Genomic DNA, 143,610 nt, shown 5'->3' on the forward strand with positions numbered 1-143,610 from the left:
ATTTTACTAATATTTATTAAATTTAAAAATTTTAAATCATTGTATCCTTATATAATTATAGTACTTTTTTTACACCATTTTGTAATGTCTGGTGTTATTTTTGTCTTGGTTTAATTCAATGTTATTTCATTTTTTTCTTTAATTCTTGACAAGGGAGCAGTAATGATTGCTTTTCAGTGTTTTATTCTAACATAATCATTAATGAGTACACATTATCTTTAAGCAATAATATATGTTTCCAACCACAGTATGTAGATTTCCTGCCTGGCTCCTAGTTTCCTCAATACCTAATAACTGCAGGCATCCCAGGATACTTGTGTCTTCATTTCTGTACCTGAAACACATATAGTATGGTGAATAAATTAGTGCTTTAACTATTAGGAACCCAGTCTTTACACTTTTTGACCAGGTAATCATAGCACATCAACTACCTTTTCCACACCTGCAAAGATTTGTGGCCCCCTCAAAATATATCACCACCTGATAGAGCTGTGGCTCCTCATTTCTTTTAGAGAAGCAGTTAAAATTTCTCATACATCCCTAGATAGACATTTGCCTGTACTACTGAGTACATATGATTTGTCCACTTCTAAATATGTCTTTCAAAACAAGTAGAGCTGCTCTGATTCTTAGATTTTTTTCCTTTATGAGACTGACTGTTAATTGCCAACATTTGATGATGCTAATGAGATTAATACCTGGTTTTCATTCACCCTCATTCTGTAGTGAACATAGTTGCAAAACTCTACCATCATAGAGCATATTTGAAGTGTTACAAACAGTATCTTTTTAAATAAAATAATTTACATTTTTTAAATGCACTGGAGGAAAAATAAAATCACTATCATTCAAGAGATCCTAGGACAGGGGTAATGGTTGTTTTAGCTAGTATAGTTTGAAAGCCTTCACTGTTGGTGATATTTGAGGTTAAAATGTAATAATGGTGCCTAACTTTCAAAAAGGAATTGAGGAGGACAGCATTTAAGCTGAGGAATCAAGGAATTTAAAGCACTTATTGGTGGGAACAAAAATGTGGGTGTATAATCAAAGGATGGAAGTTGAAATTTTTTACTTGTTGGATATTACGGTTAGTGGTGCATTAATCCTGTGATGATAGAGTGGGCTGAAATTATATTTTTTTTGCCAAATTAAAGAAAAAAATGGAGGAAAGGGAGGGGGGATTGAGGGAGGGAGAGAATATGAGGATAATATGCTTAGCTTCTTAGAAATGTACACTAATAAGCATGAAATCTGTTTGCCTTACATTAATAAAAATTAATCTTTTAAAAATTAGGTTGACTTGGAAGATGAAGGAAACATGGTGAGTATCAGTAATAACAATGAACTGTATTCTCCAAAACTGTTGAGGAAATAGATTTTTTAAAAGATTTATTTATTTATTTGCAAGTCATATTTACACAGAGAGAAGAGAGGCAGAGAGAGAGAGAATAGAGAGGGAGGGAGGGAGTGAGAAAGAGAGAGAGAGAGAGAGAGAGAGAGAGAGATGTCTTCCATCTGATGGTTCACTCCCCAGCTGGCAGCAATGGCTGGAGCTGCCAGATCCAAAGCCAGGAGCCAGGAGCCTACTCTGGTTCTCCCATGCAAGTGCAGAGGCCTAAGGACTTGGGCCATCTTCTACTGCTTTCCTGGGCCATAGCAGAGAGCTGGACTGAAGTGGAGCAGCCGGGTCTCGTACCAGCACCCATATGGGATGCCAGTGCTTCAGGCCAGGGCATTAACCCACTGCACCACAGCGCCGGCCCGAGAAAATAGATTTAAGGACTTCTGACTCAAAACATATTCAAGTTGATATGTATCTTTATTCACATTGTTTAGCCATTCCACGATGCATACATATTTCAATACAGTATGTATAATGACTTCAAAATTTCTTGTATAATGATACTAAACATTACTCTTATTCAGAAAAAAACTTGAACTCCATATATAGAGTTTCATATTAGAAATTTTCAATAAGTTTCCAAAAACTGTTTTTATGCATTGATTTCAAATTTGCTTGCCCCAAAATAAACTGACTTCTAAATTCCATTTCTCTAAAATTGTTTAAAATGTCATTTTGCATAATAAATAACTTTATAATATTTGCATTTTAATTTTAACTAGTATTTTCTAATGTTTAAAATGTTTTCATAATAAAACCAGAAACTGTTGGTAGGTTTTAAGCATGGAGTTCTTTTTGTCTCTGGTGTTTGACAGAGATCACTGGATAGTAGAGGGATAAGAATAAATGAATTAGTCTCCATTTAGGAGACTAATCTTGTCAGATGCACCATCATTGACTTACTTAATCCTTTTCTGATAGTGTTTTGAATGTTGCCTCCAATTGTTTCCTACTTGCTGATTGATTGCTATTACAAGCAACACTGTGAGAATATCCTGTGCAGATGTCTTTGTGGCCTCTTCCTTTTATATCCTTAAAATAAACATTCTATTCTATTTTTTCCTTTTTAAAAATGTAATTAAGTTATACACGTTTCATGGATTTCATATATACAGATTTAGGAACATAATGATACTTTCCTTCCTAAACTCCCTTACATGCCTGTACCAACCATTCTTCCTTCTCCTTCTCCCATTCCCACTCTTAATTTTAACAAAGATCTGCGTTCATCAGAGTCAGCCACAAGGGAGGGTTCCTTCAGCTTACACTAAAGAGGACTCCAGTTTTAGAAATTTTGGTATTTTGCTACTCCTGGGTCACTAAAATTGAATTTTATTTCACAATAAAGATATGGAGAGGAATAGAATCTACTACCTACAATCCTGTAGGTTTATCAGAGTAGACTCACTCAACTTGATCCCTTAATTGTTCATGTCACCCTCATTTTCAAGATTAACTTAGTGTCTCAAAAGTTTCCCAAACAATTATAGCATCTGTTCAAAAGCTCAGTCCCTTCTGTTCTTTTGGACAAGTAATTGAAAATAAAACTTTTTAAAAAAGGTAAGTTTATTTTTATGCAAAATAAATTTGAAGTCCATTGACAGTTTATTTATTATATGTACTTTCCATAAACTTTTTGATATTCACTGTATCCAATTTTGGGACATTTTTAATATGAAAATTATGTCTACTGTTCAGTAATGTCATTCTACTATATAAATTAAATAGTCCTAGCTATATGAATAGAAATTAGTAATGTAAAATAATTGCCTAAATCAATGCTATTAAATTATCTTTTTGACAGGCAGAGTTATACAGTGAGAGAGACAGAAAGGTCTTTCTTCCGTCGGTTCACCCCTCAAATGGCCGCCAGGGCCGGTGCGCTGTGCCAATCCGAAGCCAGGAGCCAGGTGCTTCCTCCTGGCCTCCCGTGCAGGTGCAGGGTCCAAGCACTTGGGCCATCCTCCACTGCCTTCCTGGGCCACAGCAGAGAGCTGGACTGGAAGAGGAATAACTGAGACAGAATCTGGCGCCCTGACCAGGACTAGAACCTGGAGTGCTGGTGCAGCAGGCAGAGGATTAGCTTAGTGAGCTGCTGTGCTGGGAATGCCATTAAATTTTAAAGCATACACTATGAAATGAGTGAAGTATATCATGTAGTTTTTTTTTTTTATTCATGGATGACTAAGGTAAGTTTTTTCATCTATTTATCAATAATTGGCACATTAAACTAATGATCTTTTAGAATCTTCTTGTTATAAAATCATTAAAATTATAAGTTAATGTATAAATTTCAAATAATACCTAAGTTTTTTAAGTGACTAATATGTTTTTGAAATTAGAGTTGAAACAAAAATTAATTAATGAAGAATATAAATATATATAAACACATGGGAAACTTGTGTTTGTCTTAAGATAATTAAGCTTGTTGTTCTTAAAACAAAAATGTGAATTGAAAATAATTTTGCTATTGAAAATTTTTTCTACTTAATTTACATTAAGATAATTAACCTTTTACTCTGGTAACATATTTTTCCAATTTTTTTTTCCTGAAAAAGCTGAAAATCAGAGATTTTTTTGTTGGTCATTTATTTGTCTAAGAATTAATTCTGGTTCCCTTGATTGTTTATAATCATTTATATTAGAGTTCTAAAAAACAATTTAAAAATAAATTTTGTTTTTCATTCCAAGACTTACAAAAAACAATAACAATTTTAGCTGTTTTATTAAAAAATGCATAAAAATTGGACACTACTGGCCAGTTAAAATGTTTCATTTAAAGAATTGAATACATTAAGTACTTAATTAATGTACTTAAGTACATTAAAACTTACCAATTACTTGGAATGAAGAAGTAGAGAATAATCAACATAAGAGGAATAACACATGGGAAAAAAATGCAAAGAAACAGACACAAAAAACCTTATACTAAAAGGCTCATAGGAGCTCATGTAACCATCACCCAGGCTGTTGAAAGACAGATTCCTTCCAAAATAAAAAGACACTACTACAGATTTTTCTAACATTGTCACATGGAACATGAAAAGCAATCTAAATCTGAAGTGAGCTTCATAACACTTAATTCTCCACATAAGCACAGAAAAATATCCATGGTTTGGATTTGATTTGCCCTAAAATAAATAATGGCAAAGGCCCAAATATTTGGCTCAACTTTGGCTGCTTTCCCCAGCACAAAAGCAAAAAACTAGATTGGAAGCAGAGCATCTTGGATGTTGAAATTCATTTAATAAAACTCAGCATCTATTAAAAAAAAATCAGCCACAATGAACAAAAAATGTGACTTCCTCAATCTGGCCAAGAATAAAAGGAAATTACAGCAAACAACACAACTAACACAGGATCATTGAAAGCTTTTTCCCTGGGAGTAAGCCTAGCCCAGGAGGCCACTGTTTCCCTTCAACTTCCTACTGAAGGGTAGTCAGGAAAATAAAAGGGGCAAAAGAAAATCAAAGATGTAAGTTAATTTCTAAGAAAACAAATTGTTGACATATAAATAGAATGATTCTTATACACAGAGATAATTCATAAAATCTAAAAACAAATACAACTGTTATAAATTTAATGAGATTACTGGAAAGACGTATATATAATATCCACTAATTACTAAATACCAGCAGCAAACAGAAAGGAAATAATATTTAAGAAGAGGCAGATCAGAAAATAAATATCTACAAGAGAGATGAAAGTAAAAAGGATTACAGTATGCATTACTTGTGAACACTGTTCAAATCAGAATAAAAAAAATACCCACCACTCACAGAGATCATTCATTTACGTCAATTTTTTTGCCACAGTGTCTTGGCTTTCCATACCTGTGAAACTGTCATGGGCTTTTTAGGCAGATCCGAATGCCTTAGGGGCTGATTCTGAGGCCAGAGTGCTGTTTAGGGCATTTGCCATTCCATGAGTCTGCTGTGTGTCCTGCTTCCAATGTAGGATCATTCTCTCCTGTTTAATTCTATCAATTATTATTAGCAGACATTGGTCTTATTTATTACACTACTAATTTCTAGTCATATCACTAAGAACATTTATTTTATATAGCAGAATGACATACTTCTGAATAGGAAACATAATCTTCATTTTAAATTTGCCCAAAATTTGGATACAGTGAACATCAAAATGTTTATGGAAAGTGCATTTAATGAATAAATTGTGAATAGATTTCAAATTTATTTTGTATACTATTAAACTTATCTTTTTAAAAGTTTTATTTTCAATTACTTGTCCAAAAGAACTGAAAAAACTGAGCATTTGAACAGATGCCACAATTGTTTGGAAACTTTTGACAGTCTAAGTTAATTTTGAAAATGGGGTGGACATGAGCAATTAGGGGGTCAAGTGGAGTGAGTCTCCTCTGATGAATCTACAAGATTGTAGGTCCTAGACCCTATTTCTCTCCATATCTATATTAGTGAATTAAAATTCAATTTTAGTTCACCAAGAGTATCAAAACACCAAAATTTCTAAAACTAGAGTCCTCATTAGTGTAAGGTGAGAGAAGCCTCCCCTGTGGCTGCCTCTGCTGAATGTAGATCTTTGTTAAAATCAAGAGTGGGAATGGGAGAGGAAGGAGAAAGTATGGTTGGTGCACAAGTGGGCAGGAGTTTAGGAGGGGAAGTATCACTATGTTCCTAAATCTATATGTATGAAATACATGAAACTTGTAAAACTTAATTACATTTTTAAAAAGGAAAAATATTTATTTTAATGAAATTAAAGGAAGAGACCACAAAGACATCTGCACAGGATATTCCTCACAGTGTTGTTTGTAATAGTAATCAATCTGCAAGTAGGAAAAAATTAGAGGGCAACATTCAAAACACCATCAGAAAAGGATTAGGTAAGTCAATGATGGTGCATCCAACAAGATTAGTCTCCTAAATGGAGACTAATTCATTTATTCTTAGAAAAAACATTGAGGGGCTGGCTGTGGCTCAGCGGGTTAAATCCCTGGCTTGAAGTGCTGACATACCATATGGGTGCTGTTTCTAGTCCTTGCTGCTCCTCTTCTCATCCAGCTCTCTGCTATGGCCTGGGAAAGCGGTAGAGGATGGCCCAAGTCCTTGGGCCCCTGCACCCATGTAGGAGACCTGGAGGAGGCTCCTGGTTCCTGGCTTCAGATCAGCACAGCTCTGGCCATTGCAGCTAATTGGGGAGTGAACCAGCAGATGGAAGACCTCTCTCTTTCTCTCTCTGCCTCTGCCTCTCTCTGTGCCACTCTGACTTTCAAATAAATAAATAAATCTTTAACAACAAAAAAGAATAAAATATTGAAAAGCAATCATTACAGCTCCCTTGTCAAGAATTAACATAAAAAATGAAATAATATTGAATTAAAGCAAGACAAAAATAACACCAGACATTACAAATGGTGTTAAAAAGTATATAATATATAAAAATATACATATATACATATGTATTATATGTAAAAATACATAAAATTATATAATATATAATTTATATTTTATATTTATTCCTATTTATATTTATTTATTTATTTATAAAATACACAATGAAATAATTATTTAAAATTTTTTAAATTTAATAAACTACTAGTAAAATCAATTAGGGAGGGCCCAGTGCTGTGGCGCAGCAGGTTAACACCCTGGCCTGAAGCGCCAGCATCCCATATGGGCACTGGTTCTAGTCCCAGCTGCTTCACTTCCAATCCAGCTCTCTGCTATGGCCTGGGAAAGCAGTAGAAGATGGCCCAAATCCTTGGGCCCCTGCACCCACATGGGAGACCCAGAAGAAGCTCCTCTCTCCTGGCTTCGGATCAGCACAGCTCTAGCCATTGCAGCCATCTGGGGAATGAACCATCAGACAGAAGACCTCTCTCTCTCTCTCTCTCAGCCTCTCCTCTTTCTGTGTAACTATTTCAAATAAATAAATAAATCTTTTAAAAATCAATTAGGGAAACTAAAAGAATATGAAACCAAATCATTATTTGGTAAGAAATTATAGCATTTACCAAGATTCTAAGAGAAACATGTGAAGTTTATAGGAGAAAAATTCTGATTATGGATATCAAAATCTACCATAATTTGAAAAATCATATTCCCAAAACAAAATATAACCTAACATAGGAAAATTCCTATATAAACCAAATAAGTAGAATCAGATTTTAAAACTCCAACTGACTGAGAAAAATTTTAAACAATCAAAACTTCAGGTCCATACTTAGAGGCATTCTCCAAACTTCTAAGTAAGAACAAACAAACCTATGTTTCCCAGACCTACGCAAAGTGGAGATAAGCAGAGAATGTTTGAAAATTTGTCTTTGAAAACCAGCATTACATTGATGACGGTGTAAGTGGACCAGAGCGTGAAATGAGTTTATTGTATTCTTTTCATAAATAGAGATACAAATATCCTAAGCAAAGCATTATTATAATAAAGGAAATCAAATATGAACATAAAATAGATCAATAACAAGAGAGATGATAAAAGGTACAAGTTTAGTTAAGAATCCCAAAAAAGTAGTCTAAGTAGGTGAAAAATGCATAAAGAAAAGTGCATGATCATTTAGATTACATGTTGAAAAGCATTTAATAAAATTCAACATCTACTGAAAAAATAAGAGTAAAAATTAACAAAAGATGTAACTTCCTCAGTCTGGCCAAGATAAAAAGGATCCTACAGCAAACAACACAACTCACATAGGATCATTGAAAGCTTTTTCCCTGGGAATAAGCCTAGGCCAGGAGATCACTGTTTCCCTTCAACTTCCTACTGAAGGGTAGTTCAGAAAATAAAAGGGAAAAAAAAAAAAAAAAAAAAAAAAACAACCAGAGATTAAGTTAATTTATAAGGAATAAAATTGTTAACATATAAATAGGATGATTCTTACATACAGAGATAATTCATAAAATACATAAAACAAATAAAACAATTGTATAAATTTAATGAGATTATTGGAAAGACTAATATACAAAATCCACTAATTACTAAATTCTATCAGTAAACAGATAGGAATTAATATTAAAGAAGAGGCAGATTAGAAAATAAATATCTACAAGAGATGAAAGTAAAAATGATTACATTATATATGAATTGTAAACATTATTCAAATCAACATAAAAAATACCCACAAACGACCCCACAGTAATGAGTAAAACATGGAGAAAAGAAAGAGGCCCTGCAGCCCATACACAGCCATTAACTACTAAGTCCCCTTAAGCAGGTCACTGCACTCCTGTAGGATTCTCAGAGGAGGACGCAGGGGAGGCACAAGGGATCCAGCAGGGGCCAGGATCTGGGAGGGGAAAGGCTCCCTGCTGCCGAGGATGCAGCCCTGCAGGAGGACATTTCAGACCTGAACCCGGGCCCAGCCTCACTCTTCCCATCTGCAGGGGCCTGACATTAGGCGTCCCTGCTGTGAGGACGCTGATTCCTGGAGTCTTTTGTGTCATGAGTGCTGACCTCTATGCAAGCTGACCAGTCAGGCGCCGCGGCGTAAACGCTAGGGAATCACGCGAGATCTTGACGCCACAGTCGTTTTCCAGGTCCAGGAAGGAGAGAGGTCCAAGCGGGAGGCTGGGAGAGTCCTAAGGTAGCGCAGGACTGCTCTGCTCGTCCCTTCTTTCATCGCAGGATCCCGGGAAATAGTGAGTGTGTGGGGCTGGGCGACCAGAGTGAGGGAGGGCGGGGCTGGAGGAACGCACTGGGGACACGGGGCTCCCAGAGTCATCTCTGGAATCTGTTTCCCATCTCATGAGTGTAACAATGACTATCCGCCTCTGCTCTGGCCTCTAGCTGGGCCCTGGAGTGGTGGCCTGGACTGCAGGCACCCTGTCCTTCCCTGCCCACAGAGTCTTCACTGGGGTGTGGTGGTCACTAGGGAGAAGCCAGGCCATGTGTGGGTTCAGCAGGGCAGACGCTGTCATATGAGGTCCTCGGTTCCTCCTTCTTCCCACGTGGGAAGCAGGGTCTCCGTTCCTGGCCTTTCTGCATAGCTCTTTCTAGGAGAGATCCTGGTGGCTTTAGTATGTGCTGATTTTAAGTAGAAAGAGTGCAAGGAGGAGAAGCATTTAAAATTTTCAAAAAGCTTTTCTCTGAGACTGTCGGAACTAGAAAATTTCCACATTATTACACACTAATTAATCCATTGTTAGGGTTCTTATAAGTCCATGTTTTTGTATTGACATTTGGTAAATAATGAAATACATTCTCTGAGACTTTTAGTGGGAATTAAAACAGAAACAGATTTTATCGTTTAACATCTTCAATAATTTCCATTCAAGTATTGTTTATAGCTGTTGTCTATATTCCCGCTGAAGTAGTGGCTCTTGGTTTTTCATTTGTTTAACTTATTTGGTGAACTATTAAGCTTTTTTACAGTAAGGTAAGTTTAAAATCTAATCTCAAAAACTAAAAGACAATGAAAGAGTGTTGGAGGAAGGATGGATATATCATTATGTTCTTAGAATGGTTTCTGCCAACGATATTAAATGTGCTAAAACTAATTAAAATTAAAGGAAAATATTATCAATTTAACAAATATTTAAAACATAGTGCTAAAACACTGTAGATACTTTCAATTTTTATTGTAATTCCTGTTTATGACAGTTGAAAGAAATCTTATTTTTCTCACTTTAAAATATCCTAGTACATTGGAATTCATGATGAAATTATTCTGTTGAGAAATCTTATTTAATATACTGCTTTAAGTGTTAATACTATGGCCACTGAGAATATAAAGCTCTTATCAACTTGCATGAAAAAGAACCCATAAAAATCATCACTCAAAACATCTGGAGACCTAAAATATAGCATTCTCAATATGCAGGTATATTTTATACTGCCAAGTAAGTAGCTGACTAATTTTAAGTGGGTATATGCAATAACTTCTAAAAATTCTTTTGGGAATTAAATGTAGTTATTTATTATATATTTCAAATACATATCAAACATATTAGTAAAATATTGCAAATAAATTTCAGTCAAATCATAAATAAGAATACAAAGAAATTTTCCACCATAAAAACATAGCAAGTACTAATTTTCCAACCTTAAATTTCACAAAATATAATCTTTAACTCAAGAAGGAGTACTGAGTTTACAAAACAATGACCCATGTATTGGGATACCTAATTCTATACAGAATCCTCAGTGCCACAGAATACCTGCATGACCTTGATTCACTTCACTGGACCTTAGCATCTTCATGTGAAAAATGAGTTTGCATAGGATCAGTTGTACTCAACCGATACACTTAAAGGATCTCTTTAGATCTACAGAGGCACTTTAAGATAATAGTGAAACTTTAAATCAGAGCTTACATTCTTTAAACACAGATATTGTAGACTGTTTCTACAACTAATACAAAATAGCTCGCACAGTCAAATATGTGCCAAACCACTTTTCAACTTTTGGAGATAATTATTTTATTAACTTCTAATGCTAAGTTGATTTTGTTTCAGCTCTCTTTTCTTAACAAGTCCAGTAATTTATACTTCTAGCAAATATATACCTCATTAAAAATTGAATAGTCAGGTTTATATAAATGTTTGTCTTCATGCAAGTACAGCCTCTTTGTTTAGGTCAAACTGAGAGTAGAGACATCCTGAAAGAAGTTGCTATCCAAATGACTTAGTTGACAAAGTTGTCAAAACCTTAGAGTTAAGGAATGGTACTGTGACATATTCAAATACATTTTAGATAGGATTGATGCTTCCTTTAATCTGCAGTTGATTCTTCTCAGACAAACTGAATATTTTTTATTTGGCAGTAAAGAAACTGCTGTATACAGGATTACTAAATTAATATTAAAAATGAAATTAATTTTAACAGAGTTTGAACCAAAATATCAGAGTCATTTTAAAATCTAATTGTCTAATTTCCCATGGTACAAATGATTCATGAGAACTGAAAGTAAACATATGAGATTATTTCATAATCTGTAAGTGTTTCTGAAGCATAACTAACTTATAAAAAACAGAAATTATCCAAAGTTTTGAACATATGTACAGATTATATGGTAAATATTCATAGAACATGAATGTCAGAAGGAACCTGTATCAGTACTCTGCAAAAGAGTCTATAAATGTCACCTGAATGTAGACTGTAATGATTATATATAAGTGTGCATATTTTTAAAACGTTATTGAAAATGGAATTCGAACAAAATGGAGGAATCCGGAAAACATCATGCTGAGTGAAATAAGCCAGTCCCAAAAGGACAAATATCATATATTCTTCCTGATTGGTGACAACTAACTGAGCACCTAAAAGGAAACCCTTTGAAGTGAAATGGACACTATGAGAAACATGCCCTTGTCCTGACAGTCAAGGAACAACTTACTACTTTATTATTCCTTTTAGTATTTTTTTCGTTCTACTTAATACCATTGGTTGAACTCTTTAATTAACATACAATTATTCTTAGGTGCTTAAGTTTAACTGAACAGTGGGGATAACAGTGGGAATAAGAGAGGGAGGAGATGTACAGTTTGGCACATGCTCAATTGGACTTACCCCTAATGGTAGAGTTAGAAACATGCCAGGCTGTCTGCACCTTAATGTTTATTGCAGCTCAATTCACAATAGCTAAGACCTGGAATCAACTCAAATGCCCATCAACAGTAGACTGCATAAAGAAATTATGGGACATGTACTCTATAGAATACTATCCAGCAGTCAAAAACAATGAAACACGGTCATTTGCAACAGAATGGAGGAATCTGGAAAACATCATGCTGAGTGAATTAAGCCAGTCCCAAAGGGACAAATATCATATGTTCTCCCTGATCGGTGACAACTAACCAACCACAAAAAAGGAAACCTGTTGAAGTGAAAGGGACACTATGAGAAACAGTGACTTGATCAGCCTTTGTCCTTACTGTTGATGTGCAATGTAATACTTTATCCCTTTTAGTATTTTTTTTTGTTCTGGTTAATACTATTGGTTGAACTCTGTAATTAGCTCACATTTATACTTAGGTGTTGAAATTTAACTGAAAAGTGATCCCTGTTATATATAAGAGTGGGAATAAGAGAGGGAGGAGATGTACAATTTGGGACATACTCAATCGGACTTGCCCCAAATGGTAGATTTAGAAATGTGCCAGGGGATTTCAATACAATCCCATCAAGATTGCATGCACCAATGTCATCTGACTGGTCAAATTGATCAATTTCAGTTCACAATTGATCACACTGATAGGTCTAAGAGTCAAAGGGATCATACAAACAAGACTAGTGTCTGCAATACTAACTGATAGAATAAAAAAGGGAGAGAACGATCCAACATGGGAATCGAGATACACAGCAGACCCATAGAATGGCAGATGTCCTAAACAGCACTCTGGCCTCAGAATCAGCCCTTAAGGCACTCGGATCTGGCTAAAAAGCCCATGAGAGTATTTCAGGCATGGAAAGCCAAAACACTCTGGCAAAAAACAAACAAACAAACAAACAAACACCTAAATGAAAGATCTTTGCAAGTGAGATCCCAATAGAAAGAATGGGCCATCAAAGAAGGAGGTACCTTTCTCTGAAGGAAGGAGAGAACTTCCATTTTGACTATGGCCTTTCTAAATAAGATCGAAGTCAGCAAACTCAAGAGGCTTCCATAGCCTTGGAAACTCATGACTAGAGCCTAGGAAGATTACTGACGCCATAAACAAGAGTGTGAAATTGTTAAGTCAACAACAGGAGTCACTGTGTACTTACTCCTCCTGTGGGATCACTGTCCTTACTTAATGTGTTGTCCAATGTGAATTAATGCTATAACTAGTACTGAAACAGTATTTTACACTTTATGTTCTGTGTGGGTGCAAACTGATGAAATCTTTACTTAATATATACTAAATCGATCTTCTGTATATAAAGATAATTGAAAATGAATCTTGATGTGAATGGAATGGGAGAGGGAGTGGTAGATGGGAGGGGTATGGGTGGGAGGGAAGTTATGGGAGGGAAAAAGCCATTGTAATCCATAAACTGTACTTTGGAAAATTACATTTAATAAATTAAAGTTAAAAAAAAAATAAGAAGAAGAAAAAAAAGAAACACGCCAGGGGATTCCACTTCAATGCTATCAAGGTGTAATGTACCAATGCCATCTCACTAGTCAAAATGATCAGTTTCAGTCCATAACTGATCATAATGATAGGATTGTCATTCCCCCACTTGCGGAGGAACGACACCGGACCGGACGCTGTTTTCTTGCCCCGGGCCTTCCCGGATTTGCTGCCACTTCCCCGCCTCCACGGAGGAGCAGCACTCCCCACCGCTCCCCCGCTTTCGCGGAGGAGCGGCACCAACGAGCTCTCCGACCGACTCTCTCAGGGGGAGCCTGCTTGTTGTCTCTCTCCCCCTTTTATAGTCCTCTCCCACCAATCCGTGCTCTGCTGCCCACATGCTGAGCACGCCGCTCTCTTCCAATCAGAGGTTGGATCAGGAATCAGCTAATTGACAAAGCAGCTGTGTAAGATTTGTTTATTCCTTCTCAGCACCATATGATGGGAGATCAGACACACAGAGTTAGTTTCCGTCCACAGTCTCAGTACTTATTTGTCTCCTGGGCGCCCCGCCATGTTGTGGTAGACGGACCCTGCTCCCCACATAGGATTAAGAGTCAAAAGGATCACATAAACAAGACAAATGTCTGTTAATACTAACTGATAGAATTAAAAAGGAGAGAATGATCCAACATGGGAAGGGGGATACACAGCAGATCCATAGAATGGCAGATGTCCTAAACAGCACTCTGGCCTCAGAATCAGCCCTTAAGGCATTCGGATCTGGCTAAAAAGCCCATGAGAGCATTTCAGGCATGGAAAGCCAAGACACTCTGGCAAAAAAAAAAAAATGACCTAAATGAAAGATCTCTGTGAGTGAGATCACAAAGGAAAGTATGGGCCATCAAAGAAGGAGGTACCTTTCTCTGAAGGGAGGAGAGAACTTCCACTTTGACTATGGCCTTGCCTAAATAAGATCAGAGTTGGCGAACTCAAGAGGCTTCCATAGCCTTGGCAGCTCATGACAAGAACCTCGGGTAATTACTGACGTTATAAATGAGAGTGTCAGTTGTTAAATCAGCCACAGGAGTCACTGTGCACTTACTCCTCATGTAGGACCTCTGTCCTTAATGTGTTATGCTATGTGAATTAACAGAAAAACTACTACTCAAACAGTACTCTATAGTTTGTGTGTCTGTGTGGGTGCAAACAGTTGAAATCTTTACTTAGTATATGCTATATTGATCTTCTGTATATAAAGGTAATTGAAAATGAGTCTTGATGAAGGATGGGATGGTAGAGGGTGTGGGAGATGGGAAGGTTGTGGGTGGGTAGGAGGTTATGGGGGGAAAAAGCTGCTATAATCCACAAGTTGTACTTTGAAAATTTATATTTATTAAATAAAGTTAAAAAAAAGAGTGCCTAGGTTTTGTTTTTGTCCCTGGTTCTGGTCCAGCTTATTGCAGATGCACACTCCAGGAAGTAGCAAGTGATGTTAAATACTTGAGTCTGAACAACTCATATGAGAGATCAAGAAGGATTTCCTGGCTCCTGACTTTCATCTTTCACAGTCCAATTTGGTGCAGGCATTTGGGGAATGAACCAATGAATGGAAGGTTCTCATTATTATTCATTTTCTCTCTTTCTCTCTTTCTCTCTCTCTCTCTCTCTCTCTCTCTCACTCACTGTCTATGTCTCTGTCTGTCTCTCTTCCTCCCTTCCTCCCTCATTCACTCCTCTTCCCTTCCAAAACGCATTAGTTTGGGTTGTGGGCATTCGATTTAGTGATTAAGATTCAAGTTATAATACCCTCATCCCATATCAGAGTGCCTGGGTTTGAAACCCAACTTTGTTTTCGGATTCCATCATTCTGCTAATGCACAATCTGAGAGAGAGTTGCAATGGCTCATATAGTTGGATTCTGCCACCCACAGGGAGAATGGATTGTGTTTTTCATTATTGATTTGATATAGGCATTTGAGGAGTGAACCAGTAGATGGGAATGTCTCAGGTTTAAGGAGCCTAAGTTTCTTTTTAGAGAAGATCTGCTCCCCTAACGTGAGTACCTACACAGCACCATGACATTACAGGAAACAGAGTTTCATTGTGATGTTCAGTTACATGTCTGGGGATATTTGTTATTTCCATCTAGCCTATCCTGATAAACCAGAACTATAAGCATGCTTCAACTCGATCAATGTTAGAAAATCAAGTTGGTGGAATAAAGCTGGTGCTCATTAAGTGTTTGCATAATGATGAAAAATTATCATACTGGGAAGAACAAACCATTCTACAATTCAGAGAAACCTCACTTTCTCATATTTTTGGCTCCATGGCTTTGTTGCACTGTGTTTAGTGAAAGAACAGTCTGCCTCAAGTAAGCACAGATGCCTACACAGCCCCAGGGCCAGGGAATTTATTTCAGTGAAAAATCAGTGAGAATATGCTTGCTTCATTAGGTATTCATTCATGAGAAAGATGAGCAAAGAGAAATGTACTACCAGCCACTCCAGAGAAAGAGTCCAGTGGTTTTAATGCATATCTTCACAGTCCATGTCTGCAGCTTTTAACTACTTGACTTCACAACTGCATGTAGTTTCACTAAACAGGTTATTGTTCCTGATCTCTGTTGACTGGAAGTCCAGTCCTATTTGGTGATTGACCTATTGATCCCTGGCTCAGATTAACCATTCATGAAAGGGTGAAACATGTGTAATGTGGACAGGTGGACTAGTCTGGAAGAGGAGGCAAGGGCTCTGCAGGGAAATGATTTTAATGAGTAATAATAATACCATACATAGCACAGTGGTCTGCAATTCATGCAGTGACATAACTGTGGTATAGGCAGAAAAATTAGCAGTCATACTTTTATAGGAAAATTAAATTAAGCCAATTATCTAACTTTTGGGTGATTTCAGATAGTTACTAATCTCAAAATGAAGCTCTTGCTGTGCCCAAAGTTTACTCAAGCTTGGAAGCACAGTTAGTCTCTTTGTCTCTCAGAAATTTCCAGCAAACAAAGAAAATGGTCATTTGTCAGTTATGGCTTTAAAAAGGATTTATTAGTCTGCCTTGAAATTATTATGTACTGGGCCGGCGCCGCGGCTCACTAGGCTAATCCTCCGCCTAGCGGCGCCAGCACACCGGGTTCTAGTCCCGGTCGGGGTGCCGGATTCTGTTCTGGTTGCCCCTCTTCCAGGCCAGCTCTCTGCTGTGGCCAGGGAGTGCAGTGGAGGATGGCCCAGGTGCTTGGGCCCTGCACCCCATGGGAGACCAGGAAAAGCACCTGGCTCCTGGCTCCTGCCATCGGATCAGCGTGGTGCGCCGGCTGCAGCGCGCTGGCCGCGGCGGCCATTGGAGGGTGAACCAACGGCAAAGGAAGACCTTTCTCTCTGTCTCTCTCTCTCACTGTCCACTCTGCCTGTCAAAAAAAAAAAAAAAAGAAAGAAAAAAGAAAAAGAAATTATTATGTACTCACTTGTTGAAAGCAATTATCTTGATAGAACAGGATCCTGAATAACTAAAGAATTGTGCTGCTGATAAGTATGCACAATATGATCATTGTTTTCATAAAACAAGCAATTATCAGCAAATATACATGTTATGTGGGACAAGAGGAAAGCCTAGAAGGGCCTACAAAAGGTGCTAACATTGGTTAACATTGGTGTTTGCATTGAGGTGGTCAAGAATGATGTTGGTCAGCTGGTCACCCAAATTGAGCCAATAATGCTGGTGTTCCCAATGAACAGGCCAATCATATAGAAAGACATTCAACATCATATTAAGACATAAAGTTAGAAATTCAGAAAGCCTAACTCTATAAATTATGGTAAAATTAGGTCCAAGAAAGAAGTTAACAGCAATAAAAAGTCTTATTTAAAGAATGTTTTTAATATAAAAATTATGAAGAAATAAGGTTGTACTTCTTATAGTGTTTCTGAAAGCATTTTTTCAAATTAAAGAAAGCAAAATGTATATGTCAACAACTAAAAGAACATATTGGAAACATGATAAATGAAAGGAATGAATTTTAGAGAGACTCATTTTACATTAAATTAATGTCAATAATTTTATGGTAGAAGAAAGGAAAGAAATATAAGACAAAATTGATGAAGAGAAAGATGAGAACAAATTTAAATGCTGAAAAATATAGATGAGCTGTAAGAAACAAACACCAGTGTAAACTAACAGAGCAACACTAGTATTAAAATGTATAATTCTTGAGCTTATAATCTGATAAATGTGTAAAATATGTCATTACTGTACTTTGTTTTTAATAAGCAAGTTAATGAATATAATAATTAAATAGAGGATCATACCTTGAAAAAGTGTAAACAAACAAATGAAAAAAATGCAAAAAGAATACTGTAAGAGAACTCTAGTTCATCAAAAAATAGGGAAGAAAAGTAAATCATACAAAGCAAGATATACAAAGAAATAAGCTTATAATCCTGAGTATATTAAATTATGCATTAAGATTAAATGATTGGTGCCAGGTTCTAGTCCCGGTTGCCCCTCTTCCAGGCCAGCTCTCTGCTGTGGCCCAGGAAGGCAGTGGAGGATGGCCCAAGTGCTTGGGCCCTGCACCCACATGGGAGACCAGGAGGAAGCACCTGGCTCCTGGCTTCAGATCGGCATAGCTCAAGCTGTAGCGCCATTTTGGGGGTGAACTAATGGAAGGAAGACCTTTCCTCCTGTCTCTCTCTCACTAACTCTATCTGTCAAATAAAAAAATGATTAAATGATCTTCATGGGGTGGGCCTGACGGTGCAATGTTTTAAGATAGTGCTTAGGACACCAGCGTCCTATATTGTTGTGTTTGATTTGAGTCCTAGAGATGCCATTGCTCTGATAGTTTCCTGCAAATAGATGTTAAAGGTAACAGACATTAGCTGAAATTTTTAGGTTCCTCCCAATCTACTTAGGAGATTTGAATGTAGTTTTTGGCTCCTGGCTTCACACAGTGCCAGTTGTTACAGTCACTTCAGGAGGTGAAACAGCATATAGAATACATTGTCTGTTTCTGTCTACTTTCTTATCAGCATGCATTTAAGTAAGTAAAGACTTTAAAAAAAGACAAGTGATCCTCAAATATAAGGAAAATAAATATTGTTGTACAAATTCTACATAACATGCAACATAAGTCCCATTATGAAAAATTAAATGTACATTTTTAAGATAGACACATTTCATGTACTTCATATATGCAGATTGAGGAATATAGTGATAATTTCCACCCTACCCTTCCTCTGCCCATGATCAACACTTCTTCCTCCCTCTCATATTTCCACTCTTAATTTTTACAAAGATCTATTGTATAGTCTGTTTACTTTATACTCCTAAGGTTAACCCTACAATAAGTAAAGAGTTCAACAAATACTATGAAGAAAAAGAAAATTGTTTGTCTCCAGTAGAGCCAATGGCTGTAAACAATCTAATAAAGAACCTAAAATCGAATATATTGGAGTGAAATGGTTATTTTGAGATCTGATGATTCTTTAAATGCACACTTTAACTGCTATGACTCATTTATTGAAAATATGTTGGGTGCGGTGCTGTGGTGTAGAGGGTAAAGCCGCTGCCTGCAGTTCCTGGATCCCATATGGAAGCCAGTTTGAGTTACAGTGGCTCTACTTCCAATCTAGCTCTCTGCTATAGCATGGGAAATACGTAGAAGATGGCCCAAGTCTTTAGACACCTGCACTCATGTGAGAAACCTGGAGGAAGTGCCTGGCCCCCGGCTTCAGATCCACACAGTTGAGGCTATTGAAGCCAATTAGGGAGTGAACTAGGGAATGTAAGACCTCTCTCTCTCGCTCTCGCTCTCTCTCTCTCTCTGCATCTGCCTCTCTGTAACTGCCTTCAAATAAACAGATGATTTTTTTTAAAAGAAAATTTGTTAACAAAATGCGTGCCAAGTTCTGTTACATAAAAAAGTTACACAAAATAAACCTATACCTAGTTCTTCTATAATCAGACAAAAATTTTATAATCAGACAACATATAATAGTAATTAGGAAGCTGGCGCTGCAGCTCACTAGGCTAATCCTCTGCCTTCCGGCCCCGGCACACCGGGTTCTAGTCCCAGTCGGGGCACTGGATTCTGTCCCGGTTGCCCCTCTTCCAGGCCAGCTCTCCACTGTGGCCAGGGAGTGCAGTGGAGGATGGCCCAAGCACTTGGGCCCTGCACCCCATGGGAGACCAGGATAAGTACCTGGCTCCTGCCATGGGATCAGCGCGGTGCGCCGGCCGCAGCGCGCCGGCCGCGGTGGCCATTGGAGGGTGAACCAACAGCAAAAGGAAGACCTTTCTCTCTGTTTCTCTCTCACTGTCCACTCTGTCAAAAAATAAATAAATAAATAAATAAATATTAAAAAAAATAGCAATTAGGGACTGGTGCTGTGACATAACAAGTAAAGCCACCCCCTGCAGTGCTGGTATCCCGTATGGGCACTGGTTCAAGTCCTGGCTGTTCCACTTCCAACCCAGCTCTCTGGTGTGGCCTAGGAAAGCAATAGAAAATGGCTCAAGTCCTTGGGCCCCTTGCAGCTGTGTAGCCTGATTCCTGGCTTCAAATTAGCCCAGCTCCTGCTATTGCTGCCAATAGGGGAGTGAACCAGTGGATGGAAGACCTCTCTCTCTCTCTCTCTCTTTCTCTCTCTCTCTCTCTCTCTCTCTCTCCCCCTCTCCCTCTCCCTCTGCCTCTCTGTAACTCTTTCAAATAAATAAATCAATATTTAAAAAAACAAAATGGAACTTGATAAATTATGATAGTAATTAAATTGCACTGATTTAATTTAATCTCAAGCTACACTAGGAAGAAAGAAAACAGATTTTATTCCCATCAACAGTTATATTGAAAGGATTGTGTGTTAGGTCAAAGTTTCTTAGGTAGAGTTATTAGCTTTTCTATTTGTTTTACTAAACAAATGCATACCTCCAAGTGTTCAACTTCATTTTTTAACAGAAATAAAAACAAAATTGTTGAAAAATTAATTTTAGATACTTATCACAGACAAATGATTTAGTTTTTGAACAATCTCGCTTTTAACAAAAATAAAGACAAAATTTTTGGAAAATTAACCCTTTGACTACCTATCCCAAATAAACTGTTGAACTTTTAAGCAAACTCATATCTGCAAAAGGATAAAAAATACACCATTTTAAATATAAAGGCATAGCATTTTTTCTGCTGAGGAATAGTACAGTAATAATGTATTAAGAATAGAAGAATAGCATAATATATTTGTGTTTGGAAAATGACTCTAAATTATTATATCAACCTGTTATAGGCATACATGAGTATCAATATTTTATGAAATAAGAGCACATAATGAAATTATGAAATAAGGGTAAAGCTTTGGAAGATGTTCCAAGTACTTGGGCCCCTGCCACAAATCTAGGAGATGAAATGATGTTCCAGGCTTCTGCCATTGGTCTGGTTCATCCTTTGGTGTTGTGGCCATCTGGAGAGTGAATTAAAGGGTGAGAATGAAAGTGCAATCATTAGTTGTCTCTGTAACTCACTTTGCCTTTCAAATAAATAAATGCATTTTAAAATAAAACTCATCTAAAATAAATGATGACAATTTCTTTGATTAAATGATTTAATTATAATTTAAATTATTGTATCTTACACTCTTCTATATTTTTGAAATTTGTATAATGAGCATATACTCCTTTTATTTAAAAGTACACATTGATGAAATCCAAAGCAAATATACCCAGATTTTCAAATATGTTTTATTTTGAATGATAGGTATTTGAAGAATTATTTTTCTTTATCTTTTCTTCATTTTATGCATATTAATAGTTAAAATTATATCCATTAAAATGAATAGTTATAACATTAAAATAAAGTTTGCATCCTATATAATTTATACAAGAATACTCATAATTTTATTCAACTGAAAAATTACTATATCCCATTTATTGTTTTGAAAACTGACAGAGAGATCACAATCTCCTCCAAAATTTTTTACAGATAAAATAGACATATATATATATATGTATGTATGTATGTATATTATTTTCCCATGTGATTGAAAGCCAAAATTTTTCATGGAATAAGGTGACTGATTAATTCAGTCAAAATTGCAAATTCAGCCATAGAGGTATAAAAATGTTATATTTGAAATCCATGTCTGGAAAACAATTTCCTTTCTGTTTCACTTGTGCTTATCAATATAAAATAAAAATATTTGGGGAGAACACTGATTAAAAGGGAGGTGAAGATCACAGAGAAACAAATGCCTGTTTTCCTTTAGAATGTCTTGAAAATAGTCCAGTGTTGTGGCACAGTGAGTTTAACCACCAACCACAATGCTATCATCCCATATGAGCACTGGTTCAAGTCCTGGCTACACCACTTCCAACCCAGCTCCCTGCTAATGTGCCTGGGAAAGTAGTAGAAGATAGATTAAGTACTTGTTTCCCTGTCACTCATGTTGGAAACCCAAATGAAGCTCTTTGTTCCTAAATTCAATCTTCCCCAACCCTGGTCATTGCAGTCATTAGAGGAGTAAACTAGTAGATGAAAGATATTTCTGATTCCTTCAATCACTCTCTATAATTTGGTCATTCAAATAAATCAATACATATTTTTAAAAGTCTAGGAAATTTGCACAGGTCAAAGTTCACACAATCTCATCTTATGTGGAAAGCAGGAGTGAATATGCTGGAGGATTAAGAAATGACACGAGATTAAAAAAGATTTTCAAGGAGGGCTTCTACTCTCTATGAGATCAATTTATTGCTAAATTCCTCCTTTGTATATCCCCTTCAGATTCTAAATTATGCTACTCTACTTTCTGAGATACTTTTAGTACTCTAGGGGAATTTGGTCACTATGATTTTTGCTCCTGAAAATGTGAAATCCTGCAGAGAAAATTGCCATAAACAGATCTAGATCTTAAATAGAATAAAGTGTGTTTAATTTAGAAATCTATGAGAGTTAAACCTAAATAGACTTCTGGTCTGTGATTCAGTTTGTTGAAAAAAGAGAGCATAGTGTCTATTACAACAGACTTAGCTTCACGTTTTCCTGATGGTCTGTGGGAATCAGAGAAAGATAGTACTATATCTGCCACTCCTTTGAACATTCTGCCACTGTACACTCATCTCAGCCAGGTCGTCCCAATTAAAATCTCTTTCCTTTCATTTAGTCTGCCCAAATTGTAATCATAGTTTATATCTGTGACTTACAATGTCACACCTCATCTTTTGAAATTCAGACTTTAAATTTTAAACTCTTTAAGTAGAAATTGAGCAATTTTCTCTTTCTGTGGAATTTAGAAAATGAAGTGGAAAATTGTGATTATAGAAGAAGTTAAAAGGCTTAAGAAAAGGGAAGCACAGGTAAAGAGAAGCAAATGATAGAAAATAAGAAAAGAGCCAACCTTTCCTCATCATTGAATAGATGGCAGGTATCGAATAATTTCACGAAAATTTCTTATGTGTTATTGCAATTCTGTTTTGACATTTTAATATAAGCCTTTTTATCCAGAATTGGAAGATCTGGTCATTTGGGGAGACAAACTTTGTATTTCCTGAAGTTATAAATAATGGAGAAAAACCCACAGGTTTGTTGAGAAAAACATACAAAAGTAAGCATAGCACAACTCACAAAGAAGTTAACTGAAATGGAAAATGTCAATAGTAAATCAGGAATATTCCAGCTGAAACAACATACATTTTAGTACTTTACACATTGAACTCAGTATGTATTATCATTTTCTTATTATAGCTATGAAACTGCATGTTGGAAAAGGAATGCTAAAATAGGCCCAACCCCACAGTCTAATGGAAGTGGACAGAACACAACACAATCACTTTGGAAAATAATCTGACAATGTATTTCAAAGATATGATGCATATGTGTGCATGCACAAGGCATATAGCCAGGAATCAAGGTGAGAGATGATCAGAGTTGCTCAAATCTGAGAAGACTTGTTTGGATATCCCCAGCATCCCCAGCATCCCCAGAAATATGGGACTGGGTGATTATTTAGGTCTCATCTAGGCAATGGAAAGGAAAGAGTATCCTCTAACTCCAAATATCTGTGTTAAATTTACTGACATTCTCCACTATCTTATAAGTGTCTAGTCACTAGTAGGACTCAGGATAGCCTGCACATTTTGCTTTCAAAATTGCAGAAGTTCCCCCTCTAAGAGGTAGTCTTATCCAATCTAAACACCTATTTTCACCATTGATATGCATAATTAAAGCCTGGAAAAATTGTGCAAATGGTGCAGAATGTTGGTTTCAGTGTCTAAATTTTCTCATTCTTCATTCATTTTAATTATGTCCAAAGTATATATTATAAGTATATATTCCCAAGAAAGAGTTTCTGGACTATAGCTCAAAGATTGAGGAAGAGATATACATTGAACTGAATTAAAATAAAGTGTTTATATATGTGTCATCTATTTGTGTTGCCACATTAACTATTTTTCCTGTAATTGCCACTTACAGCTGTCTAACGTGAAATAAATATACAGCCACAAAAACATTGTAGACAGAAATTCATAATATGGAAATAAGAGCAATAGAAGGCAGCAAGAGGAAAGATTAGAATTAGAGTTTAGGGCCACTCAGGCCAGAGGTACACAGTGACCACAGTAGTGAATCTCAACAGGAAACCTTGAATGTTGTGGTTTTGTTGTCCATGAGACACACCAAGGAAAGGCTGACAGTTGGGAGCACACCATCTGATTAATTTGCCCATTTCCCTATTTAAAAACAGCACCCATGGGAAAGAATGCTGAAAACACTTCAACCAATTATAATTTGTATGACTCTGCTCCACATACAAAAATATATCAACAAAAATGATTTCTACACCAAGAGGAGCAGAGTAACCACCATATACCAGGCAGACATCCTAAAACCAGAAGCTGAGGAGAAATATGTAACTTGGGAAGTGAACCAGTGGATGGAAGGTCCTTGTAGGTATGCCCATGCCTGTTTGCCTTTACAACTCTTTTTTTACATCATTTAATATTCAGGAATTTCAGGATGCCTGGGTAGGGGAAATACGTGCTGATTTTGACTAGGGTAAGACAACAGAAGAAAAGAGAAGAGAAAATGCCTGAGTGCCTGGGCTGGGACATTTCGGAGAGTTCTACACCCACATGGAGGAATACACAAATCCTTTGCTCAGTTCATGCATATGCATGGGTGAGATGTGTAGTCACTGTGGGATCACCTTGGGAGTTGGTCACATTGGGTTAAGGCTGTGATCCTGCCAGCTGATGTGATTATGCCCTCCATCCTGCTGACAATAAAGGACACGTACCACATCCAACTAGTGTTTAACGCTGGACACTTACTTCACCCTCCACCACTAGACATACATCTCTGGTCCCACCCTGGACACACCTCTAGACATCTTTTGAATGACACTCCACTAATCCATAGAGGCATATTCCAATAATAAAAACCATCAGATGTGAAAACCAACATGTGCTGCCAGAATGCTTAAAAATAAACATAGAAACATAAGAAACATGGAAAAGGAAGGAAATATTACAACCTAAAAGGAACAAAACAATACTTTAATATTAGAAGTAAGATTGATGAAATATCTAAAAAGGACTTCAAAAGAATTATCACATGATTACTTAAAAACATGGAGTCAAAGAAATTCATACATGACATGGATGAGAAATTCTGGTAGATAGAGTTATTAAAGAAAAATCAAAACATTAGAAATAAAGAATTCAATATGTCAAATAAAAATGTATCAGGAAGCTTTAACAACGGACTCAGTGAGGCAGATTAAAGAATATCTGAACTAGAAGACAAAACCTAGAATATATCTGTCAGACAAAAAAAGAAGAAAAAATTTAGAATGACTAAAAATATTATTTGAGATTTGTGATACTATCTAAAGACCAAACCAATGTGTATTAAGAGTTCCTGAAGGATTTTAGAAACAGAGAGCAGATTACAAGACATGTTTTCTTGAATTAACAGCAGAAAAGTTGCCTAATTGGGAGAATGATAGGGACATCCAAGTACAGGAAGCACATAGAAAGCCTCAAAATAGGATCAGGAAATATCTTCACTACAACATGTTGTTTTCAGTACTTCAAAGTAAAATATAATGAAAATGTCCTAAAACGCATATGATAGAAATGCCAGACTATATTCAAAGAATCTCCAATTGTAATGAGAGCTGATTTCTCATCAGAAATCATACATGGTAGGGGAGAATGGACATAGTTCAAGTTCTAAAAGAAAAAAAAAAATGTCCTCACAGAATACTATACCCCGCAAAGCTCTATTTTATTAATGAAGGTAAAATAAAGACCTTCCAAAACAAAAAGAAAGGAAAGAATTTGTCCCCACTCATCCAGGCTTATAAATGATATTTAAGGATGTGATACACATAGAAGCACAGAAAGATAGTGTTATTCATGAAAGAATGTGAAAGCTGAAAATCTCCTGTTAAGTAAAAAGGAATTCCAATGCAAGAAACAGGAATAATTATGGGGAAATGGCAGAACAAAGTCATTACCCATCAATAATAAACTTGAATGTAAATGGACTAAATTCTCTAAAAGATACAGACTGACTGAATGTATTATAAAGACCCAGGTCTTTACTGCATACAGATGCACTCCTCACCAACAATGATTCAAAAAATGAATGTGAAAGGATGAGAAAAGTAATTCAATGCTAATGAAAAGCAAATTCAAACAGGGGTAACCACCCTGATGTCAAACATAATAAACTCATGACTAGAGCCTAGGAAGATTACTGACGCCATAAACAAGAGTGTGAAATTGTTAAGTCAACAACAGGAGTCACTGTGTACTTACTCCTCATGTGGGATCTGTCCTTAATGTGTTGTCCAATGTGAAGTAATGCTATAACTAGTACTCAAACAGTATTTTACACTTTGTGTTTCTGTGTGGGTGCAAATTGATGAAATCTTTACTTAATATATACTGAATTGATCTTCTGTATATAAAGATAATTGAAAATGAATCTTGATGTGAATGGAATGGGAGAGGAAGCGGGAGATGGGAGGGGTGAGAGTGGGAGGGAAGTTTGGGGGGGGGAAGCCATTGTAATCCATAAACTGTACTTTGGAAATTTATATTTACTAAATAAAAGTTAAAAAAAGAAAAAAAAGAAAATCTTCATTTTTGTTAATTGAGAGAATTAACATAATCAAAATGTCTATGCTGCCAAAAGCAATTTACAGAGTCCATGTGATCCCAATCAAAATATCAAAGACATTCTCAGATGTAGAAATAAATTGATCCTAAAATGCAGATAGAAACACAAGAGACCCTGAATAAGTGAAGAAACTTTAAACAACAGAAATAAAGCTGGAGGCATCAAAATGCCAGATTTCAAGATACATTACAGAGCAGGTATAATCAAAATAATCTGACGCTAATATAAAATAGACATGTAGTTCAGTGGAACAGAATAGATACCCCAGAAATTAATGCATGCATCTACAGTCTACTAATCTTTGAAAAATAAGCTAACAACTACCTGGAGAAAGGACAGTCTTTTCAAGAAATGATGTTGGGAAAATTGAATTTTGCATGAAGAAGTGTAAAATAATTTCTGGCATTGGGGCATAGTTGGTTAAGTTGCCACCTGCGATGCTGGTACCTCATATGGATGCCAGTTTGAAACCTTGAAATTATCACATTTATTTGTACCTTTCCAATTTCTTCATGTAGGCACCAATTGCTCTAAACTTCCTGCTTAACATTGCTTTTGTTTTTTCATGTAAGTTTTGATATTATGTATTTTCAACTTCAGTTATTTCCAGAATTCATTTTTATTTTTCTGATTTCTTCTATGACCCAGTATTCATTCAGGAACATGTTATTCAGCCTCCATGTGTTTGCATAATATCTAGAAATTCTTGAGTTGTTGATTTGCAGCTTTATTCAACTGTGGTCAGAGAAGATGCATGATTGATTTCAATTTTATTTTGAATTTGCTGAATCTTTCTTAATTGCGTAGAATAATGATTATTCCAGAGAAAGTTCCACGCACTGATGAGAAAAATGTGTATTCTGCCACTGTGGGGTGTAAAGTTCGGTAGACATCCATTAGGTCCATTTTGTCTATGGTGTTGATTATTATATTTTTTCCTTATTGATTTCCTGTGTGGTTGATCTGTCCATTGCTGGAAGTGGGGTATGAAGGCTCCCACTACCAATGTATTAGAATCTATGTTTCCTTTAGATCCATTAAAATTTCTTTGAATTAACTAAGTACCCTGTAATTGAATTTGTATACATTTATTATAGTCACATTTTCCTGCTAAATTGATCCCTTGATCATTACATAGTGCCCTTCTTTTTCTCTTTTAACAGATATTGTGTTAAAATCTATATTGTCTGATACTAGCTCCTTTTTTGGTTCCTGTTAACATGCAATATCTTTTTCCATCCTTTCACTTTCAGTCAGTATCTATCATTCTTGGTGAGATATGTTTCTTGTATGCAGTAAATAGATGTGTTTTTTTTTTTTTAATGCATCAATCTATGTCTTTTTTCCTAGAAATTGAGACCATTTATATTCAAGGTGACTATTGATAAGTAATGAATTGGCTGTGCCATTTTTCCATAATTATTGCTGTTATTTACTTTGAATTTCTTTTGGGCTTTTACTAAGGGACTTTCTGCCTTCTCATTCTTTCATAATGATAGCTACCTTTCTGTGTATAGCACATTCGTAAGCACCTTTGGTAAGGGTGGTTGTATTAACAAATTCTTTCAATTCTGTTTGTTATGGAAGGTCTTTATTTCACGTTTATTCATAAATGAGAGCTTTGAAGGGTACAGTATTTTTGGCTCAGTTATTTTTTTTTCTTTTCAGACTTGAACTATATTTTGCCATTCTCTTCCAACTTGTATGTTCCTGTCGTGAATTCTGCTTTGAGTCTAATGGAGTTGCTCTGAAAGTAATCTGGTGATTCTCTTGTGCATATTTCAGAATCTTTCATTTTTTACTGTGGAAAGTTTGACTACAATGTGTCATGTTGAAGATCATTTCTGGTCATATCTGTTAGGAATTTAGTATTTTTCTTGTGCTTGGACATCTCTTTCTATTTCCAAATTGGGGAATTTTTCTTTTTTTTTTCAAAGATTTATTTTATTTATTTGAAAGACAGAGTTACAGAGAGAGATAGAGGCAGAGAGAGGGGTCTTCAATCTGCTGGTTCACTCCCCATATGGCCAGAAGCCAGGAGTTTCTTCAAGGTCTCCCATGGGGGTGCAGGGGCCCAAGGACTTGGGCCATCTTCTACTGCTTTTCCCAGGCCATAGCAGAGAGCTGGATTGGAAGAGGAGCACCCAGGTCTGGAACTGGCTTCCATATGGAATCCAGCACTTCAGGCCAGGGCTTTAACCCGCTCTGCCACAGCGCCAGCCCCCCAAATCAGGGAATTTTTCTATAATTGCTTCACTAGGCTTTCTAGTCCATTCTCTCTTTCTGCATCTTCAGGAAATCCTAAGACCAGTATGTTGGGTCATGTGATAGCATCCAATAAATCTCCAACATGTTTTTAGTTTTCTATTTCCTTCTCTATATTCTTTTTTTTTCTGAACTTACTGTAAGATTTCTAAAGATTTGCCTTTTGGTTTGGATATTCTTTCTTCTGCCTTGCCAAGTTTGCCGTTAAGGCTTTTCACTGCATTTTTAAATGAGTTCTTCATTTCTAATATCCAATTTTGATTCCTCTTTAAAATTTAACTTTCATGAGAAAATTTTTATTCATGTGATGTATGTATTTCTTTAGTTCATGGATTTTCTTCTGATCGCTTTTGAGTAATTATTTGATTCTTTGATTTCCACTTCTGGCATTTCCTAAAAAAAAACTCATCTTTGCTTTCTAATATTTAAATGTTACGCTGCTATGTGCAGGGCGTTAGTGTCCTTATCTTTATTTCTTGTATTTTTACATTTTATTTCAGGCATTTTTGTGATTGATTTTTGGTTATTTTCCTCTGATGGCTCTGGGTCTTGGCAGTTGCAACCATGTTCCTGCATGTGCTGTGTGTCCACACCCTCCACAAAGGGCCACAGCTTTCTTCTTCCTCTTGTGGAATTTCTAATGCAGCTTTCACTCCAACTCTCCCTTGAGAGTGCACTTCCTACACTTTATTATTTATTCTACTTAGCATAGTATGTCATTCCCTAATAAGCCATCTTGGAATATGACATATTCTACCTTATAAAATATATGGATGTAGAAGCCTCAGGCCTGGTGCTGTGTCTAGGCACAGGGAGGGTGGCACTCCCCAACTCTTCAGTGAGAGTGCTTCCATATTTCTTCCCCAGGACCCTTCAGGACTTTGTCGTGTCACTGGTCATCTGCCTGAATGTCTGTCCTCTGTAATACATTGAGCTTACATTTAAGGGGAAACAATCAAGACAAGGGATCAAGATATGTTGCTTTGTGTCTGCCAAGTTCTGGTTTTTGACAGATCATTGCATCAGGGAAGATTATCTCAAAAAAGAGATTTTATGAACATTGAAAGCTAAATGTTGTGAAGAGGAATTGGACTTCAGGGCTGTGGTGATGGATGAGATTGTGCTGACAATTGAGCAAAGAAACCTGGGTCTACAGATTAATGGAGAACTAATCTCTGCCTACCCCCAGGTGGTGGTAATGAGAGTACCAACCCCTTGGGTGCACAGTGATAGTGATATTACTGTCTTTCACCATCTAGAGAAGATGGGATGCTGACTGATGAACTGAACTCAAGTCATTCTAAATTGTGTTAATACATTCTGGACACTTCCAGAGTTGGCTAGCCATGATGTTCCATTGCCAGATGCTTTCTCTTAGGGTGGTCATGAAAATTTTGCTAAAATGATTGATGAAGCAGAAGTACTGGAGTACCCAGTGATAGTGAAGAATACACAGGGTCATAGAGGCAAAGCTGTATTCTTGGCTTGTAGTTGGCAAAATGTTACATTGTTCAACAGATGGGAGAATGGAAAATAAATGCTCACTAGGGCGTGTGAGGATGATGTGCTCATTGAATGAACAAGGGAAGCAGCTAGCCATCTAGGTGTCTAATATCCTGGGAATGGATGTGTGTGGCATTGACATGCTGATGAAGGATTATGGCTCCTTCTGTGTCTGTGAGCATAATGCAAATGTAGGTTTCATCACGTTTGGTAAGGCTTCTGATCTAGATGTAGCTGGTATCATAGCGGACTATGTCGCCTCCCTTCTGCCCTCTGGCCAGTTCACCTGGTGTATGTCTCTGCTCTCCGTGGTGTGCAAGGCCAGTGAGACTAGTGAGCCAGATCTGGGTCCTCCAGCAAGCGCTGCTGTCAACAACATGAGTGCAGGTTCCAGCTCTGTCGACAGTGACCCTGAGAGCACTGAGTGAAAGCTGCTCACCCTGTTCCTAGGGGGCCTGTTAATTAAGAAACAGCTGCTAGCCAATGAAATCAAACTCCTGGTGGAGTGATTCCACCGGTAAAATAATTAACCAACAATACTCTTGTAAAACTCACTTTTCTTCCTTTCTTCTTCCCTCCCTCCTTCCTTCCCTCCCTCCCTCCCCCCTCCCTTTTTTCTTTCTTCTTTCTTTCTTTCTTTCTTTCTTTCTTTCTTTCTTTCTTTCTTTCTTTCTTTCTTTCTTTCTTTCTTTCTTTCTTTCTTTCTTTCTTTCTCTTTTCCATTTTAACCAACTTTCAATGCTGTTCATGGAGGATGTTCAAGAAAATAATAGAAAATTAGAGTTAGTTGGAATAAGAAAGATACATGGAAGAGACCTCTGCTGGTAAACTATTAGTGACCTGGATTTAAAAATCCTGCAGAATAGGTGGGATATAAAAAAATGTAAGGCTCATAGTTACCATTTTATATTAATAATATTTGTATGCTCTCAGGCCAAGAGAAACATATACATTTTGTCCATGGTCCCTTTTGTTTTTGAGCAAAAATTGTTTGAATACTAATATCTTAATACCATAATGTCATGTTGTATTAAAGATTTGTAATGAATAAGAAAATAACTACTAATTATACTTTTATTTATATACAAATCTGCAAATTCCACCATTTCCCTATTAAGTAGCAACATTCATTTATAGTTATTTATGAAATCACCAAGAGCTCTTTTATTGGATTTCTTATTTTTGTCTTTTTATTATTCCCTTAATTCGAGCGGGAAGACGAAGTGAATATAACTCAATAAAGGCTCTTTGATGACACAGTTGGCATGTTTGCATGGTAGAAGGCAAATGAACAGTATATGCTCTGTTAATGTTCCATTTTTAAAATTCATGCTAGTCTAACATTCCATGCTCTATGGTTGCATCTTTAACAATGGCCAAAGTGAACAAAATGCTATCCTTTTTGTTAATAAGACACTGTCTTGAAACATGTACATTTAGAGCCTTTCATTTTTTTCCTTTTTTCTTTTGGTTGTTGGAAAAAATATTTTTGGGGGGACAAATTAAGGGCCTATAAGTTCTTAAGTCTAAAGCTGAAGTGATTTCTAATACCACCATTAATTATTTGCATTTTTCACATTTTATGTGGGAGTAAATCTCTATATTTTGCATGTGTTTTTTTTGTTGTTGTTGTTTACACCAACCTATCAAAAGGGATAGATTCTAGAAAATGGAGCATGTTGCAACACACAGTTTTTGACTCTCGAAAATAGATGAGTTTTTTTCACAAATTAGATTCACTAGAAGAGAGCTAGGATTCACCTAAAGACATAAAGAGAGTAGATGCTTCTTAGGCTTTTTTGTGTATATGTTTGTTCATTTTTTCCCCTTTGTTTCTAAACTGTTCAGTGTGTACTTGCTTTTCTTCAATGCTTCTGGCTATGCATTTTTCTTCTTACATACAGAATTTGGGATGGAGTTGGCTCTGTTTTCATCTGGGGACTTAGCAGTATTGAGTCTAATATAGCCCTGCTCTTAAACCTTCAATACTGTCCATTCTTTATATTTCTTTACTTTTTTCAGTTATAAAAGCCCTAAAATTGCATAGAATATAAGCCTTTAAAACATGGGTGAAGCTATCCCAATGATGAGTTTGAAGATGTGTTAAGAAATGGAGATGCTGCAGAGCTCAACATAAATATTTAAACAGCAAGTTCCATCTCCCTACAAATCCTCTGAAGCTTTTACCCAAGCCCTTTTTTCCCTCTTCAGAGCTGTTTTCCTTCAGATGGACCTTAAACATAATTTCTTGGACACTACTAGAGAGACACTGAGGAAATAATAAAAGACCAGTATAAACCAGCTCTAACAGAGGTTTGACCATGCTTACTTGTACAGTTTCCCCATTTCAAAAAGGAATGTAATAAAATTTGTTTTTTCATAGAATTAAATAATATTAAAATTGAGTGAAAGGTTGATTTTTGACATAAAATAGTACCTCTAATCTGTGTACTATCTCATTTCTCCTCAGAAGAATGATACCTAAGCGTTCTTAATTTATAATATTCTAATCTAGCTAAAAGAATTTGACTTTCACAGAGTACTGGGAGACTCACCTAAGAACCTCTGACTCATTAACAGAAAGAAATCCTTGGTACTTCTTTTGCTGAATGGCCACACTTTGGAGGATGCATACTGCTTGGTAGAGAAATAAACAAGGAAGAAAAACCTGCTTAATTAAATCATCATTCATATGTTTGTGTAGAAACTGTCTTGATGCCACATATATTATGATACACACACTTTGAATAGTTGGATATCACATGTATATAGATTCAGAATGAATTTTAAAAGAAATAGAAAAACCTCCTGGTGAAAAATTCAAGTTTGTTTTGGTGGGATAAGGAGCCAGGAAAATGTAGTTATCCTCTTAAAAACTTTTTACCAGATTGACCAACTATATTAAATGAAATAATCTGAAATAATTTCACCTTTAGTTTTATTCATCTTCAATCTTTAGTGCATTTACACTATACTAAAACTTATCTTTACCAACCTGTTTCTGGATTGTACACTCATGTATTAGAATGAAAAGGGCAAGAATGATCAGCCTACACTTTTACAAATATGGATACATTCTTGAATTCCCTCAGAAATTAAGGTAAAGTATAATAACAAATCATCCTGGAAGAACCCAAAGAAATAGCAGCAGATATTTAAGTGAAAGCTAAAATTATTTTCATAATTGTTTAATAACTTTTGTATATTCTTCAATACAGTTAAGAGAGGTAAAAATGTGTTTATCAACTGTGTGTAATAATCAGGCCAAAATCTGAATTATTGTAAAACATTTATATATATATATATATATATATATCTTATTTCCAACTAAACTTTATTTTTTTTAGAATAGATGGCTCATCTTCAGCCATGTTTTTGTGTTCTTTATTCTTTTTTTAACTTTTATTTAATAAATATAAATTTCCAAAGTACAATGTTTGGATTATAGTGGCTTTCTCCCCCCATAACCACACTCCCACCCGCAACCATCCCATCTTCCACACCCTCTCCCATCCCATTCTTCATCAAGATTCATTTTCAATTATCTTTATATACAGAAGATCAATTTAATGTATACTAAGTAAAGATTTCAACAGCTTGCACCGACACAGAAACATAGTACAAAATATATGTACAAGTATAAGTACATAGTATAAAGCATATAAGTATATATACATATGCATATAATGTATATATAAAGTATATATAAAGTATAAGTACATAGTATAAAGTATATATAGAAAACTACATGTACAAAGTATAAAATAATGTATGAGTACTAGTTATGCCATTAATTCACATAGTACAACATATCAAGGACAGAGATCCTACATGAGGAGTAAGTGCACAGTGACTCTTGTGGCTGATTTAACAACTGACACTCTTATTTATGAGTGTAATCGCCCAAGGCTCTTGTCATGAGCTGCCAAGGCTATGGAAGCCTCTTGAGTTCACCAACTCTGATCTGATTTAGACAAGACCATAGTCAAAGTGGAAATTCTCTCCTCCCTTCAGAGAAAGGTACCTCCTTCTTTGATGGCCCATACTTTCCGCTGGGATCTCAATCACAGAGATCTTTCATTTAGGTCATTTTTTTTTATTTTGCCACAGTGTTTTTGCTTTCCATGCCTTAAAAACTCTCATGGGCTTTTTAGCCGGATCTGAATGCCTTAAGGGCTGATTCTGAGGCCAAAGTGCTGTTTAGGACATCTGCCATTCTATGACTCTGCTGTGTATCCCGCTTCCCATGTTGGATTATTCTCTCCTTTTTAATTCTCTCAGCGTTAGCAGACACTAGTCTTGTTTATGTGATCCCTTTGACTCTTAATGCTATCATTATGATATATTATGAATTGAAACTGATCACTTTGACTAGTGAGGTAGCATTGGTACATTCCACCTTGATGGAATTGAATTTGAACCCCCTGGCACATTTCTAACACTACCATTATAAGTAAGTCTGATTGAGCATGTGTCAAACTGTACATCTCCTCCCTCTCTTATTCCCACTCTTATTTTTAACAGGGATCACTTTTCAGTTAAATTTAAACCCCTAAGAATAATTGTGTGTTAATTAAAGAGTTCAACCAATGGTATTAAGTAGAACAAAAAATATACTAAAAGGAATAATAAAGTAGTAAGTTGTTCCTCAGCAGTCAGGACAAGGGCAGTCAAGTCATTGTTTCTCATAGTGTCCATTTCACTTCAACAGGTTTCCTTTTAGGTGCTCAGTTAGTTGTCACCAATCAGGGAGAACATATGATATTTGTCCCTTTGAGACTGGCTTATTTCACTCAGCATGATGTTTTCCAGATTTCTGCATTTTGTTGCAAATGACCAGATTTCATTTTTTTTTTTTTACTGCTGAATAGTATTCTATAGAGTACATATCCCATAATTGCTTTATCCAGTCTACTGTTGATGGGCATTTAGGTTGGTTCCGGGTCTTAGCTATTGTGAATTGAGCTGCAATAAACATTAAGGTGCAGACAGCTCTTTTATTTGCCAATTTAATTTCCTTTGGGTAAATTCCAAGGAGTGGGATGACTGGGTTGCATGATAGGGTTATATTCAGGTTTCTGAGGAATCTCCAAACTGTCTTCCATAGTGGCTTAACCAGTTTGCATTCCCACCAATAGTGGGTTAGTTTCCCTTCTTCACCATATCCTCACCAGCATCTGTTCTTGGTAGATTTGTGTATGTGAGCCATTCTAACTGAGGTGAAGTGAAACATCATTGTGGTTTTGATTTGCATGTCCCTGATGGCTAGTGATCCTGAACATTTTTTCGTGTGTCTGTTGGTCATTTGGATTTCATCTTTGAAAAATGTCTATTTAGGTCCTTGTCCTATCTCTTAAGTGGGTTGTTTGTTTTGTTGTATTGGAGTTTCTTGATTTCTTTGTAGATTCTGGTTATTAATCCTTTATCTGTTGCATAGTTTGTAAATATTTCTTCCCATTCTGTTGGTTGCCTTTTCACTTTCCTGACTGTTTCTTTTGCAGTACAGAAACTTCTCAATTTGATGTAATCCCAATTGTTAATTTTGGCTTTTTTGCCCTGTGCCTCCTGGGTCTTTTCAAAGAAGTCTTTGCCTGTGCTTGTATCTGTCAGGGTTTCTCGATGTTCTCTAAAAATTCTATGGTGTAGGGTCGTAGATTTAAATCTTTAATCCATGTTGAGTGGATTTTTGTGTAAGGTGTAAGGTAGGGGTCTTGCTTCATGCTTCTGCACGTGGAAATCCAGTTTTCCCAGCACCAGTTGGCATAATGTTTTTTTTCTAAGTAAATGTGTTCTAGCAAGACACAAGAAACCTGAGCTAATCAGTATACTTCAGTGATATTATTTCATTTTGGCAATTTTGGAAATTTTTTAAGTATTTCAGAAAATTTCAGGACTGTTCACTTCATTATTCCGTAAGCTATGTAATGTTTTAATTTTAAACAATAATGAATTTAACATGTAGTCGTTGATACTTTTTTCTATTAGAGTGATTGTTGATAACATATTCTGCTTATCAGAAATTTATCTAGAAGTATGTTTTATTCTGTATGAAATACTTTTAAATGTTATAACGTGAAAATAAGCAACATAGGTGCAAATATTTTCTTAAAATAATTTTAGTTTTAGCACTTGGTTTTTAAAATAAGCTGAGTCATTTAACACTGATAACAAAGTTGAAATTTTTAAACAAATGGGAGAAACACATTATGTAATACATAAAGGAAATAGTGTACATTATAGAAAAATAATCACCACTATCACTATTTCTGATTTCTTTCAAATGTTTCATGATGCATTTTTTAAAAATTAAATATAAAATGTACCTCTTCAGTGGCAATTTAGTTGCTGAATTACCAGAATTTCCCATTGGTTTTGTCTAACTTGATTAAGAATACAATTCTCTAGTATCAGTGAATATTTAAAATACAAAAATGGAGGGTACAAGTATGAAATTTTTGTGAATAAAGTGGAAAAATTACAATGGTTATTCAATTGTGGCCATGCAAGCATTAACTCTTTAAGAAATCTGATGAACAGAAAACTTCCATTGATACATACAAATATTACAGACTGTTAGGTCTTCAAGTTTTCATTTTAAAACTTTGCATTAGAGGGGAAGATACTCAGGTAGCCTGGGTCCACATGAACCTATTAGGGAACTTGGTGCACAGGACACATTTGATGTTGCTTTCTAAATTTTGCTTTTGACAGGATTACTATGGCTCTAGGAATGATGCACAGGGAGGGATGTTATTGGCTTTTATATACACATTTTTATTTGTTGTAGAGTAGTACAGAAGCTTTACAATCAAGAATTTCTGTAAAATATTCTGAGTTTGTTAAAAATAGTGGGTAAAATAAAAATGATGATTTGTGATGAATTTCTTGACAAAACGAAAGAGCATTAATGTAAGTAGGTCTGGTTATTTTGTTGTTTTACAGGTCTATAACATGCCTCCTGCTTTCTCTTAAAATGAACAAAATTTCCATTTATGTTGTTAAAGATCTCTGCGAGTGAGATCCCAGTGGAAAGAACAGGTCTTCAAAGAAGGAGGTACCTTTCTCTGAAGGGAGGAGAGAACCTCCACTTTGACTATGACCTTGTCTAAACAAGATAAGAATCGGAGAACTCAGAGGGCTTCCATAGCCTTGGAAACTCATGACTGGAGCATAGGGAGACTACTGATGCCATAGACAGGAGTGTCAATTGGTAAAGTCAACAACAGGAGTCACTGTGCACTTACTCCTCATGTAGGATCTCTGTCCTTAATGTGCTGTGTATTGAGATTTAATGCTATAACGAGTACTCAAACAATATATTTCACTTTGTGTTTCTATGGGGGTGCAAACTGTTGAAATCTTTACTTAATGTATACTAAACTGATCCTCTGTAAAAAAAAAAATAAAAAAAAAGAAATTATCAACTCCCAACTTGACTCTCACTGGGATTAAACATGACAATAGGTCTAATCTGATTTCATCATCATTTAAAAAAATCATCTATTATTTTTCACTTTATGTTTCTGTGTGGGAGCAAACTGTTGAAATCCTTACTTAATGTATACTAAGCTGATCTTCTGTATATTAAGATAATCAAAAATGAATCTTGATGTGAATGGAAGGGGAGAGGGAGTGGGAAAGGGGAGGGTAGTGGGTGGGAGGGACGGTATGTGGGGGAAGCCATTGTAATCCATAAATCGTACTTTGGAAATTTATATTCATTAAATAAAAGTTTAAAAAAATGTGTATTTTTTCCAAGCTGACCTTGGAGTCTTAGCCAATGCCTTCCTCCTTCTCTTCCACAGCTTCACAATCCATCAGGATCATAGGACTAAATACAATGATATGACCACCTGACACTTGGCTTTTTCCACATAGTGATGCTACTCACTACACTGGATACTTTATCTGTAGATATATTCAAGTCACTGAATTTTGCCAATGACTTAACATGTAAGGCTTCATTCTATTTGATCAGGGTGATGAGGGGTCTCTCCATCTGCACCACCTGCCTCCTGAGCTTCATCCAGGTCATCACCATCAGCCCCAGCACCTTATATTTATCAAGATTTAAAAAACGGGAATATTGCCTTTTGTTTCTATTGTATAGTCTAGAGAAAATTATATTATTTGATTCCTTCTAATTATAACCTTTGTATATGTGGATTTATGTTCTAACTTCATTTTTTTCTCACTTTATTGTATTTGAAGCCTTTGTTTCCTAATTAAATTATTGTTCATTCATTTATATGATTAATTAGTCAAACTATTAAATGAATTACTTGGCAGTATTTATGTTCATGTATTTCACTCATTGTTATTTACATATTTATTAAATTGAACCCATCAATGAAAATGATTTCTGTGTTGATTTTTCCCTTGTGATAATGTATAATATTTTCTTTTTAAATGAGTCTTTGTGTTAGTAAATGCAGCTTTTAACTGTTAAGTTCATAAATGTTAATGGCCCATAATGCCTAACAATTTATGTTCTATTTATTAATCCCTTTGATTCATCAAATTATTTTTCTTCATATATCTTCAAGCATAACTTCATTCTGTATCATTCTCATTAAATATGTGTATTGCCTGTCTTAATTTAATAATGAAAGTCAGTCATAAATTTAATTTGATCTGATTCACAAATTTCAAAGTCAAAAGCTAGCACCACTAATTTTCTTTAGATCAGTAAACCATCTGTGTCAAACAACAAATATGAATATGAAGTATTACAATATCAGTCATCTACCATTTTACATCCTACAAAAGAGGAAACTTTGAGTCATTCCTTCATTGAGCAAAAAAACTAATTTATTTTTTATCTTTTTGATTAATAACATTTGTACAGTTTTGTGGGGGGGAGAGTATAAAGTAGATAATCAGGTTTTCCGTTTTTTATCTGTTTTCAGTGTGTGGAGACCTCCAGAATCTCTTTCTCATCCAACCCTCCCACCTGCGGGTTTATATGCAATGTCACATAGAGAGACGCCTGCAGTGCCACATGCACTGCAGTATTACTTTTATGTTCACATTCCTTATCAGTTCATACATCTTTCTCCTATTTTTTAATGATTTGTCCATGTTTTTCTTTAATCCACTGGGCATTTGTAGGACATTGAACTAATTTTTTGAAATGTAATTATAACTTACAGTCTCTTAAATATTTATTTTACTTATTTGAAAGGCAGAATTACAGAGCAAGGGAGAGAGACAGAGAAAGAGTTTTTCCATCTGCTGTTTCACTCCCAGAGTGGCCACAAAAGCCAGGGCTTGGCCAGGACAAAACCAGAAGAAAGTAGCTTCTTCCTTGTTGGCAACAAGGGTTCAGGGGCCCAAACACTTGCACCATCCTCTGCTGCTTTTCTAGGAGTACTAGCAGTGAGCTGGATCATAAGAGGAACAGCTGGGATTCAAACAAGCACCCATGTGGGATGCCAGCATCAAAAATGGCAGCTTTATCCACTACGCCACAACACTGGACCCCAATTTATTGACTTTCTTAAAGACAGCTTATGTCTTTTTAACTGAATCACAAATTTCTTTTAAAAATCATTTTAAGCACTAGCATTATGTTGTTACATGGTACCAGCATCCCATTTGGGCATCGGTTTGAGATGAAGCTGCTCTGCTTCCACCCAGTTCCTTGCTAATGCACTTGCAAATGCAGCAGAACATGGCTGAAGTCCTTGCACCCATATATGGATGTGAGAGAGCCATGTGAAGCTCCTGGCTCTGGGCTTCAGTCTTTGCTACTTCTGGCCACTGTGGCAATTTGCAGAATGAACTGGTGGTTGGAGGATGCCTTCTCCCTCTATCTCTCTCTCTCTCTTTCTCTGTAATTCTGACATTCAAAAATAAACAAACAAATAAACAAATACTTTAAAATGTTAAAAAATTAGGATCAGGGCTTGACAGTTTACATATTGAATATGATTTTGGAAATTAGATTCCTCTGCATATCAGGGGTTTTCTTTGGGTGGAAAGCTACAGTCATCCACTCCCGCATTGCATCTACCAAAGTACTTTACAAAATACACTCTACTTGCTGTGTGTTTTTCCTGAAATTTCTATGCTATGCTCTCTGGATTAAACTGCGACATAACATAAACTGTCTTAAATACAAATTTGTGCCAATTCTACACCAATATTTCATGGGATAGTTTTAAAGTCATTCTATATATTATGAAATTAAGACCCAGGAAATGGAATATTTGACTCAGGATCATATGGGAAATCTATAGTGTGTAACAGATATTCCTCTAACTAAATGCAGAGTGCAGGGGCGGCACTGTGGCATAATGGACAGATACATTCTAACAAAAGATTTATTTTTAGAGAACTATTACATAAGTAGCAATCTGAGACTATTGCTTTCCAGTAGTCTAAGAGATGGCACCTTGTAAGAAAAGAATGAAAAATGCTGGTGGGGGGAAGTAGAGGAGGCAAGAAGTACGGTTTGGTGCATTCCCCATTGTATAAATCAAACAAAGCAGAGCAAGTAAACAAAATACAGAGATGAATTAGCTCTGCATCCCTGACCTCAGAACATCCAACACTAGATTCTCCCCCATGAAATTTAGAACTTCAGTTATCTAGGAGCTATCCAGGGAAGAAATGAAAATATTCAATTGGAAGATGTCATAAGTGAATGTGGGGACTGGAAATGGGGAGCACTGCTGTGCCCTGCTGTCCATGGAACAGGGTTCTGGACAGTCCTTAAATATCTTCTCAAAATTTCACATGCTATCCTGAGTAGTAAGGCTATATTTCTCCAAAGAGGGCAGGGGCATCTATATATCATACCTCATTCCTTGAATCTTGTTTTCTGCAGGAACACATCCTGAGGTAATCTCTATGTAGGGCCATACTTGGTTGTACAAGTTCCAGAAGAGAAGCAGTTATCACAGTGATTCAGACTTTATCTACTTTGAGAGTTCATGTAATTCAACAGTGATGTAGGATACCCATGGTTAATACCCCTGTTGAAACATTGTGTTTTACCCCTGAACCCACAAGTTGAATTTTATGCTTAATAGTTTGTTCTATTTTAGACAGTTTTAAGTTATTTTTATGTGATAGTAACATTAAAGTCAAATTAAATTAGCCGCTAATTTTGGATTATTTTGTAAATTTTCTTTTTTCAATATTGATAAATGAATATTTTAAAATTTATTTATGTATTTGAAAGAGTTACAGAAGGAGACAAGGAGAAACAGTGAGGGAGAGAGAGAGAGATCTTCAGTCCACTAATCATTCCCAGAGTGACCACAATGGCTAAAGTCAGGAGCAGGAGCTTTATCTGTGTTTCCAATGTAGTTTCCAGGTATGCACAGACTTGAACAATCTTCCCCTCATTTCCCAGGAGCATTTTCAGGGCTCTGGCTCGCAAGTGGAAAAGTTGAGAATTGAACTGGTATTCATATGGAATGCCAACAATGAAGGAGGCAACTTCACTCACTGTGTTCAGTGCCAGTCCCATTTAGTTGTAGTTTTTAACTATTGTTTATACCCCTGAGGAATTGAGGTATTTCTATTTTTACTTTTTAAATATTATGGTTAGTGATACTTTAATCCTGTGACTATAGAGTGGACTGAAATTATTTAATTTTTCCACAAAATAAGAAAAAAAACATAAAGAAAAGAAGCAGTTAGACTGAGTGAGGGAGTAGGCAAGGGAGGGAAATATGGATTTTTTTTAGAATTGTGAATATGGGCTGGCACCGTGGCTCACTTGGCTAATCCTCCAGCTGTGGCGCCAGCACCCCGGGTTCTAGTCCAGCATGCTTTAGGGGCAGAGATTTGAGTCCTGGCCACTCTTCTTCTGATCCAGCTCTCTGCTAAAGGCATGGGAAAGCCGTGGATGATGGCCTAAGTGCCTGGACCCCCACATACACTTGAAAGAAACAGAAGAAGGTCCTAGCTCCTGGTGATGGATCAGCCCAGCTCTGCCCACTGCAGTCATTTGTGAAGTGAACCAGCGGATGGTAGAACTTTGTCTCTCCCTCTCTTGTAACTCTACCTCTCAAATAAATAGAGTAAAAGAAAATTGTGAAGGTTTAAACTAAAATTACTTCTGAAATTTAAAAATAATTGATGTAATTGTCATTATTAGAAGTTTCTTCAATTTAAAGGATTTTGTCCAACTGAGCCTTCAATGATACACACAGTGCATTTAATACTTTTCAAATATCTAATGCTTATTGAATTATCACTAATTAAAATATCTCTATCGTAATTTTATTAGATTTCAATAGGTGAAGAAATAAAATGTGTTCTATTATGTTCTTTGAAAATATTTCAAGGACTTACACAATGAGAATCCAGCCAAGTAGTCTAACTAAAAGTGCGAGCTCACACGGAGGGACTGGGTCATCGGGTTGCCCAGGAATTTGTTGCAGCTTCCAGCTTTGCAGTCTCCTTTGCCTGAAGCTGGCATAGTGGCAATGGTGATCAGTCTTCCGTGTTTATACGCACCGTGGCAGCCTCACCTGAGGACCTAGAGGGCAGGGCGCACAGGTAGTGTGGGAACCAGGAACGTGTTGGGCAGCCACGCAGTGCTGCCCAAATCCAGGAGTCAGTGCTAAGTCCTCCAAAGACATACAGGTGCATGCCCCATGTCCAGTTTGTTCTCCCAGATTGGAAAGCGCAGCTTAACTCTTCATTCATTCCCCCCACCCCAGCCCAGGCGCCAGGTTCCTTCATTGCAGTTCAGCATTCCAAGGATATCAGAAGCTCCAAGGAGGGGGGTGGGTGAGGGGCAACTGTGCCACAACTGCCACCCACCACCCATGCCTCAGAGTCCTCTCCACCAGCACCCGCAGCCCCACAGATTTTCACTCCACCCTGGGCGCCAGCTTGGGGCCACTGCCACCCTGGCCACCACAGCCCCTCTGCCCACAGCCCGGCTTCCCTTCTCCTTCCCCCGCGGGACTCAAACTTGTCCCGCTCGGATCACCGTGCCCAGGCTGCCCAGGGACAGGGCAGAGAGGAGCCAGCAATTCCCAAGTGACGCTGCTTCCAGACATATGCGCTGGGAAGCAAGGAGAGGATAGGGGTTGAGTACAGAGAGCAGTGGATGCGGAAGAGGCAAGCGAAAGTTGAGGGAGCTCAGGGCTTGAGCACTCCTGTTCCAGGCGCCTCCCTCCCCACTTCCCCCAGGAGCCTGATCTAAGGGGCATATGAACCTAAGACTCCAGCCTTCCTTTCCGGATCCGTGACAGGGCTGGAGCCTGGGTCGTGCAGATGGCATGGAGACTGTACCCAGGGTCAGTGTGAGAGATGCACTACTCACTGTCCCAGGCCACTCCTGGAAACTTCATTGAAATGCCCGGGGTGCAGAGCATGGATGTGGTGAATACCTCTTTCGATTCCATGTCCCAACACGTTGTTCCAGGGTGAAAACAGCAGTCTGTATCTGCCCGTCCATGCCTGCAGCCCCTGGATCCGGTCGGCCTGGAGGTGCCCGGTTCCATTTCTCAAGGCTGTTGTACAGAACAACGGTACTACTATGTGTGCCTACGCAGTGCCTGCCTCACCATCTCCAGCCTTCCACTGTGCCACCGCAACACCTCCTGGCCCACTGTCCCTGAGTCCCTGCAGCAAGTCCTCCTGCTTGGGAAGTTCCTATGAGTTTCAGCGCCACCTCCAGGTAACTGCTCCAGCAGGAGCCCCACACATGCTGGGTTCCCGGGGCTTGCCCAGGATTGTTGCCATCTGGAATGGTGGAAGCCTTGAGGAGTCTGTGCCCAGTGGTCTGGCTTGGTTGCCTCCACAGTTGTGGCATAAGCGCATCGGGAAGCCACCTATGTTGGCCTGGACTGCTAAAACCCTGTGCTGAGCCACCCGCTCCCCGCACTTTCAGCCAGACCCATAGGGGCCCTACAGCGCAATAGTAAAGCCATATACCCCGCCCCCAGATTGCTCCTCTCCACTACAACCCTGGTACCCAATGCCTACCTACAGAGCCACATGAAGGCTGCGAGACTCTGTGGCACTGGCTCCCGGAGAGCCTGCACAGCTCCTTTCCTGGACCTGGTGTCCAAGCCTCATCAACATATCTCCTATCGCCAGTGCAGGCTGGGAACTTGGGGAGTCATGCAGATGACAAGTGAAGCAACAACAACAAAGCAAGCAATCTGCTCAAAAAATGGGCCAAGGATAGTCACAGTCCTGGCTTTTCTAATTCTTTACTTGAGTAGTAGTTATTTTATATGGACATCACTCGACACCTGTATGTTTCAAAGAAATGTAATTTATTATTCTTAACAATTTCCTTATATTCTCTACTAGCATTTTGATGACATTGGGTAACAGATTTAGGTCTTTGATGCATTGCAACTTGATTTTATATAGGGTATAAAGTAGAAGTTTCATATTTCTTTCATAATTTCTTGTTTCATAATTTCTTTTTTATGTTCTTAAATTTTGTTTAGGGCAGGCAGTATTACAGAGAGAGGGAGAGACAGAAATATTCTATCTGCTGGTTCACTTTCCTAATGACTTCAACCATCAGGCCTGTGCCATACCAAAGCAAGGAGACCAGAGCGCTCCAAGATGATGCAGGACCCAAGTACTTGGTCCATGTTTTACTGCTTTCCCAGGTCTATCTCTATTTAGCTGGATCAGAAGTAGAGTAGCCAGGATTTAAAAATGGCATCCATATGTGGTGCCTGCATAGCAGGTGGCAACTTAACTCATTATGCCCCAATGCCAGACCTTGTTCCGTACTTTTCCATGCAGATATTCAATTTTTCCAACATCATTTGTTGAAGAGACTGTCCTTTCTCCAGGTAGTTGTTAGCTTATTTGTCAAAGATTAGTTGACTACAGATGCATGCATTGATTTCTGAGATATCTATTATGTTCCATTGAACTATATGTCCATTTTTACATCGGCACCAAACTATTTTGATTATACCTGCCCTGAAATATTTCTTGAGATCTGGTATTTTTATGGTTCCAGCTTTGCTCTTGTTGTTTAAAATTGCTTTATTTATTCAGGGTCTTTTGTGTTTTCATCTGCAGTTAAGGACCATTGCTTTCTAGATCTGAGGATGTCTTTGATACTTTTATTGGGATGGCATTGAATCTGTAAATTGCCTTAGGCAGCAAAGACATTTTGATTGTATTAATTCTTCTGGTCTATAAACGTGGAAGATTTTTACTTTGTGTTTCTTTTCTATTTCTTTCATTAGTATTTTATAATTTTTCAATCTGACTTTTGTTTTAGCCTTTTCTTGGAGGAGGGTTGATGTTTGAAACCTTGGTAGTTTGAAATTTGGCTAAGGACGCTGGGATTGATTTACTGTGGAAGCAAATATTACCATTTTAACGTTAAACAACTTGCAAGTATTAAAGAGCTCATTTGTGATTTACTTTTTTTTTTTTTTAAACAGATTTCCCTCTTCAGACCTATCGGTTACATTAAGGCCCTTGCGTCTTTCGGTGAGAGAATATTTATCGTAAATCACAAAGTGTTTAGAGTTCAAAGGGTGACATTTCTGAGTGCCAATACCTTGTCTTTTCATGCCATGCAAACAGGCCGAACATTTAGAAATTCTTAAATGTTCAAGGGAAGTTGCGGAAATTCCCAGAAGGTTTTTTTGTTTGGTTTTTTTTTTTTTTTTTTTTTTTTTTTTTTTTTTTTTTTTTTTTGTGGGAGGAAGCCAAGTTTTCTGAAGTTTGGAGTTTAAAGGAGATAAGAACTTCTGAGAAAAGGTGCCACCCCCACCCAAAGTAACCCGCAGACGCTCCCTGCCAACCGGGGCAGCGAGGGTCGGGGAGAGGGCGCTGTTTCACCCGCGCTCCGCAACCTGCCAGGGGCGTCCGCTGGGAGCCACTTGATAAACATCTCCCCGACCACCGAGACACATGTCCCTCCCAGGGGACCCGAAAACCGGCCACCAGGACCCTGTACCTGGACGCTGTCTTCCTAAGGCTCGGGGCGGGGGGAGCCGCGCCTGCGGCCGCCCCTCCACACACTACACTGCCCCGCAGCACGCAGCCGCCTTTGCGGGAGGAACCCCCCTGGCGCGGCCCAGGCACCGCGACGCACAGCGAGTCCCGCGGCGTCTCCCCAGCATCTGCGGCACGGAACGCTTGGGGAGGAGGGCACTGCCCGGCAGGGAGCCCGGAGAAGAGTGGTTCGGGGTCCCGTCGGTCGCGGGCTGCCAAGGGCCCGGTGCGCGCCCAGGAGCGTCGGGGCCCCCAGTCACTCACAAGGCGCGAGGGGCTCATTCCTGCGCGCGCTTTGCTGGACGGGTTCCGGGTGTCCCCCAGCTATTCCAAGAAAGGGCAATCTCGACCGGAATTCCGAAAGCGCCTTTGCTCTTCCAGACGCCCGGCTCGTGCCAGGAAAGGGATGGGGAGGCGCGTTCCCAGACAGCGATCGGAGCAGCCAGGCGAGCTTAGGGGCTCCTCAAACCCACAGGCCCGAGGCCTCTCTGCGCCGGCGCCCCACCACCCGCGGTCCCCAGCCTCGGGCTCCTTTGGCCTTCTCATCCGGCCGCCCCCGGCGCTCTTGGCGCCCGCGAGTCCAGCCGGGTGCACCCGGGGCCGCCAGCTGACCTGGGCGGTCCTCACGCCCTCTGGGACCTCCGCTCCAGAATCCGAGGCGCTGGCTGGAACAAGCCAGGCCGGGAGGGAGCGAGCGGACCCGCCCACGTCCTCGGTCCAGGGCACTGCGCCGCGGGGTCCGCGCTCCGGGGTGGGGCTCCGGGCGGCGCTGGGGGTTGGGGTACGGGTGGGGCCGGTCAGGCGGGAGACTGCCGCGCCGCCGCCGCCGCCGCCGCCGCCGCCGCCCGCCGAGGGTTCTCCCAGCTCTGGGCTTCCCTGTGCCCGCCCGGCCGCCGCGCGGGGCCAGCTCGGGCCATCCCAGTCCCCCGCGCCCCGCGCGCGTTCCTCCGGCGCCACCTCTTTGCGACTCGCTTGCTTCTCTGGCAGGTTTGCCCGCGAGCATGTGAACCTTCCCTGGCTGGCCCTGCAGCTCGCCGCCAACCTGCGCGGCCAGCCTGCCTGCCCGCCCGCCGGTGTAGCGGGGCGCGCCATCAGTTCTCTTGTATATTTTTCTGGCTTTGTTACTAAATGATGCTTGTCTCAAAAAAGGCCTGGAAGAAATCCTTCTCTTTCAATTACTGAGAATAGTTAACTGGAGTTGGTAGAACAGGATTTTGTGCTGCTGCCGTTTAAAACTTACATTAAGTTTTTATTTAAAGCAGTTGTGCATTTTTGAGAAATGTAACTATCAAGAGTAACTGAAAGGGATCTCCCGAGGTATCTGGTGCCTGTGGGAGCGGCCGTGGCGCTGCGTTTGCTGGAACAGAATCTGTCTGCTGGGATCTTGCTCCCTGCTGGGAGGCCTTCCCCTACCCCTTCCCACCGCTGTGGAGCTGGGGAAGTGAGAGGAGATTTGGGGTCCATCCCCTACCCCTTCCCACCGCTGTGGAGCTGGGGAAGTGAGAGGACATTGGGGTCCATCCCCTAGCCTCTCCCACTGCCGTGGAGCTGGGGAAGTGAGAGGACATTGGGGTCCATCCCCTAGCCTCTCCCACCGCCATGGAGCTGGGGAAGTGAGAGGAGATTTGGGGTCCATCCCCTAGCCTCTCCCACCGCCATGGAGCTGGGGAAGTGAGAGGACATTGGGGTCCATCCCCTAGCCTCTCCCACTGCTGTGGAGCTGGGGAAGTGAGAGGACATTGGGGTCCATCCCCTAGCCTCTCCCACTGCTGTGGAGCTGGGGAAGTGAGAGGACACTGGGGTCCATCCCCTACCCCCTCCCACCGCCGTGGAGCTGGGGAAGTGAGAGGACATTGGGGTCCATCGCAGCCCAGCAACAGTGCATGTTTGCATTCGCCTGCTGGTGACAGGGTGTGGTCAGTGCTACTTGGACAGAGGGGCGACACCAGGACTCCTGCTTGCCTCTTTATGTCCAGTGGGAGCTGTGCCTGGTGTTCGGTGGGCTTCAGGCAGAGCTGGGGAATGGGAGGCTTAGCAGAAGCAGTGTCACTGGACTTCACTGAAGTGCAGCTGCAGAGGCTGCGCAGTTGAACCTTTTTTTTTTCTTTTTTTTTTAAACTTTTATTTAATGAATATAAATTTCCAAAGTATGACTTATGGATTACAATGGCTTCCCCCCCATACCGTCCCTCCCACCCACAACCCGCCCCTTTCCCACTCCCTCTCCCCTTCCATTCACATCAAGATTCATTTTCGATTATCTTAATATACAGAAGATCAGCTTAGTATACATTAAGTAAGGATTTCAACAGTTTGCTCCCACACAGAAACATAAAGTGAAAAATAATAGATGATTTTTTTTAAATGATGATGAAATCAGAGCAGACCTATTGTCATGTTTAATCCCAGTGAGAGTCAAGTTGGGAATTGATAATTTCTTTTTTTTTTTTTTTTTACAGAGGATCAGCTTAGTATGCATTAAGTAAAGATTTCAACAGTTTGCACCCCCATAGAAACACAAAGTGAAATATATTGTTTGAGTACTCGTTATAGCATTAAATCTCAATGCACAGCACATTAAGGACAGAGATCCTACATGAGGAGTAAGTGCACAGTGACTCCTGTTGTTGACTTTACCAATTGACACTCCTGTCTATGGCATCAGTAATCTCCCTATGCTCCAGTCATGAGTTTCCAAGGCTATGGAAGCCCTCTGAGTTCTCCGACTCTTATCTTGTTTAGACAAGGTCATAGTCAAAGTGGAGGTTCTCTCCTCCCTTCAGAGAAAGGTACCTCCTTCTTTGATGACCTGTTCTTTCCACTGCGATCTCACTCACAGAGATCTTTTGCCAGAGTGTCTTGGCTTTCCATGCCTGAAATACTCTCATGGGCTTTTCAGCCAGATCTGAATGCCTTTAGGGCTGATTCTGAGGACAGAGTGCTATTTAGGACATCTGGCATTCTATGAGTCTGCTGAGTATCTCACTTCCCATGTTGGATCACTCTCCCCTTTATTTATTCTATCGGTTAGTGTTAGCAGGTACTAGACTTGTCTTCTTTCTTTCAAGGAATTTTTAAATTTCCATTCAGTCTTTGTGTATTGTTGTTGCTGAGGTGTGTTGATTTTAGGCACCATATAAAAGTTTTTTTTTTTTTTTTAATCCAGCCAACCAGAATGTGTCTTTTTTCAATTGGAGATTGTATTCCATTTACATTGAAAAATATTATTGATAAGTAATGACTTGGTGTTGGCATTTCTCTCTAAATATTCTTATTGTTTGTTTTGGATCTCTTTCATACTATTACTAGGACACTTTCTGTTTTCACATTCTTTAACCATGCTTTTTATCTTTCTCTATTTCTGTGTAGTATATCCTTAAGTAACATTTGTAAGATTGGCACAGTGCTGACACATTCTTTCAATTTCTAATTGTTTTGGAATGTCTTTATTTCACCTCTATTTATAAACGTGTCTGCTTCACTGAGCACATTATTGTAGGCTGCCAATTTTTTTCATTAAGAACTTGAAATGTACCTTTCCATTCTGACAGCCTATAGGGTTTCTGTTCAGAAATCTGCTGTGAATCCTATTGGAGGTCTTTTAAAGGTAATGTGACATCTCTCGCACATTTTAGGATCTATGCTTTTTCTTTTACATTTTTAAAATGATTTATAGAGATGGCAGGAGAGAGAGAAGAGAGAGTGAGAGAGAAGAGAGAGAGAGAGAGAGAGATACTATGGCCAGGAATTTCTTCTGGGTCTTTTATATTTGTGACAGGGGCTCAACAAATCCATCCTTCTTTGGCTGCTTTGTGTAGGCCATTAGCAGGGAATTGGATTGGAAGTGGAAAAGCCAGGACATGAACCAACAATCATACGGGATGCCTGCATTGCAGGCTGTGGCTTTACCTGCTGTACAACAACATCAGTCCTTGGCTTAATTTGTGGACGTTTGAATATAATATGTTATGTTAATGATTCTGTGAACATGTCTAATTGATGTTGTATATGCTTCCGATAATGGGATGTCTGCATCTATTTATTTTTTTACCAAATTAGATAAATATTCTGTTACTTCAATGAATAGATTTTCTAAGCCAATCTGTTGGTATGTAGATGTGTGTAAAACTGATTTCCTCACAATTCTTTTTATTCTGTGGAATCCATTGTAGTATCTGTTTTTTCATCTCTGATTTTATTATTTTGGATATTTTCCATGTTTTTTACTTAGTTGGGATAATTTTGTATAAATTTCATCATTGTTAAAAAACAGCTCTTTGTTATGTTGATTCTTTGTCTCATGTTTTGGTTAAATTTTGTTTATTCTCTATTTTTTATTATTTTTTACTTCTACTAATTGTGGTTTTTGTTTGTTCCTGTTTTTAAGTCCTCCTGATGAGTTGCATTGTTAGATCATTTGTTGAAGCCTTTTGAATTTCTTCATTTCAGCACAAACTGCTAGTAACTTTTCTCTGATCATTGCTTTTGTACTTTTCCCTAAGTTTTGGAATGATATGTTCTTATATTAACTCATTTCTAGAATTTTTCTTATTTTCCTTTTGATTTCTTCTATGGGAGGCTGGCATCATGGCACAATGAATTAAGATACTATCTATGACATGGGCATCCAACATCAGAGTGGCCATTCGAGTCTCAACTTCTGCACTTCCTATCCAGCTCTGCTCTAATGTGCCTTGGAGGCAGAGGAAGACATCGCAAGTGCTTGGGCCCCTACAACTCATGTAGGGGATCTGGGTGGAGATCCAGGATTCAAGCTTTGGCCTTGCCAAGCCCCAGCATTTTCAATCATAGAGAGAGTGAGCCACTCAATCGAAGATCTATTTGTCTCTTTGTGCTTTCAAATAAATAAAATAAATATTTCAAAAATATATGAAGAATATGTTCATAAAAGCACAGTGATACAAAATTCTACAAAATATTATACTATTTTAGAAATAAATATAGTATCAAATATCCCATTGAAAGAATTACTGTGCTATATGAAAGACAGTATTATTTGTGAAAGTAAGATTATGACAATGAAGTGAGAATAATATTTAGTTTTTATTATTTCTTTATTTGAAAGAAACACAAAGATCTCCAGTCCTCTGGTACATACTTCAAAATACATAATTTAAGATTCAATGAAAATGTTTACATTAAAATATCACAAGCAGAAATGCAATAAAACATATGAAATATTCATGAAATTATTTAGTACCTATAATTTATTCAATGATGAGGAAAGATTTGTTCTCTTGTTATTTTCTACCATTTCCTTCTCTTTACCTGTGTATTCCTTTTCTTAAGCCTTTTAACCTCTTCTATATTCACAATGTTCCACTTACTTCATTTTACTAACTTCCACAGAAAGAGAAAAATGTTCAAATTCTACTTAAATTGTCTGAAATTAAAAGTCTGGATTTTGAACTATGATGTGTGACATTAAAATCACAGATATCAACTTTGATTACAATTTGGGCAGACTAAATGAATGGCAAGAGATTTTAGTTTGGAACACCTTGCTGAAAGAGAGTGTGCAGTGTCAGAATGCAGAAAGGAATGGCAAATGTAGTGCTACCTTTCCCTGATTCCCATAGACCATCAGGAAGACCTCAAGCTAAGCATGTTGCAGTAGACATTATGCTCTCTTTCTCAACAAACTGAATCACAGACCAGACGTCTATTTAGGTTTAACTCTAATGGAGTTCTAAACTGTATACGCTTTATTCACTTTCAGGTCTGATTATGGCAATTTTATCTGCAAAATTTCACATTTTCAGGGACAAAAATAATAGTGTCCAATGTACCCTAGAGCACTAAAAGTATCTCAGAAAGTAGAGTAGTGTGATTTAGAATATGAAAGAGAAATATAAATGAGAAAATGAGCAATAAATTGATCTCATAGAGAGTAGAAGTCCTCCTTGAAAATCTGGTTTAATATGGCACCATTTCTTAATCCTCCAGCATAATCATTCCTACATTCCAGACGAGATGAGATTGTATGAACTTCAACACAGAAACAACCTGTGCAAATTTTTCTAGACTGTTTAAAAATATGTATTTATTTGAATGACCATGTTACAGAGAATGATTGAAAGAGACAGAAATACCTTTCATCTACTGGTTTACTTCTCTAATGACTACTATGAGCAGGGTTGGGAAAGACTACATTTAGGAACCAAGAACTTCATTTGGGTCTCCAGCATGAGTGGCAAGGAAAGAAGTACTTAGTCTATCTTCCAATACTTTCTCAGACACATTTGCAGAGAGCTGGTTTGAAAATGGTGTGGCTAGGACTCCAAGCAGTGCTCATATGGGATGCTAGCATTGTGCTTGGTGGTTCAGCTCACTGTGCCACAACACTGGACTATGTTCAAGACATTCTAAAGGTAAACAGACATTTGTTTCTCTATGATATTCACATCCCTTTTAATCAATGCTAATACTTGAATACACTTTATCAGTGTTCTCCTCAAACATGTTTTATTCTACATTGTTAGGCACGAATGAAACAGAAAAGAAATTTTGTTTTCCAGACATGGATTTCAAATGTAACACGTCTATAACTCTAAGGCTCAATTGTTATTTTGGACTGAACTAATCAGTCCCTTTATTCTATCAAAAATGTTGGTTTCAAATCTCATGGGAAAAATAATACATATATATTTCTTTATACTATTTGTAGAACAATTTTGGAGGAGGTGGTGAGCTCTCTTTCTCTCTGTTCTCTAACCAAAAATTGATATATAATCATATTTTCAGTTGAATAAAGGCATGATTATTCTTGTATAAAGTATGTAGGGTGCATGAACTTCAAGTGATTTAAACAAACTTTATTTTAATAATATAACTATTCATTTTAATGGATTTAATGTTAACTATGAAAATGCATAAAATGAAGAAAGGATAAAGAATAATAATTCTTCAAATTCCCATTATTCGAGATAAAACACATTTGAAAATCTTGGTATATTTGCTTTGGAATTCATCATTGTGCACACTTAAATGAAAGCGGCATGTGCAACTTTTGTCAAAGCATTTTAGGGCATTGTGGCAGCATTAGGAAGCTGTCTAGATTGGTATTCCTTAGCCAAGGGAGAGCCAGAACAGGTTCTGGATACTGGAGAAAATCATATGCCTGTACTGTTGCCATTTTAGAAAGCTCTAATGTGAATTCAAATTATACCTCTGTTACATAAAGCCAACAATTTTAAGGTAGTAATTTTAGAGGCCATTTGAACTCTTTTTACAATGACAAACTGTAAAAAAAAGCAGAAACAAAGACAAAAAATCCTGAAATAAAATACAAGAGAACATTTTAAGACTTTCAAATCAGAGATATGTTTCAAATTATTTTGTTATTGTTTAAATGTAAAGTATATACTTGTTACTAGATATTTTGTTGATTATTGTTTCCATGCTTGATTTCTGTGCAATATTTTCCATTATGTCCTTTGACCAAGATAGTGACAAAACTCATAAGGGAATATTTAAATTAGAAGTGTTAACATTAATCCTCAATAAATAAATTCCCTGCAAAAAATAAAAAAGTGGCATGTAATCATTATACTAAGGTCAGAAACAAAATACAATAATAACAATTTAAATCACAGAAGAGAAACTGTCTTCATTTATTTAGATGAGTTTTATTTTTTTAAATTTTATTTAATAAATATAAATTTCCAAAGTACAACTCTTTGATTACAGCGGTTTTTTCCCCCATAACCTCCCTCCCACCTGCAACCATCCCATCTCCCACTCCCTCTCCCATCACATTCTTCATCAAGATTCATTTTCAATTATCTTTATATACAGAAGATCAATTTAGTATATAGTAAGTAAAGATTTCAACAGTTTGCACCCACACAGAAACACAAAGTATAAAGTACTGTTTGAGTACCAGTTGTACCATTAATTCACATAGTACAACACATTAAGGACAGAGATCCTACATGGGGAGTAAGTTCACAGTGACTCCTATTGTTAATTTAACAGGAAGATGTAACTAGATGAGTTTTATTTTAAAATTCCATTTATTTATTTGAAAGGCAAAGTGAGTGAAAGAAGGAGACAGCTAATGACTGAATGAACTTGTATCTTCAGCCTCTAATTCACTCACCAAATGGCTAAAACAGCCAAGGATGAGCCAGACCAGTGTCAGAAGTCTGGAACATCATTTGGTCTCCTACAATTGTGGCAGGGGTCCAAGTACCTGGAACATCTTCCACTGTGTTGCAAGGCCAATTAGTAGGGAGCTGGATGAGGGTCAGAGCTGCCAGGCCTCAAAATGGCACTGCAACATTAGATATGGCATTGCGGATGACAGCTTTCTCACCATGCTATGACACCAGCCCCAGCTGAACTTCTTCCAGTGAGAGAGATGAAGACACAGGCTTGGACAGTAAGGAAGGCTGGGAGTTTAAAAACTCTGTTGACACTCTGACCTGGAGTTTCCCTTGAAAGAACGTTTATCTCCAATGTGATTTCTGAGGACATTGGCTCTTATTTTTTCCTACTTGTGATTGTTATTTCTATGTCATACTACAAAACAGAACTCATAGCCTTGATGTCAATCCTTACATTTGATTTTAAAGGCCATTATTTTCAATTGTTCTGTTTTTTTGTCTTAATAAAAGATCTCTTAGGTTTTTGAATTAATATTGTCCTTCTACAGGTAAGCTCTTTCTCACTGCATTCAGCTGCTTCCCAAATACTGCATTTTGGGTTGTAACCCTCTCTGGCCACCCTAGGTAAACTCATAACCTCTTCCAACCCTTCCTTATCTCCCTCTTTTCTGGTTTATCTTCCTCATTGTACTATCATCTCACGTGGAAATTCCCTTGTTCATTGTCATCCCCCACTAGAATGCCAGCTGCATAGTTTGCCAACTGATGTATCCCCAGCACCTAAGAGAATTCCAGGTACAAAGTGGCATTAAATAAATATTCATTGAAAGAGTGTGCTGTTTATATATATTAAAAGAAAATATGTACACTTGACTTCAGATTGGTTGATGGTAGGCAACATTCAACTCTTAAAAAAATATGGTTTTTAAATGAAGGGCAATTTTTTAAATTTTTTTAATTTATTTTGTGATACAATACATGTAACATAAAAGTTACTGTACTACCCAGTTTTTAGTGTGCATTTCATATGTTAAATATATAAAATTAAGAGCTATTAATGTAGCATTGGATGTTAAGCTGTCCCCTGCAATACCAGCATCCCAAAGGAGCACCCGATTGAGTCCCAGCTGTTCTGCTTCTGATTCAGATCCCTGCTACTGCACCTGGGAATCTAGTAGAAGACAGCCAAGTAGTTCGGCCCCTGCCACCCATATGTGAAACCCAGATGAATTTCCTGGCTCCTAGCTTTGGTGTGTTGGACGTTGTGTCCATGAGGAGTAAATCAATGGATAAAAAATGTCTTTCCTTGACTCCCAACTCCCCTTCTCTGTCATTTTGTCTTTCAAATAAACTTTGATTTTTAAAAAACTCTGTAACTAAATATATTTATAATGTCCAACTATAACAACTTTTACATTGTAAAATACATATTTAAAAAATTGCATGTGGTTGAAACTGTGGTACAGCAGGTTAGCAACCTAGACAAGGCTGCCTCCTCTCACCATCTCACTTTGATATTTATTGGGTCTATACTCATAGAAATAAAATAATAAAGAAATATAAGGCATAAAATCAGCTTTATAGTCATACAACTGTCAATATATGTGGATGGCATTATATACAGACATAATCCAAGCTAATCCCAGTTGCAACTGATATGTGCATGTACCAAGACTGATGGGTAGAAGACCAATATATAATACCAGCAAAAACAAAGAGAAAATACTAAATAGAAAAGGAAGACTAGGAAACAAATGTGTAAGTGAAATGAATCAAAAGATTAAAGTATGTAATATTTAAGCATTCATAAATATTGATATAAAATAAATGACCAAACAGAAAAGTGGTTGGAGAATATTAAGAAGAATGAAGGTCCAGGAGTCAACATATATTCAGTAAATGCTAACTAGCTTGAAGCAGGTTATTGCAAACTCCAGTTCACTGGTGGATCCCTGTAAAAACATTGAGCTGAGGCATTCATAGTTGCTGGGAATGTTGTGGAGCTGGAAGAGTGTGCTTCAGATCTGGGACCAAATTTCTCCCTTCATAACACCCATATTGCAAATCCCACGTCACAACCCATACTACACTCTCTGATCTCGTACTATGGAAGATACAGATTGACTAAAGTACTGTGACATTGTGCATGCAAACTCTTCAATCAGGTGCTCTGGTGACAAAATGTCACAATTGTATCCAGGCTCTGCTGCTGAGATCCCAGGTTGAGGAGTCAGCCTCTGCCACTCTGTAAAGAAGAAAAGCCTGATACCTCCAAACCTGAGAAATAGTATATGAAACCAAGTGTCTTGAAAAGAGGAGGTGGAGCTGATGAGTGTGGTAGAACTAGCTGTAGGGAGACGTGGTTGTAATGGTGGTTAACTCTAGAATCCATGGTCCTGAGTCTGACACTGGGATAGATCTTCCCTGTTTTGCATGAACCCTGTTGGGTGAGAGATGGGCTGCCTGCTGGCACTCCAGGCAATCTGTAGAGACTGTGCACACAGAGACTTCACCTTAGCCCTGAAGCTCTTGGCAGCCCTGTAACCACTGTCTCACCAGTAGAATATTGTATGGAAACAAGGGTGGACCTCATTGCCAGTTTCTGATGTTACGAGAAACCATGCCATCTGGTAAATGCTCACACCACTGAGTATGATGTTGGCTGCAGGGTAATCATGTGTGCTCTGTTTCATATTGAGGCAGGTCCTTTCCAGGTTTTTCTGAATGTTAGGTTTTATCAAATGTGTTTCGACATTTTTCATATGGGTGAGTCTTTTGACTTTTAGTGTATTTTTAGAGCTTTACTATTAATTTAATGTAAACTGCTTCACAATAAGTAAAATTACAATGTTTATTGTTTTTAGGAGGCAGCTGCAGGTGACAGCCAGTTAAAGCTAATCAGATATAACTGTTAAATGGAAGAGACCCTGGAAGATGTTAATCATGAACAAGCTGTCACCATTCTAAAACACCAGAGTAGGGCTGTGACTGTGGTGTAATAAGCTTGAAATGCTAATCACAAGATAGAGAGTGTTTAGAATACACATTGGTATGATGTTTAAAATGATTCCCACAATGAAATCTCATATGATCTATGGGAAATTGCTGTGTTCCTTTCTGTATGATTCACAGTCAAATGAATTTCAAATTAATTTTTCTGGATAGATACACGTATATTTGTTATTTGTTATTTAGATAAGTCAATTTCTAGGCTATCTAATTTCAAACTTCCGAAATCTTTGTAATCTTTTTCAGAGTGACATGAATGCATACACTTGAGTTAATGTATCATATTCTCAACAGAATCAATTAGCCTTCATACTCAGAGTTCTATCATAGCTAACCCATGTTCAAGTACAGGAATTTCATCTAGAGTTAACTGCATATTCTCAGGCAGGCATCATTCTCACTTGAATCTTCAATGAGGAAGTTGGAGTTCTAAAACCATACAGCAGAGATCTACAATTTTTTCCTCAAGTCAGACAAGGTCCGAGGGGCATAGCCTGTGTAAAGCAGAAGGATGATTTGATGATCTTCCCCTTCACCTCGAGGCAGTGAGGCCAGTAGCACAGACAGCAGTGAAAATATTTGGATGATGTTTCCAGGTCTCTTTCTGAAGTTTCCTTGCTAAGAATGTAACCTTGTCTTCTGAATAAATGAAGTGTTAAAAGAAATCTATTGGGACCAGGGATGTGGTGTAGATTAAGTTGCTGCTTGTAACCCCACATCCCACAGTGAATGCCAAGTTTGAATCCTGGTTGTTCTGCTTCTGATTTTGTTCCTTGCTAATTTTGACTTTACTCTACTAATAAAATTCATTTGCACTCATTGCCTTTAAGTATAAAGACAACTTTGCATTCCTGCATTAACTGCCTGTGCCACAGTGCCAGCCCCAAGACTATGAATTTTCTTTCCTGCTTTTTCACATTATACAATATTAAGATGTGGTTAGATAACCTACTTTAGCTTAGTCTCTTGATTTTGGGCTTCCTGGCCTCCAGATTATAAAAAATAAATTTGTTTTCTTTACAAATGAATAATCTGTGGTATCTTATAGCAAATGAAAACAGCCTAAGACATAAAGCAAACTAATAGTTTTTATCTTATCTTTATAAAATAAAAATGGGCACAGTAAAAAGCACATGGGGTGATTTAAAAATCAATCTGGTATTAAAATGCAATTCAAAAGTTTGTGGAATTAACAGATAATTACATATTTATGTAAAAAAGTTGAAAGCCATTAAGATCTTTTGATAACAACCATTTTTGGAGAATGCTTGTATGCATGAAATTTGAAAAAATGCACCAATATAAGTTTCTCTTTTTTTCTATTTTTTCTACTTTCTTTTAAAAACTTTTGAAGAACCTTCATACATGAAATTGGGGTTTGTGAAATAAAAAAGAAAGACTGAAACAAAAATATATGTTTAAACAAATTTAAAAGAATCCCCAAATTTTGTCAAAGACATCGATTTAAAATGCTTAATGGCTCCTTAATCAGGACAGACACAAATAAATGTAGATGGAAATAATAAAATCAAAGAAAGTGCCTGAATCTGGGGCTCCTATTCCTACATTGCTATGGGATCATATGGCAGAGACTATGATTTAATGGCTCAGCCAATCATTTGTGGACTCTCAATTCCATGCTTCACACCCATCACAGGACTCTTCCTGGCAGGAGAATATCCAATCCAAAACTATTCGGCCCTACTCCACAATGCTCTACTGAATGGGATAAAATGATTGCAGACCAATTCTTGGGGGAATGTGCACCTCTTCTTATAGGATACAGTAGGCATCCCTGCAGAGCAATGTCCAAGGATGTGTGAGATGTGCCCTAAAGACAGCAGCCCCTATGCCTGTCTTTCACTGTGTAAGCAAAGGTTTTCTAGCAATAACTGATTCCACCAAGAATTCCCTGACTCTGACATCTCTGTTAATGATTGGCCAGTGGAGTGAATTTCTGGTTTCATGAAGGGAAGCTGCCTTCTGTGAGTGGCTTGGAGGATAGCAAGGAACTTGCCTTTAGTTTGCAGTTGTGTCTTTCACCAAGACTGAAGTGAGAAAGTTTTATGAAATACTATCTTATCTCATGGTAAAAACAATATTGAGCTTTAAAGAGAAAATGTGGGCAAACGTTCCACATAAATGAACCTGACAAACATTATGCTACATTAAATAAGCCAATAAGAAGAAAACAAATATTGTATGACTTGACTTATATGAGGCAGTAACATAGATAAATTCCTAGAGGTAGAAAGTAGGCCATTTATTGGTAGGGCATGTGGTGGAGAACAGGAAATTAGTGACTGATGGATATAAAACTTCCTGTGGGGAATATAAGAAATTCTTTAGGGGGATTGTGGTGATGGTTGCAAAGCAATGTGATGTAGTTGAGGCCAATTAACTGTTCACTCAAAATGGTTTAAGTTTTACATTTTAGTCTATATACCCATATAAAACAGTAAAAGCTTTGATTTTAATGACTATTGTTCTAATACATGGTCATAGTTATGATGAACATATATATCCATTGTCCCACATACATGCAGAAGTGAGTTGAAGAATACTAGAATTAAAAGTCTGAAATCATGAAAAGTCATTTTTGGTTTGGAAAACCATAATTTTAGGGCTGGCACTGTGGCATAGCAGGTTAAATTGCTACCTAGGATGCCTGCTTCCCATATGGGTTCTGGTCCTTGTCCTGGCTGCTCCACTTTTGATATAGATCTCTGCTAACGTACTTGAGAGAGCTGCTGAGAAAAGCCCAAGTGTTTGGGTCCCTGCACCCACATGGGAGACCTGGATGATGACCCCTGGCTTTAGGATCTGTCCTGGCTCAGCCCTGTCCATTGCAGCCACTGAGGAGTGAACCTATGAATGGAAGTTTCTCTCTCTCTCTCTCTCTCTCTCTCTGAAATGATTTTTAAACAAATAATAGCTTGTGTTAAAAAAATTATAGATACAATCCACATCCTTTATGTCGCTCCCCGTCTTCGTGGAGGAACGACACAAGACCCTGCGCTGTTCTTTCGTCTGCTCGGCCCTCCCCGGGTTTGCTGCTGGTTCTTCCCGGGTTGGCTACTATCCCTTCCACCTCCGTGGAAGGGCAGTTCCCCCTGGCCACATTCCCCACTTCCGCAGGGGAGCGGCACACCACCGGCCGGCTCTCTTGGGGGCTGCACAGGTGTTCCCTCAGATGTTCCCCTTAGATGTTCCTGGTGCATGCCGTCTCTCTCCTCCTTTATAGTCCTCCTCTGCCAATCCCAACTCGGCTGCCCACACGCCGAGTACGCTGCTCTCCTCCAATCAGGAGCAAGTCCTACAGTTTATTGGTTGAACTGGAGGCAGCTGTGTAAAAGCTGTTTTCTTCTCTCCCAGCGCCATATTGTGGGAGAGCAGATGCATAGAATAAGTCTTAATTCCAGTAACCTAGTCTAGTCCGAGCTGCTCCCCACACTTTATTCTTTGTGGATCTTTCTCTTGACTCTTATTCACGTGAAAACCACTACATATTTTTTTAAGATTTATTTATTTATTTGAAAGGCAGAGTTACAGAGAGGCAGCGGCTTAGAGAGAGAAACAGAGAGAAGTCTTTCATCCACTGGTTCACTTCCCAGTTGGCCACAATAGCCAGAGCTGTGCTGATCTGAAGCCAGAAGCCAGGAGCCAGGAGGTTCTTCCTGGTCTCCCATGGGGGTCAGGGACCCAAGGACTTGGACCTCTTCTACTGCTTTCCCAGGCCATGGCAGAGAGCTGGATAAGAAGTGGACAAGCCAGGCCTGGAATTGTTGCACATATGGAAAATTGGCAATGCAGACAGTGGCTTTACCCATTACGCCACAGTGATGGCCTTCAATACCATTTTCTCTTAAATATTTACTCTCACTCCCATAGCTGTTATCATATCTTCTGACTATTAGCACCATGGAAAACAAAATCAGTCTCATCACTGAGCTAAAAAAACCCATAGCTTTTGCCAAGAACAACATTTGCTTGGAACAAAAAATATTACTATATTTTCCTTTGAGTAGTGAAAGCCTTCCTTTTTTAAACCTTGCATGTGGGCATCTGAACAACATTAAACAAAACAGAATTAACTGGATTGGACACCAGGTCAAAACAGGCTTTAGAAAGAAGCAGGAGTCCAGGAAAATCCCATTTCTTGTGGCTTGGAATGAGGCTGGTTGTCAGCAATCCCACACATGACGATAATGGAAGAAACTGGGGTAGGGCTGTCATTTTGCATTTGTAGAGCTTGAAGTATCATTTGGATCTCTACAACGAGTGATTCAGTAGAAAGTTGAAAATGTTGTTTGGAGGCTTGGTAAGAGGCCTACACTTGACAGAAACAGAAGGCTAAATCATTCATGGTGACTTAGGGGGTGGCATTGATGGAAGACCACATGGAGCATTAGGATGGGTCATATAATGAAGGTAGTAGAGGATTTCATGGAATTAGGAAAACACCAGTGAGTTCCTGTCAGAAGCAAACAAAAAGAATTACCAGGAGAAAATCATGGGCAGTAGTTGCAAAAATGGCAAAAAATTAAAAATGGGGACAAGCACCTAACATAGTAGTCACATTTCTGCTTGTCTTAGTCCCACATTAGAGTGCTTTTGTTTGATTTCCTATTCTGGCTGTGATACCTTCTAGATTATGGAGTTTATTGTAGTCTAGCAGCATGTGCCCCTACTATGAGAGGCTTGGGCAACATGCCTGGCTCCTGGCTTCAGATGTCATCAAGCCCTAACTGCCCTGGGCCTTTGGGGAGTGAAAGAGTAGATGAGAACTCCCTGTATATGTCTGTCTCTCTCAATTGGTCAACCTCTCTCTCTTCCTCTCAAATAAATGTATAAAAATTTAAAATACACAAGAGAACATTCATGTGCAAAGGCTAGAAAATGGTCTTAAATTGGCTAGAAATTCAGTTACTGGTTAATTTTTGAAATACTAAACTAAGACTATTAGTTTTTTAAATTACAAAAAAGCAATGCAATATTCTCCTGAATATACTACCTGGACAGTTGTAGTACAACCTGCGTGTACAGATTATCTGAGAGAAATATTTGGAGAATTACTTAAGGATCTACATTACAGTCTCCACACTCCCAGTTTTATTTATAAAACAAGCACAGCCTCTAAAAACAACTGAGGACCACACTATGGCAGCAACTCTGGGAAAACCTTTTAAATTATTTGTATTTTAGCACTAGTATTTGTCACCGCCATACAATGGTGAGAGTTTTTTTTCCAGGTTGATACTAAAACACCATCCACTATATTGTTTATGTTACAAGACACTTGCAGATTTCAAGTTTCAAAAGGATTTGCATATTCTTCTCTAGGTTTTAATTTGAAAATTGTAACACATTTTTTAACTTTTATTTAATGAATATAAATTTCCAAAGTACAGCTTATGGATTACAATGGCTTCCCCCCGATAACGTCCCTCCCACCCGCAACCCTCCCTGTCGCTCCCCCTCTTCATGGAGGAACGACACTAAACCCTGCCTGGGTTTCCTATCCGAGTCACGGCACCATTATGTCGCTCCCCCTCTTCGCGGAGGAACGACACAGGACCCTGCCTAGGCTTCATATCCGAGTCACGGCACCATTATGTCGCTCCCCCTCTTCGCGAAGGAATGACACAGGACCCTGCCTAGGCTTCATATCCGAGTCACGGCACCATTATGTCGCTCCCCCTCTTCGTGGAGGAACGACACTAAACCCTGCCTAGGCTTCATATCCGAGTCACGGCACCATTATGTCGCTCCCCATCTTCGTGGAGGAACGACACAGGACCCTGCGCTGTTCTTTTGTCTGCTCAGCCCTTCCCGGGTTTGCTGCTGGTTCTTCCCGGGTTGGCTACTGACCCTTCCACCTCCGTGGAAGGGCGGTTCCCCCTAGCCACTTTCCCCACTTCCGCGGGGGAGCGGCACACCGCCGGCCGGCTCTCTCGGGGGCTGCTCAGATGTTCCTCAGGTGTTCCCCTTAGATGTTCCTGGTGCATGTTGTCTCCTCCTTTATAGTCCTCTTCCACCAATCCTAACTCTGCTACCCACACGCCGAGTACGCTGCTCTCCTGCAATCAGGAGCAGGATCAGCTCCTGCAGGTCATCACTCAAGTTGGCGAGAGGCAGCTGCGAAGAAGTTGTTACTCCCTTCTCAGCGCCATATTGTGGGAGAGCAGATGCATAGAATAAGTCTTAATTCCAGTAACAGTCTAGTCCGAGTTGCTCCCCACACCTCCCCTTTCCCACTCCCTCTCCCCTTCCATTCATATCATGATTCATTTTCATTTCTCTTTATATACAGAAGATCAGTTTAGCATACATTAAGTAAAGATTTCAACACTTTGCTCCCACACAGAAACATAAAGTGAAAAATACTGTTTGAGTACTAGTTATAGCATTAAATCTCAATGTACAGCACACTAAGGACAAAGATCCTACATGAGGAGTAAGTGCACAGTGACTCCTGTTGTTTACTTAACAAATTGACACTCTTGTTTATGGCATCAGTAATCACCCTAGGCTCTTGTCATGAGCTGCCAAGGCTAGCCACTTGGCTTTTATCCATATAGTGATGCTACTCACTACGCTGGATACTTTGTAGATATATGCAAGTGATTCAGCTCACTGTTAATGCATCTGGAAAACAGCAGAGGATGCCACAAGTGCTTGGGTCCCTGAACCCTCTTGGGAGATAAGGAAGAAGCTGCTGTCTCCTGGCTTTGTCCTGGACAAGCCCAGGTTTTGTGGCCATTTAGGAATTGAAACTTCAGATGGAAGCTTTCTCTCTCCATCTTTCTCCCTTGCTCTGGAACTCTGCCTTTCAAATCACTAAAACAAACATTTTTAGAGCCAATAAATTATAATTACATTTCAAAAAATTAGTTAAATATCCTACAAATGCCCAATAGGTTAACGTTAAACATGGAGAAAGCAAGAAAGAACCAGGAGAAAGATGTATGAACTGATAGGGACTGTGAACAAAATGAAGGAATCTGGAAAACATCATGCTGAGTGAAATAAGACAGTCCCAAAGTGAAAAATATCATATGTTCTCCATGATCAGTGACAACTAACAGCACCTAAAAGGAAACCTGTTGAAGTGAAATGGACACTAGAAGAAACAATGAATTGATCAGCCCTTGTCCTGACTATGGAGGAACAACTTGTTATTTTATTGCTTTTACTAGTTTTTTGTTCCACACCACTCTGGCTTCAGAATCAGCCCTTAAGACATTTGGATGTGGCTAAAAAGCCCATGAGAGTATTTCAGGCATGGAAAGCCAAGACACTCTGGCAAAAAAAAAAAAAAATGACCTAAATGAAAGATCTCTGCAAGTGAGATCCCAGCAGAAAGAAGGGGCCATCATAGAAGGAGGTGCCTTTCTCTGGAGGAGAGAACTTCCACTTTGACTATTTCCATGTCTAAATAATATTGAAGTTTGTGGAGTTAAGAGGCTTCCATAGCCTTTGCAGCTCATGACTTTTGTCATAAAGAGTGTCAATTGTTAAATCAACAATAGGCATCACTGTGCACTTACTCCCCATGTAGGATCTCTGTCCTTAATGTGTTGTAATATGCGAATAATGGTAAAACTACTACTCATACAGTACTCTATACTTTGTGTGTCTGTGTGGGTGCAGTCTGTTGAAATTATTACTTAGTATATACTAAGTTGATCTTCTGTATATAAAGATAATTGAAAATGAATCTTGATGAAGAATGGGATGAGAGAGTGAGTGGGAGATGGGATGGTTGTGGGTACGAGGAAGGTTATATGGGAGAAAGCTGCTATAATCCAAAAGCTGTATTTTGAAATTTATATTTATTAAATAAAAGTGGGGAAAAAAAGAGGCTTTCATAGCCTTGGCAGCTCATGACAAGAGCCTCGGGTGATTACTGGTGTCATAAATAAGAGTGTCAATGGTTAAATTAACAATGGGAGTCACTGTACATTTGCTCCCCATGTAGGATCTCTGTCCTTAATGCGTTGTACTATGATAATTAATGGTAAAATTACTACTCAAACAGTACTTTATACTTTGTGTGTTTGTGTGGGTGCAAACTGTTGAAATTGTAGTATGTACCAAGTTGATCTTCTGTATATAAAGAAAATTGAAAATGAATCTTGATGAAGAATGAGATGGGAGAGGGAGTGCGAGATGGGATGGCTGTGGATGGGAGGGTGGTTATGGGAGGAAAAGCCACTATAATTCAAAAATTGCATTTTCAAAATTTATGAAATAAAAGTTTAAAAAAAGAAATAAACAAACAAAAAAAGATGGTTACACCAGCCCGTTTTTTGGTTTCTGTTGGCATGGAATATCTTTTTCCATCCTTTCACTTTCAATCAGCATGCATCTTTGTTGGTGAGATGTGTTTCTTTAGGCAGCAAATAGATAGGTTTTGTGTTTAATCCATTCAGCAAGTCTGTGTCTTTTAACTGAGCAGTTGAGGACATTTACATTCAAGGTGACAATTGATAGGTAATGATTTTGCCCTGCCATTTTTCCAAAAAATATTCCTAATTTATACTTTGAACTTCCTTTGATCTTTTGCTGAGAGATTTTCTTCCCTTACCTTCTTTTGTATTGGTGATCATGTTTCTGTGTGCAATACATCTTTAAGCATTTTTTTTAGTTTTTTTTTAACTTTTATTTAATGAATATAAATTTCCAAAGTATGACTTATGGATTACAATGGCTTCCCCCCATACCGTCCCTCCCACCCACAACCCGCCCCTTTCCCACTCCCTCTCCCCTTCCATTCACATCAAGATTCATTTTCGATTATCTTAATATACAGAAGATCAGCTTAGTATACATTAAGTAAGGATTTCAACAGTTTGCTCCCACACAGAAACATAAAGTGAAAAATAATAGATGATTTTTTTAAATGATGATGAAATCAGAGCAGACCTATTGTCATGTTTAATCCCAGTGAGAGTCAAGTTGGGAATTGATAATTTCTTTTTTTTTTTTTTTACAGAAGATCAGTTTAGTATGCATTAAGTAAAGATTTCAACAGTTTGCACCCCCATAGAAACACAAAGTGAAATATATTGTTTGAGTACTCGTTATAGCATTAAATCTCAATGCACAGCACATTAAGGACAGAGATCCTACATGAGGAGTAAGTGCACAGTGACTCCTGTTGTTGACTTTACCAATTGACACTCCTGTCTATGGCATCAGTAATCTCCCTATGCTCCAGTCATGAGTTTCCAAGGCTATGGAAGCCCTCTGAGTTCTCCGACTCTTATCTTGTTTAGACAAGGTCATAGTCAAAGTGGAGGTTCTCTCCTCCCTTCAGAGAAAGGTACCTCCTTCTTTGATGACCTGTTCTTTCCACTGGGATCTCACTCACAGAGATCTTTTGCCAGAGTGTCTTGGCTTTCCATGCCTGAAATACTCTCATGGGCTTTTCAGCCAGATCTGAATGCCTTTAGGGCTGATTCTGAGGCCAGAGTGCTATTTAGGACATCTGCCATTCTATGAGTCTGCTGAGTATCTCACTTCCCATGTTGGATCACTCTCCCCTTTATTTATTCTATCGGTTAGCGTTAGCAGGTACTAGACTTGTTTATGTGCTCCCTTTGACTCTTAGTCCTTTCATTATGATCAATTGTGAACTGAACATTGATCACTTGGACTAGTGAGATGGCATTGGTACATGCCACCTTGATGGGATTGAATTGGAATCCCCTGGTATGTTTCTAACTCTACCATTTGGGGCAAGTCAGCTTGAGCATGTCCCAAATTATACATCTCTTCCCTCTCTTATTCCCACTCTTATGTTTAACAGGGATCAGATTTCAGTTAATTTTCAATACTTAAGAATAACTGTGTATTAATTATAGAATTAAACCAGTCATATTAAGTAGAACAGACAAAAAAACTACTAAGAGGGATAATGTATTAAGTTGTTCATTAACAGTCAGGGCTACGCTGATCAAGTCACCATTTCCCATAGTGTCCATTTCACTTCAACAGGTTTCCTTTTTGGTGTTCAGTCAGTTGTCACCGATCAGGGAGAACATATGGTATTTGTCCCTTTGGGACTGGCTTAATTCACTCAGCATGATGTGTTCCAGATTCCTCCATTTTGTTGCAAATGACTGGATTTTGTAGTTTCTTACTGCGGTATAGTATTCTAAAGAGTACATATCCCATAATTTCTTTATCCAGTCTACCGTTGATGGGCATTTAGGTTGCTTCCAGGTCTCAGCTATTGTGAATTGAGCTGCAATAAACATTAGGGTGCAGACCGCTTTTTTGTTTGCCAATTTAAATTCCTTTGGGTAAATTCCAAGGAGTGGGATGGCTAGGTCGAATGGTAGGGTTATCTTCAGGCATCTTTAAGCATATTTTGCAGGGCTGGAAGGATGGTGAAAAATTCTTCCAATTTATTTCTGTTATGGAAGGTCTTTATTTCACCTTCATTCACAAATGAGAGCTTTGCAGGGTATAATGATCTGGGATGACAGTTTTTTTTTTTTTTTTCTTAAGACTTGGACTATATCTCGCCATTCTCTCCTAGCTTGTAGCATATCTGATGAGAAGTCCACTGTGAGTCTAATTGAAGATCCTCTGAAAGTAATCTGACACATCTCATGTGCACATTTTAGAATCTTTATGTTCCACTGTGGTGAGCTTGATTACAATGTGTCATAATGAGAATCTTTTCTGGACATATCTACGTGTTTCTTGTACTTTGATATCCCTTTCTTTTGCCAAAACTGGGATTGTTCTTGCTATTATTTCACTAAAAAGGCCTTCTAATTCTTTCTCTCACTCCATGCATTCAGGAAATCCTAGAACTCATATGTTGGATATTTTTTATAGTAACCTGTAGATTGCCAACCGTGTTTTTTAGTTTTCTAATTTCTTCTTCTTGTCTTTGGTTTGACTGTATACTTTCCTGTTCTTTGTCTTCTAAGTACAACATTCTCTCTTCTGTTTCACTGATTCTGTTTTTAAGGCTCTCCACTGCATTTTTATCTGTTCTATTCAATTATTCATTTCATCATGATTCCTCTTTAAGACCTCAATTTCATGGGAGAAATTCTTTCATATCCTGCACTGATTCAGTAGTTCATGTGTTTGCTTTTGATTACTTCTACGTAATCTTATGATCAATTTTTTGAGTTCCATTTCTTACATTTCTTCTATCTCCTTATTTTCACAACCTAGTATTGAAGTGTCATGGTCTTTTGGGGGCATCATGCTGTCTTCCTTATTCTTGTTTCTTGGATTGGTGCATTTGTTTTTCAACATTTGTGGAAATAACCTTTGGGTTCTTCCATGTCTTCTATTTTTTATGGCATTTATCATTGTATTATGACTCTGTAGATAAGTGGAATGTCTGCTTTCAGTGAATCTCTAGAGGCTTGTGTGCCCCAGAGAGCTCTGTTCAATTCTCTATGGTTAAGGGCATGCCTAAGGTGACATACCCAGGTTTGGCATGGTAAATCAATTTCTCTCTCTCTCTCTCTCTCTCTGAAAGGAGGTATATTCTGCTCAGCTGAGTCCTACTCAATGGAGACCAGAGCCTGAGTGCTAGCCCCTATGGGTATAATATTCATCTTCTTTGTCCCAGTGGGTATAAAATTCACCCACTCTGTCCCAAGGACCACACAAAGGACCTGTGCAGTCCTCTATATAAGTTCAGATTCTCCAGCAATGTCTCTCACCAGGAAACCATGAACCCCTGAGCTTGCGGAGTTTCCCAGTGAGACTGCTCAAAGTCCCAGCCACACCATAAGTCCTCCCACACACCCTCAGTTTTTTTTACAGCCACAATTCAGAAGCTTCGCATAGACACATGCTCCTAGCCCCCTGTTAGTCTTCCCCATCAGAATCAGGAGTCTCCACTAGGCTGGTTGCCAGGTACAGACACAAACTGGTGCAGCTGTTACATATATCCAAAATGGCACCCAATGTATTGGCTTGTTACAGTATGCCTTTGTAAAGTGATTGGAGAGAGAGAAATGTGTCCATCCTGTCCTTTTTTTCTCCTGCAGTTTAGCTGGAACACTTTCCCTCACAGGGTTTCCCTCTAAGCTCTTCCTGCAGCTTTTTCACCAGTGGTTTATGCTGCTCTGACCTGGTCTCACCTCATTTTCCAGTGCTGGTACATAGGCTCTCGGCTGTTGGTGTCCGAAGCTGTGGGTGCCTATGCCCTCCACATAGGTCCACCATGTCCCTCTAATTTTGGCAGAGTTTCCTCTGCCGTTTTTTCCCTAACTCTTCCCTGAGACTCCACTTTCTCCACTTTTTTTAAAACTACCTTCTCCTGGACTAGAGCAGTAAGTTCCCTTCCTCTTCTGCTGGAACTCCTTGCTAGGCCTTTGTGTCAGGAGAATGTCTTATAAAATGAACTTAGCAAAATTTTGGAATTGTTATTTAAGTATTTGGTGGAATCTTATAGCAAAGTGTGCAAATTCTGGATTTATCTAATTTATATTATTTTATTACTTGTTGAATCTCTTGGCTGATGAATATTCTGTTCCTATTTTCTGTTTCTTCCTGATCATGTTTTGTTAGGTTGCATGTTTCTATGGTTTCATCCATTTCTCCTAGATAATCAAATTTGTTAGTGTACTCATTCTTGGTCTTAAGATTTTTGTATTCCTGTGGTATCATTTTTAATATCTCCATTGTCACTTATGATTTTCTTTTCAAATTTTCATACTCTTTTCTTTGTTAGTGTAGACTAAGGATTCAATAATTCTGTATATCTTTTTGAAGAAAAACGTTGGAGCAAGTATTTTGTTGAGCAATTAAATGCCATTTGAGAAGCCTTCATCAGGTGTTGGAGTGCAGGCTGTATTCCTGTTTCCAGCTTCCTGAGAACTGCATCCTAGGGAGCAGCAGGTGATGAATCAGCTACTTGGTTCTCTACCACTCACATGGAGGGCCTGGATGAGTTACTGACTCCTGGTTTTGGCCTGCTCAGCCCTGATATTTATGAACTTTTAGAAAATAAATTTATTGTTGGAACATCTCTGTTCTTTGTCTTTCTCTGGACCTCTGCCTTTAGGTATATTTAAAGCAGCCTTTAGTATTGTTAATCGTTTGTATTTTTATTCTATTTTTAGGTTTCTCTGATTTTGTTAAATCTTTTCTAAATTGGCTAATTTTCTGTTCTTTTTTCTGTATCCTTTATTTGTAATGTTCCATTGTCTATTTGAGATTTTTCTTTTTTATGTAGGTACTCATTGCCATAGACTTCGCATTCAGTACAGTTTGTGTAACATCCCATAAGTTATTGTGTGTTTTGTTTCCGTTTTTGTCTGCTATAACATATCATTTTTATTTATAGCTCATTGGCCAGCACAGGATTCACAGTCTCAACCTGCCATACAGAGATCAGAAGAATAATCCCACCACACATCTTCAATGAGCAAAAGACAGAAAAGCATGATCGGCATCATTGGTGACCACCATGAAGCTTATGGAATCACTACCCTTATCAATGAGAGCAAATAAGGAGCCATATGGAAAGAAGGATGAGCGGCCCCAGCGTGTAGGTGATTCCAAGTTAATGTGCAGTGCCAGAAGTAGAGCAACAAACACTGAGTGCCTTTCTCACTTGGACAAGGAACAAAGCAGGTCCTGGAATATTGTGTTTTGAAGGCAAACAAACCAGTCCTGATAGAAGGGAGGAGTCAGGTGTGGGTTTTCAGCTGGTAGGTTGAAGTTGCATAACACCTGTGTTCCCCAGATTTCCAGTTTATGGGTAGAATAGTCACAAGCAGTATTTCTCTGACTCTGTAGTCAGTTCTTTTTATAGTTCTGGGATCCCCAAGCACACCCAATGTTTCTGGTGTGTTCCCAAATTGTCCTTCTGAGATTCTACCTAGTATCAGCTATTTGCCCCTTCCCACTCTGACTTTGTACATCTCTTGTTACTGCAAATGTCAAAAGCAAAGCTCTGCTGGTACTGTCCTCCAAAGTCCCTGGGATGCAGAATTGGAGCTCCAACCTTGCAGATGTCTGTGCTGAAAGTACTCGTTGCTAATTATTACAATGTTCTGAGTATCCTCTTGCTGCCTGGGCAAGAGGATTGGGCAAGGATGCTGGCACAGAGATGCTAGTATGGCTGATGTTTTAGGCTGGTCACTTCCCAAGATTACTAGTGCTGTCCTTTTTCTCCCATTCAAGATTGTAGGTCTTCATTTGATCCACTGCCAACAATAAGCCTTTGGACATGTGTTCCACTGCTTGGAATAATGATGTCATCACTTCCATCTCTAAACTTCATCATCCCTTGGTCAGACTTAGCTCAACGGCACTTTCTCAGAGAAGTCTTACTTTACCCGTCAAATGTACTCAAGCCTTCTGCTTTGAGAACTCTCTCCCTAATGTTGTACTTGCTGATAGAGGATCTGGAAGAGTGAACACCCCTAGCTCAAGAGTATTTCAAATCAGCTGTTCTCAGAATCCTTGTGAGATGCCTTGACCACATGTTGGAGTGCTGGCTCTATTCCTGTTTCCAGCTTCCTGATAATTGCACCCTAGAAAGCAGGTACCACATTACTACCTCAATGTGACAGCTACTCATACCTGCTTTGTGATCCCAGGGAACAAATGTAAGCCCGTCAAACACATTGACCTTGGAGATGGCAACTTGGCAGTTTCTTGTCTCAATAAGCTGATATAGATGTCTACAGAAGGAATCTCTCCCTTTGTTCTACATCTTCCCTGGATGACACAACTTCATCACATCCAAGAGACTCAAAAATCTCTGCCAATGCAGGTCTATTGCCCACTGTTGGCATAGAAGCTCTCCCCATGAATTTTCAAGGCATAGCAAATATCTTAGATTCTCCTTGTCCTCCAAGTACTTGTCATCGGCCCATTACTATCCCTAATATTTTTTTGAAAAGCTTTTGAGAAAAGGGTAGTACAAGTACACCCATAGAAGCATGTGTAGGTGAACTGGGATTAATCCTTGATGGGGAATACTACACAGGTATTGAAAATAGGGAGAAGGAAAAGACAGTAGTGTTCTGCATCTTGCATGTAACTGTTACATGCAAGGAAAGAGCCATCAGTGAGCCACAGTTCAAATCCAGGCTCTGCCAGCTTGCCAGTTATCTACTTTCCTGTGCCTCAGTTCTCTCATTTATCAAATGGAGGCAGCCACCTTTTCTTCAAAGGATTATGCTGAGAATCAGGTGAGAGTAAGCCATGTTCCATCCTGCCCTGAGATCACAGGACAGTGAGATCTTCCAGTTGCCAAACCAAGTGGCCACGTTGCTGTGCTATAAGCAGACTTCCTCTCTCCTTAGTATCCGATATGCACCTGGAAGGAAAACAAATCACACTGCAGAAATAAGTTGGCCCGGATCTACCCTTAACTTCAAAAGATAGCTCATGCTGAGCTGTGATGCACTATAAGGTTTCCCGTCCTGGGGTCTCCCAAGCATCACCAGTCCCTTTTGCTATACTCAGCCTCAGCACTAACCAGTTGTGCCCTATGTCTCCTCACCCTCAGGTTGCTACACTAAGTGGGGATTTCCAGGCATAGCTGAGTTCCCTGCGTTTTGTCTGTCCAACAATCCTGCCTCGATTTTTTGTGGTTTCAGTCCTATGAGAACAGCCCATAGGAGGAAATAAAGAGTAAGCTCACCAGTGCTGGGAAAACACAACATGAATCCTTCTCTTCCCATCCCAGTTCATGGATTCCTTGATGATAACCCTGGAGTGAAAAGAGGCTTGGAACCCAGAGATGATTTCTGACTCCACCCAAGGCTGACTCCATGGAGCCGGCTGATAACCATTTATCCAAACAGACATATGACCAAGAGGTTGGGCCCATTTGTCCCAGCTGGCTATGCATTATGGCTCTAAGGCTCACTGGGTGAATCAAAATCTTACCCCCAGGAAACTTCAAACCTTGTATGAAAACCCTCAGAGGGAGAATCTCTGGAACTGATGCCTGGAGGAAGCGCATCTCCTCCTAATGACATTAACAGGGCTTTAAGGGTCCTATTCTTCCCAAATCCTATCTTTAAAATTGTACCTGTGTGTGTGTGTGTGTGTGGTGTGTGCATTTGCTTATACATGAAATTCTTCTCAGAGCTTGAAAAAAATCATGCTAAAATTCATATGGAGATACAAGAGACTCTGAATAGCTAAAGCAATCTCATATAATGGAACCAAACCAAAGAGAGAGAGAGGTCTTCCACTCGCTGCTTCACTCCCCAAATGACCACAGTGGCTGGAGTTAGATCCAAAGCTATGAGTCAGGAGGTTTTTCGGAGTCTCCCACATGGATACAGAGGTTCAAGCATTTGATCTGTCTTCCACTGCTTTCCTAGGCCATAAACAGAGAGCTAGATTCAAAGAGGAGCAACTGGTACACAAAACGGCACCTGTATGGCACGCTTGTGCTGCAGGCAGAGGCTTAACCCACTATACCATAACACTGTCCCAAAAAGTTTAAACATTTTGGGCTGGCTATTTGGTGTAACAGATAAAGCCATCACCTGCAGTGCTGGCATCTCACATGGTCAGTGGTTCAAGTCCCGGCTGCTCAGCTTCCGAGCCAGCTCTCTACTATGGCCTGGGAAAGAAATGGAAGATGACCCAAGTCCTTAGTCCCTGTACCCCCATGAGAGACCTGGAAAAATCTCCTGGCTCCAGGCTTCAGATCAGCTCAACTCTGGCCATTGTGCCCATTTGAAAGTGAACCAGCAGATGGAAGACCTTTCCCTCTCTCTCTTTCTCTACCTCTGCCTCTCTGTAGCTCTGCCTTTCAAATAAATAATTAAATCATAAAAACATTTTAACATGCCTCCTTGGCTGTGGCCAGTAACTAGTTCATAAACATCTCATACATGATGATGCCAGGCTAGCATGTTTTGTGATAATTTGAATACACTGGAGATAAAGGTATTTCTTCCTTTTGGACTCAAAAATCACTTCCTTAAAAAATAATCGCTTTGTAACTTTATAAATAAATCTTGCCAAAGTGAAGATTGGTGATCAGAGCCATATTATTATAAACTTTATGGTGTATTTGAAATAAAAAACTATAATTTAAATGTATGCAAGAAAATAATTGTGCTTCATTGTAACATTGCTTGACCTCAGTGGTCCCTGAGGTTGAACGAGAAACGGTCACTTAATATATCTCTGGTTTATGTCATATTTTCCAGCTTAGAGGTATTTTACAAAGAAAAATGAGAGGAAGTTCTATATATGTAAGAATTTATGCTTTTACACCAAAATGGACCAGTGCAATGTTGTTAAAAATCTTATATTGAGGGATAAGCACAAGGGCACTGGTTTGAGTCCTGGCTGCTCCACTTCTGATGCAGCTCCCTACTAATGGCCTAGTAAATGCAGCAGAAGATGGACCAAGTGCCTGGGCTCCTGCCAACCACATGAGAGACCTGGAAGAAAATCTTGCTCCTTGCTTTGTCCCGGCACAGCCCTTGCCATTGTGAATATCTGGAGAATGAGCCAGAAGATGGAAGATATTTTTCTCGCTCACTCTCTCTTGTAACTTTGACCTTAATTTTTTAGATTATTTACTTATTTATTTGAGAGGCAGGCTTACAGAGAGAGGGATAGACATCTGCTGGTTCACCCACAGAGAGTCACATGGCTTAAGCTGATACTAAGCCAAAAGCCAGGAGCTTTTTCTGGGTCTCTCACGCAGGTGCAGGGTTCCAAGGAATTGAGCCATCTTCTACTGCTGTCCCAGGCCATAGCAGAGAGCTGGATTAGAAGTGGAGCAGCAGGGACATGAACCTACATACATATAGGAATCTGGCACTGCAGGCTATGGCTTAGCTCACTATGCCACAGCACCAGCCCAGTAACTCCGACTTTCAAATAAATAAGTCAGTGTTCTTAAAAAAAGTACTGATCCAAATGCATATTAGTTTCTAGGACTTAAGTAAGCCTTTGATGATCTGCTTTAAATTTGTTTTTTCTTTTCTTTTTTTAAACTTTTATTTAATGAATATAAATTTCCAATGTACAGCTTATGGATTACAATGGCTTCCCCCCCCATAACTTTCCTCCCACCCGCAACCCTCCCCTTTCCCGCTCCCTCTCCACTTCCATTCACATCAAGATTCATTTTCAATTCTCTTTATATACAGAAGATCAGTTTAGCATATATTAAGTAAAGATTTCTTAAAAAAATGAGATCATTGTAAAAATTAAGAGAATGAGTAAGAGAGGAAAGAGGAGAGAGTGGGAGCATGGGCTGGAGGGAGGGCAGTGTGGGAAGTATCACTATGTTCCTAAATATGTATATATGAAAAACTTGAATTTGTAAACCTTAAATAAGATCACACTTAGAAAAAAGATATTTTCAACATTGTTAACATATATATGTGTCTGTATTTGCTGGGCGGGAAGTATTATATTTATTCTTGTCAATTATGCAAAAACATAAAAATTAGTTTCAAAATAACAACTCAGATAAAGGCATGTTAAGTACAGAAAACTAGCCTATAGAGTTTTCTTTGACCTGAATATGATTTAAAATATAAATTTTCTTGTCTAATATCTCACCTCTTATGCCATGTGTATGAAATTAGCAGATATACATTGTATACCTTGGATAGAAGTAAGATAAAAGTCTCTACAAACTTCAATACACTTAGCATCTTAAATTCTATGGAAAATGACTGCCTGGATTTATTAACAAGTAGGTTTTCATAAATTGTCTATGTATCATAAATAATTCAAGATTGCTTAAAAGTAACTAAAGATTTAAGTAAGCTGCAGAATTAGTGGCTAGGTCACAAAACATTTGAGGAAAAATACTTGAAAGCATAATTTTTTCATAATACAATTGACTACAACTTATGAAATATTGTTCACAAGGTTTTTGAAATAACTGACATAAGATTAAAATCTAATCTTCATGGAATTTTTGCTGTAACCTTATTTTGGTTCTGAGTTGTTAAATTGCTTCAAATTATGGATGATTTTCTGTGGTAACTCTGATGAAAGAAACACAAATTTTGCATTTCATTAAAGTAACCTCTTGTGGTTTCTACTGTCCTTGTTAAGTTCAGATCTTTTAAGAAGAACTGAATCTTAAAAGAATTAAGTTGCATTTGAATATGTACCTGTTCTAAAATATTTGAGTGATCACTTTATGACTATGATTATATCTTGTTAGAACTAGTTATATCACCTTTTTTTTTTTTTTTTTTTTTTTTTGAAAGGCAGAGTGGACAGTGAGAGAGAGAGACAGAGAGAAAGGTCTTCCTTTGCCGTTGGTTCACCCTCCAATGGCCGCCGCGGCCGGCGCGCTGCGGCCGGCGCACCGCGCTGATCCGATGGCAGGAGCCAGGAGCCAGGTGCTTTTCCTGGTCTCCCATGGGGTGCAGGGCCCAAGCACCTGGGCCATCCTCCACTGCACTCCCTGGCCACAGCAGAGAGCTGGCCTGGAAGAGGGGCAACTGGGACAGAATCCGGCGCCCCGACCGGGACTAGAACCCGGTGTGCCGGCGCCGCAAGGCGGAGGATTAGCCTAGTGAGCCGCGGCGCCGGCCAGTTATATCACCTTAATTAAATTGATGGATATTATTTCATAGCATTAAGTGATCCTACTTTGATCAGATATCTTAAGCATTCTTTGCATGTTTTGCAGGCCTGTAAAAATAAGGTTTAAAAACACTTTGGACTTTATATCAAAGGAGATGTCTCTCATATTGTAGACCTATAGCTATTTACACCTTTTGAATTATGTTAAAACTACAGTCAAGATGTAAAATGATGCCAAATTTTAAGTTATGCTGATAGAAAAGTGTGATTGATACAAATGTCCAAAAGGTTATAAAAGTCTGAAGATCTTATGGCGTTGTTATGACAAGATGTTTATTTTGACTTAAAAAGACCTAAAAGGGACAAATATTTATAAAATCTTCTGGGTTTTTAAGATGTATTTATTTATTTGAAAGGCAGAGTTACAGAGAGGTAGAGGGAGAGAGAGAGAGAGCGAGCAAGAGAAGTTTTTCATCCGCTGGTTCACTCCCCAGATGGCCGTAATGGCCAGAGATATGCTAATCCAAAGCCAGGAGCCTCTCCCAGGTTTCCCACAGTGGGTGCAGGGGCTCAAGGGCTTGGGCCATCCTCTGCTGCTTTCACAGACCACAGCAGAGAGCTGGATCAGAAGTGGTGCATAAAGGACTTGAACCAGCTCCAACATGGAATGCCAGAACTTCAGGCGGTGGCTTTATCCACTACGCTACAGCACCAGCCCCTGGATGTGTTCTAAAATGTTGTATGTGTTAAAGATAAGTGTACTTGTTATCATTTAATATGTTTGATAATTTTAATCAGGACTAAATTACTTTTTGCTATCCACAATTTTATATTCTCCAAATAGTTGTAAGATTTATAAAGAAAGATTCTAATAAATATTTTTAATTTTATTTAGTTGCTTGTATAATTCCTATATACAGATTCAGGAACATAGTGATTAGATTTGAGTTTAGTGGACTAGATGAGACGTTCCAGATCCCAGAAGCACAGAAAACAAAAGAAAACACAGACAAATAGGATTACATCAAGCTAAAAAATTCTGCACTACAAAGGAAATACTTAACAAAATGAAAAAAAAAAAAGCCAACAGAATAGGGAAAATGTGCAACCTATGCAACTGATAAAGGATTGTATACAGGATATACAAAGACCTCAAGAACCTCAATAACAAAACAAATAATCCAATTAAGAAGTGGGAAAAGGACTGAGCATCATTTCTGAAGGATGAAATACAAATGGCCAACAGACTCATGAAATCAAATGCTCGGGATCACTAGCCATAAGGAAATTTAAAATAAAAACCACAATGCGATTTCATGTCACCCCAATTAGAATGGCTATCAATCAAACATAAACAAGTAATAAATGCTGATGAGGATGTGGGGACAAAGTACCCTAATCCACTGTTGGTGGGAATGTAAAGTTGAAGACAGTATGGCTATTACTCAGCTGTTTGAAAATAGTTCTACCATATTACCCAGCCATCCTACTCCTGAGAATTTACTCAAACCAAACAGAATCAGCATATGAAATAGTTGTTTGTACACCCATGTTTATTGCAGCTCAATTCACAATACCTAAGATATGGAGGAATCAATCCAGATGTCCATTGAGTGATTAGTGCATGAAGCAAATACGGTATATATACGCTATGGAATACCATCAGCCATAAAAAAGCAATGAAGTCCTGTCTTTTGAAAAAAAAAATGGATACAACTAGAAACCATTATGTTTAGTGAACAAGCCAGTTCCAAACAAATAAATATCTTATGCTTTCTCTGATGTGCAGTAGATAATATAGAATACAAAAAAATAAGAATGAAATGGACATCTTGATATTTGATGTTATTTTTAGCCCTTGTTTACACACTTTTGGGAATGTAGTCTTCCCATTTTCTTTAATTACTAAATATAATGGTTAGTGGTGCCTGGGATTATAGAGTGGACTGAAATTATGCTTTTGAAAAAAAATTTAAATGGAAGGAAGGAGGAAGATTGAGGAAGAGAATGTTTTAGGGTAGGAAGTATGGTTATCATCCCAGAACTGCACCCATGAATTACATGAAATCAGTTTTCTTTATATTAATAAAAATATTTAAAAAAATTCCAGAACACTGTGAAATGAGAAAAAAATGCTCACAGAAATTAATAAAAAATTAGATGATTAATAAAGTTGTGCATTTACATGTTTTTGTTTAAAACATTGTTAGTTCTGAATTTAAATGTTTCTTCTTATAGAATGCAAAGGAAGTATCTGGGTGTGTATGCGTGACTTCTACTTTACTCAGTATGTGGGAACTGCTTTGTAAACAGATAAAAATGTTTCCCTTTCCTTCTGCCTAATCTCACTAAAAATTAAAAATGAGAACTTTTCTGAGGACTTTTGGTTTTCTATAGCAATGTGATTGTTTTCATGAATTCAGTAAGAATCAGATCTTGTTATAACAAGCCACAGTTTAAAACATTTTCATATCAGGGCCAGTGCTGTGGTGTAACAGGTAAAACCACAGCCTGCAGTGCTGGCATTTCATATGGTTTAAGTCCTGGCTGCTCCACTTTGGATCCAGCCCTTGGCTAACACACCTGGAGAACAGCAGACGATGGCCCAATTTCTTGGGTCCCTGAACCAATGTGAGAGTCCTGAATGATGCTCCTGGTTCTTTGCTTTGGTGAGTCCCTGGCCTAGCCATTGTGCCCATTTAGGGAGTGAATCAGTAGTTAGAAGGCCTCTTCCTCTCTCTCTCTCTCTGCTTCTACTTCTCTATAACTCTTTCAAATAAATAAATAAATAAATCTTTAAAAAAGAAAACATTGGCCTATATATGGTGAAATAAATTGTTACTATATTTAATAAATATAGTCAATCAACAAACTAAAACACATCAGCTGAAGTGTAAATATTAATTATTTCAGGCTTTGTAACCTTGAGACTTTTCTATGTTTGGTTACTGGATAACCATATTCATTATTTTTAACATACAAATTTGATTTGTTACGCTGTTATTGACTTTGTTATAACTTTGTGCTTTGATTATTCTCAGAATTCTACAGAAGTACAATTCCCAGCAAGATATTCCTGGCCTGGCAATTGGAGAGGGTGATTCGTCCTACTGAATGGATAATACTCAGTTTTGCCTAGGGAAAACTTCTAAAACTGCTTTGTTTCTTAAATGTGTCTTAAAAGATTTTTGACACTGACTTCTGATCATTGAATTTTTCTTTCCCCACATGGAGCCAGATCAACAACCAGGTCAAATCTGACCTTGTAATGAGGGACACATAAAAGTTAGCTACAAGATGACTGATCAGAAATTTGCTCAAGGAAAAAGGTATTTGATCACAAGAAGAAAACCAAAATCAAGATGAAATAACTGGTGTCAAGCCTCAACAAAATAAAATAAAATGAAGAGGTTGTGGAGGAAGGGTTTTTTATGCAAGCTTGCCTGATAACAGCTCAATATTGAAGGATTAAAATGCTGGGTGTCCTTTTTTGCTATTATTACTTGGGTATTGTTTCACTATCACTTACTTATCTCCCATAAACTCTGTAATGTGTCACTGCTACATCTCTCATATTTTAAAACTTTTGTAAAGCTTCTCTCTGCCTACTTACAGATGTAAAGCTGCAGATACACAGTGGATGGAACCCCAGATGGAATCCTCAATCTGTCAGGAACCCTAGATCCCACCCTCAGAAAATGCTTTGCTGCCCACCCAGCTTTACACCCCTTATCAGCAAGAAGTAGCTGCAGTGGTTGTTGCCCCGTAATCTTCTAATAACACTTAGAGTCATTATTTTGTTTTCTGAGAGGGGACTTGAGGCGCTATAAGGGTTAATAGTCAAGTGGTGAAGGCTCCTATGAGAATAAAGAACTGGGTGTTCCTTATGATGGTGAAACATATCATCTGCTCATTAGACAAAACACATTCCCCCCCAAAAAATGGAAAGATAGGAGATACAATAGTTCTTATACCCATAGGTAATCATATGAGAAACAAGATTCTGGCATCATACAGGAACACACCATAAAGCAATACCTCTCAAGTGCTTAGAAACTGATCAGGTATGCATAACCTGCCTTAATTGGTTAGGTAAACAATATTTCTCAACCATCAAATCTTCTAAGTTGTTCATATGGTAACATGTGTTAACTGATCAAGAATCGTGACTGTTATGCAACAGATATAGAAAAATGAAGCATACCTGTGGGGAGCAGGGCCTGTCTCCCGCAACATGGTGAACGAAATAAGTACTGAGACTACCGAGACTAGACTAGACCACTGAGACTATTAAGACTAACTCTATGCATCTGATCTCCCACCATATGGCGCTGAGAGAGAGTAAACAAATCTTACACAGCTGCTTCGTTAATTAGCTGATTCCTGACCCAACCCCTGTTTGGAAGAAACCAGCGTGCTCAGCACAGGGGCAGCGGAGCACGGATTGGTGGGAGAGGACTATAAAAGGGGGAGAGAGCCAACATGCGGTGCCGGCCCCCTGAGAGTCAGTCGGAGAGCTCGCTGGTGCCGCTCCTCTGCGGAGGCGGGGAAGCGGCAGCAAATCTGGGAAGGACCAGGGAAAGAAAACAGCGTCCGGTGCTGCTCCTCTGCGAGTGGGGGAGCGACACATACCCTCTGGCATATTGAAACTATGTGGAAGAATTGATTAAACGATATCCCATACCTAAATAAGACCCCTCCCTGTGGAAACCTGTGGCAAGTAGTAGTCTCTGTTTCTTGGTAAAATCTACTTTCACTTGCTTTGCTCACCACCTCATAATTCCTCATTGAGACAAAGAACCAACCCTGAGCTCCTGCAGCAGTGTGACAGGTGCATAGTCTCAAAACCACCCATCTTCACGCAAATGGTTGTAAAGCCTCTGCTTGTTGCTGTGGTGATGGATGTGGGAAGCTTCATCAGGCAGGATGAGAAAGAGAAGCAGCTTTCTGCAATAACCGGGAACAAACTGGTCCCTTCTTAAAGCCTAATGAAGGCCTGAAGAAAAACTGCTCTGTCTTAGTCTCCCTGTCTGGGGTGAAGATTTACCAGGAGGGAGAACAGACAAAAATGCAGAAAATCCCCATTGTAGAAAGCACTGGAAGGTAAAAATCAGAAGTCAGGAGACCGGGCATAAGAAATGTATTGTCTACACATGGGGGTGAACCTGGTGTATAAGCAGTCAGGGATGTGTTTTATGATGAAAGACAGTTTCCTGGAAGGTGTTTGGCAAAAGAAACTGAACTGGGCCAGCACCATGGTTCACTTGGCTAATCCTCCACCTGCGGTGCCGGCACCCCAGGTTGTAGTCCTGGTTCGGGCGCCGGGTACTGGTCCTGGTTGCTCCTCTTCCAGTCCAGCTCTCTGCTGTGGCCCAGGAGGGCAGTGAAGGATGGCCCAGGTGCTTGGGTCACTGCACCCTCGTGGGAGACCAGGGGGAGACACCCAGCTCCTGGATTCAGATCGGCACAGCGCCGGCCATGGCAGCCATTGGGGGAGTGAGTGGGCCAACAGAGGGAAGACCTTTCTCTCTGTCTCTCTCTCCCTGTGTATAACTCTCTCTCTCTCTCTCTCTCACTGTCTAACTCTGCCTGTCAAAAAAAATTTAAAAAATAAATAATAATAAAAAAAAAAACTGAACTGGCTCAGGAAATCCTGCAGTTAGAATGGTCATTGTCAAGAATTCAGATACAATGTTTAAATTTCTGACAGAGAAGTAAGGAAATTCTAGAAAATAATCACAATGCTGGCTCTAGAAACCACTTCTAGCCTTAAAAGAAAATCAATATAGACATTTTTCATCTTCTAGGAGAATTAGCGTATGAGGGTTAGGACAGGAAAAACACCACACAGGAAAATAGGCGACCTTCGTGCGAATTGCAGGTTCTCTGGATATCTGCAGAGCTGTGACTTCTGAGATAAAGGAAGTGAACTCAAGCCTGTGTATGTGTTAAAGTGACATGAGCTGGAACCAGCTCTCAGCATCTCCCATTTTCAGAGAAACAGTTCCTTCAGCCTCTAATTGGCACTGTGGTGCCAAGGGTGAAATCCAAATCAGCCAAGAGGAGCGGCATCTGTAGCAGTGATGAATCCCTCAAAACAAACCAATTCTTCATTAAAAGCTAACTCAGACTTGATGAGAAACAGCTGTGACATGGTTAAACCCCAGATGAGGAGGATGGGGCAAGTGGAAAACAAGTGCAATACAGTAAAGTGCATCATTACAAGTCCTTAATGATAGTATTTGAATGTAGGACTCAGATCACAAGCATTACATGTAGAAAAAACTGTATTAGATGAGTTGGAATGTAGATGCAGTCATGATTTACATGTAAAACATTACTTCCTAGGCCGGTGCCGTGGCTCACTAGGCTAATCCTCAGCCTGCAGCGCCGGCACTCTGGGTTCTTAGTACCAGTTCTGTCCCGGTTGCTCCTCTTCCAGTCCAGCTCTCTGCTGTGACCTGGGAAGGCAGTGGAGGATGGCCCAAGCCCTTGGGCCCTGCACCCACATGGGAGACCAGGAGGAAGCACCTAGCTCCTGGCTTTGGATCGGCACAGCGTACCGCTGTAGCGGTCATTTGGGTGGTGAACCAATGGAAGGAAGACCTTTCTCTCTGTCTCTCTCTCTCACTAACTCTGCCTGTCAAAAAAAAAAATTACTTCCTGAGAAGCATTTGGAAAAATAAAATAAACATTTCATGTAGGACTGGAATATAGCTGTCACGGGCAAAGATTCAGATGAAGTTTCTACATTAACTGATCCAAATACAACCTTATGTGAAACCCCAAAGACTGCTTTTAATTTTTTTTTTATTTGAGAGAGAGAGTTACAGAAAGTGAGAGGGAGAGAGAGAGAGGTCTTCCACTTGCTGGTTTACTCCCCAGATAGTCACAGCAGCCAGAGATGGACCGATCTGAAAGCAGGAGCAGAAGCCTCCATGTGGGTTGAGGGGCCAAGCACTGGGACCAACTTCCACTATTTTACCAGGCCACAAGCAGAGAGCTGGATCAGAAGAGGAGCAGTCAGGACTAGAACCAGTACCCATGTGGGATGCCGGCAGTACAAGTGGAGGATTAACCTACTGCATCACAGTGCCAGCCCCCAAGCACTACTTTTGAGTCTTTCAGTACATAACCAAAGAAGACATCTAGCCATTTTTCATTTACTTGAAGGATTTGTCTCAGTTGCAATAGCAATAGCAACTGCAGAAATTTCCTTCCCATGAACAATCAAGGTTTATGGACCCCTGAGTAAGAGGATTAGTCTCAGAAACAGGTAGAGTCTCAGCCTGTTGTGTTTGAATTATGCTGTGATTAGACATATTCTCCAAGCTGCTCATTTTTTTAAAGATTTATTTTATTTATTTGAAAGACAGAGTTACAGAGAGAGGCAGAAACAGAGAGAGAGGTCTTCCATCTGCTGGTTCACACCCCAGATGGCCACAATGGCCGGAGCTGTGCCATCTGAAGCCAGGAGATTCTCCTGGGTCTCCCACATGGGTGCAGGGGCCCAAGGACCTGAGCCATCCTCCACTGCTATCCCAGGCCACAGCAGAGAGTTGGATCAGAAGAGCAGCAGCCAGGACTAGAACCGGCGCCCAAATGGGATGCCAGTGCCTCAGGCCAGGGCTTTAACCCACTGCGCCACAGTGCCGGCTTGAAGCCGCTCACTTTTAAGGAAATAGTTCTTAATGCCTCCAAGGTCTCATTGTTTTGTTGGAAGTGGGAAGCCCCATCAGATAGGATAAGAAACATCTGCAACTGTTTGGAACAGTCTGATTCATACCTAACACTCTTTAAAGTTAAAAAAGGCTTAATGAGGAACTGCTATGGCTTGCTCCAACCATCTTAAGTAGAGTGTGCAGGATGTGGAAAATAGATGAAATTCTGAAAATCCTTCCTTGTCTGGCACTAGGAGGCAAAATCAGAAGATAGGAGACAGATCATATGGATCATATGCATTTATTGCCTACCAACATTGATGAATATGACAAAGTCAAGCAGGGGCTGTGTTTTGTGTTGAAATATAATTTCCTGAGCAGTATGTAGCAAAAGTAACTGAACCACCTCAGGAATGGCAGGAAGAGAGATGATCATATGAAAAATTCAGGGGGCCGGCACTATGGAGCAGTGGGTTAAAGCCTGTCTGCAGTGCTGGCATCCCATATGGGCGCCAGTTCATGTCCCAGCTACTCTACTTCGATCCAGCTCTCTGCTGTGGCCTGGGAAAGCAGTACAAGATGGCCAAGTCCTTGGGCCCCTGCACCCACGTTGGAGACCAGGAATAAGTTCCTGGTTCCTGGCTCTGGATAGGCACAGTTCCGGCTGTTGCAGCTATTTGGGGAGTGAACCAGCAGATGGAAGACCTCTCTCTCTCTCTCTCTCTCTCTCTCTCTCTCTCTCTCTCTCTGCCTCTGCCTCTCTGTAACTCTTTCAAATAAATAAATAAATCCTTAAAAATTTCAGATTCAATTGTTGAAAATCTTGTAATAAAATAGAAATACTAGAAAGTAATTTCAAGTGCATCTCCAGATACCTCTTCATACCTCAAAAAGGAAACCCATACAGGTGTTTTGCATTTTTTTCTGTGAGCATAAACATATCAGATGTTTCTGAGCTCCAAAGGCATGCCAAGCAGTATAATATGCCTTCATATTAATGGCAAAGGTCTTGGAGTAGCTGCAGTACTTGGATGACTGAGATATAGGAAGTGAATTCGAACCTATCCATGTATGAGTCGAACCACTGATTTTGGCAATTGTTCCCAAAGCTAACCTTTTTCAATAAAATAGTTCTTGTGGCCACTAGGTGGTGGTGTGCTGCCAGGGGAGAGTGCCCATTTTGTCAGGATGAGAAACATCTGCTGCTATTCTGAGCTCCCTGGAACAAATGCCTTATTAAAAAGTAATTAAGGTTTGATGAGAAACAAATGTGTCTTGACTAATCTTGCTGAGTGCGGAGTATGGTGGGGGGGTAGGTGAAATACAGAAAACAATTCCATTAAAAGCCATTAGTGGGAATATGAATGTAGGACACAGATCACAGGCATTTCGTTTGACATAAATCATGTCAGATAATTTGGAATTAAACAGTGGCCATGATTTAGATGAAAAGCAGCATTTCCCTGGATTAGGATTATGGTTGTGAATATTTAGAATTAGGAATAGTGTTAGGTTTAGGATAAGCCAAGTTTGGAAGCTTGAATTAGCATTAGGATTAGAGTTGGCATTAGAAATATTGTTATGTTACATCTTGGAACTCTGAGTTACAGAAGACGCCCAAGTCTCATGGCCAAATTATGAAGTCTTTATTTCTGAAAGCCAGCAAAGCCAGCAGCTGCAGGGGGCATGTGCTCTCCAAATCATGAGGCCCCGATTGAGCTCAGGAGTAAGCTCATGAAGGCAAACATCACATCCTGTTGGGAGTTAAGTACAAAGCCAAGCATGCATTAAAGAAACCAGAACAAGCAAGGTTACCTTCTCCTGGGGGGGCACTGACACACTTTCCCAACCCTTAATCTACAGGTAATATTCTTACAAGGCTAGTTTTTGCGTAGATAGTAATTGTGCAGCTAGTCAGAAAAATAGAGAACAGAGTGACTAGAGATCATCCAGAGAAAAACAGAGTGACTCAGGTCAGGCCGTAGCTCACTTCAGTTAGTAGAGGGAGTGTTATGTTCATGTTTAGTGTTGGGGCTTGGGTTAGCATTAGGTCTAAGGCTAGACTTTGGGCTAGATGCAACAGTAAGCTTATATGGTTATTAGAGAATTAGAGTGTTACATTTAGGGTTGAGGCCTGGGTTATGGTTAGGCTTATGATTGGAGTTAGACCTAAGGATATGGTTAGGGTTATGGCTTAATTTACAATTCAATTACTATTATGGTGAATGTTAAAGTTAGAGTTTTGCTAGAGTCAGAATTATATTTATGGATATAATTATGGTTAGGTTGGTTTCTAAGGTTTCTAAGGTTAAGAGAACAGTTGGTGCTAGATTTATAATGTTAGATTTAGATTTAGGGCTAGGGTTAAAGTTTGGGTTGGGGCTAGAGTTAGGGTTAGGATTACGTCCAAGTTTAGAGTTATAGTTAGGGTTAGAATTAAGACTAGGTTAAGGATTAGTGTTAGTGCTATTATTAGAGCTGGAGTTATGTGAAAGATCAGGATTAGTAACAGTGTTAGGGCCAGCTTCAAGGTAAGGGTTATTGTTAGATTTAGAGCTAGGTTTAGGGTCAGGCCTATGCTTAGGATTCTGTTTTATGTTTGTGTGAATGTCAGGTTGAGGCTTGGGTTAGATTTAGGATTCAGGTGGTGTTAGTTCTATGTTTAGGGTTAAGGCTGGGGCTGCTTAGTGTTAAATTTAGCGTTAAGGTGAAAATTCATATTAGGGTTATGGTTATGGTTAGATTTAGGGCTAGGGTTAAGTTTCTGGTTTGTATTAGGCTTAAGGTTGGGGTTAGGTATAGGATTAGGTTTATAGTTAGGGTTAGAGTTAGTGCTAGATTTAGTCCTCGGGTTGGGGTAGGGTTAGAGCTTGGTTTATGGTTAAGTTTAATAGTAGAACAAATATTAGAATTAGGGTTAGGGATATGATTAGAGTTAAATTTAGGTTAGGATGAGGATTAAGGCTAATGTTAAGATTTAGTCCATCGCCAGTGCCACGGCTCAATAGGCTAATCCTCCGCCTAGCGGCGCCAGCACACCGGGTTCTAGTCCTGGTCGGGGCGCCGGATTCTGTCCAGGTTGCCCCTCTTCCAGGCCAGCTCTCTGCTATGGCCCGGGAATGCAGTGGAGGATGGCCCAAGTGCTTGGGCCCTGCACCCCATGGGAGACCAGGAGAAGCACCTGGCTCCTGCCTTCAGATCAACACAGTGCGCTGGCCACAGCGTGCCGGCCACGGCGGCCTTTGGAGGGTGAACCAATGGCAAAAGGAAGACCTTTCTCTCTGTCTCTCCCTCTCTCACTGTCCACTCTGCCTGTCAAAAAAAAAAAAAAGATTTAGTCCAAGGGTTAGTGTAAATAGTAGGATTAGTGCTAGATTGAAAGCTAGGATTAGGGTGAGGGTAAGGCATAGTTTTAGAGTAAGAGCTAGGGATATGGTTATGGTTAGGGATAGGGATAGAGCAGGCTTATGACTAATATTAGGTTTTGGTCTGTGGTTGGCACAGATGTTAACATTAAGATTAACATTTTTCTTAAGTTTAGGGTGAATATTGGTGCTAGGCTTATAGTTCAGTTTTAGCATTATGGTTAGGTTTATTGTTATTGCACGGGACAGGTTTAGATGAGATTTAGGTTTATGGATAGTTCTAGGGTAAGTGCTGTGGTTTGGGTTAGGGTTAAGCCTGAGACTAGTGCTAGGGTTTACTTTTATTTAGGGTTAGGGTTATAAGGAGGACTAGATTTATGCATAGTACTGGGGTTAGGGTTAGAGTTGCTGAGAGTGAGGACTAGGGCTAGAACTCAGTTTTGTCTGAGGCTAGAGATATGATTACGTTTAGTGTTAGTGTTAGGTTTAGGGTTATTGTTAGGGGTAGTATTAGAATTGAGTAGGTCTATGTTTAGATTTGGGCTTAATGCCATGGCTAGGGCTAGGCCTAGTACTTGGTTTAGATTTATTGTGAAAGCTAGGTCTAGGGTTAGGTCTAGGCTTTAAGACTAGGATTATTACTGGAAATAGGGTTGACTTTAGACTTATGTATAGGGCTAGGACTGGGGTAATATTTAGGAATCAGGATAGGGCTAGCATTAGTCATAGAAATAGATTTACAACTATGGTTTTGACTAGTGGTAGTTGTAGGTTTCAGGCCAGAGATTGGGGTCAGGGCTAGGGTTAGTTTATAATTAGCATTAGGGGTAGAGAGAAGCTAAGTGCTACTATTGGATTTAAGGTTCGGTTTAGTGTTAGCATTATGGCTAAGGTTAAGATTATGCCTGGCATAATCCTATGAGTAGAGTTAGGGGTTGGGTTAAAGCCACTGATAAAATTAGGTTTATGCTTTGCATCAGGTGTATCATTGGGACTGAATCCATGGTTATAATTACGGCTAAGGCTACAGTTAGGTTTGGGTTACTGTTCAGGCTATTATAAATTTAAAACTAGTAATTAGATTTAAGGTTTGGGCTAGAATTAGCATTATGCTATCACTTTGGTGAGGTTCCAGGTGAGGGACAGTTTTATGATTATGGTTAGAAATACAGTTAGGGTCATTATTAGAATTGCAATTCCAATTATGTTTTGGGTCAATGTTAAGTCTGTGGTTAGGGTTTGGGTAAAGGTTAACTCTAGGTTTAGGGTTAAGGCTAGAGATTAGATTACAGTTAGAGTTGGGGCTATGATTAGTGTTGGGTTTGAGATACATTTAGTTTTAGAGTTAGTAGATTAACACGACAGTTAGTAATATGGTTACAGTTGCAGTCAGGTTAAGGTAAGGGCTAGTATTAGGTTAATGACTAGTGCTAGGACTAGGATTAGTTATTATGGATAGTGGGTGGGATAGGGTTCTGTCATATATAATAATCTGTTATTGCTAGGATTTGGCACACAACTAGGATTAGATTTAATGCTCTGGTGGTGTTAAAGTTAGTATTAGGTTTGGAGCTAGGATTGAAGTTAAGGTTAGAGTTAGTATTTGGGTTAAGACTAGGTTTGGAGCTAGGGATAGGTTTGGGCTTAGTGATGGTGTTAGTGTCAGAGTTAGGGTCATGGTTAATGTCAAGGCTAAGGTAATGTCTAGGGTAGAACTGTTGTTATGAATACAATTGGGGTTTGTGTTAGTTATGGTTAGAGTTTCCAATACATTTAGATGAAAGAACTGTTGTGCCTTAAGTCATTTCAAAATTAGAGTTAGTTCCTCAATTAGATCAACAATGCCACAAGGAATTTTCTGTCGATTGATTACTTTAAGATACTGAGACCTTCATACACAACACTGTATGTGCTTAGTAATCAGGTCTGTTTTTTTTTAAATGTTTCAAATGTCATGTACATGAGCCACATTACAAAATCTGTTGTTCCTGACATCACTTCAAAGAATAGTATTACTCAATAGGAACACTGTTGCTACACTGGGATTTCTCTATTTGTTCACAATTGTTTTAGGTGCATAGGCTATAATGAACAATAAGTATATCAACAAAATAAGTATATGAATGTTTCCATAAAATGCTAATTTTCTTGAAGATCTCTCAAGGTCTGGAGTTTATACTCAGTTTAGCACATTATAATCTTAGGTTTCATGAAACTAGAGGCCAGTTGTGTCTTAGTACTAGATGCACTTAGTAAGCAATGTGTGTCCTCTGTTTCAAATTGTAATAGAAATAGCTATTGTGCCTGAAGTTATTTCAAGGAATAGAATTAATTCCCCACTTAGACTTTGGTTACTACACTGATTTTTGTCTGTATTTCCATTGATTGCTTTAGTTACACAGGCCCTCATATGCAATAAGATTATACACGTGACAGTAGAGGAAAATTGAATGCTATTAGAAAGGAGTGTTTTTCTCTGGATATTTTTCAATGAATAAGATTTATGCCAGTGTAGTAGAGGTTCCATTAATTTTCCTTGGCAACTCAAGAGAAAGCTCAACAAATGTCCTTAGTAAGCATTGTGCTGTCCAGTAAAGAAATGCACCATACATATGTTGTATCAGACAGATATGCTAAATTTAAAGCAACTACAAAGAATGCAGCTGAAATATACATTATGCCAGACTTACAAAATGTTGATTTTCCTGAAAAAGTTAAGTGAATTCCCTGCTTTAACTGCTTAGGCATCAATAATGATACATTTCCAATCTTTCAAATGCAGAGTAGTTGAACCATACTTGAAAGAGTAGTGGTGCCTGATGTTACCAGAGTTTCTGTCTCAAATGGAACCCACTAGAAAGACTGAGTTTTCTTTGTGGGTTCTTTGATCTCTCTCTCTCTCTCTCCATGCAATAATTGTACAAATGACAGAATGCAGTTGATGTGAGTGTTGCTGCAGAGGAAAGTTTTGCCTGAACTTCTCCCAAGAAGTGGAGTTTATACCATGTTTATACCTTGTTTAGTACAGGTTGACCAGATTAGGTTTCAATGCCAATTTAAGGGAATTCTTGCCTTAACCCTGTGAACACTTAATAAGCATTGTGCTTTCAAATATGAAGACACACATACATGTGGAAATCTGAAAGACATGGTGTGGATGAAATTGGCACAGACCATGGATTTGCAACACATGTCAGGACACACCATATTGTTTTTCTGGAAAAAGATTAACTTAATTCTCTTTCACTACACATGGTTAATAAGTAATACATTTTCCATTTTTCATTCATAGGACAGATAAAACATGCTTGAAACTTCTGTTGTGCCTGTATTTATAATAGGAATAGGTTAGTGTCTCAATTTGAACACAGTAGTTACATTCATTATTCTCTTTTTTTAAACTTTTATTTAATGCATATAAATTTCCAAAGTACGACTTATGGATTACAATGGCTTCCCCCACATACCGTCCCTCCCACCCACAACCCTCCCCTTTCCCACTCCCTCTCCCCTTCCATTCACATCAAGATTCATTTTCGATTATCTTAATATACAGAAGATCAGCTTAGTATACATTAAGTATGGATTTCAACAGTTTGCTCCTACACAGAAACATAAAGTGAAAAATAATAGATGATTTTTTTTAAATGATGATGAAATCAGATCAGACCTATTGTCATGTTTAATCCCAGTGAGAGTCAAGTTGGGAATTGATAATTTTTTTTTTACAGAGGATCAGTTTAGTATGCATTAAGTAAGGATTTCAACAGTTTGCACCCCCATAGAAACACAAAGTGAAATATATTGTTTGAGTACTCGTTATAGCATTAAATCTCAATGTACAGCACATTAAGGATAGAGATCCTACATGAGGAGTAAGTGCACAGTGACTCCTGTTGTTGACTTTACCAATTGACACTCCTGTCTATGGAATCAGTAATCTCCCTATGCTCCAGTCATGAGTTTCCAAGGCTATGGAAGCCCTCTGAGTTCTCTGACTCTTATCTTGTTTAGACAAGGTCATAGTCAAAGTGGAGGTTCTCTCCTCCCTTCAGAGAAAGGTACCTCCTTCTTTGATGACCTGTTCTTTCCACTGCGATCTCACTCACAGAGATCTTTTGCCAGAGTGTCTTGGCTTTCCATGCCTGAAATACTCTCATGGGCTTTTCAGCCAGCTCCGAATGCCTTTAGGGCTGATTCTGAGGCCAGAGTGCTATTTAGGACATCTGCCATTCTATGAGTCTGCTGAGTATCTCACTTCCCATGTTGGATCACTCTCCCCTTTATTTACTCCATCAGTTAGCGTTAGCAGGTACTAGACTTGTCTATGTGCTCCCTTTGACTCCCAGTCCCTTCACCATGACCAACTGTGAACTGAAACTGATCAGCTGGAACAGTGAGATGGCATTGGTACATGCCACCTCGATGGGATTGAATTGGAATCCCCTGGTATGCTTCCAACTCCACCACTTGGGGCAAGTCAGCCTGAGCATGTCCCAAATTATACATCTCTTCCCTCTCCCATTCCCACCACCATGATCAACAGGGATCACATTTCAGTTAATTTTCAACACTTAAGAATAACTGTGCATCAATTACAGATCTAAACCAGTCATATTAAGTAGAACAGATAAAAAAACTACTAAGAGGGATAATGTATTAAGTTGTTCATTAACAGTCAGGGCTATGCTGATCAAGCCACCATTTCCCATAGTGTCCACCTCACTCCAACAGGTTTCCCTCTTGGTGTTCAGTCAGTCGTCACCGATCAGGGAGAACATATGGTATTTGTCCCTTTGGGACTGGCTTATTTCACTCAGCATGATGTGTTCCAGATTCCTCCATTTTGTTGCAAATGACTGGATTTCGTTGTTTCTTACTGCGGTATAGTATTCTAAAGAGTACATATCCCATAATTTCTTTATCCAGTCTACCGTTGATGGGCATTTAGGTTGCTTCCAGGTCTTAGCTATTGTGAATTGAGCTGCAATAAACATTAGGGTGCAGACCGCTTTTTTGTTTGCCAATTTAAATTCCTTTGGGTAAATTCCAAGGAGTGGGATGGCTGGGTCGAACGGTAGGGTTATCTTCAGGTTTCTGAGGAATCTCCAGACTGACTTCCATAGTGGCTTGACCAGTTTGCATTCCCACCAACAGTGGGTTAGTGTCCCTTTTTCCCCACATCCTCGCCAGCATCTGTTGTTGGTAGATTTCTGCATGTGAGCCATTCTAACCGGGGTGAGGTGAAACCTCATTGTGGTTTTGATTTGCATTTCCCTGATTGCTAATGACCTTGAACATTTTTTCATGTGTCTGTTGGCCATTTGGATTTCCTCTTTTGAAAAATGTCTATTGAGGTCTTTGGCCCATCTCTTAAGTGGGTTGTTGGTTTTGTTTTTGTGGAGTTTCTTGATCTCTGTGTAGATTCTGGTTATTAACCCTTTGTCTGTTGCATAGTTTGCAAATATTTTTCCCATTCTGTCGGTTGTCTTTTCACTCTCCTGACTGTTTCTTTTGCAGTACAGAAACTTCTCAATTTGATGCAATCCCAATAGTTGATTTTGGCTTTGACTGCCTGTGCCTCCCGGGTCTTTTCCAGAAATTCTTTGCCTGTGCCAATATCTTGAAGGGTTTCTCCAATGTTCTCTAGTAACTTGATGGTGTCAGGTCGTAGATTTAGGTCTTTAATCCATGTTGAGTGGATTTTTGTGTAAGGTGTAAGGTAGGGGTCTTGCTTCATAATTCTGCACGTGGAAATCCAATTTTCCCAGCACCATTTATTGAATAGACTGTCCTTGCTCCAGGAATTAGTTTTAGATCCTTGATCAAATATAAGTTGGCTGTAGATGTTTGGGTTGATTTCTGGTGTTTCAATTCTGTTCCATTGGTCTATCCATCTGTTTCTGTACCAGTACCATGCTGTTTTAATTACAACTGCCCTGTAGTATGTCCTGAAATCTGGTATTGTGATGCCTCCGGCTTTGTTTTTGTTGTACAAGATTGCTTTAGCTATTCGAGGTCTCTTGTGCCTCCATATAAATTTCAGCATCATTTTTTCCAGATCTGAGAAGAAGGTCTTCGGTATCTTGATTGGTATTGCATTGAATCTGTAAATTGCTTTTGGGAGAATGGACATTTTGATTATATTGATTCTTCCAATCCATGAGCATGGAAATTTTTCCATTTCTTGGTATCCTCTTCTATTTCTTTCTTTAAGGTTTTGTAATTTTCATTGTAGAGATCTTTAACGTCTTTGGTTAAGTTTATTCCAAGGTATTTGATTGTTTTTGTAGCTATTGTGAATGGGATTGATCTTAGAAGTTCTTCCTCAGCCATGGCATTGTCTGTGTATACAAAGGCTGTTGATTTTTGTGCATTGATTTTATACCCTGCTACTTTGCCAAACTCTTCTATGAGTTCCAATAGTCTCTTAGTAGAGTTCTTTGGGTCACCTAAATACAGAATCATGTCATCTGCAAAGAGGGATAGTTTGAGTTCTTCCTTCCCAATTTGTATCCCTTTAATTTCTTTTTCTTGCCTAATAGCTCTGGCTAGAACCTCCAGAACTATATTGAATAGCAGTGGTGAGAGTGGGCATCCCTGTCTGGTACCAGATCTCAGTGGAAATGCTTCCAACTTTTCCCCATTCAATAGGATGCTGGCTGTGGGTTTTTCATAGATTGCTTTGATTGTATTGAGGAATGTTCCTTCCAAACCTAGTTTGCTTAGAGTTTTCATCATGAATGGGTGTTGTATTTTATCAAATGCTTTCTCGGCATCTATTGAGATAATCATATGGTTTTTCTTCTGCAGTCTGTTAATGTGGTGTATCACATTGATTGTCTTGCGCACATTAAACCATCCCTGCATACCAGGGATAAATCCCACTTGGTCTGGGTGGATGATCTTTCTGATGTGTTGTTGCATTCTATTGGCCAGAATTGTATTGAGGATTTTTGCATCTATGTTCATCAGGGATATTGGTCTGTAATTCTCTTTCAGTGCTGCATCTTTTTCCGGCTTAGGAATTAAGGTGATGCTGGCTTCATAGAAAGAATTTGGGAGGACTCCCTCTTCTTCGATTGTTCTGAATAGTTTGAGAAGAATTGGAGTTAGTTCTTCTTTAAACGTCTGGTAGAATTCAGCAGTGAATCCATCTGGTCCTGGGCTTTTCTTTGTTGGGAGGGCCTTTATTACTGTTTCAATTTCTGTCTCAGTTATGGGTCTGTTTAGGTTTTCGATGTCTTCCTGGTTCAATTTAGGCAGGTTGCATGTGTCCAGGAATCTATCCATTTCTGATAGGTTTCCCTGTTTGCTGGCATACAAGTCCTTGTAGTAATTTCTGATGATTCTTTTTATTTCTGTGGTGTCTGTTGTTACATTTCCTTTTTCATCTCTGATTTTATTGATTTGGGTCTTTTCTCTTCTTTTTTCAGTTAGTTAGGCCAATGGGGTGTCAATTTTGTTTATTTTTTCAAAAAACCAGCTCTTCGTTTGGCTGATTTTTTGTAATGTTTTTCTTGATTCAATCCTGTTGATTTCTTCTCTGATTTTAATTATTTCTCGTCTCCTACTAGATTTGGGTCTGATTTGCTGTAGGTTTTCTAGATCCTTGAGGTGAATTGAAAGCTCATCTATTTGGTGTCTTTCCAATTTCTTGATGTAGGCACCTATTGATATAAACTTTCCTCTTAACACTGCTTTTGCTGCATCCCATAAGTTTTGGTATGTTGTGCTGTTATCCTCATTTACTTCCAGAAAGTTTTTGATTCTCTTTTGATTTCTTCTATGACCCATTGTTCATTCAGGAGCATGTTGTTCAATCTCCATGTGTTTGCGTATGCTCTAGGGATTCCTGAGTTGCTAATTTCCAACTTCATTCCTTTATGGTCTGAGAAGCTGCATGGTATGATTCTAATTCTTTTGAATTTGCTGAGACTTGCTTTATGGCCTAGTATGTGGTCAATCCTAGAGAAGCTTCCATGTACTGCTGAGAAGAATGTAAAATCTTTAGCTGTAGGATTGAAAGTTCTGTATATATCTGTTAGATCCATTTGGGCTATAGTGTCATTTAAATCTACTGTATCCTTGTTGATCTTCTGACCGGATGATCTGTCTATTTCTGAGAGTGGAGTATTGAAGTCCCCCAGTACTACTGTATTGGGGTCTAAGTCTCCCTTTAAGTCCGTTAATAAATCTTTTAGATAAACTGGTGCCCTGTAGTTAGGTGCATATACATTGATAATTGTTATATCTTCCTGTTGAATTGATCCCTTAATCATGATATAGTGTCCCTCTTTGTCTCTCTTAACAGTTTTTGTGGTAAAGTTTATGTTGTCCGATATTAAGATGGCTACGCCTGCTCTTTTTTCATTTCTGTTGGCATGGTATATCTTTTTCCAGCCTTTCACTTTCAGTCTGTATGGATCTTTGTTGGAAAGATGTGTTTCTTGTAAGCAGCAAATAGATGGGTTTTGTTCCTTAACCCAATCAGCCAATCGGTGTCTTTTAACTGGACAGTTCAGGCCATTCACGTTCAAAGTGACTAATGATAAGTGGTAACTTTGCCCTGCCATTTGCCAAAGATAAGTTCTAATATATGCTTTGAATTCCCTGTGATCTTTTGCTGTGAGGTTTCCTTCCTTGGTTTCCTTCCTTTACCTTCTTTCATATTGATGACCGTGTTTCTGTGTTTCTGTGTGTAACACATCTTTAAGCATCTTTTGCAGGGCTGGACGAGTGGCAACAAATTCTTTCAATTTCTGTTTGCTATGAAAAGTCTTTATTTCACCTTCATTCACAAATGATAGCTTTGCAGGATATAATATTCTGGGCTGGCAGTTGTTCTCGCTTAGTACCTGGGCTATATCTCGCCATTCCCTCCTAGCTTTTAGAGTTTCTGATGAGAAGTCAGCTGTGAGTCTGATTGGAGATCCTCTGAGAGTAATCTGACGTTTCTCTCTTGCACATTTTAGGATCTTTTCTTTATGTTTCACTGTGGAGAGTTTAATTACAACGTGTCGTGGTGAGGATCTCTTTTGGTCGTGTTTATTAGGGGTTCTGTGGGCTTCCTGTACTAGGATTTCTCTGTCCTTCTCCAAACCTGGGAAATTTTCTGCTAATATCTCACTAAAAAGGCCTTCTAATCCTTTCTCCCTCTCCATGCCTTCAGGAACTCCTAGAACCCAAATGTTGGGTTTTTTAATAGTATCCTGAAGATTCCCAACAATATGTTTCAGATTTCTAATTTCCTCTTCTTTTCTTTGGTCTGACTGTATCCTTTCCTGTTCTCTGTCTTCTAAGTCTGATATTCTCTCTTCTGCTTCACCCATTCTGTTTGTGAGGCTCTCTATTGTGTTTTTCATTTGATCTATTGAATTCTTCACTTCCGTCACTATCACAGTTTCCTGTTGTACTAGTTGTTTTGTTTCATTTTGATTCCTCCTTAATATTTCATTTTCACGAGAGAGATTTTCTATCTTGTCCATTAAGGATTTGTGTAGTTCCAGAATTTGTTTTTGAGAACTTCTTAATGTTCTTATCAATTTTTTGAGATCTGCTTCTTGCATTTCTTCTATGTCATCATCTTCATAATCTTGAATTGGGGTGTCTTTTTCATTTGAGGGCGTCATGGTGACTTCCTTGTTTTTATTACCTCGGTTTTTGCGTTTGTTATTTGGCATATTGGAGATATTTGGTTTCTTCACTGTGGTGCTTTTTCTTGTTATACTATGACTCTAGATTAAGTGGACTATCTGTTTTTGATGGAGCCTTAGGGCTTGAGATGGGTGTGGCCTGAGAGCTCTGTTTGGTGTGCCAAAGGTGACACTCCCAGGTTAGGCGTGGTAAATCTCTCTCTCTCTCTCTCTTTTTTTTTTTTTTTGATTCAAAAGGGAAGTAATTCCGCACAGCTGAACGAAGTTGGAGGTAGTTAGCAGGCAAATGATATACCCACAGGAGCCAGAGATCGGAAGCTCTTTCCCAAGATCCCCACAGGGAATCTGTTCGGCCCTCAGAGTGGGCTCAAATTCTCCTTCAGCCTCCCACTGGGTTGCCAGAGTTACGGAATTGTAGCGTCTCTGGAGAGTGCTCACGTGAATTCCGTGAGTTCTCTCCCCCACCGTCTCTTTTTTCACAGTCTCAGTTCAGTAGCACCACGAATTTACTAGCTCCTAATCTCCTGTTAATTCGCCCCGCCCAGAGTCAGGTTTTTCTGCTAGACTCAGGGCCGGTGCAGACCTGAGGTCGCTCTGCTTATGACGTATGTCCAAGATGGCGCCTGCTCTTTGTCTTGCTCGCCCTTGAGAGGTGAGCGGAGAGAGAGAAACCCGTGTCCGTACTAGTCACCCTTTTTTTTTTTTTCTCTCTCTCTCTCTCTCTCTTCCAGTTAGCCTTGTGAACTTCCCCCCCTGGGGGTCGTTCCCTCTAGTCTCCTCTCTCCGCTTGCCTGCCGGTGTCTCGGGCTATTGAGGTTCGGCTCACCTCGCGTTCCAGCGCTGGTGTGTTGAGTCTGCCGCTGATGTCCCGAACTGTGGGCTCCCACGCTCTCCACGCAGGTCCGCTGTGAGTCACGCGTTCCAGAAGAGTTTCTTCTGCTGTTTCCTCCCCTACTCTTCCTTGAACCTGCAGTATCTCCACTTTTATTAAACTATCTCTCCCCAGACTATCAGTGTGCTCCCTTCCTATTCCGCCATCTTGCCGGAAATCCCATTATTCTTTGAATATTCATTAATTGGTTTATGAATGTAAACCTTAATATGCAATGAGAACACAATCAAAGAGTGCAGAGCAAGTCAATGTTCCTGGAAAGCAATGTGTTGCCTGAAGTTATCTAAAGGAATGAAGTTTCTATCCAGTATAATACAAGCTGGCATCATCAGATTACACCATTAGTTTCTCACACCAAAGTAAGGGAATGCTTGTCTTAACACTGAGCATTTAGCACTGGGCTTTCCAATATGAAAGCCAACTGTACATGTGAAATAGATTAAAAATACATTTTGTCTCAACTTGGCACTGGAAGGCAGTTGCAATACATGCTAGAGAAAGTTGCTTTGCTGGGTAAGGTAAGTTGAAATCTCTGCTTTACCTGCACAGGCCTTAATATGCAACACATTTCTAATGATTGAAACATAAAGTACATGAATTATACATGAAAGAGCCATTGTGCTTGCAGTCATAACAAAGAAGAGTTTATTTCTCAAATAGAGCATCATTGCTATACTGTGTATTCTCTGTGTGTTCCTCGTGAACTTACAGAGGCCTTTATAAGCAATATGCTCACTAATGTGAGAATGTAAGCAAAATGAATGTTACTGGAAAAAGATGGAGTTCTTGAATTACTCTGAAGAAAATGAGTTTGTACAGATTTTATTATATGCTTACCTTATATTTCCAGGAAACCATAAATGAATTCCTGGCTCAGATCTAGTTTGCTTAGTAAGCACTATACTTTCAAATATGAAAATGTCATGTACATGAGCATTATCTGAAAAAACTCTTACATTTGAATCAAAGTAAAGGAATGGATTTTGGATACACATTAGTACAGGATTACAATGATGATTTTCCTGGGAATGTTAAGTACATTCCTTTAACACTACATTTTGTAATCAGCAATCCATTTTTTTTTTTTGACAGGCAGAGTGACAGTGAGAGAGAGAGACAGAGAGAAAGGTCTTCCTTTGCCGTTGGTTCACCCTCCAATGGCCGCCGTGGCCGGCGCGCTGCGGCCGGCGCACTGCGATCAGCAATCCATTTTTAATTCTTCAAACAGAATACAAGAATTGCACTTCAAAGAGTAGTGTATCTGAAGGTACCAAAAGGACAATATCTCATGTGTAAGCCAGAATATCATCATATACATAATTTATATAATATTTTTATAATTTTATTTAGGATATTATAATTTTATTTAGGATATACAAATTTCATATTTTTTAGAAAACTTTTAGTGAATAAATATAAGTACAACTTTTGGATTATAGTGGTTTTCCCTCCCCCATAATCTCCCTCCCACCCACAAACCATCCCATCTCCACTCCTTCTCCCATCCCATTCTTCATCAAGATTCATTTTCAACTATCTTTATATACAGAAGATCAATTTAGTATATAGTAAGTAAAGATTTCAACAGATTGCACCTATACAGATACACAAAGTATAAAGTACTGTTTGAATAATTGTTTTACTAATAATTCATATAGTACAACACATTAAGTACAGAGCTCCTACATGGGGAGTAAGTTCACAGTAACTCCCGTTGTTGACTTAACAATTAACACTCTTATTTATGACATCAGTAATCACTCAAGCTCTTGTCATGAGCTGCTGCCAAGGCTATGGATGCCTCCTGAGTTCACAAACTCTGATCTTATTTGGACAAGGCCATAGCCAAAGTGGAAGTTCTCTCCTCCCTTCAGAGAAAGGTACCTCCTTCTTTGATGGCCTGTTTCATATTTTTATATATACAAATTTAGAAACATAATACTTGTCACCCTACCCTCCCTCCTGCCATGCTTCCATCTTTTTTGTTCATCCCTCTCTTATTCCCACTATTAATTTTGACACAGATCTATTTCCAATTTACTTTATTCTCATAAGATTAAACCTACACTAAGTAGAGTTCAACAAAATATGAAGAGAAAACAATGTTCTCAATAGTAGAGACAAAGGCTATAAACAATCCTTAAATCTCAAGATGTGCATTTCCCTCAAATACATTACATTTTAGATACTCTGCTAGTTACCACAGATCAGGGAAAACATATGATATCTGTCTTTTTGAGGCTGCCTTATTTCACTAAGTATGATGGTTTCCAATTGCATCTAATTTTTGCAGCAGATAGGATTATTTGTTTTTATGGCTGTTTTTACTCCATTGTGTGTGTGTGTGTGTGTGTGTGTGTGTATGCACCATAATTTCTTTATCCAGTCATCAACTGATGAATATCTGGGTCGATTCCATATCTTACCTTTGGAAATCAAGCTGCAGTAAACATGAGGGTACTGATAACTTTCAAATCCTGATTTTATTTCACTTGGGAAATTTCCAAGAGTGGAATTGCTGGGTCACATGATAGATCAATTATCAGATTTCTGAGGTATCTGCATACTGTCTTCTACAATGGCTGCACTAGTTTATATTCCCACCAACAGGGGATTATTGTACCATTTCCCCACATCCTCTCCAGCATTTGTTGTTTGTTATTTTCTAGAGGAGAGCCATTCTTATTGGGGTGAGTTGAAGCTTCTTGGTGGTTTTGATTTTCATTTCCTTGATGGCTAGTGACCCTGAGTATTTTTTCCATTGCTGTCAGCCATTTGAATTTCCTTTCTTGAAAAATGCCTGTTCAAGTCCTTTGCCCATTTCTTAACTGGGTTGTTTGTTTTGTTGCTATTGAGATTCTTGAACTCTTTGTAGATTCTGGAAATTAAACCTTTATCAATTTCATAGTTTTAGAATATTTTCTTCCATTCCATCAGCTGCCTCTTCACATTGCTAAGTGTTTTTCTGAAGTTCAGTAGCTTCACAATTTGATGTAATCCCAGTTGCCAAATTTAGATTTGATCGCCTGTGCTTCTCAGGTCTTCTCCAAGAAGTTTTTGCTATGCCAATGTCTTGCAGAGGTTCCCCAATGTTCTCCTGTAATTTGATGGTGTTGGTTCATAGATTTAGTTCTTTGATTCACATTGACTGCATTTTTCTCTGAGGGGTATGGTAGGAATTTTGTCTCATGCTTCTGCATGTGGAGATCCAGTTTTCCTGGCACTACTTGTTGAAGAGATTTTGCTTTATCCAGGGACTGGTTTTAATTCCTTTGTCAATGATAAGTTAGTTAGCTATAGATGCTTGAATTCAGTTTCTTTTCCATTCTATTGTTCTACATGCCTATTTGATTATACCCACCTTGTAGTATGTCTTGAAATCTGGTATTGTGATGCCTCCAATTTTGTTTTAGCTATTTGGAGTATAGTGCTTCCATATAAACTTCAGCTTTTTTATATCTCTGAATAATATCACTGATATTTTGATTGGTATCACATTGAATCTGCAATTTTATTTCAGTAGTATAAACATTTTGATGATATTAATTTTTCCAATTCATGGACAGGAAAGATATTTCCATTTTTATGACTCCTTCTATATCTTTCTTTGATGTTTTATAGTTTTCATCATATATATCTTTGAATTCCTTGGTTAAATTTATTCCAAGGTATTTAATGTTTTTCATTTATTATGAATGGAGTGGATCTTAGATGTTCATTCCCAGACAAGGCATTGTCTGTGTATATAAAGGTTACTGCTTTTGTGTGTTAATGTTATATCCTGCCTCTTTATCAAACTCTTTTATGAACTCTAATAGTCTCCTAGTGGAGTCTTTTGGTTCCCCTCAGGTAGAATCATGTCATCTGCAATTAGGGAGAGTTTTATTTCCTCTGCCCCAATTTGTACCCCTTGATTTCTTTTTCTAGCCTAACGACTCTGGCTAAAACTTCCATGACTATAATGAATAGCATCGGTGGGAGTGGCCATCCGTGTCTGGTTCTAGATCTAAGTGGGAATTCCTCCAACTTTCTCCATTCTATAAGATGCCATCTGTCGGTTTGTCATAAATTGCCTTCATTGTGATGAGAAAAGTTCATTCTACACCCAATTTGCTTAAGGTTTTCATCATGAAAGAATGTTGTGTTTTATCAAATGCTTTCTCTGCATCTATTGAAATAATCATGTTTTTTGTTCTGCAGCTTGTAATCTGATGTATTGCATTAACTGATTTGCAAATGTTGAACGACCACTGCATACCAGGTATACCTCCCACTTTCTCAAGATGAATGGTCTTTCTAATTTGTTGTTGGATTCAGTTAGCTATTACTTTTGCTTCTATGCTCATCAGGGATACTGATCCATTGTTCTCTTTCTCTGTTGTGTCTTTTCCTGGTTTAGCAATTAGGGTAATGCTGGCATCATAGAAACAGTTTGGGATGATTCTCTCTCTTTCAATTGTTTTGAATAACTTGAAGTATATTGTAATTAGTTCTTTAAATATCTGGTAGAATTCAGTAGGGAAGAAGCCATCTGGTTCTGTACTTTGTTTAGAGGATCTTTATGACTGATTCAATCTCTGTCTGGTTATTGGTCTTTTTAGGTTTCCCATGTCTTCATGACTCAATTTTCATAGATTTTGTGTGTCCAGAAATCAATTCACTTCTTCTAGACTTTCTGATTTGTTGGCATGTAGCTCTTCATAGTAATTCCTGATGATCTTTATTTTCTGTGATATCACTTGTTCCCTTTTCATCTCTTATTCTACTGATTTGGGTCTATTCCTTATTTTTTTTTAGTTCAGCCAATGGTGTATCAATTTTGTTTATTTTTGTTAAATAAATAGCTCTTCAATTCACTGGTCTTTTGTATTGTTTCTTGGTTTCAACTTTGTTTATTTCTTCTCTACTTTTTATAATTTCTTTCCTCCTACTACTTTTGGGTTTAGTTTGTTGTTTTTCTACATCCTTGAGATGCATAGATAGCAATTTCTTGAGGTAAGCACCAATTGGTGTAAAGTTTACTCTTAAAACTGCCAAAAAAAAAGCAGTTTTTGCTGTATCTAATAATTGTTGACATGCTGTATTGTCATCTTCACTCATTTCCAGCATTTTTAGTTCTCTTTTATTTTATATATATTTTTAATTTTTTTATTTATTATTTGAAATTAGCTGGGCCAATCCGAAGCCAGGAGCCAGGAGCTTATTCCAGGTCTCCCATGCAGGTGCAGGGGCCCATGCACTTCAGACTTCCTCCACTACTCTCCCAGGCCATAGCAGAGAACTGAATCAGAAATGAAACAGCCAGAACTCAAACTGGCACCCACATAGGATGCTGGTACTGCAGGCAGTGGCTTTACCTACTTCACCACAGCACTAGCCTGCTATTGCTCTTTTGATTTCTTCTATGACCCATTGTTCATTCCCGAGCATGTTGTTCAGTCTGTATGTGTTTATGTATGTTCTTGATATTCTTGAGTTGTTAATTTCCAGTTTCATTCAGTTGAGGTCAGAAAAGATGCATGATGTGATTTTGATTTTTTTGAATTTGTTGAGATTTGCTTTATGGCCAAGCATATAGTCTCTCCTGGAGAAAGTTGCATGCATTGTTGAAAAGATGTATATTCTGCAACTGTACAATGAAATTTTTTGAAGATACCAGTTAGGTTTTTTGATCTACAGTGTAGATTATCTCTGTTGTTTTCTGTTTTTCTGTCTAGCTGATCCATCCACTGATGAAAGTAGGGTGTTGAAGGCTGGTGCTGTGGCTCAATAAGCTAATCCTCTGCCTTGCGGCGCCGGCACACTGGGTTCTAGTCCCGGTCGGGGCGCTGGATTCTGTCCAGGCCGCCCCTCTTCCAGGCCAGCTCTCTGCTATGGCCCGGGAGTGCAGTGGAGGATGGCCCAAGTGCTTGGGCCCTGCACCCCATGGGAGACCAGGAGAAGCACCTGGCTCCTGCCTTCAGATCAGCATGGTGCACCGGCCGCAGCATGCCAGCCACAGCGGCCATTGGAGGGTGAACCAACGGCAAAAGGAAGACCTTTCTCTCTGTCTCTCTCTCTCACTGACCACTCTGCCTGTCAAAAAAAAAAAGTAGAGTGTTGAATTTTCTCATTACTATTGTATAGGAGTCCATGTCTCCCTTTAGATCAATTAACATTTTTGTTAAATAGCCAGGCACCCCGGAATTGGTTGCATGTACATTTATTATAGTGACATATTCCTGTTGAATTGATTCCTTAATCATTACATAGTGCCCTTCTTTGTCTCGTTTACCAGTTTTTGTGTTAACTCTATTTTATCTGATATTAAAATAGCTATACCTGCTTGTTTCTGCTTTCTGTTAGCATGTGATATCTTTCCATCCTTTCACTTTGTTTATGTGTATCTTTGTTTGTGGGGCTTGTTTCTTGCAGGCACCAAATACATGGATCTTTTTTTATCTATTCAGTCTCTATGTTTTGCTTGGAGAATTTTGGCCATTTACATTCTAGGTTACTATCGATAAATAATGATATTGACCTTGTCAATATTCCATAAATATGTCTATATTTGCTTTGATTTCTTTTGTGCTTTATAAGGCTGGACAAGTGGTGACAAATTCAATTTCTGTTTGTTATTGAAGTTCTTTGTTTCAACTTCATTCATAAATGAAAGCATTATAAGGTACAGTATTTTGAGTTGACAGTTTTTTTGTTCTTAAGACTTGGACTATATCTGTCCATTTTCTCTTACACTGTAAGATTTGTGGTGAAAAATCAGCTGTGTGTCTAATTTGAGATCCTCCGAAAGTAATCTGTCATTTTATCATGCACGTCTTAGATTCTTTTATTTTTCTGTTGAAAGTTTTTCTGTTGAAAGTCTTTTCTCTCTTCACATTTATAAGGATATGTATGTGCCTTGTTCACTTGGAAGTCCTTTCTTTCTCCAAATTAGTAACGTTTCCCATAATTGTTTCACTAAACAGACATTTTAAGCCATTCTCTTTCCACAACTTCAGGAACTCCTAAGACTCTTATGTTGCATCATTTGTTGGTATCCCATATGTTTCCAACCTTGTTTTTAAGTATTTAATTTTTTGAGGTCTTACTGAGAATTTTCCAAATATTTGTCTTCTAGCTTGGATATTCATTCATCTGCCTCACCAAGTCTGTTGTTAAGATTTTCCACTGTGTTTTTGTGTGACTTATTGACTTCTTCATTTCTAATATTTCCTTTTGACATCCCTTCAAATCTCAATTTAATGGGAATTTTTTTCCTTCATGTAATGTTTGGATTTTTTAATTCTTGAATTTGCTCCTCACTGTCTCTGAGTAATCCTATAGTTAATGTTTTTAGCTCCATTTCAGGAATTTAATCAAGCTCTTCATCTTCACATTCTAATTTGAAGTGTTCAGTGCCACAGAAAGCAGTGCTAGAGCCATTCACTGTCCTTCTCCTGTGAGCTGAGCCCATCTGCTACTATGGCTGCTCCTCCCAGAACCTGCTTTAAACATTTTACTGATGCATTCACTGATTTTTCAACATACATCATAATGCATGCACTAATATCAGAATGCAGTTGATATAAATGTTCTTGGGAAGGATAATTTTGCTTAACTTTCAAAGAATGAAGTTTGTATCCTGTTAAATATGAGCTTGCGATATTAGGTTTTCTTTCCAGCATAGGGGCATGATTGTATTAATATCATATGCACTTAGTAAACATTGTGCTTTCAAATACAAAAACACCCAGTACATGTGAAATATCTGAAAGATATATTATGGATGTAATTGGAAAAAGAAATGGATGTGCAGTACACAGTAGGACAAACTTGAAACATTACTTTTCCTGAGAATGATTACTTGATTCTCTGATTTAGTTATAGAGACCAAAGTGAAAATACCTAAGCCTTAGACCAAAACCTATCCCTAGTTTTTACCCTATCTCTAAACCTAATGTTCATTCCACCACTGATCCTAGCTTATGCCCTCTATGTAATTTAAGCCCTAACTTAAAGCCAACTATAACCCTAAATGTAGCTATAAATCTAGCACTGAAACTAATCCAAGCCACAATATAACACTAAACAAATGTAATTCTAACTCTAACTCTAGCTCAGGCCTTAGTGTTAACACTAATCCTAAGCCAAACCCTGATTCTAATCCTGAACATAAACTTAACCCTAGTCATAATACTAATCATAAAATGAAACCGAAATCTTGTACTACACTTAACCCTAAACTAAACCTAACCATAGCTTTAGCCCTAAACCTAACTATAGCTCTAGACATGACTCTAGCTCTAACTTTCATCTTAGGCATCAACCTAACCCTAACACAAGCTTTACCATAAAAACCAAAAACCTAACACTAAACCTAACAGAGCTCTGAACCTACCCCTCTACCTAATCTTAACCATAAATTTAAGGCTAGTCATAATAAAATATCTAATGCTAAGCCTAATTCTAGCCTGAAACCTACATTTACATTCATTTCTAACCTTCACTATAAAACTAGCCATAGCCCTTACCATAGTCATAATCATAGTCCTAATTCTAGCCTTACCTTTAAACCTAACACTAACTCTGTTCCTAATGGTAAACCTCAAGCTAATCCTATCTACAGCTCTTATCCTAGTACTAACCCTCACCCTAGCCTTAACTCTAGACATAATTTTCACCCTAGTTGTAGTTCTAATTTTAAGCTTAGCCCTAGCTAAATCAGGCTCTAAACATAGCCCTTGTGCAAATCCTATCACTAACCCTATCAGTAGTTGTACCCCATCCCTAAGCACAATTATATCCCTATCCATAGCCCAAAACTTATTTCTAGCTCTAGCTAGCTTCTTCCTCAACCTAACCCCAGTTCCATCCCTAAGTTAACCCTAGCCCTAACCATAACACTAATCCTATCCATAAATCAAACCATAATAATAGCTTTAGTCCTACTCCTAACACAAATACTCACCCTTACATTAAACCTACCCATAACCATAATTATCACCTTAAATCTGCCAAGGCTCTAACAAAACTTAACCCTAACACTAGCAATATACTCTATGCCTACTTCTAAGCCAAAAACTCCTACTAACTCTAAGCTGAACATAAAACTAATCAAAGTGCAAGTTATAATCCTAACCAAGATGTAGCATTAACTCTAACATTAACATTAGCCCGGCCGGCGCTGAGGCTCACTAGGCTAATCCTCCTGCGGCGCCGGCACCCTGGGTTCTAGTCCCAGTTCAGGCGCTGGTTCTGTCCTGGTTGCTCCTCTTCCAGTCCAGCTCTCTGCAGTGGCCCGAGAAGGCAGTGGAGGATGGCCCAAGTGCTTAGGCCCTGCACCCGCATGGGAGACCAGGAGGAAGCACCTGGCTCCTGGCTTTGGATTTGCACAGGTGCCAGCTGTAGCAGCATTTTGGGGGTGAACCAATGGAAGGAAGACCTTTCTCTCTGTCTCTCTCTCACACTGTCTAACTCTGCCTGTCAAAGAAAAAAATCATTAGCCCTATGTGCAGTGTTAGTTCTTCCCTTAAACCCAAACCTAATGGTAACACTAGCTCTGCTATTAACCCTAATTCTAACTCTAACCCTAGTTCTACTCCTAGCCTGAATGATAATGTTAACCTTAGCTATTACCCTAGTACTATTCCTTCCATTTGTTATCCTAACCATAGCACTAATTTTAAACCTATTGCTAACCATAACCTTAAACTTAGCCCTAACCCTATTCTTCGCCCTAAACCTTACCCTAACCCTAGCTGTAAACTTAACCATCTCTAATCTAGCCCTAGAAACAAACCTAGCATTATCCTTAACCTGAGCAATAACAGGTGTAACCCTGGCCCTACAGCAAGATCTAAGCCTAATTATATCCCTAAATGTAAACATAGCACTATTCATGACCCTAGCAATAAACCTAACCATAACACCAACACAAATTCTAGCAATAATCCTAACCCTAAACCAGAATGCAGCTCTAGCCTAACCCTAATCATAATCTATACTTCCTAGCCCTAAACCTAACCCTAGTCCTAAGACTAGCCCCAATTGTAAACATAGCCCTAAAACTAACTTTACAAAGTTTTTCTCCCCCCTCATATAAGCCTAATTTTAAACATAACCATAAACCTATTCATAGTCTTAACCATCACTGAAACCCAACCCTTGGGCAAATTCTATCCCTAATGCTAACAATAAGCATAAAAAATCAGATCCTTAGAAAAACTGCAGCAAACCAGACCCAAATCTAGTAGGAGAGGAGAAATATTTAAAATCAGAGAAGAAATCAACAGGATTGAATCCAAAAAAACATTACAAAAATCAGCCAAACGAGGAGCTGTTTTTTTGAAAAAATAAACAAAATTGACACCCCATTGGCCCAACTAACTAAAAAAAGAAGAGAAAAGACCCAAATCAATAAAATCAGAGATGAAAAAGGAAACGTAACAACAGACACCACAGAAATAAAAAGAATCATCAGAAATTACTACAAGGACTTGTATGCCAGCAAACAGGGAAACCTATCAGAAATGGATAGATTCCTGGACACATGCAACCTACCTAAATTGAACCTGGAAGACATAGAAAACCTAAACAGACCCATAACTGAGACAGAAATTGAAACAGTAATAAAGGCCCTCCCAACAAAGAAAAGCCCAGGACCAGATGGATTCACTGCTGAATTCTACCAGACGTTTAAAGAAGAACTAACTCCAATTCTTCTCAAACTATTCAGAACAATCGAAGAAGAGGGAATCCTCCCAAATTCTTTCTATGAAGCCAGCATCACCTTAATTCCTAAGCCGGAAAAAGATGCAGCATTGAAAGAGAATTACAGACCAATATCCCTGATGAACATAGATGCAAAAATCCTCAATACAATTCTGGCCAATAGAATGCAACAACACATCAGAAAGATCATCCACCCAGACCAAGTGGGATTTATCCCTGGTATGCAGGGATGGTTTAATGTGCGCAAGACAATCAATGTGATACACCACATTAACAGACTGCAGAAGAAAAGCCATATGATTATCTCAATAGACGCCGAGAAAGCATTTGATAAAATACAACACCCATTCATGATGAAAACTCTAAGCAAACTGGGTTTGGAAGGAACATTCCTCAATACAATCAAAGCAATCTATGAAAAACCCATGGCCAGCATCCTATTGAATGGGGAAAAGTTGGAAGCATTTCCACTGAGATCTGGTACCAGACAGGGATGCCCACTCTCACCACTGCTATTCAATATAGTTCTGGAGGTTCTAGCCAGAGCTATTAGGCAAGAAAAAGAAATTAAAGGGATACAAATTGGGAAGGAAGAACTCAAACTATCCCTCTTTGCAGATGATATGATTCTTTATTTAGGGGACCCAAAGAACTCTACTAAGAGACTATTGGAACTCATAGAAGATTTTGGCAAAGTAGCAGGGTATAAAATCAATGCACAAAAATCAACAGCCTTTGTATACACAAGCAATGCCATGGCTGAGGAAGAACTTCTAAGATCAATCCCATTCACAATAGCTACAAAAACAATCAAATACCTTGGAATAAACTTAACCAAGGACGTTAAAGATCTCTATGATGAAAATTACAAAACCTTAAAGAAAGAAATAGAAGAGGATACCAAGAAATGGAAAAATCTTCCATGCTCATGGATTGGAAGAATCAATATCATCAAAATGTCCATTCTCCCAAAGGCAATTTATAGATTCAATGCAATACCAATCAAGATACCAAAGATCTTCTTCTCAGATCTAGAAAAAATGATGCTGAAATTTATATGGAGACACAGGAGACCTCGAATAGCTAAAGCAATCTTGTACAACAAAAACAAAGCTGGAGGCATCACAATACCAGATTTCAGGACATACTACAGGGCAGTTGTAATCAAAACAGCATGGTGCTGGTACAGAAACAGATGGATAGACCAATGAAACAGAATAGAAACACCAGAAATCAATCCAAACATCTACAGCTAACTCATGTTTGATCAACGGTCCAAAACCAATCCCTGGAGTAAGGACAGTCTATTCAATAAATGGTGCTGGGAAAATTGGATTTCCACATGCAGAATCATGAAGCAAGACCCCTACCTTACACCTTACACAAAAATCCACTCAACATGGATTAAAGACCTAAATCTATGACCTGACACCATCAAATTATTAGAGAGCATTGGAAAAACCCTGCAAGATATAGGTACCGGCAATGACTTCTTGGAAAACACCCCAAGAGCACAGGCAGTCAAAACCAAAATTAACATTAGGGATTGCATCAAATTGAGAAGTTTCTGTACTGCAAAAGAAACAGTCAGGAAAGTGAAAAGGCAACCAACAGAATGGGAAAATATACTTGCAAATTATGCAACTGATAAAGGGTTGATAACCAGAATCTACAAAGAAATCAAGAAACTCCACAACATCAAAACAAACAACACACTTAAGAGATGGGCCAAGGACCTCAACAGACATTTTTCAAAAGAGGAAATCCAAATGGCCAACAGACACATGAAAAAATGTTCAAGATCACTAGCAATCAGGGAAATGCAAATCAAAACCACAATGAGGTTCCACCTCACCCCAGTTAGAATGGCTCACATTCAGAAATCTACCAACAATAGATGCTGGAGAGGATGTGGGGGAAAAGGGACACTAACCCACTGTTGGTGGGAATGCAAACTGGTTAAGCCACTATGGAAGTCAATCTGGAGATTCCTCAGAAACCTGAATATAACCCTACCATTCAACCCAGCCATCCCACTCCTTGGAATTTACCCAAAGGAAATTAAATTGGCAAACAAAAAAGCAGTCTGCACATTAATGTTTATTGCAGCTCAATTCACCATAGATAGCTAAGACCTGGAACCAACCCAAATGCCCATCAACAGTAGACTAGATAAAGAAATTATGGGACATGTACTCTATAGAATACTATACAGCAGTCAAAAACAACGAAACCCAGTCATTTGCAACAAGATGGAGGAATTTGGAAAACATCATGCTGAGTGAATTAAGCCAGTCCCAAAAGGACAAATATCATATGTTCTCCCTGACTGGCGACAACTAACTGAGCACCAAAGGGGAAACTTGTTGAAGTGAAATGGACACTATGAGAAACAGTGACTTGATCAGCTCTTGTCCTTATGGTTGATGTACAATGTAATACTTTATCCATTTTAGTTTTTTTTTTGTTCTAGTACTATTGGTTGAACTCTGTAATTAACACACAATTATTCTTAGGTGTTTAAATTTTAACTGAAAAGTGATCCCTGTTAGGAATTTGGAAAACATTATTTTGAGTGAAATAAGCCAATCCCAAAGGGACAAATACCACTTGTTCTCCTTGATAGGTGACAACTAACTGAGCACCAAAAAGGAAACCTGTTAAAGTGAAATGAACAGTATGAGAAACGGTGACTTGATCAGCCCTCACCCTGACTGTTGATGAGCAGCTTAATATGTTATCCCTCTTAGTATTTTTTTTGTTTGTTCTACTTAATACTTTTGCTTTAATACTGTAATCAATACACAATTCTTCTTAAGTGCTGAAACTTAACTGAAAAGTGATCACTGTTAAATATAAGAGTGGGAATAAGAGAGGGAAGAGATGTGCAATTCGGGACATGCTCAAGCTGACTTACCTCAAACAGTAGAGTTAGAAACATACCAGGGATTCGAATTCAATCCCATCGAGGTGGCATGTACCAATGCCATCTCACTAGTCCCAGTGATCAATTTCTGTTCACAATTGATCGTAATGATAGGACTAAGAACCAAAGGGATCACATAAACAAGAATAGTGTCTGCAAATACTAGCTGATAGAATCAAAAAGGGAAAGAATGATCCAACATGGGAAGTGAGATACACAGCAGACCCATAGAATGGCAAATGTCCTAACAGCACTCTGGCCTCATAATCAGCCCTTAAGGCATGCGGATCCGGCTGAAATGCCCATGAGAGTATTTCAGGGATGGAAAGACAAGACACTCTGGGGAAAAAAAAACCTAAATGAAAGATCTCCGTGAGTGAGATCCCAATTGAAAGAATGGGTCATCAAAGAAGGAGGTACCTTTCTCTGAAGGGAGGAGAGAACTTCCACTTTGACCATGGCCTTGTCTAAAAATGATCAGAGTCAGTGAACTCAGGGGGCTTCCATAGCCTTGGCAGCTCATGACAAGAGCCTAGGGTGATTACTGATGCCATAAACAAGAGTGTCAATTTGTTAAGTCAACAACAGGAGTCACTGTGCACTTACTCCTCATGTAGGATCTTTGTCCTTAGTGTGCTGTACATTGAGATTTAATGCTATAACTAGTACTCAAACAGTATTTTTCACTTTATGTTTCTGTGTGGGAGCAAAGTGTTGAAATCTTTACTTAATGTATGCTAAACTGATCTTCTGTATATAAAGAGAATTGAAAATGAATCTTGATGTGAATGGAAGGGGAGAGGGAGTGGATAAAGGGAGGGTTGAGGGTTGGAGGGAGGTTTTGGGGGGGAAGCCATTGTAATCAATATTCTGTACTTTGGAAATTTATATTCATTAAATAAAAGTTAAAAAAAAGTAAAAATAAAATCAGATCCTAGATGTAACCTGAAACTTAACTACAGCTCTAGGACTCACTTTATTGCTAACCCTAAATCTCACTCTAAATTTAATACAAACCCAGATTATAATGTTACCACTGAACCTAACCATGGCCCTAAGTCTAACAGTAAGCATAGCCTAGCTGTAGCTGTAAACATAGTTGTAATGTTTACCATAAATCTAATCGTAATCCTAGAATTTATTCTAATCACAAGCCTATCTAGAACCCTAAACCTAAGCCCAACGTAAATGTAACCTTATCCATAAATATGACCATAGTTCTAGTCCTAACCATATCACTGATGCAAACCATAAGCATAAAAATAACAGAGCTCTAACTCTCCTATGAATCCTCTTCATACACTTAACCATATCCATAAACCTAATGCTAAGACTAGCCATAGCCATAACAAGAAATCTAACTCTACCTCTAATCCTACTGCCAACTCGAATCCTAGCTATAACCCTATCCATATACCTAACTTAAACCTAATCCTTACTTTGACAGAACCTGACCCTAACTCTGACAGTGCTTTTAACCTTACAGCTATACCTAATTATAAATGGAAACCTAATCCTAGCCTTAAATGTAAACCTAACCCTAACACTAGTTCTAAGCATAAACCAAATCCTTAGCACTATCCCTAACGCTAGCTCTAAACCATAAGTCCTAAATTAGCCTTAGGTCTAACTTGAAATCTAATAATAACCCCAGTTTTAATGGTAATGACAAAACTATCAGTAGCTGTAGCCTGAATCTGAGCCCTAACGCTGACCATAGTCCTAACACTAACCCCAAACCTAACTCTAATTTCAGCTATAGCCCTGCCCTTTACTCTAACTCTAACCATAATCATAAACCTGCTTCTAGCATTAAAACTGACCAAAACCTTAGACCTAGGTCCAATTCTAGTCCTAACCCTAACTCTAACCCTAACCCTGCATCAGGCCCTAATTCTTACCCTAATACAAACATAGTCCTCACATCATTCCTAAACCTAACTCTTATTGTAAACTTAATACAAGACCTGGACCTAATACAAGCACTAATCCTAACTCAAGCCCTAAGTCTAACTCTAAACACAAACATACACCAAATTCTCTTCATAGTCACAACCCTAAACAGAAAACTAATCCTAGCCCTAGCAATAGTTCTCATCCTTACAACATGCTGACCATTTACCTAATCATAGCCCTTGCCCTCAGTCTGTGTATCCAGTCTTAATTCTAACCCTTATGCAAGCCATAAATGTAACCTTATCAATGGCTCTGTCTTTAGCTCTAACATTACTCCTAACCCTCACATAACCCTAACCCTGGCCCTAACGCCAGACCTAAATCAACCCCTAAAGCAAACAATAGCACTAATCCTATCCCTACCCATAACCCTAATGATAAACCTAACCCTAACCTTATCTCTAGCACAAACTCAAAGTCTAGCACTAATCCTAACCCTAGGCCCAGGGTCAACATTAGTCTTGATGCTTGCCCTAGCCCTAACTCTAAACTTTGCACCACACTTGGCCCTATACTAAACCCCAAAGGTGACCCCCAGCTGTACTCCTGAACATAGCCTAACTGTAGCTCCAACACTAATCCTAACTCTACACCAACTTTTGTCCTAGAGTTAACCCTAATATGAGGCCTAGCTCTTGTCATGGCACTAAACCCAACTCTGAATCTAGACCTAAGCTGAACCCTAATACTAGATCTATGTATAACCCTAATCCTAACCCTAACCCTAAACAGAGTCCTACTCCTGTCACTAGCCCCAAACCTAATTCTAGCCCTAGTTCTCAACTTAACCCGAGCTCAAGCCATAACTCTAGCACTAGACCTAATCCTAGTCCTACCCATAACCCTAATTTTCACACAAATCTAACCTTTGTACTGTTCTTAGCCCAAAACCAAAACCTAGTCATTACCCTTGACCTAATCCTAATTCTAAATCTCCCCCTCAATCTAGCCCAATATTAAATGTAACTCTACCTTGAACACTAGGAATAGCCATAACTCTAATCCAACCTCTAGTCCTAACACTAACTCAAACTTAAACCTATCCCTACCAAAGCCCATAATCCTAACACTAGTTATAGGGATAATTCTTTTTTTATTAAAGATTTATTTATTTTTTGAAAGGCAGAGTTAGAGAGGGACAGAGGCAGATACAGAGAGAGTGAGTGAAAAAGGTCTTCCATCTGCTGGTTCACTTCCCAAATGGTTGCAATGACTGGGGTTGCACCTATCTGAAGCCAGGAGCCAGGAGCTTCTTCTGGGTCTCTCATGTGGGTGCAGGGGCCCAAGGACTTGGGCCATCTTCTACTGCTTTCCCAGGCTGTAGCAGAGAGCAGAGAGTTCTAAAATGTCCCTTAACTCTAATTCTAGCCATAATTAAAAAAAAAAAACTTGCCTTAGTATTATACTTCACCAAGGCCCTAGACCTAGGGCTAATTCTATAGACCTAGCACTAATTCTATCTAAACCCTGACTCTACCAGTAATGTAAGGCAATTGCCTTGAAATTACCCTAATCCTAACCATAGTCCTAACCCTCACACAGTCCATAAACCTATCCTTTACTCTAAACTTAACACAAGTCCTGGTCCCAATGCTAGCAATTAATCCTAATTCCAGTCCTGTCCAACTGCAGCATAAAGCCTAGTCCCAATACAAACCACAATTGTAACCAGAAAACTAACCCTAACCTTAGCACTAGTCCTCACCTTAACACTCAAGAAAATTATAGCCCAACCCTAAACCTAACAATTATAGCCCTAACCTTAGTACTAATACAAACTGTATCCTACCTTAATAATAACTCTAACTCTACACCTTACCCTAAACTTAGCCCTAACCCCAATCCCAAACATAGCCCTAAAACTATGAGTTCAAATATTTCCTGCATATCTAATCCCAACAATAAACCTAATCTTACTTCTAACTCTAATATTAATGGTAACCAGGACCTAGCTTGAAACTTAAAATTAGCCATAACCCTATCACTAATTCACTCAACAACAGTCCTAGGGATAGAACCAACTTGAAACCTTACCCTTCTACTAGCCCAAAACATAATGTGAATAATAACCTTAGCAGCAGCCTTGCTTCTATTCATAACTCTAGCCCTAGCCCTAACCCTAATCCTAGACGTAGTTTCACCCTTGTTCTAAACCTTACCCTAGGGCTGGCGCCATGGCTCACTTGGCTAATCCTTTGCCTGAGGCGCCTGCACCCTGGGTTCTAGTCCCTGTTGGGGTGCTGTTTCTATCCTGGTTGCTCCTCTTCCAGTCCAGCTCTCTGCTGTGGCCTGGGAAGGCAGTGAAGGATAGCCCAGGTGCTTGGGCCCTGCACCTGCATGGGAGACCAGGAGGAAGCACCTGGCTCCTGGCTTCAGATCGGCACAGCACGCAGGCCGTGGCAGCCATTTGGGGAGTGAACCAACGGAAGGAAGACCTTTCTTTCTGTCTCTCTCTCTCTCTCTCTCACTGTCTAACTCTACCTCTCAAATAAAAAAAAAGAAAACTATTTTACTGAAACACAAAGATAACATTAAAATAGGAAAAATACTATGTAAGCTAAAAAATTTCAATCAATTCATGAAAAATCCAACCAATCAATAAATAGAGAGTTCCATATGCAAAATTTCAGTAGCAGATTTATGGGACATTCTAAATATTTAAGAAAGAAAAAACATAAATTTCCCATACTCACTAACAGTGAAAATAAACTGGGGAAATATATTGAAGAACATTTTCAAAATCTCTTTTGTGAAATCAGATTATGTCAATTTTGCAAATGAACCAGGACATGAAATTAAAGATCACCTTTTTCATAACCAAAATTAAAATGTAAGAAAAATATTATTATAGGAATCAAACTATGTGGAAACATAATGTATTAATAACAAGTGAGATTAAATAAAATATAGAGATGGCAACCTTTCCCAAAGAAACCATTTAAATCGTTCATGTAGGTGAAGAAAATCCATGGGATTACTTAGATTAAATGTTTAAAAGTATTTAATAAAGTCCAGCATCTAGCTATAAAAAACAACTAGCAGAAAAGTAAAAAAAAAAAAAAAAAGTAATATCCTTATCTGATCAAGATAGTCTAAAATGAACCTACAACGAAGAGCACAAGCTATACAGAACCAATGAAAGCTTTTTCCTGGGAGTGGGCTCAGCCAACATTGCCTCTTCTCACTGTCTGTATCCAACATGGCACTGGAGGTGTGGTCATGGAAACACACTGGAAGCACAAGGTTCATGGATCTACTTTTAAACCACAATATACATAAGTCACACTATGTACGCACAGATAGCTCAACATAATCCAGGCCCAGATACAACATTTACAAAATTACTGGGTCCAAGATTCAAATTACTGGATAAATAAAATTCAGAGTTACTATGTACCATCAAAAAACCACACCAAATCCAGAAAATGTTATTAAACGACAAAAGGCAGACTAGGAAGCAAATAGATAACAGAAAAAACGAGCCAGTAGAGGACTAGTCTATGCAGTACCTGTAAACATACATCAATTAAAGGAGTATTTAAAAGAATACAAACGGTGTAACAGAAAAGTGAGTTGAGGACATGAAGAAAATAATCAGCAGATGGAGTCCAGAGGCAGAGCCGTGGATTGTACTCACCTGCAGCGGGCCACTGGAGCTTGAAACCGCAGCGTGCTCGCAGGCACTGGACAGGTGAGGCAGGAGGGCCTCCAGGAGGTGGGCCCACAGGAGGGCGCCTGCCTGCAGCTTCAGGGAGGCGCTGGGCTTCAGACCTGAACTCAAACCTCCATCCCCACGGGCCCCACCGACACAGAGGATTCTGATTGGTTGCGTCTCCTGTTACGTCATGCTGACTCAGCGGCTGTGCCAACTGTGCCCTCAGCAGGCACCCTCCTAGCAACACCAGGAAATCTCGCGGGATTGCAGAAGTGTTCTGCTGACCGGCGGAGACAGGCGGTGAGCGGCTCAGATCTGCTCTCCGCGGTCTGTCTTCGCTTCAGGACCCGGCAAGGAGGGTGTCGGGACACGTTGGGAGCTGGGGGATGGTGAGTGTGGGCTGGGCGTCAGTGGGGACATGTGTGTCCCTGGCGGAATCCGCAGAACAGGACAGCAGTCAGCCCCAGGCCTCCCCGTGGTCAGCTCTAGACTTGCAGACCCGAGCGCCCTGCTGGGACGGCTCCTCCCTGGACCCTCCCCAGTCCAGTGTAGGGGCTGGGCAGCACCCAGGACCCGGGGCATCCCGACCCGTCCCGTCCCCGCAAGCAGCGACTCCAGCGTAGTCCGGGCCCTGCAGCCCGCATCTCCCCCGTTGTGCGGTGAGTCTGAGAGCAATAAGAGAACCGGGACTGCACGTGCGGGGTTCCTGCCCGGAGAAGCTGTGGTCTGTGCGCCCCCACCATCTCCCTAGCGGTTCCCTGAGTCCCCGCAGTTTTCTGGCTGGGGTCCTTGTAGCATGGCTCTTCCTACGGACTGAGTCCGTTTCCTGTGCCTGATAACACAGTGCCGCAGACTGGGTAATCTGGAAAGAAAGCAGTTTTATTTTAGCTCCAAAGTGGAGAGGCAGTGAGTTCTAGCTGGCTGAGCCCTGAGGCTGTGCAGCACCGCACACGGCCTCAGGAGGAGCATGCAGGAGACTCCAAGCCCTGGAGAGAACACAGGCATGGGTGTCCTCAGCCATTCTTGAGGGAGAGACATAATGACCGTACAGGACCCGCTTTTCATTCTGAAAATGGGGATTACATTTTCACAAGCGATTCAGATGGGATGAAGAAGGCGTCTTCCCTGAGCTGGTCTCCTTTCATCTTTTGTGGAATCTGGCTGCCCTGTGATTCCTCTTAGCCCAGCAATGTAGGAATGCTCCATGCTTGTGAATAAGTGTCTCATTTTCTTGGATTAACCATGAGTAGATAGGATGATAATGTCTGGAAAAGGAAAGATAATTCTTGACATCTGGTTTTTCTATTAGATAGGAATAGAGGCACCCATGGATTGACTGCCCAGGTGTATGGAGGAGCCTCAGTCAGTTCCAATGTCTTCCTGATCTCACCCCGGCTTCCAGGGGGGACCAATTCCTGTTTTTGGTTTTGTTCTTGTGGTGCACTTTGCACTTTACCACTTCCACTAAAGGGAAATGTTGCTTGGCTTTTCTTCTTCTTTTATTGCTATGAAACAGACTATCCCCACAGCCATTCATGAATTAAAAATACATAGAAATATAATAACAATATCCAGTACATGACATAGGCAAATTGGGTCATCAGCACTTTTACTCAGAATGTGAGAATTAATAGTTAGGGGGGCGCTAGCATTGCCAGCTTCCTTGTTTTAGATGTGGACTCCAAGAAGGCCTATTTTCATTTCTATTTTAATGGACACTCACCTATACATCGACAAAAAACCAGGACTTTATATTTTATTTCTTTTATACACTTATCTCTCAGGTATATACAAGAAGAGGTTTTTTCTGTTAGAGAACTTTAAGAACAAAAGCTCAGAAATAATGTCACACTTTTGTTTCTTCCAATGATTTTTCTCAGTTGTTAGAAATTATCCCAGGCTTTGATTTTATGTACAACTCTTGTTATTTTATGTCTGAAAGGCTTCAGACATCAGAATACAAATAAAACCAGACAGAATATTAAATCTACTTTCATGGAAGCTACAACATCAATCACACAACTTTGCATTTTATTCCTATTCCCCTTCTCAATGACATCTTGGCTTTACGTATCTACCCTAAACTGTCTACTCAGTCAGTAGTAGCACTTCCATTCTAATTATTGCCTTGTTGTTTTTCCCATTTCCTTTGATAATATGGAGCTCAATTTTTCCTTGCAGCATTAGCTGTTTCCCCATCCCAGAGCAGCAGGCGGGACTGATCAAGAAAAATTCTCCCAGTGTGTTTTTCACAAGGGAAAATTTTTCTTTTTTAACATTTTTTTATTTGACAGGTAGAGTTACAGACAGTGAGAGAGAGAGACAGAGAGAAAGGTCTTCCTTCCGTTGGTTCACCCCCCAAATGGCCGCAACATCTGGTGCTGCACTGATCCAAAGCCAGGAGACAGGTGCTTCCTCCTGGTCTCCCATGCGGGTGCAGGGACCCAAGCACTTGGGCCATCCTCCACTGCCCTCCCAGGCCAGAGAAGAGAGCTGGACTGGAAGAGGAGCAACTGGAACTAGAACAACCACTTGTAAGGGATGCAGTCTCCTTTTCTGTATGAGTACCATGGGTAGAAATTGATTGGAACCAACTTCCTGCTATAAAATCCTTTCCTTTGCATTAGTATGTGCCATTTCCATGGTCTGGCTTTTGAGGTCTCCCTTAATTCTCTCAGTTCTTCACTATTCTTCCCATGTATCCAGCTTTTTTTCTGAAATGTATCAGAGAGTAGGTTTCATCTGAGTTGAGTTAAAGAAATCTAAATAACCCAGTCATCTGTCGCTGATAGTTGCAGCAAAAATCTCACTATAATAACAATTACTTTGGCTTTCTTACAATAATTAAGTTGGAAAATATCCTATATATGCAAAACTCAAGAGAATTATTTTCTAAATCAAGACATCATTTCATTATTTATAATGACCACCCTTTGGAAAACTAAATGGAATAATTCATTTCACTTTGAAGGAATGTAGCCTAGTTCTAGAAATCTAGTATTGGAATTTAAATACACATTCATTCTCTTTGTGTTTTTTTTTTTTTTAGTGTTAAAAGTTAAAATTTTACCCACCCTAAGTTGACATCTGGTGAACTTCAGATTGAGTCTTAACTGTATTTCAATGAATAGAAAATATTATCTATATTTGGAAAAGATGAAAGTCTAGGAAAGAAAAGGCAAATTTTAGGTATGTTGTGACTATATGATAAATTCACCAGAGGATTAAAACATAGTAATTTTCACTTCCTCTAAAGTTACTTAAAATTTTAACAAAAATTATTTTTACTTTATATTCTTATTTATTCACCAAATGCTTATCAAGTGTCATAATGATCTAGGCATTATCTAGATGATGAAATTTCTTCCCTTCTCAATGTTACATTCTGGATATAAATTGCAAATAGTGGAGTCATGTAATAAGAAAATGGTAATATGTTTGACAATGATAATTCCTAAGGGGAACAAAGTAAGATCAGAGATGCATGTCTGAGCATGAATAAGGAAGGGGCAGATGGAATATCTGCATGAAGAGATATTGGACAGAAAACTGAAAAGCATGAATTTTATCACTACCTGTTTCTTTAAAATCTGTTCCTAGTGCTATGTAACTAGTCATTTAGAAGAGTAATGAGGGGATCATTTTTGACAGTGAGTTGTAATTATCTGTCTGTAGATATAGATAATTTGCAATTCCCAACTTGACTCTCACTGGGATTAAACATGACAATAGGTCTGATCTGATTTCATCATCATTTAAAAAATCATCTATTATTTTTCAATTTATGTTTCTGTGTGGGAGCAAACTGTTGAAATCTTTACTTAATGTATACTAAACTGATCTTCTGTATATTAATAGAATTGAAAATGAATCTTGATGTGAATGGAAGGGGAGAGGGAGTGGGAAAGGGGAGGGTTGCGGGTGGGAGGGACGTTATGGGGGGAAGCCATTGTAATCCATAAGCTGTACTTTGGAAATTTATATTCATTAAATAAAAGTTTAAAAAAAAAGATATAGATCATTTGATGCAGTTGTAGAAAAAATGGTCAGTGTTGGAACTTGGTAAGAAGAGCATTTAAGTTGGGTAGGATTAAGAGTAATAGCCTGAATGAGAGGCCCTGATCACAAAGGGCCTTGGAAGACTTGTCAGAATACCACTGTGTATTCTGAATGAGGCAAAACTGGTAAAAAGAATCCTTAACAGAAAAACAGGAAACAGTCAAGAGGTAAACATTTTGAAGAGAGGTGTACTTATCTTTGATTACATTGATGTTTTCATAGGAAATGCCAATGTAAAGCCCATGAAGTTGTGCACATTAAGGGTGTGCATGTTTTTATGAATTATATCCCAAAAAAGCTTTGAAAAACTTTGTCAGGGAAGTGGTATGATTCAATTAATATCTTCAAAAGATCTTTCAGTTATTGGAAAGAACTAGGTAAAGACATAGAATGATAAGCTAGGAACTGCTCCATTTAAGACTTCTTTATTCAAACATGTTGAAAATTTAATTTTGAGGAAATGTCTGGAAACAGGAGTCTTTTAAGCAACATCTGATCTTAATTCACTATAAATGTAATTGAAGAAACCTTCTTTAACCATGGGGTTTAGAAGTTCACAGCCATGCCCAATTATTATCTATCAAGGTGGAAACTTTGTTCATCCCCATAGCATTTATCACCATCTGTATTCATCTGTTCTGCTCTTCATTTACCTCCCCTTACCATAATGCAGTTTTCATAAGTGTTGGAACTGGCTTATCATGTTCGCTTTAATAGTGGAATTTATTTTTAAAGCAGAAAAATATTTATGTAAAAATCGACTGTAAAATGCGGAATATTCCCATATATCCCACCCTCCCTGCACCCAGTATCCCCTATTATTAACATCTTGCTTTGGTGCAGTACACTTGTTACAAGTGATAAGTCAATATTAGATCATTTTTAGTAACTAAGTGCGGAGTTTTCAAAAAGGTTTCCTCTTGGTGTTTTATGTTTTGTGAAGCTTGAAAAATGTATATCATATGTGCTCCTCTTACATGTATGATAGTGTAATATAGAATGGTTATACTACACTTTGTTCAACCTCTTGATCTCTTTCCCCTTCTGAAATCCTACAGCAATCATTCATTTTTAGAAATGTCTTTTTAATATAAATTCACATATAAAATTGTGTTTACTGTGTCTAAACTATATAGAAAGAAGAGATGCAGATAGAATAAGATACTTTAAATAATTAAAATACGCCTTATTTCACATAGTAATTGATTTATGTTTCCCAGAAAAGATTTCATTCTTTTCCCCTTTCAATGCAATTATAATGGAATATTTTTTAGCAGCTTGTCTGACATTGGTTTGTGTCGCTCCCCCTCTTCGTGGAGGAGCGACACTAGACCCTGCGCTGTTCTTTTGTCTGCTCGGCCCTCCCCGGGTTTGCTGCTGGTTTTTCCCGGGTTGGCTACCGACCCTTCCACCTCCGTGGAAGGGCGGTTCCCCCTGCCACTTTCCCCACTTCCGCGGGGGAGCGGCACACTGCTGGCCGGCTCTCTCGGGGGCTGCTCAGGTGTTCCTTCAGATAGATGTTCCTGGTGCATGTTGTCTCTCTCCTCCTTTATAGTCCTCTTCCACCAATCCCAACTCTGCTACCCACACGCCGAGTACGCTGCTCTCCTGCAATCAGGAGCAGGATCAGCTCCTGCAGGTCATCACTCAAGTTGGCGAGAGGCAGCTGCGTAGAAGTTGTTACTCCCTTCTCAGCGCCGGCTATTGTGGGAAAGCAGATGCATAGAATAAGTCTTAATTCCAGTAACAGTCTAGTCTGAGTTGCTCCCCACAGTTTGTCATTCCACTGTTCCATTTTTAAAGATTTATTTATTTTAAAATCAGAGTTACAGAGAAAGAGGGAGAAGCAGAGAGAGAGAGAGAGAGAGAGAATCTTCTATCTGTTGATTCACTTCCCACATGGCCACAATAGCTATGGCTGAAGCAGGCTGAAGTCAGAAGCCAGGAATTTTATTTGAGTCAGCACATGGGTGACAAGCACCCAATACTTTGGGCCATATTCCACCGCTTTTCCCAGGCCAATAATGGAGCTGGATTGGAAGTGAGACAACCAGGACTTGAACTGGTGCACAAATGTGACTCTGGCATCACAGGTGGCACCTTGATCCACTAAACCACAATGCCAACCCCAAATGTTGCTTTTTAAAAAAATCACTTATTTTTCTCATAGAATCACAATTTCTATTTCATAACCTGTGCATCCCCTTATCATTTTGGGTTTCTGCCTTTGACATGGTATCTACCACCTTTGTGTGCCATTAGTATCTAATGTAAGCTAATCGTGGTACTTTGAAGCCACAGCCATTCATGCTTGCTTTTCCCTTGTGATTCCATCAACTCCCTGAAACTGTAACTCTACCTTGCAGCCTTTATGTACACAAGTTTTCAGAGAAATTTAAGGCAAGACCTGACCATTAATCCTTTCTAGGTAACATTTTCGCAGATTTTGTTGATGTTGATGAGAATCTAAAATTACCTTTTATTTTTAAAAGTATGTGGCGTACTTCTAGATAGTCAAACTTTATTTTTTAAAAAAGATTCATTTTAAGGTCAGAGTGGAAAAGATAGATGCATGAGGGCTTCTGTCTATTTGTTCACTCACCAAGTTGCCATAGAACCTGTGCCTGAGTCAGTCCTAAAGCATGAGCCAGAAACTCCATCTGGGTCTCCCATCTGGATAGCAGGAAACAAACTATTCAGGCCATCATCTGCTGCCTCCAAGATGCATTAGCAAGATGCTGGATCAGTAGTGCAGAATAGATGGTACTCTAATCTGGCACTCAATATAGGATGAGGGTGTGCCTTAATGGTGGGTTAATCCAATGGGCCTGAACAGCTTCCCCCTGGCATTGGCATGTTTATTTTAATGTTGTAGTAATATGATCTTTGTTGTAGCTTTGTGGAGAATTTTTAATATTTATCTTTAATTTAGTTGTAATGATCTGTGCTTCAGTCACTTTTCCGTATTCACTCATATTTCCATTATCTCCTCTACCAAATTAATCATTTTTTCTTACACTGATAATAATGTTTTATAATTGCATGACTTTTTAAATCTTTATTTTTTGAAATTATAACTACTATTGCTGCATATTTTCAGCATTTTAGGCTGAGCTAGCCCTAATGCTATGAGTTTGTGGCCAGCTTGGTTAGCATTTTGAGAAGTCATCAAATCACTCGAATTTCTATATGTTTCCTGGCATCTGTCATGGACACAGTTTCTCAGACACACGCTAGGCCACTATGATAATTTACCCTTACAGGTAACATGAATTTTATTCCTTTTGGATTTTTATGGAGCTCTAAATTTGCCTTTGATTTTTGAAACTTCTATATAATCTATATATGTGAATCTGTCCTCTCATATATTATAGAACATGATCTGATCTTTGTGTTATCTATGTTTCTGGGATTTTTTCATATTTTACAATACTGATGTATTTGTAATGAATTGTTTATCAGAAAATTTTCTATGTCTGCATTCATACCATTATTGTGCACTTCAAATTACTCATTTCTTCTCACAGTAGTCACATATTTTATTTCATAACATGTGCAACCATTTTTATTTTTGTTAACATTCATAATGTGCATTCTTCTTTTGTTGGTCTGTTAATCTATTACTATAACCTTTGTATATCACTAACATTCTGTAAAGTCAGTGGTGATACAATGAATCTGTGCCAATCTTGGTTTGGATTTTCATTGTGAGATTATTAGCTTGCTCAAACTTCTATAAAATCTGGCAAATTTCATGTATATAGTTCAAAGTGTTAGGCCAGTTTTCTTCATTATCTCCTTTCACGTAACGTATTTTACCTTTTCTGATTTTTACCAGTAGTATATGAAATTTTCCATCATGTATTTCTAGACTCTGCTATATCTAATATACTGTGTAAAATGCAAAGATCTCTTCAAAATTAAGATACTCAATTTTTAAAAAATAATTTTAAACTTTGTTGTAGCATACTCTTTACATCAACTATTTTTATATCCACTAGTTACGCTATTATTATTCCTACCAAGTTGTTGTTTTACTTAAAGTTTCAGCAATATATTTTATATCATAAACATCCCTTTTTGTTTTTGATTTTGTGTTTGAATTTATTGTATATCTATCTATATCTCTCTAATACCCTAGTTTAAGTGAGTCCTGGTACTATCAATCTGGGACCATCTTGCTTGACTTTTTAAATTGTGATGTCATCATGTCACTCAAAATTCTGAAAGTTGTGTAGCAACATTCATGTAAACTGTGCTTGGCATTCAAGTACAGGAAGAACATAGAACTCCTAATAGACATGACCTGAAAAGACCCACACCAAGACACGTTGGAATCAAACTCAGCAAGTCTCAGCAAATTCAAAAAATCAAAATCATACCATGCACCTTTTCAGACTACAGTTGAATGAAGCTGGAATTCAACAACTCAGTAATCTCTAGAGCATATGCAAACACATGGAGACTGTACAACATGCTCCTCAATGAACAGTGGGTCATAGAAGTAATCAAAAGAGAAATCAAAACTTTCTGGAAACAAATGGAGATGACAACACAATGTATGAAAACTTATGGGATACAGCAGAAGCAGTGTTAAGAGCAAAGTTTATAGCAATAGATGCCTACATCAAGAAATTGGAAAGGCAGCAAATAAATGAGCTGTTGATGTATCTCAAGGATCTAGAAAAACAACATGAAACTGAACACAAAACTAGTAGGAGAAAAGAAATAACTAAGGTTAGAGAAAAAATAAGCAAAATTGAATCCTAAAAACAATACAAAAGATCAGCAAAATGCAGAGCTGTTTTCTTCAAAAAATAAACAAAATTGAAACACCATTGGCCCAACTAACCAAAAGAGGAGAGAGAAGACCCAAATCAAGAAAGTTACATATGAAAAATGAAATGTAACAACAGACACCACAGAAATAAAAAGATTCATCAGAAATTACTATGTAGACCTGTATGCCAATAAACTTGGAATCCTAGAAGCAATGGATAGATTCCTGGACACATATAAAGAACCTACGTTGAGCCATGAAGACATAGAAAACCTAAACAGACCCATAACGGAGACAGAAATAAAATCACTAATAAAGGCCCTCTCAAGAGAGAAAATAGCAGGAAAGGATGGCTTCACTGCTGAATTCTACCAGACATTTAAAGAAGAATTAACTCCAATTCCTCTCAAAGTATTCAAAAAAATTGAAAGCTAGGGAATCCTCCCAAAGTCTTTCTATGAAGCCAGCATCACCTTAATTCCTAAACCTGAAAAAGATGCAACAGAGAAAGAGAATTACAGCCCAATTTCCCTGAAGAACATTGATGGAAAAATCCTCACCAAAATTCTAGCAAATCAAATCCAATAACACATCAGAAAGATCATCCATCCAGAGCAAGTAGGATTTATCCCTGGTATGCAGGGATGGTTCAACATTCAAAAATCAAACAATGTGACACATCACATTAACAAACTTAAGAACAAAAATCATATGATTATCTCAATAGATGTAGACAAAGCATTAGAGAAAATACAACACCCTTTCATGATGAAAATTCTAAGGAAATTGGGAATAGAAGGAATATTCCTCAACTTAATCAAGGCAACTTATGACAAACCCATGGACAGAATCATATTGAATAGGGAGAAGCTGGAAGCATTCCCATTGAGATCCAGTACCAGACAGGGATGCTCACTCTCACCAGTGCTATTCAATATATTCCTGGAAGTTTTAGCCAGAGCTATTAGGTGAGAAAAAGAAATCAAATGGATAGAAGTTGGGAAGGAAGAAGTCAAACTATACCTATTTGCAGATGACTTTATTCTATATATAGGGGATCCAAAATAATCCACTACGAGACTATTTGAACTCATTGAAGAGTTTGGTAAAGTAGCAAGATATAAAATCAATATACAAAATCAACAGCATTTGTATACACAGACAATGCCATGGCTGAGAAACAACTTCTTTTTTCCTTTGACAAGCAGAGTTAGACAGTGAGAGACAGAGACAGAGAGAAAGGTCTTCCTTCCGTTGGTTCATCCCCCCAAATGGCCGCTACAGCCGGCACACTGCACTGATCCGAAGCCAGGAGCCAAGTGCTTCCTTCTGGTCTCCCATGCAGGTACAAGGCCCAAGCACTTGGGCCATCTTCCACTGCCTTCCTGGGCCACAGCAGAGAGCTGGACTGGAAGAGGAACAACCAGGACAGAATCCAGCACCCCAACCAGGAGTAGAACCCCAGGGTACCGGTGCTGCAGGCAGAGGATTAGCCTACTGAGCCATGGCACCAGCCAAGAAACAATATCTAAGTCAATCCCATTCACAATAGCTACAAAAAAGCAAATACCTTGGAATAGATTTAACCAGAGATGTCAAAGTTCTCTATAATGAGAATTACAAAACATTAAAGAAATAGAAGATACAAAAAATGAAAAATATGTTCCATGTTCATGGATTATAAGAATCAGTATAATCATAATGTTCATTTTTCTGAAAGCAATTTACAAATTCAAGAGGATACTAATCAAAATACCAAAGGCATCTTCTCTGATTTAGAAAAATGATGCTGAAATTCATATGGAGCCATAGGAGACCTCAAATTGCTAAAGCAAATTTATACAACAAAAACAAAGTCAGAGACATCATAATACCAGATTTCAAGATATACTACAAAGCAGTTACAACCCAAACAATCTGGTATTGGTACAAAAGTAGATGGATAGACCAATGGAACAGAATTGAAACACCAGAATTGAATCCAAACAGCTACAACCAAGTAATATTTGATCAAGGATCTAAAACCAATCCCAGGAGCAAGGACAGTCTATTCAACAAATGGTGCTGGGAAAACTGTATCTCAGCATGCAGAAGTGTGAAGCAAGACCCCTACCTTACACCTTATACAAAAATGCACTCAGCATGGATTAAAGATCTAAATCTATGTCCTGACACCATCAGATTATTAGAGAACACTAGGGAAACCTTGCAAAAACATTGGCAGGAAAAGACTTCTTGGAAAAGACTGCAGATGCACAGGCAGTCACAGCCAAAATTAACAAATAGGACTACTTCAAATTGAGAATTTTCTGTATGGCAAAAGAAATAGTCATGAAAGTGAAAAAGCAACCAACAGAATGGGAGGAGTTATTTGTAAGCTATGCAACTGATAAAGGATTAATAACCAGAATCTACAAAGAAATCAAGACACTCCACAATAACAATACAAACTTCCCAGTTAATAAGATTGGCCAAAGACTTAAACAGACATTTTTCAAAAGAGGAAATCCAAGTGGCTAACAGACATATGAAAAAATGTTCAGAATCACTAGCTGTCAGGGAAATGCAAATGAAAACCATAACAAAATTTCACTTCACCCCAGTTAGAATGGTTTTCATGCAGAAATAAAAAAACAACAAATGCTGGCAAGGTTGTAGAGAAAAAGGTACCTTAATCCACTGTTGGTGGGAATGCAAACTGGTAAAGCCACTATGAAAGAAAGTTTGGGGATGCCTCAGAAATCTGAATATAGTTCTACCATACAACCCAGCCATCCAACTCCTCAGAATTCACCCAAGGGAAATGACATCAGCAAATGAAAATGTTATCTGAACCTCTATGTTTATTGAAGCTCAATTCACAATATCTAAGACATGGAATCAACTTAAATGCCCATCAACAGAAGGCTGGATAAAGAAATTATAGGATATGTACTCTATGGAATACTACACAGTCGTAAAAAGAAATCTGGTCATTTGCAACAAAATGGATGAGTCTAGGAAACATCATACTTAGTGAAATAAGCCCGTCCCAAAGGGACAAATACCATATATTCTCCCTGATGTGTGACAACTAACAGAGCACCTAAGAGGGAACCTGTAGAAGTGAATTTGATGCTATGAGAAGCAATTACTTGAACACCCCTTGTCTTGAATGTAGAGGAGCAGTTTATTCATTTAATTTATTTTATCTTTTCTATTTAATACCATTGAACGAACCCTTTACTTAACATCAAATTTATCATAGGTGTACAAAGTCAATTGAAAGTTAGTCTCTGTTAAAAAGAAGAGTGGGAATAAGAGAGGGAGGAGCTGTACAGTTTGACACACATTCCCATAGACTTACTCCTAAGGGTAAAGCTAAAGCTTGCTAGAGAACTCCAAATCCTATTAAGCTGGGTGGTACCATATTATGTGTTAAAATGATCATATTATGTGTGTAATTGATCATAGATAGGATTAAGTGTCAAAGGGATCACATAAATAAGACCACATGTCTGGTAATAACAATAGATAGAATTAAAGAGGAGGTAAATGTTCCAACCTAAGAAGCAGTCCACACAGCAGACTCATAGAATGACAAACACCCTAAACAGCCCTCTGACCTCAGAATCGGCCCTTAAGGCATTCAGATCTGGCTGAAAAGCCCATCAGAGAATTCCAGGTTTGGAAAGCCAAGACACTGTGGCAAAAAATGTTCTACATGAAGCATCTCTGTGAGTGAGGCTCTTGTGGAAAGAAGGGGCCATCAAAGAAGGAGGTACTTTTCTCTGAAGGGAGGAGGGAACTTGTACTTTGCTTATAGCCTTGTCTAAATACTGACAGTTTGAGGACTCAAAAGGCTTCCATAGCCTTGGCACAGCTCATGGCAAGAGCCTCGGGTGATCACTGATGTCAGAGACAGGCAGAGATAGATCTTCTACCCACTGGCTTACTTCCCAAATAAATGCAATAGCTAGAGCTGGTCTGGCCTGAAGCCAGGGGTGAGGAGCCTCTTCTGGGTCTCCCACATGGTTTCAGGGGTCCAGGTGCTTGGGCCATCCACTGTTACTTTCTGAGGCACATCAACAGGGATCTGGATGGGAAATGGGGCAGCAATTTCATGAACTGGCTCCAATTTGGGATGCTGACACCATATGTGGTGGCTTCACATGCTACAGCACAGAACTGTCCCCCCGTATGTTACCTTTTGGGGAGTGAACTAGTGGATAAAGATTCCCCCTCTCTCTCTGTCTCTCTCTCTCCTCTCTCTCTCTATGTCTCTCACCCCCTCCCTCCATCTCTCCTTTTTGTCTCTGTAACTGTCTTTTAAGCAAATAAACACAAATAAAAAGAAAGCATTTAAAAAGGTAATGAGCCCAGTTTTCTTTGAATGGGTCCTATTCCTCTCTGTCAGTCAGTCTCTTTTCCCCTGAGTCCCTGTCTGCCTGTTTCCCCAGAGGCTCAGTCTGTGTGTCTGTCTCACCCAGAGGCCCTGACTCTCAATTTCTCTCCCTCTGAGGCCCTGTCTGTCTTGTCCAGAGACTCAGTATGTCTGATTGTCTCTCTTGCCCAGGGGTCCTATTTGTGTGTTTGTCTTATTCAGAATCCCTGTGTATTTACCAGAGAACCTGCCTGTCTTTCTGTTCATCTTGTCTGAAGGCCCTGTCTGTCTTCCCCAAGGCTGTCTGTCTGTCTAGCTCAGACACTGTGTATTTGTCATGCCCAGAGGCCCTGCTTGACTCTCTTGTCTAGAGCTCCTTCTGACTTGCACAGAGATGCTGTCTCTGTCTTGCCCAGAAACCCTCTTGAGCCACCTGTCTGTTTAACCCAGAGGACATGGCTGTCTGTGTGTCTCTTGCCCAGAGACCTTGTCTGTGTTTGTCTTGCCAGAAGTTGTGTGTGCCTTGCTTAGAGCATCTTTCTGTCCATCTTTCATTTTTTAATGATTTATTTATTTTCCTTTAAAGTCAGAATTACACAGAGAGAGGAGAGGCAGAGAGAGAGAGAGAGAGAGAGAGAGAGAGAGAGAGAGAGGTCTTCCATCTGATGTTTCACTCCCAAGATAGCCACAATGGCCAGAGCTGTGCTGATCTGAAGCCAGGAGCCAGGAGCTTCTTCCATGTCTCCCACATGGGTTCAGGGGCCCAAAGACTTGGGCCTTCTTCTACTGCTTTCCCAGGCTATCGCCGAGAGCTGGATCAGAAGTGGAGCAGCTGGGTCTCGAACTGGTGCCCATATGGGATACCGGCGCTTCAGGCCAGGGTGTTAACCCACTGCTGCACAGCGCCATCCCTGTCACAATGGTTTTTATGACAATAATTCATAGTAAGAATACCATGATTGGTTTGTGAAATCACAGTTTCATGTATATGTTATCACAATATTGGCATGTGTCATCATAATGCTTTTGATGACATCGTGATTGATTATAAAATGATAATAGTGGTTTATGACACTATAACTAATTATCTTCACAATTATAGGTTCATGGCATCACAATAATTTTTATGACTTCACAGTTGGTCATGACATCACAGTTTATGAAATGATAATTTTTGGTTTATTGCATCATAATATTGGTTTATGATATCACAATTTTTTTACTATGTCAATTTATTATCAAATCACAATGGTGGTTTACCATGTCAGAATTGATTATTATATCACCATATTATCTTTATGATATAACAATGGTGAATTATGACATCCCAGTTGATTATGTAATCAAGAATTTTTACATCATGGTTTATTATGACATGAAAATGGTAGCTTTATAACATCACAGTGCTTTAATGATATCACAATTGATTATAACATCATAGTAGCTTTATAATGCCACAATATTTTTAAGATTTCATTTTTGATTATGAGATCAAATATTTGGTTTATGATAACACAATGTTTGTTTATTATATCCCAGTTGCTTATGGCATCATATGGCTATATACAAAATCACAATTGATTATGACATAACAATTGTAGATTTATGGAAACAATGTATAGTTCTGTCATCTCTATATTGATTTATGACATCGCAATTGTTTGTGACATTGTAATTGATTATAACATCATGGGTGTTTATGAAACCAAAATTTATGTGAAATCAGGACAGTATTATGACATCGTAATTGTTTATAGCATTACAATTGATTATGCTACTGAAATGGTTATTTATGAGATCAATTAATTTTGACATCACAATGGTTTTTGTGACTCCACAATTGATTATTAAACCACAATGTAGGTATATGATACAATAATGGTGATTTATCAATCCTAGCTGATTACATAACAAGAGTTTTTATGCCAACACCATGGATTATAACATCACATTGACAGCATGTGTTATGACATCACAATGTCAGTTTTATGACATCATAATGGAAGCTTATGTCATCACAATGATGGTTTATGTCATCCCTAGTGATTATAACAACAGAATTGTTGGCTGATCACAATTGTTTTATGACTTCAAAATTGAGTGTGACAGTACAATATGGATGTATAACAACATGGTGGTATATTATAACACCACATATGATTATGACATCACATTCATGTTTATGATGTCAAAAATATTTAGACTTCAAAATTAATTATGGCAACACAATGGTTGTTTCATGACCAAAATGGTACATTTATAGCATCAGGATATTGGAATATGACAGAATTATTTTCATAACCTCATTATTATAAAACTTCTATGGTTTATGATATCACAATATTTATGTCATCACTGTGCTCATGATATCATAACGGTAGTTTATGAAATTACAATTGATCATGACACCACATGGTTGATTTATGATGTCACAATGGTTTTTGTAACTTCACAATTGATTACAGCATCAGAGCAGTTGGTTTATAAAATTACAATTGCTGTTTTATGGCATATGATACCACATATAATAGACTATGATATCACAATAGTGGTTTATGACATCACAATTCATTAGTATTTAAAAATTGTAGGTTTACATCACAATGGTTCAGAATTATTTATGACATCACAGTTATAGGTTTAGAAATATAACAATGGTGGTTTGTAACATTTGAGTTGATGACGACATGATTTTTTTGAGCTCGCCATTGATTATGACAAAATAATGGTAGCTTTATAACAGCATGATGGTTTTTATGTCATGAAATTTTGGATTGTTACATCACAAGGGTTTCTGTGACATCACAATTTATGATAATATCATAATAGTATTCTATAACAATTGATAATGAAATCACAATGCCAAGTTTATGATCTCAAAGAGGTTTTAATGACCTCAGAATTGACTATATTATCACAATGGTAGATTTATTATATCATAATGGTTTATCATGCCCGAGTTATGATATCATGAGGTTTTTTTCAACGATCACAATTGATTATAACAATGGTAACTTTATGACATCACAGTGATTTTTATATTGTCACAATAGATTTTCACTTCAAATTTATTTTATGACAGAATTCAATATAATATGAAAATAATGTCTATGATAGGTTACTTATCACAGTAGTTGGTTTACAACATCATAATGGTGGTTCATAATAATACAATTCATTATCATGTCACAATGATAGCTTATGACATCACTATGGTGGTTTTATGAATCTCTTTGGTAGACTTATAGCAAGTAAATTGCTTTATGACATCACAAACATTGATTTTTGACATCACAGTAGAAGACTTAAGACATCACCATGGTTTTAATAATAGGTTTTTACAAAAATGGTGGTTTATGGCATCACAATTTATTGTGACATTATAGTGGTAGGTTTATGGAATCACAGTTGAATATGATATGAAAACACAATGTGCTACCATATAACCTCGTAGGGTTAAAGCATCACAATATTGATTTATGACATCACAATTGTTTTTATGACATTACAATATTAATATTGACTTCATATCACAAAATTTATATTGACCTCATATCGGTGTTTACTAGATCACAATTCATTATGACATCACAGTAGATTTATGCTTGTAATACTTTCAAAATAGTTACTCATTTTAAATTCATTTTGTGATGCTACAATTGATTATGATATCAGAACAGTAGGTTTGATGTCACAATGATAGGTTTATGATGTCACAATGGATTTAGAACTTTACAATTAATCATGACATCACAACAGTTGGATTATGACATCACAATGGTTTGCTTATGGCGTCAAACATTGCTTTATGAAATCACAATGGTTTTATGAGATCACAATTTAAATCATAATGGTGGTTTATGACATCACTATTCTTTGGGACATTGCCATGGTGTTTTATGGTATCACAGTGGTAGCATATAACATCACAATTGATTATGACATCATAATTTTATGTGTTTGAAGCTAGAAGTTTTGATAGCTTCACAATTTATTGTAACATAAATGGTAGGTTTCAGATAGCACAGTGTTTTTATGTCATTACACTATTGCTTTATGAAATCACAAGTTGTTAAACGTGATTGGTTATGACATCACAGTTGGGTTATGATTTCATAATGTTTTGTGATTTCATAAACGAGTACATTACTATGTTAGGTTTATGATATGACAATGGTGGTTTATCACATCCCGATTGATTATTTCACAAAAAATTTTATGTCATAATTGATTATGTAACAGTTGTAGCTTTATGACATTGCAATGGATTTTTATGACACTGCACTAGATTTGTGACTTAAACATTATTTTTATGATGGCTCAATTCATTATAAAATCATAATGGTGGTTCATGAAATCACAATCGATTAAATAATGGTATTATGACATCAACATGATGATTGTAGTTTATGACATCATTATAAATATCACAATGTGTATTTTTATGCATCACCATTTTAATGAGTTCATGATTACTGCATCAAAATGGTACATATTTAACAAAAATGTTGGATTGTGTGGCATAAACACTGGTTTGTGACATCACAATGATTGTTAAAATATCAAAATTAAATATGATATCACAATGATTTTATGTCAAAAAAAGGTTGGCATATGACATCACAATAGATTATTGAAGTTACAATCAATTAGGAGATAACACTGCTTTATGACACCCCAGTTGACTATTACATCACAATGGTAGATTTATGATTTCACAATGATTTTTATGAAATCCTAATTGATTATGACATATACAATGTCATGTAACATCACAGTGATTTTTGTATCATCTTATTATTGGTTTATGACATCAAAATTCTTAACATCAAAATGAAGTTTTATGGTTTTGTAATTATGACATCAAACCTTAGTTTTATGTCACAAGAAGTTTATGATATCACAGGAGTTGCTTATGATGTTTCACTTCTGCATGACAACACAAGGTTTTTTCAGACAGTTTCGGACAGTTTCAGACAATTTGGTAGTTTGGGACCAGTGCTGTAGTGCAGCAAGTTACAACACTTGTTGCAATTCTGGCATCCCATATGGCACTGGTTTGAGTCTTGGTTGCTCCAGTTCCAATCCAACTCCCTGCTAATGTGCAAGGAGAATCAGTGGATAATAGCTGAAGTCCCTGGGCTCCTGCAACCACTTGAGAGACCTGAAAAAATTTCCTGGCTTCTGGCTTTATCTGGCATAGACTCAGTTTTTGTGGCCATTTGGGAAGTGAACCAGCAGATGGAGGATTTCTCTTTCTCTCTCTAACTCTGCCTTTCAAATAAATAAGTAAATCTTTTCAAACAGTAGGTTATGACACACAATGTTATTTTATGTCCTTACAACTGATTTTGACCTCTCAGTGGTTTTTATAATATCACAATTCATTATAACATTATAATAGCAGTTTCAGGACATCACAATGGAGTTCTATGATATCACAGTTGATCATGATATCAGAATGATTGGTTTATATTGTCAAATAGTTTGACTCCATAATTCATTATGATAGCACAATGGTTAACTTATGATATTATTATGGCACTTTCATGGTATCAGAATATTGGTATATAACATGATGATTCTTTTCTTATAATAATTGATTTTTTGCATCAGAGTAGTGGTTTATGTTGGACTTAAACCTAATGGTAGAGTTAGAAATGTGCCAGGGGATTCCAATTCAATCCCATCAAGGTGGCATGTACCAATGCCATCTCACTAGTCCAAGTGATCAGTTTCAGTTCATAATTGATCATAACGATAGGGTTAAGAGTCAAAGGGATCACATAAACAAGACTAGTGTCTGTTAATACTAACTGTTAGAATTAAAAAGGAGAGAACGATCCAACATAGGAAGCGGGATACACAGAAGACTCAGAGAATGGCAGATGTCCTAAATAGCACTCTGGCCTCAGAATCAGCCCTTACGCCATTCTGATCTGACTAAAAAGTCCATGAGAGTATTTCAGGCATGGAAATCCAAGACACTGTGGTAAAGAATGACCTAAATGAAAGATCTCTGTGAGATCCTAGGGGAAATAACTGGCCATCAAAGAAGGGAGGTACCTTTCTCTGAAGAGAGGAGAGAACTCCCACTTTGACTATGGCCTTGTCTAAATAAGATCAGAGTTGGTGAACTCAAGAGGCTTCCATAGTCTTGGCAGCTCATGATAAGAGCCTAGAGTGATTACTGACATCATCAATAAGAGTGTGAATTGTTAACAATGGGAATCACTGTGCACCTGATCCCCATGTAGGATCTCTGTCCTTAATGTGTTGTAATATGCGAATAATGGTAAAACTACTACTCATACAGTACTCTATACTTTGTGTGTCTGTGTGGGTGCAAACTGTTTTCTTAGTAAATACTAAGTAGATCTTCTGTATATAAAGATAATTGAAAATGAATCATGATGAAGAATGGCATGGGAGAGGGAGTGGGAGATGGGATGGTTGTGGGTGGGTAGGTTATGGAGGGGGGGAAATCCACTATAGTCCAAAAGTTGTACTTTTTAAATTAATATTTATTAAATAAAATTTAAAAATATATGTACATACATAGATATATGTAAATAAAATCACTTTAGATATTAAAAAATAGTGGTTTATGAATTAACAATTATGATGTCATAATTGTGGTTATGATCTCACAGAGATTTTTATGAGTTCACAATTGATTATGACATCACATTGTTTGGTTTATGATATAACAATGTTGTTTTATCCCATCCGCATAGATTATGACATTACAGAGATTTTTACCAGATCACATCTATTATTTGATGATATAGGTCCATGAAAGCACAATGGCTTATTATATTATCACATTACTTCAACATGTGTTATGGCAACACAATAATTGGTTTATGACCTCACAATTGCATATTAATGACATCACAACATTGGTATATGATAATCTGCCGGAGACCAGCTCCAGCCAGTCCAGGGGCCCCAAGGTGTGAGAGGTGTCAGTGCTCGAAGAAATGAGAGACACACTCACAGCAAGGCTGATGGCATGGCTCTGGCTTTCGAGCACCAGACTTTATTTTTATATCATAAGCCACATCATGATTCTTTCTTCTTACAATGAAAAGTCTGTTGTCCATTTTTTCTAATTACATTTTCTTTGATTTTCAAGGGCATATTCAGAGCATGGGTTACAATCACAGACAGGTGTGATATAACAGGCAGCTCACACAGGCCAAGGCCTCGAGTGCTGCTGAATTATGCAGAAATTGGCTACATAAGCTAGAATAGTACCTTCCTAATCTAATCTTTACTAGAAGCCCTAAGTTCAAAGCAAATTCTTTTTAAAATGTATCCCCTCTTAGCAGTTCTTTCTGTAATTCTTTAATTTTTTATTGTACCTATTTAAAGGTTCACTTAGATCTATTTCACAGTTTTGACATCCTAACCATTGTAGTATTTGTAGCATATATTGAATTAAAGCTTTATTAACATTTATCTTTATTCTAGCATATACCAGAGAGCCTGTTGCCTTTTAATTCTTTTCCACAAACAGCTCAACCTTGCATAAAGCATTAACCCTTTCTCCTAAACTAATATTTTGCTTGATTAATATTCTACAAAGCAATGGACATTTTGGGGATAATGAGACTAAGTATTCTTCCCTAAAATTAGGAATACAGCAATCATTAGCGGGACCACGAGGACTCCGGCTTTCTAATGCAGAGTGTAGTTCCCAACAAACCTAAAACCACCAAGAGGCCTGCAGCTGTCCTTCTCATGCCTTGCTGGGAATGACCTGCTGTGACCTTGTCAGCCAGCCAAAGTTGACTTGGCCTCCTCAATTATCACTATGGCTTTTATGATCTCATGATTGATTATAACTTCACAGTAGTAGCTTATGCCATTAGAACTGATTATAACATCACAATGGTCATTTATGTCATCACAACAATGGTCTATGGCATCACAATTAAATGTCACAGTTGTGACTATATGACACAATTTGTAATCGATTTTTGACATCATAGCACCTGGTTTATGACATCACAATAATTGGCTTCTGGTGACACAATATTAATTTATAAATTCACAATGGTTTTTATGATATGACAACTAGTATGATGTCACAGTGGTGGTTTATGACATCACACTACATTATGCCTTTGATGTCATAATGTTTTAGGAAATTCACAATGTATTATGACATCACAATGGTATGTTTATGATATAATGATGGTGGTTTATCATATTCCAGTTGATTGTGACATCACAAAGATTTTTATACAATAATATTGACTTATGACTTTACAATTGATTTATGATATCACAACTGATTTCCTTTTTTGATTTTTTTAAGGAATACAACTTCATCATTCAATATATACAGATCTGGAAACATGATGCTCTTCCCATCCTACATCGCTCCTACACATACTCCCACATTTCTTTCTCCTCTCTCTTCCTTTCCTTTATCATTCTTATTTTTTACAGAGATTAATTTTAAGTTAACTTTTATACTCATAAGATTATCCCTGCACTAAGTAGAGAGTAAACTGATTAGTATGAAGAATAAAAGAAGTAAAGAACAAAAACAGGAAAAATATTGTTCCCTAACAATCAAGGCAAGGGCTGTTCAAAATCAATAGATCTCGAGGTTTCAGTTTCACTCCAATAGATCACATTTTAAGTACTCTATTAGTTACCACAGATCAGAGTGACAGTATGGTATTTGTCTTTTTGTGGCTGGCTAATTTCACTAAGTAAAATGGTTTCCAGTTATATTTATTTTAGTGCAAATGAAAACATTTCATTTTTCTTACCGCAGTGCATTATTCCATGGTGTATATACCATAATTTTTTAATCCACAGTTGATGGACATCTGGGTTGATTCCATATCTTAGCTATTGTAAATTGAGCTGAAATGAACATAAGGATACACATAACTCTTCAAAATGCTGGTTTCACTACCCATGGATAAATACCCAGGGCTGGGATGGCTGGGTCATATGGTAGGTCTATATTCAGCTTTCTGAGCTATCTCCATACAATATTCATACAATATTCTACAGTGCCTTTACCAGTTTACATTCCTACCAACAGTGGATTAAGGCACCCTTCTCCCCACACCCTTGCCAGCATTTGTTGTTTGTTGATTTCTGTATGTAAGCTATTCTAATGGAGGTGAGGTGAAACCTCATTGTGCTTTTGATTTGCATTTCCCTGATACCAAGCAATACTGAGATTTTTTTTTCATGTGTCTATGGCCATTTGAATTTCCGTTCTTGAAAAATGTCTGTTCAGGTACTTTGCCCTTTTTTTAAATGGGATTGTTTGTTCTGTAGTTGTTGAGTTTCTTGGATTCTTTATAGAATCTGGAAGTTAATCCTTTGTCAATTGCATTGTTTGCAAATATTTTCTCCCATTCTGTTGGATGCCTCTTCAAGGAGACTTCCAAGAAGTATTTCCCTATGCCAATGTTTTCTAGGGTTTTCCCAATGTTCTCTTTAATTCAGTGGTATCACTTCATAGATTGAGGTCTCTGATTCATTTTGAGTGGATTTTTGTGTAGAGAAGCGATTTTCCCAGCAGAATTTTTGAAGAGACAGCCTTGGCTACAGGAGTTGATTTTTGCTCCTTTTTCAAAGATAAGTTGATTGTAGATGTGTGGCTTGATTTTTCTCTGAGGTTTCAATTATGTTCCTTTGTTCTACAAGATGTTTTTAAGGCAGTACCAGGTTCTTTTGATTAGAACTGCCCTGTAGTATGCCTTTGGTCTAGTATTGTGATGCCTCAAGCTTTCTTTATTTATTTATTTTTTGACAGGGAGAGAGAGAGAGAGAGAGAGAGAGAGAGAGAGAGAGAGAAAGAAAGGTCTTCCTTCTGTTGGTTCATCCCCTGAATGGCCGTTATAGCCCACACGCTGCGCATATCTAATCAAGGAGCCAGGTGCTTCCTCCTGGTCTCCCATGCGGTTGCAGGGCCCAAGCATTGGGCCATCCTCCACTGCCTTCCTGGGCCACAGCAGAGAGCCAGACTAGAAGAGGAGGAACCAGGACATAATCTGGTGCCCCAACTAGGACTAAAACCTGGGGTGCTGGCGCCTCAGGCAGAGGATTAGTCTAGGGAGCCGCAGTGCCAGCCTTAGCTTTATTTTTGTTGTTCAAGATTGCTTTAGCTATTCAGGGTCTCTTGTGTTTCCATATCAATTTTAGAAATTTTGAGAATAAATTCTCTAAAAATTGTGAGAATAATTACTTAGAATAGTTAATTTTTTTATCTTATTTAATAAATAAAAATTTACAAAGTACAACATTTGGATTATAGCGGCTTTTTCCCCCCTTAACTTCCCTCTCACCTGAAACCATCCCATCTCCCACTCCGTCTCCCATCCCATTCACATTAAGGTTCATTTTCAATTATCTTTATATACACAAGATCAATTTAGTATATACTAAGTAAAGATATCAACAGTTCCCACCCACACAGACACACAACATATAAAGTACTGTTTGAGTACTAGCTATGCTGTTAATTCACATAACGACAGAGTTGAGGACAGTTATGTCTTAATTCACATTAAGGACAGAGATCCTACATGAGGAGTAGGTGCACAGTGACTCCTGTTGTTATCTAACAATTGACACTCTTATTTATGACGTCAGTAAAAACCCTAGGCTATTGTCATGAGTTGCCAAGGCTATGGAAGCCTCTTGAGTTCACCAACTCTGATCTTATATAGACAAGGCCACAGTCAAAGTGGAAGTTCTCTCCTCTCTTCAGAGAAAGGTACAACCTTTCTTTGATGGCCCATACTTTCCGCTGGGATCTCACTCACAGAGATCTTTCATTTAAGTCATATGTATTTTTTACTACAGTGTCTTGGCTTTCCATGCCTGAAATACTCTCATGGACTTTTTACCTTGATGCAAATGCCTTAGGGGCTAATTCTGAGGCCAGAATGCTGTTTAGGACATTTGCCATTCTATGAGTCTTCTGTGTATCCCGCTTCCCATGTTGGATTGTTCTCTCGTTTTTAATTCTATCAGTTAGTATTAGCAGACACTAGTCTTGTTTATGTGATCCCTTTGACTCTTAATCCTATCATTATGATCAATTATGAACTGAAACTGATCACTTGGACTAGTGAGATGGCATTGGTACATGCCACCTTGATGGGATTGAATTGGAGTCCCCTGGCACGTTTCTAACTCTACAGTTTGGGGCAAATCCGAGTGAGCATGTTCTGAACTGTACATCTTCTTCTTCTCTTATTCTCACTCTTCTATTTAGCGGAGATCACTTTTCAGTAAAATTGAATTCCAAAGAATAATTGTGTGTTAATTGAAGAATTCAACCAATGGTGTTAAGTAGAATAAAAAAGTACTAAACGGAATAAAGTTATTCTTCGACAGTCAGGACAAGAGCTGATCAAGTCATTGTTTCTCATAGTGTCCATTTCACTTCAACAGGTTTCCTTTAGGTGCTCAGTTAGTTGTCACCATTCAGGAAGAATTTATGATATTTGTCCCTTTGGGACTGGCTTATTTCACTCAGCATGATGTTTTCCAGATTCCTCTATTTTGTTGAAAATGACTGGATTTCATTTTTGGACTGCTGTATAGTATTCTATAGAGTACATATCCCATAATTTCTTTATCCAGTATACTGTTGATGGGCATTTACGGTGATTCCAGGTTTAGATATTGTGAATTGAGTTGCAATAGACATTGAGGTGCAGACAGCTTTCTTATTTGTCAATTTAATTTCCTTTGTGTAAATTCCAAGGAGTAGGATGGCTGGGTTGCATGGCAGGGTTATATTCAGGTTTCTGAGGAGTCTCCAGACTGATTTCCATAGTGGCTTAACCAGTTTGCATTCCCACCAACAGTGGGTTAGTGTCCCTTTTTCCCCACCTCCTCACCAACATCTGGGTAGATTTCTGTATGTAAGCCATTCTAACTGGGGTGAGCTGAAACCACATTGTGGTTTTGATTTGCATTTCATTGATTGCTAGTCATCCAGAACATTTTTTCATATGTCTGTTGGCCTTTTGGATTTCTTCTTTTCAAAAATGTCTATTTAGGCACTCTGGCCTCAGAATCAGCCCTTAAGGCATTCGGATATGGCTGAATAGCCCATGAGAGTATTTTAGGCATGGAAAGCTAAGACACCCTGAAAAAAAAAAAAAAGAAGACCTAAATGGAAGATCTCTGCGAGTGAGATCCCAGTGGAAAGAACGGGGCCATCAAAGAAGGAAGTACCTTTCTCTGAAGGGAGGAGAGAACTTCCACTTTGACTATGACCCTATCGGAATAAGATCAAAATCAGCGAACTCAAAAGGCTTCCATAGCCTTGGCAACTCATGACTAGAGCCTAGGGAGATTACTGACGCCATAAACAAGAGTGTCAAATTGTTAAGTCAATAACAGGAGTCACTGTGTACTTACTTCTTATGTGGGATCTGTCCTTACTGTGTTGTCCAATGTGAAGTAATGCTATAACTAGTACTGAAACAGTATTTTACACTTTGTGTTTCTGTGTGGGTTGAAACTGATGAAATCTTTACTTAATATATACTGAATTGATCTTCTGTATATAAAGATAATTGTGAAAATGAATCTTGATGTGAATGGAATGGGAGAGGAA

At 38.6% G+C, this 143,610-nt stretch overlaps 1 long non-coding RNA gene and 2 pseudogenes across 3 annotated transcripts; all 3 read left to right on the forward strand.

Annotated features, from left to right (window-relative positions):
* Positions 1-8,305: 8,305 nt before the first annotated feature.
* LOC138847300 (uncharacterized) lies at positions 8,306-82,508 on the forward strand. 3 transcript variants are annotated; one of them, XR_011385059.1, is made up of 3 exons: positions 8,306-9,033; positions 70,772-72,629; positions 80,013-82,508. It is a non-coding gene; the product is annotated as an uncharacterized lncRNA (long non-coding RNA). The 3 variants fall into 3 exon arrangements; XR_011385058.1 differs by having other exon boundaries at positions 8,356-9,033; positions 70,772-71,138; positions 80,013-82,504; XR_011385060.1 differs by having other exon boundaries at positions 8,361-9,033; positions 70,772-71,061; positions 80,013-82,506.
* LOC103345945 (beta-citrylglutamate synthase B pseudogene) lies at positions 22,687-30,885 on the forward strand (annotated as a pseudogene).
* On the forward strand, positions 38,087-38,490 carry ORYCUNV1R-PS1518 (vomeronasal 1 receptor oryCunV1R-ps1518 pseudogene; annotated as a pseudogene).
* Positions 82,509-143,610: the final 61,102 nt, after the last annotated feature.

Source organism: Oryctolagus cuniculus, chromosome 20 (genome assembly GCF_964237555.1).
Source record: "Oryctolagus cuniculus chromosome 20, mOryCun1.1, whole genome shotgun sequence".
NCBI classification, from domain to species: Eukaryota; Metazoa; Chordata; class Mammalia; order Lagomorpha; family Leporidae; genus Oryctolagus; species Oryctolagus cuniculus.